Source organism: Myotis lucifugus, unplaced genomic scaffold (genome assembly GCF_000147115.1).
Source record: "Myotis lucifugus unplaced genomic scaffold, Myoluc2.0 scaffold_295, whole genome shotgun sequence".
Lineage (NCBI taxonomy): Eukaryota > Metazoa > Chordata > Mammalia > Chiroptera > Vespertilionidae > Myotis > Myotis lucifugus.
Genome location: NW_005871343.1, coordinates 34,267 through 178,445, shown reverse-complemented (window position 1 = coordinate 178,445; position 144,179 = coordinate 34,267). Strand labels below are relative to the sequence as shown.

General features: G+C 38.2%; 2 protein-coding genes across 3 annotated transcripts; one reads left to right on the top strand and one right to left on the bottom strand.

The window, feature by feature from the left end:
- Positions 1–45,772: 45,772 nt before the first annotated feature.
- Positions 45,773–129,307, bottom strand: AGTPBP1 (ATP/GTP binding protein 1). 2 transcript variants are annotated; one of them, XM_014465443.2, is made up of 26 exons: positions 129,147–129,307; positions 127,246–127,310; positions 118,971–119,095; positions 117,699–117,766; positions 114,441–114,504; positions 113,847–113,993; positions 112,491–112,622; positions 109,132–109,225; positions 104,057–104,094; positions 100,586–100,794; positions 98,950–99,127; positions 96,398–96,495; positions 94,040–94,156; positions 90,094–90,809; positions 88,597–88,680; positions 86,966–87,052; positions 86,733–86,881; positions 75,246–75,333; positions 73,163–73,307; positions 70,694–70,847; positions 69,473–69,653; positions 68,071–68,200; positions 65,695–65,826; positions 64,568–64,744; positions 61,379–61,539; positions 45,773–46,518 (listed from the first exon to the last, which is right to left on the bottom strand). In XM_014465443.2, the coding sequence occupies exons 2-26, from the start codon at positions 127,275–127,277 to the stop codon at positions 46,344–46,346; spliced, it is 3,681 nt and encodes a 1,226-aa protein (XP_014320929.1). In that variant the 5' UTR covers positions 127,278–127,310; positions 129,147–129,307; the 3' UTR covers positions 45,773–46,343. The 2 variants fall into 2 exon arrangements, with proteins under 2 accessions (XP_014320929.1, XP_014320931.1); XM_014465445.2 differs by lacking the exons at positions 112,491–112,622; positions 113,847–113,993; positions 114,441–114,504; ... (2 more) ...; positions 127,246–127,310; positions 129,147–129,307 and adding an exon at positions 107,664–107,737 and having other exon boundaries at positions 45,779–46,518; positions 109,132–109,222.
- An 8,881-nt stretch (positions 129,308–138,188) lies between these two features.
- On the top strand, positions 138,189–138,695 carry LOC102426207 (histone H3.3-like). Its single transcript, XM_006099995.3, has one exon. The coding sequence runs from the start codon at positions 138,285–138,287 to the stop codon at positions 138,693–138,695; it is 411 nt and encodes a 136-aa protein (XP_006100057.1). The 5' UTR covers positions 138,189–138,284.
- The last annotated feature ends 5,484 nt before the right edge of the window (positions 138,696–144,179 follow it).

Here is a 144,179-nt window from a genome sequence, read left to right as displayed (position 1 = left end):
CCAACCTGGCCGCCCGGCCTCCACCTACGTGGCCCATCTTGCTCCAGCACCCCGCAGATCACAGAGCTCAGAGGGCCTTTCCTTTCCGGTTGGAGGGTCCCCGCCATACATGGGTTTGTGCTGCACCCAGTTCCTGCGGGAGGAAGGTCTGTTCTGACATCAAACAGTCCGTCAGCGTCACTGTTCCAGAAACTGCTGGCATGATGAGTGGGCCGCACCAAGGTGGCGGCTGACGATTAGCTCATCTCTAATTATGTGGAATTTACGATTAGGCAGCAAGTTTATTTTGAAACCCGGCAATAACAAGACGCACAGCGCTGGCGCTGGCGCTGGCGAGGACCAGGGGGCGGAGTTCTAGAGTGCCCTTTAGAATATAATAGCTTGTCATTGCCATGGAAACCAGCTCCCTGGGAGTTTGCAGGCACCTTATTCTATAATTATAAAAGGGATCTGATAAGGGTTGGGAGGGGTGTGTGTGTGTGTGTGTGTGTGTGTGTGTGTGTGTGTGTGTGTGTGTTTCTTTATAAATTGCATTTGGTGGCTGAAAATAGAAGAACCTGGAGAACAAAGCCTGTTATTAACCACCATCTGCTAAGAGGCGGCTACACTTCAGCTGCCTGGAGAGGCTCTTCCTGTAAGCTCTGCACATGTGCCCAGAATGCCAGGGGTCCATCAGGACTCAATGTGTCCGGAAGGGGCGGGTGCGTCCAGGCAAGCCAGGTGAGAACGTGGCTGCAGGCTGACATGGCCCGATCCGGTGTTTAGCACCCACTGTCTGAGTGCCAACTGCTCGTGTGCCCCACCCGAGGGGAATCTGCAGGGTCTCCTCCTTCCCTCCGTCCTCCTGCCCCTCATTGTCAAATTTCAAGTCCAAGTGGAATCACAGCTCCCCCATCCCACCCACCCCCAATCGTGGGACTTGAGCTTGAGCAAATTTCATAAGCTCTCTGAACCTAACGTTCTTTTGAGATTAAAGATTGTTAGGAGGATTGATCAAAATAATGAAGATGAAGGGAGCATGCTTGGCAAGCCGCAGCTTGTCATACACAGCTGGACTCTCCGAAGCACTGAGCCAAACTTGCTTTGGGAGAAGATTGTTTGAAAAGCAAGCCCCCTGTTTTCCGGTTGAATGATTTCATCAATAATTCCACAGTAGATATTAAAGAAAACAGGAATATCCTGCTATAATAATAATAATAATACAAAAATACCTTCCATTTGTATAGCATTTTATAGCTTAAAAGGGTGTTCACACATTTTATTGTGATTGTATGTTGCCCTAATGGAGCAGCACACTCTGTGTTGACTCACTGATAAGGAAGCCCCGGCAGCTCGGAAAGCTTCTTTTCTGAAAGGCCTGCCCTGTTAATAACGGGCCATCGTCATTCAAAACTGAAGCCTACCGGTGCTGAGTACAGCGATGTCTGTTAAGCGCTCCGAGTCAATAAAAGCACCAGCAGCCATTTTCTAAAGCTATTCAATCTCTAAAGTTCATCCAATTGCCCTCTGAAAGCAGGAAATGACTGAGAAGAAGAGAGAACACTTCATTCGTGATCATAACCTGTTGTCTGGAATTGATACTCTTTCAAACCCAGAGACATATTTGGGGGGATGTGTTTCCAAGTAATAGACCCCCCCAAATGAACAGTGAGTTAGAAATGTATTTTTCAAGAAAAGCTCCAAAGGTAGACAGCACTGAGCTGATATGGGGGCTCCGCTTATCGACCCAGCTCACCACTCACCATCTCCATGGCCTGGCCTCAGCCTCTATTCTCTCTGGCTCAAAGTCAGGAAACACCAGGAAATCCGGCTACGTCAGATGCTGACCCCAAGATAATCAGATGCTCCCAGGTGGGCAGGGCCAGCTGAACCACATGGATGGGGCAAGAGAAGGGAAGTTCTTGCAAACAGGTAGTTTGTAGGACAGTTTGCACCCATATGTATCCATGGCAACAGTCATTCTCCAAGCTCCAGTGATTGATTTTCACAACAGGTCAAAATCCTCTGGGAAACGGCCACAGAGCAGCTGTCAGTCAATGCTCACTTGTGTGGTCTGCCTACCAGGTGTCCAGGGGCCCCATGGCACCTGTGTACCTGCTTATGTCCCCTGAAGAAATAAGCTCTCTGCCCACAGCTCCAAAGGACAGACCGTGAGTCCTTCCAGGAAATAATGGCCTGTCCAGGGATGAGTGAGTAGCCCTCCAAGTCAGCAAGACACCAAACACCCGGGAAAGTATCACACCAGATTCGTTTGTCCGCCCCCATGAATTTTAAAGCACACACGGCACAGAGGCCTCCTGAAAAGTGAGCCCAAACGCAGTCACATCTACCCAGGAGAACGTGGTCCCCAGGGACTCACACATCTCAGGATGATTAAGCCTGAGGTACTCTGAAAGTCCTCTGCATTCCCATCTTCCCATTCAACAATGAAATCAGGGAAAGCAGTCAAATGATCACTCATAAAAAATTTTAAAATGTGTCCTTTTCCAGGGATGATTGACCCCATAGCTGCCACCTCCATATGCTACATTAAATGGTCACTGAGGTCGTGCAAGACACAGTCACTTTCAGATCAGTTCTCAGGAAGGCTAAGAAAACAGGAGCATGTGTGTCCGTCTCCCATCATTTCTCTTCTGCTCTCTTCAAGAGTAAGAAAAACAAAAAATGAAACATCAATTCAGCCACCCGAGTATTCATTATGAAACCGTATCCATAGCTTTTGCTAGAATATCTCTGCTTTTTCATAAGCAGCCCCCTTTAGAAAAGCTTTGCTGCTGTTCCTCCGATTACAGAACAGCCGGCTCCTACCAGCCATGTCACTTGGTGAGAGAGCAGCAAGTAAAACCAGAGGTTACCAAGGAGGCGCTCGCTTCTTTGCACTCTGAGAACTCAGAGCCTCACACTAGACGCCGCCTCCCCCGGGCTGCGCTGTGTGACCTTCCTGAGCTAAACTAGGAGCCTTCCTTCACGGGAGACCATCATGGCAGTCAGCTTTGTGAGAACAATACTGAATTCAACCTATGAGCTTAGGGTTCAAGCCACAGCTCCATTACTTTCCATGTGACCTACAGCTATGTAACCTTTTGCATCCTTGTTGACCGCTAAAATAGAATACCTACCTCTGGGATTAGATGTTAGCATAAGAAAGTATTCTGAAACTGTCGGTTTTTAGCTGCCGACAAAATGAAATGTGCTGAGTTCTCTGGTATTAAAGGCACAGCTGTTGAAATGAAGCCATGCATCCAAGCAGACCTATGCAGAGAGACAAGGACTTCTATGGCTTTTCCAATTGCTAACGAGAATAAAAATTACAGGTCAGCCATCAAAAACAGGGCCTCATCAGACTCTCAACCCCATCTTCTTTTCTCTTTCTGCAGAAGATGCTTTATTGAGCACCTGCGAGGGCAAGCCATCTCCATCTATGAATTAAACACGCATTTTTAGTTTAAAGAAAAAAATGAAGGTATGGTATTAAAAATCCCCTTTTCACTTTACATCACTACTGTCTACTCCTGATGTATAAATTCTCAAAATAAAATCCATTTCACTTCAATTTTTAAAAATCTCTTTCTGGCCTTTGAAACCAAGGCCACATACCTTTGGGCCAAAGACACACAGCACAGAGAAAGCTGCAGGCACCCACCTTCATCCACAATTAATACTCGGAACTTCTCTGTGTCTCTCACCTACTTTCTCCTCAAAATCTCACCTCTACCTGCCAGCAATCTCCTGGCTCTTCAATTACATCTTCAGTCTTGCCTCTGGACTTGGCGACTTGTTTAGTCAAAAAATACTTATGAGTGCCTGCCCTGTGCCAGGCACTGTTTGTTCATAGGGAACAAAATCCTGGGAAACCAGGGGTCCCTGGATCTCCTAGAATTGTTCACTCCTGCTTCCTAGTGTTAGAATCTTGGTTTCCTCCAGTGGGCTCCAACTTGTTTGCACCTGGCATGGGTTAGTCCCTTGGGCCTCAAATGTCAATTGCATCATCAAGAAAAGGGTAATTTGAACAGAAATGCCACATGGAACTTCTAAGAAACCAGGTTTGATAAAATCCAGTCCTATATAATAAAAGGCTAATATGCAAATAGACCGAATTGTGGAATGACCAGTTTCTATGATGCGCACTGACCACCAGAGGGCAGATGCTCAACGCAGGAGCTGCCCCCTAGTGGTCAGTGCACTCCCACAGGGGGAGTGCTGCTCAGCCAAGAGCTGGGCTCATGGCTGGAGAGCGCAGCTGCAGTGGTGGGAGCCTCTCCCAGCTCCACAGCAGCACTAAGGACCCCTTGGGGGTCCTGAACTGCAAGAGGGTGCAGGCTAGGCTGAGGGACCTCTCCCCTCCCCCCTGCAGTGCATGAATGTCATGCACCGGGCCTCTAGTAGGCTATAACAGGCACACAAATCCAGAAAATGCAGGCACTTCATTTCCTACAGCCTCCTTCTGGGGATTGTCAATAGAAAATGGTGGGTCAAGGTCACCTCATGCCGTCTGGACCCCTCCTCTACATCGATAAGCTGGGCTTGGTTCCTTTCCCTCTACAATTATCTTGGATGTGTCCTTTATGTCGCACAGGCTATTCTCAAAATAACTTCTTTAAAGGAAGAGTTTCAAGTAATTGAAACACAAAATTTACTTGTGTTCAATTTCTAGCAATTTTGATGCTTTTATCTCTGTCTTGGAACAATAGTTTGGGGTTAAAAAATAAGAGCTTCATTTCTGGTACCAGTTCAAAAATTAGTCACTAGGTGGTAGGTTTTGTCAGTTTGCTTTTCCTATACTTTAAAATGATTTTTAGTTTGGTACAACGTAAAATTGAAAAAGAGTAGCAGAGCCCTGGCCAGTTAACTCAGTTGGCTGAGTATAGTCCTGTGCACCAAAAGGTCACTGGTTCAATTCTTGGTCAGGGCACATACCCGGTTGCAGGTTCAATCCCCAGTCAGGGTGCATATGGGAGGCAACCAATTGATGTTTCTCTCTCACATCAATGTTGCTCTCCCTTCCTCTCTCTCTAAAAAGATCAATAAAAAAAAAATTTAAGTAAAAGAGTAGCAGAACTTTCAGCTTAAGTTGGAGTCCAGCTAGTGACTCTGGATATAAAGGTCCCAAGCAGCACATCAACTACATATGAAAGCAAGAGATGCAAAGTTTCTATGAGACTGGAAACAAAGGAAAATAATTCTCCAAGAAGAACTACACTTCTCCAAGAATTCCACTAACCAAAGTACAGATGAAGCCCTGAGAAAGAAGAGCAGAGAAAGAAAGTCAAGCAGGATTTATGGACCCCCATTTCCTGCAAACCCCTACCTGAGGGACATGAGGCCTTCGCTGTCCATAAAGCTGATAGGTTCTTCCTACTGTAATAAAACCGCTTTCTGAAATGACCGTTGTTTGTTTCACAGTGGTTATTAGGCTTTAGGGCTGCATACCCATATTTCTCTCCTCCTTAGTATGCGATTGGATTGCACTTCCCAACCCCCTGAAGATTAAACATGGACATGTGACTCCCTTCGGCCAGAGAAGAGTGATGTGTATCGTGTCTGCATGGAAGCTTTAATACCCAGGGCACAATTAGCCACACTCCTTTTGCCTCTGCTAAGATGACCAGAACCTCTCCAGATGGTGGCCACTCCAATAGCCTAGGTCTTGGAGTGATCCTGGAATGCTATGATGGACATTCAGCAGGAAATCAAAACAAACTTACTGTGTTAAGGTGCTGAGCGTTGGGGTTTGTTTGTTACTACTGCATGGCCTTGCCTATGCTGACTTCTACTCATATATCCTGAACTAAGGTTGCCAGATACGCATCACAAAATATCTGACCCCCCAGTGGATTCAAGGATGAAAAATATGCATTTTATTTTTTAAGATACCAAAAGTATTTACATTTTATAATATTTGCATTTTTGAAACTGTTCTTTTGATGTATATTTACTACATAGAGCAGGAGTTGAAAATTTTTTCTATAAAGGACCAGAAAGTACAGCAATCAAAGTTTGAGAATAAATTAATTTCAATAATTTTAGAGCTGCTATTAATTAAATAAGTGTGCTGGCCCCTCAGGGAGAGAAATGTATAGTCAAAGTAAAAACTTTCATCATACAGGGAATTAGAAAGGAGGTTGTTTTTCCTAAGTGAGAGCCATTACATTTTTCTGATTTCATCATGGTTGGATATTTACTCCAATAAATGTAGCATATAAAATCAGTATATAAAATCATCCAAAGGACACATTTCCCTAGGTACCTGGCATAAATATTTAATGTTTCTTTTTGTAAAATTTTCAACTAAATATAATGGAAAACAAGTTCTTATACAATGCAAATGTAACCTTTTTCTTAAAAGGTAATAATTTTTCTCAAGTACATAAAATTTTTTATGAAAAAAAGGGCCAATTTATTTCTTATATTGAGTTGTGAATATTATGACTGCAGAAATCAGTGAATAAGATAGAGATGGGATTCTGGAACTACTAGCTCTTACAGAAGAGTGTATTACTAGCCAAGAATTATTTCTTCCTCCCTCATCCTTGCCAAAGTCCTCACAGTTTACCTCCCACACTTCATTTATGTTGTGTTCAGTCATGTGACTTGTGTTAGCCAATGGAACGTAGACAGGAGAAACTGTGCCATTTTAGAGCAGAAGCCTCTAACCACCTCTTATGGGTTTGCATTCCCCCTTGCCCTTCTGTCATGAGAAAAGCAAGCCCTTTGCAGCTGCTGTTGGTGATGTTGAACACCTGGAACGGACTTGAACCCAACTCTTATCCTAAGGCAGAACCATTCCAACTAACTTGCAGATGAGTGGATGAGGAAATTGCTGTATGCCATTGAGATTCCGGAGTTGTTAATCAGTGCTATCTCATCAATAGTAACTAATATAGCTACTATTTACTATTTTTTCTTACTTAATCAGGAAGTATTTTTCACACTGCCATATGAAAAAATCATGATTTTTAAATAGTCATCAGTTCAGTAAAAATGTCTCAATTATCTTAATAAACCTAGCCACAAAGTGTGATTAAGCCTAGTAATTCCACGGAATTCATTTTTTTAAAACTTCTTAACTTTTTTTATTTTAGATGATGCAGCAGGATAGTATTTTGAAGTACTAACAGATGTCCTCAATTATTCCCTATGTGTCATTGAATTATAAACCCAGTCCTAGGCCTAGAAATAAAGACACTTAATAACTTAAAAAGAAATGCTTCCAACTATGGATTGCAAACCATTAACGGATCACAAAATCAGTGAAGTAGGTCTCAACCAATGTGTTTTAAATGAAAAATAGAAGAGAAAACATCAGACTATGTCACACATAAAAAGGTAAATATTGGTTTGCAAATATATGTGAGACAAAGAGAGAATAAAATGTGATAAAGAAAAGTCAAAACAATAATTGAAAACAGTCATAAAGGAAGTTTATTTGAGTAGAATTAGAGGCATCAAATAATTGGCTCTCATTTGATACTAGACCCTTCAAATTACAATTAGCACTTTACTTTCTCCATCACTCTGGAGCTATAATTATAGATAATGTAAAATAGAAGGACATTATTTGAACATGAAAAAGACCACAGCAAATAGTAATTAAACAATGAATTACTGAAGTAATTTCCATTCAAGTCAGGACCAAGACAGGAATGTCTACTATGAACACTACTTTTCAATCATGTTTAGAACATTTTAACTAATGCACTAAGGAAAAATAAATAGAACATAAAGAAAGATAAATCTTTCTGTCATTATCGATATTATTGAATTTCTGGAAAACTAAGATTTAGTAAAACACAGAATTAATTTGATAATGGGACTAACTACACATAAATACATAAAACATCTTATATCCATATTAAGAATAACCAATTAGAAATATAAGTGAAAACATCTAAATTGTGATCAAGACTAGATAATATATAGGGACAAGTATGATTTTTTTTAAGTTATAGGACCTAAGTGAAAAGGCAGCTTGCCGGATGGCTCAGTTGGTTGCACATCCTCCCATACCCCAAAAGGTTGTGGGTTCAATTCCCGGTCATGGCACACACCTAGATTGCGGGAGGCAACTGATTGATGGATGTTTCTATCTCACATCAATGTTTCTATCTCTCTCTTTCTCTCTCTTTATCTCTCTTTTCTCTCTAAAATCAATGAACATGTCTTCAGATGAGGATAAAAAAAATAAAGAAAGAGAAGACAAGCCTCAGAGTGGGAAAAGATCTTTTTAAACCATACATCTAACAAAATAGCTTATATCCAGAATATATAAAAATTCTTTCAAATCAATATAAAAGAATGACTATCCAATTTCCTTTTTTTTAAAAAAAGAAAAAAAGACTTGCCATAACTGGTTTGGCTCAGTGGATAGAGCATCGGCCTGCGGACTGAAAGGTCCTAGGTTCAATTCTGGTCAAGGGCATGTACCTTGGTTGCAGGCACATCCCCAGTAGGAGGTATGCAGGAGGCAGCTGATCGATGTTTCTCTCTTATGGATGTTTCTAGCTCTCTATCTCTCTCCCTTCCTCTCTGTAAAAAATTAATAAAATATATTTTTTTAAAAAGAAAGAAAAAAGACTTAAACCAGACATTTCATAAAAAGCCTATCCACATGATCAATAAGCATATGGAAAACACTCAGAATCATTAGTCACAACAACATACACTAAATAGCCACCAGAATGGCTACAATTTTTAACAACTGTCAATGCTAAGTTGGTAAGAATGGGAACAACTGGCACTCTCATAATACTGACAGAACTGTCACTTGGTACTGGTTCTTTGGAAAATTCTGGCATGCTCTGTTAGAGGTGAATATATGCATACACTCTGGCCCAGCAATTTCATTCCTGGCATATACTTGATGGAAATGTGTACATATAAGTGAACCGACAGACATGTATAAGAATTGGTTTGGTATTACTGCTAACAGCCCAAACTGGAAACAACCCAGATGTGCATCAAGAGGAGAATGGCGGCCCTAACCAGTTTGGCTCAGTGGATAGAGCGTCGGCCTGCAGACTGAAGGGTCCCGGGTTCGATTCCAGTCAAGGGCATGTACCTTGGTTGCAGGCACATCCCCAGTAGGGAGTGTGCGGGAGGCAGCTGGTAGATGTTTCTCTCTCATCGATGTTTCTAACTCTCTATCCCTCTCCCTTCCTCTCTGTAAAAAATCAATAAAATATATATTTTTTAAAAAAGAGTAGAATGGTGGGTAGAAATGCAAAATGATGCATCCACTGTGAAAAGTGGCATGGTGAGTCCTCAAAAAAATTAAACATAGAGTTATTATATAGTCCAGCAATTCCACTTCTGAGTGTCTACTCAAAAGAATGGAAAGCAGAGACTTGAGTGAATATTTGTGCACCCATGTTCCCACCAGCATTATTCGCAATAGCCAAAATGTGGAACCAAGTCAAGTGTCCATGGACAGATGTATGGGTAAATAAAATGTGGTATAACCATACAAAGGAATATTATGCAGCCTTACAAATGAAGGAAATTCTGACACATGCTACACATGGATGACTAATGAAGACGTTATGCTAAACCACACACAACAGAGCAAATATTATATAATTCATTTAAATAAGGTAACTAGAGTAGACAAACTCATAGAGGCAGAAAATAGAATGGTGGTTGCAAGGGCCTGGGGTAAGGAGGAAATTGAGAGTTATTTCTAATGGATACAGAGTTTCAGATTAGGATGACAAAAAAACTTCTGGAGATGAATGGTGGCAATGGCTGCAAAACAATGTATATGTACTAATGCAACTGAACTGTACACTTAAAAATGGTTAAAATGATAAATTTTATGTATATTTTATCACAAGAAATTTTAAGAGTAGAATGGATAAATTGTGATATATTCATGAAACTACTACTACACAACAACATAGATTTAATATTTTTAATTCAACAGCTTTAAAAAGTATGTGTGTTTTTTGAATATAAAAAAAGGCAAAAGACTTAAACCAGACAAATAAAGACAAAAATGCAAAAGGATACTTCTTCATCCTTATAACTACAGAAAATACATTTTTAGCAGTTTTAGAATTATTATTTTGCTCTAAATTTAAGCATGAAGCCTACTAGAAACGGAGGCTGAGAAATTTTCAAATAATCAAAGCAAATATTTATATAACTTTTAAAAATTTAACTTAATAAACAAAATTTAAAAAAAGATAAGACTATCTAATTTCCTATCAGGCAGCCCTTCCCCAACTGCACTGTCAGTTCACTTCCTGCACCACTCAGATTATAACTGCCTGGACATGGTTACAAGCTGAAGTAGACAAGGCAGTAAATGATCACTTCCACGTTTTGAGGTTCATAAGAGAGAGGACCAGCGGCAGGAAAGGATGTTGGAGACGTGTCCTGCAAAGACTGCCATTTTTACTTACACTCTCTGGCACAGAAAGAAGATAGATTGTTTCACAGAGCCAGGCACCACATTGTGCCCAGTTATTCAACGGTTCTTACAGTGAGAGCAGCTTCCCACACTGTCCAATTGGGGCCACCCCATCCGTGAGCCCAGCATGGTGCACAGTGCTCATCCTTCTCCCTGAGACCTGGCGGATAGTGAGAGGGACCAGAGCCGCTCACACCCGAGCCAGGGGAGCTACCCCTGACTAGCTCTCTTCTGCTTTGCTGGGCAGGTGAACAGAAAAAGCAACACGGCGCCTACGAAACAATGTGGGACAGAGAAAAAGGAGGCAGTACACTCCGGCGGCAGAGGGAAAACACGCTGTTTTAAGAGCTCAAATCCATTATGTTTATTTTCTAAAAGAATGAGAGACACTCAAATCCAGAGGAAAGGTTATTCCCTAAACTTGTAGCCCTAAACAACCCTCTTTTTAAAAAATGTTTTATTTGCTTTAGAAAGTGAAATACATAGTGTGTAGTGGGGTTGAATGAGGTCTCTTCAAAACTCACAAGACCCAGAACCACAGAATGTGACCTTTTTGTGGATACAGAGTCTTTGCAAATGTTGTTGGTTAACCTAAGATGAGGTGGTGCTGGCTGAGAGTGGGCCCTAAAGCCAGTGACTGGGTCCTTACGAGACCAGGCACACAGAGAAGGCTCTGAGAAGACGGAGGCAGAGACTGGAGTGATGCAGCTACACGCCAAGGATCGTCAGGAGCCACTAGGAGCAAGGAAGAGGCCAGGAAGGGTTCTTCCCTAGAGCCTTGGAGGAGCATGGCCCTGCCGACACCTTGATTTAGCTGCCAGAACTACGAGAATAAATGTCTGTTGTTTTAAGACACCTACTCTGTGACCAACTGTTATAGCACTCCTAGGAAATTAGCATAGTAAGCTATACCAAAGAGTAACATCCACAACGATAAAATAAATACCCACTTATCCATAACCTAATTTATGGAAGTTACTGATAACTTTGAAGTCCTCAAGAGTATCTGTCCCTTGTCACAGCCTCCATCCCTCATCTCTACTATCTGGAATTTTGTATTAATCATTTCGTTTCTTTTCTTTGTAATTCCCTTAAACATACATATGAATATATCCCCAAACAATACAGTGTTTAGTTTTGCCAGTTTTGAGCTTTTACATGAAGTTATACTTTATATATTTTTTAATGTTTCTATACAATATTTTGTTTTCAAGACTAATTCATGATGATGTGTAATATTGTATATACAACATATTTATTTATTTATTTATTTTTCTGCTAACTCCTAAGTGGTTTTCAATATTTTGTTATAAATAATATCACCATGAAGATCTTTGTGTCTCTTAATACATCTCTATTATTATGGGACTGTACCAACCTGATTTGCAATAGGCTTAGAATTAAAATAGAGTTTCTACCTCATAGATTTGCTGAACTATGGATATGTCCATGTTCAACTTTATGAAAAGTATACTTTAAAAATATATATGTGACAGAATTTAGAGGAATTTTTTAGATGTCAAAATCACAGACTCAAAACAAGAAAGAAAAGATGAGATAAAAAATAATTAGTTAATAATCTAAAATCTGATGAGGCTAGGAAAAAAACACAGACTGATCTCACTTAAAAATATAGATTTAAACTCATAAATAAAATATAAGCAATTTAAATCTAAAAGTACATAATAATAATGCACCATTACCAAGTTGACTTTACTCCAGAATGCAAGCATGATTAAATATTAAGAAAAATGCACATAATTTATAAAATGAGTCAAAACATAAAAGTATATGATTATGTTAATCAAAATTAAAAAGATATTTTCTAATATTCAGAATCTATTTCTCTTTTTAAAAAAACTCTTTATGAACCAATACTAGGAAAATGGATTTGTAACATGATGAAAAATATCCACATTAACCAAATTAGAAAAAAGAATAAAATGCTTGCCTTCATTATTCAAACCAGTTTGGAGATTTCTAATGTATGTAGTAAGAAAGAGAAAGTGAGGTATAAATTTTATAAAGGAGACCAAAATTAGAAAGGAGAAAATTTATTTGGAGCTGACATGATTTGAAAGTGATTTTTCACCTAGATAACACAAGACTAAAAAAATCCACTATTGTAAAAATCTCACCATAATGGAGACAGATATACATAGTAGTACTTGTCAGTGTTCAGCAAAGACAATTTGTCCTACAATATTGACACAATGCCTTTAGTGGAGCAACAGATTAAATGGAAGGCTGACGTTAATGATCGAGATATTGTATAAAAAACATTTTAAAAATATGTAAGTAGAGTTTCATGTCATATGAAAAAAATATTAACTGTTAACACTTACAGGCAGCATAGAAAAACTGCTCATATCATTAGAGAAAGCAAGCAGTTCACCTTCCCTTTCTCATGCTCACTCTTGGACATAACTTTATTGGATGAAATAGGGGATGGAATTGTCTAACATTCACATCATTATCTCCTTCCTTTTCTCTTTCTAACTCTATTTTTTTTCCTGTCAGAACAGACATTTGAATTCATGTACTTCACATGCATTTATAATCAGACATCATTATAAAGTAAAACCATATCTAATTATGCCCATATGTAGATTCTGCTTTTGCTTGATGCCAAGCCTGATGCAAAATTCAGTCTTGCTACAAATCCCACCTCCCAACAAATTATTTTCACACACCAAAAATATTATTGAAAAAAATTAGAATTTGCTAGGATGTTGATAGTGGAGGAGGGTATGTGGGTATAGAGACAGGGGGTATATGGGAACCCTCTATACTTTCCACTCAATGTTGTTGTGAACCTAAAACTGCTCTCAAAATAAATTTTATTAATTAAAAAACTGGAATTTGCTAATTATTTAAGAACTTAATCAGTAGCCAGTTTTAAGAACTGACATTACGCAGCACACATTATTTCCATCAGGCAATTCTTTCCTAAGTGCCTCTTGTCAACAGCACCAGCCATATCCAGCCTGGACCCAGGTCCTGGCCCAGGATTAAGAATCCCAACTCTGGCTTCTTCCAGCTAAATCCAGTTCATGATTTGGGGTTGGCAGGGTCAGGGAGCTGTCCTCTCCAGAGCCCACCTCCTAGAACTTCCCTTTTGTCCCTCCCTACTGACTCTCTTTTCTGCCCAGCCAGCCTTCCTCTCCCTCTCTTATTTTATTTTTTATTATTATTAGAAAAGCTTCCTTTTCTTTTAATGAAACCTAAAATTCTGCCACATGATCATTCCTACCATCAGCAGGTTATTACATGCAACAGACTATTATGCAGCCATGAGAAGCGATGGTGCAGGTCCCAGCAGTACAGCAGCGAGGTGCCCGTACCCTCTCGGTGCCCACTGCAAGCACCACCAGGACACTCAAGGGCAAGGGGGATCCAGCCCAAGGAGCACTAAAGAAACCCTGTGGGATCAGCCTAAAGGCCCACCAAACTGTTTCTGCAAACACTGAAACTAAGCCACAGAAATCTAAGTAACAAAATAAACTGGTGAACGGAGTGGATCCAGAGACATGGAAGCGTGGAATAGAGTGCAGAATCTTGGAGGGAAGGGGCGGGTGAGGGTGGGTGGGAGGTAATCAACCAAAGACCTTGAATGCATATATGCATGGTCCATGAACACAGACAATGGGGTGGTTAAGGCCTGGGGCAGGGGGTGGGGGCAGGCTGGAGGGGGCCAATGGGGGAAAAGGGGGGTCAAGTGTAATACTTTCAACAATAAAGAATCATTTTTATTTAAAAAAAGAAACAAACAAAACAGAAATGCAACAAGCAAAAATCAGTCTTCAGAGTGCAAACAAATAAAAGTGGAGTCAAAAGAAGAGGGCGGAGTCAGGCACAAAGAAACTAGTGACTTATCTACAGAAAACAGAACACAGAGGAGAGTCCAGTCAATGATAAACATCATATCCCAAGTCTTCTCCACGATCCCATATTTCCTGGACTGTTCAACCGTTTCGTAAGGGCAAGAATTTTAGAAGCTCTAGAAATAGTTAAGAATTTTTTTTGGTATTTAGATAAGTGTTCATACTTTTTCTTAAAAGCTAAAATCAGGTGTCTTTGTTTATTTTTCTGCACAACCAGGAATTAGAGAAATGATGAATTAAGGACATCTCTGATACCTTGTTCACCAATTACCATCCCATGACCTGGGGTGGGGAAGGTCATATCCTATAATATGAAGCATCATTAAATGCAATTCAAAGCCATAATCATTCACTTGGCATGTCACAAACATTGCAAATTGCTCCTCTTTAGGCTTGAGCCCCTGGTGGGGCATGAAGGAGAAGAGCCAATCAATGATTCTCTCTCATCATTGATATTTCTATCTCTCTCTCTCTCTCTCCTCTCCCTTCCTCTCTAAAATCAATAATAATATATTTTAAAGTAATATGTCAATTATATCTCAATTTTTAAAAAGGAAACTGGTTAGTACACAGGTGCCGTGCTATTGTTTAACTGGCAGAATTTTGTCTGTCTTTTTCAGCAGTACATAAAACAATGGGACACTAACAATCAATGACATCTTATATACAATGAGATATAGTTTCTTTATTATCATGGAAAGAAATCCTTGATACATTTTAAGTGTTCCTTTCAGGAGCACAGACTAAACTTGGAATGACACAGCATGGCGCCTGGGTAAGGGTGCCATTCAGCCGCTTGAAGAGCTCCACCTTTTTTCTATTTCTTGATCTGGATGTTTATTTATGAACATTCATCCAGCCATACACTTAGGTTTTGTGCCCATTTCTCTAAGTGTGCTATCTCTTCATAGCATTTCTTAAAATATCAGCATGTAACCTAGTTTATATAGTGTGGATCCCATTTTTGTAACTGGGTGCAGGTGCGCATGCCCTCTCCCACTTGGGTGCACATATTTTGGTATGTAGGCACAGAATCCAAAATGTCAAGGGAAATGATGGAAAGACAGGTGGCTTTTACTTTCTTCCTTATGCTTTTCTGTGTCTGAATATTTTTTACAGTGAGTGCATTATTTCTTTTGCAATCAAGAGGAAAAGACAAAAAGACCTATTCTCGTTTTAAAAGCACATGTATATAAAACAAAACCAGCATATTCCTCGAACAGCAATTGCCTTCACAGAACTGCTGTACATAATAATTAAGGATGTGCACAACAAGTTAGCTATTAGAATGCTCGTCACATTTCATGTCTTCTACCCAGTATTTTCATTTCTGAGAATCTAGCCTAAAAAATAATTTGAGATGTGGACAGATACTTATATAAGGTTCTTCAGCATAGTGTTTTGTAAAGTACCAAACACTTCTAATAACATGGGGATAGTTAGATAAATCATTGTAGATTCGTGTGATGAATGTAGCCACCAACATGGGTGTGGATTTTGAAGACTTCAGGGGTAGACAAAAGTAGGTTTATAGTTGTGAATACATGGAACAGAGAGGTTGTTCCTATTTTATTATAATCATAACCTGCATGTCTTTTCTATAGGAGCAACTGTAAATTTACTTCTGCCCACCACTGCATCATAACAAATGATTCAAATAATATCAACATCTTTGTACTTCTTGTTAACAAAATAAAGAGAAAAAAACAACTTTAAATACTAACAAAACTCTTAACTGAATTCCTGTGATATGCCAAGTTCTTTATATACATTATCTCATTTAATTCTCAGCATAACCCTGCAAAGTACATAATCATGTCCCCATTTGAAAGATAGGAAAATAGAGGCTCCCAGGGTTAGTACAGAAGTTAGGCGCTGGGAGCTCCGGAATTAAATCCTGCCTCTCCCTTCTGTCTGATCTCAGCAAGTCAGTGAATTTCTCTGTGCCTCAGTTTCTTCACCTATAAAATGGGGACAATAATTCTCAAAGAGAAGTTGTCAGGATTAAATAAGCCTCAACAAATGTAGGACTGCAAGGCCATCGTACATGCTATTTCATGCCAATTCCTCTCCCTTTTAAGGCTCACTCCAATCAAATTTTCCACCCGACAGTCTTAGCATCTTAGTGTGGCTACCAATGACATCCACATTGCTAACTCCAACTGTCAGTTCCCTCCCTTCCTTACTTGGCACAGTTCCTCACCCCCTCTGACGTGCTAACTCCCTTCCCTTTGCTTCTCCAACCACACTCTCCTGACCTTCCCACCTCACTGGCCACATGCCCCACATTTAATCGTCTGTTCTGTCTCCCTATTCAGGGGCAATATGGAGGCCACATGTTGAAGATGGTGGCATCAAACGTTGGAAGGAGCCCAAGCTCCTGGATGTGTGGAGAACAACCTTTTACTTCCCCTGATGAACTACACTGGGAAAGAAGGAAACTTTTATTGTGTTAAGCTAGTATGCTGGAGAGGTTATTTATTTTAGCAGCTAGCATAATTTAGCCTGACTAATATACTCAACCACTGGAATAGGAAGGCAATGAAAAAACCTAACAAATCAAAAAGTAGGCATTGAAGCAAATTATTTAGATATATGACCGTATATAGCAAAAGAAACACATAAAAGAGGTGAAAGTGGTATAACCGAGGTATAAAGTAGGGTGGGAAACTAAAGTGGGGTGACTGCTGGCTTTCATTATAAGCCAAATAGTAACTTTTAACTACATGGATGCATAATTTAAATAACAATACAAAATATTGATCTAAAAATTATTTATATTAAGTAAAAATATAAATTCTAAACGCTTCTAGGAGAAACAGACATGAGCATAAATAATTACAGAATACACACTATAAAAACCCAGAGTGAAGCATGATGGGTCATGAGTGAAACAGAAAGCGCTCTTAAAATGAATCAAATACATTTGAGTACAATTAAAGTTGTGTTCAATTCGGTTCGGTTGTTTTGTTGTAGATTTTGTTTTTGTGTGTGTGTGTTTTGTTTTGTTTTGGTTTTTTAAATATATTTTTATTGATTTCAGAGAGGAAAGGAGAGAGAGATAGAGATAGAAACATCAATGATGAGAGAGAATCAAGCCCCCCTCCTGCAAGCCCCCCACTGGGGGTTGAGCCCACTACCCAGGCATGTGCCCCTGACCAGAATCAAACCCAGGGCCCATCAGTCCGCAGGCCGACGCTCTATCCATTGAACCAAACCGGCTAGGGCTTGTAAATTTTGGATATGATGGCTTCCCAGAGGGTAGAAAATTTGGGAGCATTTTCTTCCCTTTCTCTTTTTGGAGGAGTGTAAGAGGAAGATATTTTACATAGTAAGTGGAAGAAGGCCAAAAATCAGGCCTCTGCCAGCACGTACTATTTTTGTGTGTGAATTCTTTTAAAGCACCCCTTCCTCGAGATACTTTCATCAGTTGGAAAATTGCCTTCAGAGTACTTATCTTGTTAAAATGAGACACTTTACTGACATCTGGTGGATACGCATAAGTATTCAAGTTCAAATATTCCTACCTGCACAGTGAACTGCTCTCCTTAAAGGTATGATTTGTTCCATGCACAACCAGCTGGTACAACTTATGCTTTACTAGTAGGTGGTGGCATTCCTAAAATACCTCTTGAATGCCCCACCCTTGCAGACCCTGGCCCCTCAATTGATCCCATCTTGCTAATTCCTCTTCCTTCCTTCTTTCTCTCCTTTTTCTCTCTGGCCCTCCTGTTTAAGAGTGCCTCTCCCCTCCAAAGAAATCACCCCCTTCTTTTGCAGAGTAAAGGCCTTGGTTTCAGCAGACACTTTAGAGCTTCACCTTCTACCCAGAGCTTTATCCGGAACTAAGATGTAACCCCAGAGCCTGCTGTTAATAAAATAAACTATTTCCACCTCAGAATAGATGCAGACCACAATTAAGGATGTCTTTTAACTTAAGGCTCGTGTAGTGGGTGAGTGGGGTCCTGAGGGGTCCGCTCCGGACAGAATCTGACCCTGAGGCCCTCCGCTCCACCACTAGGACCATAAATGCTACCTGCTTGGAAGGGAGCATTTGCCACACCCACTCAGGTGATGTTCAAGCTCTTGACTCCACCAGGAGTCAGAAAACCAGTGGGTATGCTTTCTACACCATTTCCCTTAGGAATCCAGGTTGGTTTGGCTGCTGGTTGCTCAGAGTCCCTGAATCAGCTCAGTTACTTATTTTTTTTCTTTGCTTTTTTTCTGTTCCAAATTACTCAAGGGATTAGCTAGTACACATCTGCAAAAACACATACTTCATTCTTTCAGACCTAACTCCTCTCCTTTTTGGGGAAAACAAATAAACCAGCCTATGCTTGGGGACTGCAGAGTGATCCAGTCCCCCTGACCTACATGCATGGTTTGATGCCACCCATGCTCTGTATTGCTTGCTAAAACCCACAACCCTAGTTGGATTGAAAGATTTCTCTTCCATGAATCCCTGTTTTGCTGCCTATCTCCCCTAACACTACTTAAGGAAAGTGAGTGGCCTTCAAGAAGGCCCCTCAACATCCATGAGCAGCTTCTGAGTAATTTTTATTCTTAAACATGCTGTTCTGTAAAAACAGAATGAGTCCAGGAAACACTGTCTCTAAACCAGGTACAGTATAAATTCAAACGTCTCTCTCCAGTTTCCACACCCTATTGAGTTTAAGACCTGGAAATTTTTAAGAAACTGGAACAATTCAGTCCAGAAAGAGAAAGAAGCCAGGGAAGGTCTGAATGTCTTTCGATATAAAAAGAGTTATTATATAGGTCTTACTTATTTTTATTTATGTCCAATAGAATGAGATCCACCTGCCATTACATGGCCATCGAGCAGAGAGAGACTGTGAGTGTGTGGCTGAGCTCTTCACTCACACTGGGGAGCCTGTGGCTTTGCTGGAAGCCCGCTGGAGGCAGGAGAATGAAGAGAGGTCCTTCTGAGCTCCCGAAAGTCATCAGAGTTGAGCGTCTACACTGCTCATTCAACAAGCACTTCACTGGTGTTTCCATTTGCCAGACACTAGTGAGGTTAGAACTAATTATTATTCAGTTAAAACTTGGCCCTAAGGGAGCTCACGATCCGCCGGAGGAATCCAGCCTGTGCAGTCTCCTGAGAGCCAGCTCAGTGTGTCCAGCAGGTGAGGGAGAGTCACTCCCTTACACTAAATTCCTACTAATCCGGTCCTCTCTCAGATTCGTCTGCCAATATAAGTGTGGCTGTAATTTAGCCCAAATCCCCGAACACCAGGATTCTATGCCTTCTCTGAGAAAATCCCTTGGCTTTTTGTTAGCCCGCCTGCATGGGAGGAAAGAGGGATTTTAAGTGTCCTGGAAGTACCTTTAATTGCATTATGCACCAGGGATGATTTAGGAGTGATGCAGGGAAGGAATTCTGAGCCCTAATTAGGACATTCAACGCTGATCTGTCTCTTCTGCAGCTGTATTCAAAGTTCTGCCTGCCTGTGCAGGATCACAAGGTTTGTAAGAAACCAGAGCAAGTGTAATATCAAGACTACACACAATGAAATGTGAAAATGTGCCAAATATAGTCCATCCTCCTTAGTCCTGTTAGAATTAGGTCATTAATACCATGCCTAATTAATGACAACTTTTCATAGGTCCTGTCTCAGCCAGGGTTCCAGCCAAAAAGACTTGACATGCAAAAAATATTAAATGAACAGACAATATAAAGTTAAGCAGGGGAACCATAAGGAATCGTGCAATCCCCCTGCACTAGTGTCACTGAGACTCGACATTCAGGACTCAAAGAGGAGGGCGGGGAGTGCTTGAGGACCAGAAGGTTAAAGTCATGGAGAGGATGACGTCTGGAGAGGAGCTGTGATCTGTCTAAGGGCACAGCCGTCCAAGGCCAGGGATCCAAGAGAACAAATTCCCAGCCTCACTCGCCTCCCTCTTTTTCCATTGGCTGAAGCTAAGCAGGAGCTGGAAGGAAAGGAAGTCCATTGGTTCAGTCCAGAGCATCACCATGAGTATGAGTTCTTTATATATTTTAGATACTAATGTCTTGTCAGATATATAATTTGTAAATATGTTCTCCCATTCCTTAGGTTGCATTTTTATTTTGTTGATGGTTTCCATTGCTGTGCCAATGCTTTTTAGTTTGATGTGCTTCCACTTACTTATTTTTGCCTTTGTTTCCTTTGCTTTTGGTGTCAACTCCAAAATACTATCACCAAGACAGATGTCAAGCGTTCTGGGGTCTGTGATCTTTTGTTCTCTAGTCTAATTAGATTGAAAGGCAGCAGTGACTCTGTTTCCACTGGTGAAGAAGGGACTGGTCTTTAGTGAAGCAACAAAACAAAACAAATCATTGTTTGCAACACATTCCTTTCGTTAGCTCTGCTCTCTGTCAACTAAAACTGTTCTGTTTCTTGAAATGTTTGTTCCAGACCTAAGATTAGAACTCACATTATTCTTCTAATAGTGTGCCTAAGACTAGAGCTCACACTAAAATGTATGATTTTTCATTCGATATTTTAAACCTTAATTTAACTTTTATCTTTATGAATGTAAACATAATTTTGGACGTTTTATTTTCTTTCTCTGGTTCATCCATGCTCTTGATTAACCCCATTATTTCATGTCATTTGGTATCTATCCACCCAGAGCTCTTTCTAAGGAAAATCACTCTACCCACAGCCCCTGCTACCTAAGTTTAGAGCACTAGGCCCCTTTTCTTTGTTTGCATATTACACACACACACACACACACACACACACACACACACACACACAATTTCCCCATCTAGCTGCAAAGCAGAGAACATTTTTTTTCTTTGATTTTCATCCTTCCTCGCTCTTTGAGTGCAGACCAAGCATGGAAAATGTCCAGTCAAAGGGATAATTCCTCCCAAAGCTGTGATGCAAATGAGAAGGAGTGTAATGATGTACACCTGGATGCAATACTGAACACTCACCATTCCCGTCCGGGGGGCAAGTGCTGGCCTCGGAAGCCAGCCACCTGCATTTTTCTCCCACCTCCACAACTTGTCCAGTCTTTCAGCTGCCTTGGGCTTTATAGCCCACCCTTCCAATGAAGAGGATTAAAGCCTTTATTTCCTCCCCTGGGATGCTGTAGAAAGAGTGTGTGAGAACCCACTGTGTGTGGTTGTGTGGTCTGAGTCACTGGAAGATGGAAAATGTAGGAATGGGGGTATGGAAATAGGAAATACGTGCTTTTAGGAAACAGTCTTCTTTGATCTTACTTGGTGATAAAATAAATCAATATCATTCATTCAATACAAGTGTTTCCTACTCACTCAAAAATTATGCACAGCCCGGCCAGTATGGCTCAATGGTTGAGCATCAACCCTATTAAACTAGAAGGTCACAGTTCTGATTCCCTGGTGGGGGCACATGCCTGGGTTGTGGGCTCAATCCCCAGTAGGGGGAGTGCAGGAGGCAGCCAATCAATGATCTCTCTCGTCATTGATGTTCCTATCTCTCTCTCCCTCTCCTTTCCTCTCTGAAATCAATAAAAATATATTTTTAAAAAAATTATGCACAGATAGTTGTGTGTCTATGTACATCTATTTACACAGACATACATACTTCTTATACACAACTAGAGGCCCAATGCACAAAATTCGTGTAAGAGTAGGACTCCCTTCCCCCAGCTGCCAGCACCGGCTTCCCTCTGGCACCTGGGACCAGGTTTCCCTTCGGCCCTGGCTTCACCTGGAAGGATGTCTGGAATGACGTCTGGTCTAATTAGCATATCACCCTTTTATTATTATAGATTGCACACAGGGTACTATGGGTTGCATGTATGTTAAATATCTAGAAATCTTTTCTGTGCCAGGGTCTACGCTAAGTGCTGGAAGCATGAAAATTTGGACCATTAATATAATCAATCTATTGCACAAGGAAATGAGAGTTTTTACTTTAATTCATTTACATGATTGGAAGTCTATAGATTTTTAAATAGGGGTACAATGATAAAAAATATATGTATTTAAGGAAATTATACTTCCAAATTTATTTCTTGCTACACAGAATGTTGATTTACAGAATATTAATGAGTGAATTCTAAATGCCATGGCTCTGATTCAACATACTGATTTTGTTTATCTATTGCAAAACTTAGTGGCTTAAACAACTATTTTATTAAGATGTCATAGTTTTATGGACCAGGAACTGGGCATGGATTAAGCTAGGTCCTCAGAACACCCAGAGAGAGAGTTTCAAGAGAAAGAAAGTGGGAGCTCGCAGTCCTTTAAGCACTGGGTCCAGAACCGGCACAGAGTGCCTTCCACTGCACTTCCATTGCTCAAAGCAGTCGCAAACAAGGTCAGTCCCTTCATTTCTAAAATCCAGTTGCTTCCTCAGGACCACAGGGTCTGAGCAGCTGGGTTTCCATGTTGATCCTTTTGCACATGTTTGAGGTGGGCTTTTGTAAGATGAGCAACATCTGAAACCTAGGAATAGTACTGGATCTGGAAGGTGGGTGTGGGTGTGTAGCCTGTTCTCAATCCTGCTGTGGATTCTCAATCTGGAGACGTAAACTACACACCTATGCATTGCATCCAGACCCAGGGTCTCCCAGTGCAGGCTTCTGCGTTCTTAAGTGCTACCAGCAGCAGTGACCGCAGACCTTCTCAAGGATGGGAAGAAGGAAAGGGGCCAACCTCTGGTCCTTCCCTCTCAGTGTGGTCATTCTACTACCCCCTACCCCAACGAAGGAGTGAGGGTCCAGGGGAACATTGTGCCAGCCCTCTGCCTGAGGGGTGCACCTAGCTCCTGGAAGGTTTCTTCTCTCTATTCTCTCCTCTCAAAAGTGCTCACCTCCTCGGAACTTCCTCACCTACTTCCCCTGCTCAAGGGAGAAAGGCAGCTCATCTTCCCTGGACACACACTAAAACTTACTAGTATGTCTTGGGTTTGGTTCCCCCAAAGCAGACTCTGAGACAAGGATTCAAGGGCAAGAAGTTAACTTGGGAGGAAGCACTAGTAGTGGAGTGGGGAAGGAGGGAAGCCAGGAGAGGGTGTTAATGAGCGGAACACCACTGTGGGCAACCGGGGCTCACTCAAGCTGGGGACCTCTGGGGATGCTGTAGAGCGTTGCCCCATCCATTACGACTGAGGCACTGTTGGTGCTCACAGGGCACCAGCTCCCTAGCACTGGGGTCTCCCGTGCATGGGCTCAGCAGCCAGAGACAGCTTCAGGCTGAGCCACAGGTGCCTGCGTAGGAAGCTGTGGGCATGTTCAGGGCAGGGACGGTAAGTGTTGAGGGGATGAGGATGGGATGCCAACTGTGTCTGCCACAAACTCATATCCAGGGACCCACATTAGACCTCATATCATGCCCATTTTTACCAATACATCACTGAGATATTTTTATCAAATAAGAAAAAAATCAAATTTTGAAAATTGTATGTGTCCTTAGCAAAATACAATACAATAAAATAAGTTTGAACAATACAGAAATGTATACAATCAGAAATAAAACTCTGTCTCTACCTCATTCCACCAAGATATCCACTCTCTCAACAGTTTCTGTTTTAAATGATTGGGTACAATCATCCCTTTAAATCATGTGCTTAGACAGGAGTTCCTCACAATCCAAGGACAATTAGCACCGGAAAAAAGCCACTTACAGGGAATCCATTTAAAACTGAGATCAAAATTTCACACTAAATGGCGATTAGGAGATTATCTTGAAAACTGAAACTAAAATTATAAAAATAAATGTATTTTTATTTAATAAAACATAATGGCCACTGTGCACTAATTCTTGGAAAGAATAAAAAAATAAATCAATCATTTAAAGGGTTTGGGGAGTAATTTTCAGACAAAATTGAACAGCAGCAGGAAGTGACATCCTTCGCTTCATATTTGCCTTTCACAGTTCATGGGATGCTCACTCTCACCAAGAGCATTTAAGACTTCACAGATGTTCCCAGGACTTCTCTGTATTTTGTGTAATTCGAATCCACTTCCTCCCAGTGACTGCACTGTGCAGCGGTCACCTTCCCTGCTGTCAACCGGCCTCACTCCCTACATCTTATTTCAGATTTGCAGTTGACTGAGTTAGAGTGATAGGGGGACATGACTGCAAGTGTCAGGAAGTGAGGTTGTTTTAGTGCAGTGGTTCTCAACCTGTGGGTCGCGACCCCTTTGGCGGTCGAACGACCCTTTCACAGGGGTCACCTGAGACCATCCTGCATATCAGATATTTACATTATGATTCATAACAGTAGCAAAATTACAGTTATGAAGTAGCAACGAAAATAAATGAAACAACATGAGGAACTGTATTTAAAGGACCAGAAGGTTGAGAACCACTGTTTTAGTAGAAACTAATTTGATCAATATTCATATAATTTTGAATTATACAACCTCATAACTACAGAGACCAGCATAATGAACATTCAGATAACAGGGGCCCCGGTACCTTCATTTCTGAATTTATCAATTTTGGACATCTATGGACATTGCCCATTCAGCAGTTCTGAGTGATTGAACCTGGCTTTGATCATAGAAGCACCTGGGCCAAGCAGCTTTTCCACACTCTTCTCCCTCCCACTTTCTCAGAATCCATGGAACAAACCACCCTGACCTCAGTGTATAAAACAACAAACATTTAACCGGCCCACGAATTCTGTGGGTCAGGAACCAGGAGGGCACAGAGGGATAGCTTACCTTTTATCCACAGTGTCTGGGGTGTCACCCGGGAAGACTTGGAGCTGGGGTGACCTCATATCAGGAGGCTGGAGTCATCTGAATGGGTGGGAGGAGGACAGGACTGCGCGCCAGAGCACCTATGTGTGGCTGTTCCCTGTGGGCAGCTTCCTCGCACCATGGCAGGCTCCGCAGGCTCGGCAGGCTCAGGCTTCTTATGTGGGGCTTGGGCTCTACGCACAAGTGTTTCTACTCGCATGGGGCAAGAACTGCAACTCCTTTTATGGCCTCGCCTCAGTGACCTGGCGCTGTCTTTTACACTGCATTCCAGCGGCTACATAGAGGGTACCAGCCACGGCTTCAGAGGGGAGAAGAGCATGGGCCGTGGTAGATGTTGTTGGGATCACTTTTAGAAATACTATCTGAAAAAAAAAAAGAAATACTATCTGTCCGAAACCTCAAAGCCAAATGACACCACTAGCTGTTAGGCAAACATGCCCACACTCTCTCATCCCTTGTCTATTATCTGCACCTGTCTTAAATCTGGCCCAGCCTTCAAGGCTCATCACCAATGCTGCCTCCTCCATGAAGCCAAGAGAAGCTCTTCTTCAGCCACTCCCCACGCTGTAGCTGTTTTTCTCAGCTGCTCCTCTATCTTGTGTCCTAGGTGTCTGGACTCTCCCTGGATCCTTCTGGTCATCAAGCCCAAGCCCCACGGCTCCTTAAATGTGATGCTCTGAAACAAGGTTCCCCAACCTTCTAAGCTAAACAGACATCCGCTCTGAGTTGCAAAGGCAGGCTGGCACACAAAGCTCTTGGCTGTACAAATTCTGGGGTCCCATGGCTCTTGGATGTCCTTCCACCTGGGCAATGGCTGTCAGGTGCAGATTGTAACTACTCCATTTCCTCCCCGCCCCCCCCCCAAGCTTTATTGAGGTATAATTGGCAAATAAAATGTAAAATACTGTAACGTGTGATGATTTGATATACCAGTACATACACATTATGAAAGAAATCCTCACATCTATTAATTTGCTCCACCTTCTGACGTATGTCAGCAGACTGTACCAGCGGCTGGGCGGGGGTTGCAAATCCAGCCCACAGCCTGTGTTGGTAAATGAAGTTTTATTGGAAGCCAGGCATGCCCATTTATTGCATTTTGTCTATGGCTGCTCTCCCGCTACAGTGGCAGAGTTGAGGAGTGTGACAGTGATCATATGGCCCACAAAGCCAAATTCATTTATGCTCAATAACATGATCTGCATAAGGAAGTGACTAAATAAAAATTTAAAAATGCTGGGACTAAGTATACAAAGACTGGGTTTTTACGTCCTTCCTTTGCCACAAACACTTTGAATAACCCTTGTAGAGTCACTTGACCTCAATGGGCTTCAGTTTCCCCATCTGCAACGTAAGAGATTTGGACTAGGTTCTATTATGTTACAGAATACACAATTTGAGAAAATGGTGCGGACAAAAGGAGCTTGAGAAGGATGTGTATTCTTCTGTTGTTGAACGAAGTCGTCTATAGAAGTCAATTACATCCAGCTGATTGATGGTGTTGCTGAGATGAACTAAGTCCTCACTGACGTCCTGCCTGCAGGATCTGTCCATTTCTGACAGAAGGGTGTTGAAGTCTCCAACTGTCACAGTGTGGTCATCTATTTCTCCTTGCAGTTCAGCTTTTGCCTCATATAGTTTAATGCTCTGTTGTTAGGTGCATACACATTAAAGATTCTTATCTCTTCTTGAGTTGTTTATCATTATGTAATATCCTTCTATTTTTACTTCTTTATTGTTTAAAGTATTACATGAGTCTCCTTTTTCCCCCATTGACCTCTCCTCAGCCACCCCTACCCCCAGCACATGCCCTCACTCCCCTACTGTCTATGTCCATTGGTTATGCTCATATGCATGCACACAAGTCCTTTGGTTGATCTCTTACCCCATCACCACCTTCCCCCTTCACCTCCCCCCACCGCCCCTGCCTACTCTCATAGGTTGGACAGCTTGTTCGATGCCGCTATATCTCTGGTTCTATTTTTGTTCATCAGTTTATGTTGTTCATTATATTCCATTAATGAGTGATATCATGTGATATGTAATATCCTTCTTTATCCTGATATCTTTGCTTGCCCTGAAGCCTGCAATGTCTGAAATTACTACAGCTACTTCTTTCTCTTGACTGGTGTTAACATGGTATATCTTTCTCCTTCCCTCTACTTCTGATCTATATGTGTGGGTTTCTTGTAAACAACATATTGTTGGGTCTTGTGTTTTTTTTTTTGTTTTTTTTTAAATATATTTTATTGATTTTTTAACAGAGAGGAAGGGAGAGAGAAAGTCAGAAACATCGATGAGAGAGAAACATCGATCAGCTGCCTCCTGCACATCCCCCACTGGGGATGTGCCCGCAACCCAAGTACATGCCCTTGACCGGAATCAAACCTGGGACCCTTCAGTCCGCAGGCCGACGCTCTATCCACCGAGCCAAACCGGTTTCGGAGGGTCTTGTGTTTTGATCCACTCTCATAACCTCTGTCCTTTAATTGATACATTTAGACCACAGATGTTCAAAGTGATTACTGACATAATTAGGCTAATATCTACCATAGTTGTTACTGTTTTCTACTTCTGACCTTGTTCTTTATTCCTGTTGTCTCCCAATCTTTTTCTGCCTTTTGTGGTTGTAATTGAGCATTTTATATTTTATTTTTCCTCCCTTCTCAGTATATAAGTTGTACTTCTCTTTTCGCTTCTTTTAAAGCGATTGATTCAAATACTTGGGAATCAAGTACCTGAAATTCAGAAGTGCCTGTCAATTTACCTCATCTTAACCGCCATCCTCAGCCTCCGGGACTCAGCTGGATTTCTCTACCAACTCAGGTTCAGTCTTTGTTCTTTTGTACTCACCTGTTGGAATAATAAAACCCTGGCCTGCACATAAAACCTTCTTCTTGAACTAATGTTATTCTGGATAGCTGAGAATCAGAGCAACCCTTTGTGTTCCAAGTTTTAAGCCTTTCTCCCACACAAAGACTTGCACAGGAAGTCTTTGCAGCATTATTCATAATAGATGAAAATTAAAAACAATTCAAATGTGCAATGGATAAAAAAATGTATTGGTCCATACAATGGAATATTATTTGGCAATGAAAGGAAACAGAGTAACAGCACACAATGAGACGTGATGGGCCTCAAAACATTTTTCTAAGTGAAAGAAGCCAGACACAAGAAATTGCATATTGTATTATTCCATTTATATGAAATGTCAAAAAATGGCAACTCTACAGAGACACAGAAGTTTAATGGTGCCCTGAGGTGTAGGGAGGGAATAATGGAGATTAATAGTAAATGTGCATGAGAAATATTATTAAGGTGATGGAAATGTTCTACAAGTGATTTGTGGTGGTGGCTGCACAAGTTAGTAAATTTACTGGGAAAAAAACACATTGAATTGTACACTTGAAACGGGTGAATTATATGATATATAATATATGCCTCAATAAACTGGGGTTTTTTATTCTAAAATTCACGAGCTGGTGTTTTTAAATCCTTTTTGCATGACTGAGTCCCAGCCTCCATCAGTTGGGTGAACCATACTGCTCATTGCTGAGGGATTTACCCTCAAGGTGAGGGAAGTTCAAATACAGAGCTGACACCTTGAATCCCATACGACCTACCCAGAAATCCTTTTGTTTATTAGCAAGTCTCCAGCCTTGACCCACCTGAAAGTGTTCCTATTTCTGTAGGTTGGGTTCCAATTGATCGGGATTCTTATCTTATTTTTTTCTGTCTTCCTCCAGAATCTCCTCCTGGGGAGAGACACACCAATAGACAGAAGCATTTGAGGCAACCTGAGATGGAGACCTAGGCACTCCTGATGCCTCATCACCCCGCACAGCAGGATCTCCATGTGTGTGAAGCCAAGAGAAAGTCAGGGCATTCGTATTCCATGTGGGAAACGTTCATGGCCCATCGCCCCAGCACCTCCAAGCAGAGCAGCTGGCTAAACACAGCACCAGTGAGTCAAATGTGTGTTTGCGGAGGGAAACAAATAATTAAAACAGATCAAAAGCTCAACATGATTGGAAACATGCTCATCACTGTCCAGTCCCTGCCGAGGCTCTGCACTCTCAAAGATGGCGAAAAAGCCGCAGGTGCTGTTTAAACACTGGCCTCAGCCCCTACTCCCACCCCTTGGGCTTCCTTCTATTTTTCTACTGAGAGGGTTTCTGCTTCCGTATTTGCGAAAAGGATCAGGCCCCTTCTTTCTCAGCCTGGTGGCCTCTTACGCAGCCTTTAACCCTCAAATGCCATGTCCTCTAGGAAGCTGGTCCCTATCCCTTGGGGTTCAAGCTAACAGCTGTTGGAGAACATTCCCCATTCTGCTGGTTCTGCAGCCAGGGGTAAGGCTGCTGACTCCACCACCGGACCATACAATCCAGGAGGGCAAAGCCTGTGTCACTCTCCTCTGGGGACTTCCGCATCACCCATCATGCCCCCGGCCCTGCATGTGCGCAGTGAGGCTCACTCAGACACAACCACTGATGCTACACTTCCACTGTTTATAGCACCATCAACACGCTCCTGTTGCCTTACATGTTCAGCCTCCACTCACCCCTGGATTCAGAGAGAAAGAGAAACATTCACACCTAATATTCGCTCCACTTGCCAGTTCACACCTACTCCCTTCTGGTCTAGAAGAGGAGGCACCTTCCCACCAGCTTCTAAGCCTTCACTGGCTCCTCATCACTCAGAGATTCATGTCCCCCACCCCCAGCATGGCCTTCAAACCCTGGAGCCACCGCCCTGAGGCTTCCTGCCACCCCTACCCTGCATTGCAGCCCCCAGCAAATACGGGCCCCCTCTTACCTCCGCCCTGGCTGCTCCAGCTCTCTGCCTCTCCAGGTGCTTTCCCAGCTTCTTGTGTTTCAAAGATCCAGCCCCAAACAGTGCTCTCCAGCTCCCTTCCCCTGGTGCTCCCAGCAAAACCATGAATCCCGCATTTCCCACCCTGCCTACGCTGTCGCTCTGTGTTGGCTCTTCTGTGTCTCCATCCAAACGGTAAGGATTCTTAAAGCAGGGACTCCGCTTTGCTTGTCTTCACATTGCAGTGCCTAGCACAGTGCCTGGCACATGCTAGGGGTCTTAATATTATTCAGGTTTGGTAAAGCCAACAAATCAGGAGAGGACTGTCATTAACATGATATAGTTTGCTACTCAAATTTCCCAAGAGAAGAGGGCACACCACGCCCACGGGGGCGGCGAGAGGGGAGAAGGTGGGGTGTCCCATGGAGAAGCAGCACCAGAGTTGGTCAGGAGGCAGAGGGAGTGAGGGGGAAACATGGACACGAGCTTTTATTGTGGTTTTCACAGGAAGTAACGGGCAAGGCAGGATCAGCAGGCCGGGGATTTGCTTGTTGGAATAACTTAAAGGGCTCTGGGTATAGAGGCTCTTCCTAGGCACCTGGCATCTGGCCTTGGGGTAACAGGGCAGGTGGACAGTGGCCCCACACGTGAGAAACCAATAAAGGAGGTGGTTGGGGATGTAGGCTCTGGACTGGCTGCTTTGTATTTGAAAAGCACACCTCTGGGAGGAGGAGTCCCACCCCCCACCCCCCCCGCCCCGGACATGGGAGACAATGAGGAAGATGGGACGCCAAGGCAAGGGGACTCAGCACAGCATCAGCTTGGCCAGAACAACTGTGTTCAAATATGCATGCGGGCAGATGTTAAAGCGTCACATTTACAGAAGCTACAAACATGGTTATACAGTAGGTGCTTTGAAAAGGTACAAAAAATGACCAAATGACTAGATGGATGGGTGGGTGGATGAATAAGTAGATAAATAGATGGGTGGATGAATGGGAGGGAGGTCGGAGGGGAGTAGATGGAGGGAAAGATGAGTAGATAGATAAATGGGTGGGTGGGTGTGTGGATGATGGGTGGGTGGATGGATAGATGCTCACATGCTAACAGTTTCAGGTCGTCAAGAGAGATCACTGGAGCATTTCGATTTTGTATCCTTTAGATTTTTGCATATTTCAAATATGGGAAAATTAGCATTTGTCCATAAAATAATTCTCAAAAAGTCTTGAGCTATAACAAATTTTCTTTCATAGCCTAGTTATGGCACCTATATTTTACAGATACCATTTATTCAGTTTTATTTTTCCCTTCTAATTATGATTAAAGATAAAACTCATGGTTCTATGTTCACCATCCTAGTAAATGTCATAAAAAATGCAATATCGCAGTTTTAAAGAGCTCATTTGTGCTGACAGAGTCCCAGAACTGAGTGGTACGTTCAAGGTCAGAGATGAAGAGGATTGGAGGAAACAGCCTGGGAGTGGTTCAGTGGCTTCAGAAAGGGCTAAACCGAGACCGACCCCCAAGTCCCTGATGCCTGATGCCCCAACCATATCTCTCTCTCTCTCTCTCTCTCTCTCTCTCTCTCTCTCTCCCTCTCCCTCTCCCTCTCCCTCTCCCTCCCCTCTCTCTATTGCAAATACCAAATTTGTGCCACCAAATAACAAATCACTGCTGATTTCAAACCTAATGCAAAGATGTTTCAAAAGGAAGCCACACTCGAAACAGAGCAGAAATCCAACTCTGAGACGCATCCCAGAAACACCCCTGTGGTGCGCCCTCCACTTTAATCTGCTTTATGTGAATAGCAGGGGTTTTAACGTTTCTAGGTTGGCATCGCCGGTCTCATTAAAAAACACCCTGCCAGCTTACATAACGCACTTCATATAAATCCAAACCAGCACGAGGGGGAACGACCGCTCTGGTAAGCTGGGAGACGCACACCGCTGCCACGGCTGAGATCTCAGGGCGAGGGGTCGGGTCTAGTTCCGGGAAAGCGGCGGAGGGCATGGGCGATGCTCAGAGGCGAGCAAGCGAGAAGCCCGGATCCCACTGTTCCCAACGAGAAAGCCACGCAGCTTGGCCTTCAGCTGGGAGCGAACAAAAAGTGGGGCCATAAAACACATATTGTCGTCAGAACTAAAGACAGGGTATTCGGTTAAGCAGGCCAGCACGTTTATGGCCGGCTTCTCAGGCCCAGTTCATTACGCGTCGCTGCTGAAAACCACTGGGGTTCCCGATGAAGTGGACTCTCCAGGCAGCGAGAGACTCGGGAACTTCAGACCAAACCTTTGCTTAGATTTTTCCCCGCGGGGCGTCAGACACAGGTGACAGCACAGGGAGCAGGCACCAGGTGGCAGCCCAGGCCCTCACCCAGGGAGACCACAACAGCCCCGCACACATGCCCGCGCGTTGTCCGGGGCGGAGCGGTCCTGTGCGGCCACCACTGTCCCTCTCTCCAGTCCCAACACCAAGATCCCATCTCCCGCCGCTGGGGCAGCTCACCGAGTGCCCTCGGTGCCGGGCTAGCTGTGGCCGCAGCACCGCAGGGCAGTCACCACCTCCCCAGATGTCCAGTTTCTTGCCTCTTTGGGCCCTGACACCGCCACTGCAGAAAAATTTGCTAACTTGCAGGAAAACTTCCAATAGAAAAAGAAAATTCTACCCTGGCCTCTCCCACCCCTCAAATTCCTTGAAGAATTTTGCATTCAAGCCTCAGCACCTCTTAATAACACAGTCCCCGTGATTGCAACCCCTAAACCAGGATGGAGAGACCTGAGTATTGTGTCCACATAGTATATAGCAGCTGTTACCTATATATATAAAAGCCCTAGCAACCATTACGACTGGATGACGGGCCAGTAGCTATGACACACACTGATGACCAGGGGGCAGACGCTCAATACAGGAGCTGCCCCCTGGTGGTCAGTGCACTCCCACAGCCAACCTCCCATGGTCCCTCCCACCAGCCAGCCTGCACCCCATCACCCTGATCAGCCCCAGTGCCGGCCAGGCCAAGGGACCCCACCCATGCACGAATTCGTGCACAGGTCCTCTAGTACTGAACTAATACTCTGCATATACTTACTGGGTTAGTTTGACTGTGACTAGACATAGATGATATAAAATTATTAATAATTTTCTTAGGTGTGATAAAAGTACCGTGGTTGCTAGGAAAATTTAAATTCACATTCATAGAGCCCTAGCTGGTTTGGCTCAGTGGATAAAGCATCGGCCTGCAGACTGAAGGGTCCCGGGTTTGATTCCGGTCAAGGGCACGTACCTTGGTTGCAGGCTCCTCCCCTGCCCGGGCCCTGGTTGGAGGCAACCAATCCATGTGTTTCTCTCACATCGATATTTCTCTCATCTTTCTCTCTTTTTTCCACTCTCTCTAAAAAAAAAGAAAAGAAAAGAAAGAAAGAAAATTAAATTCACATTCATAGAGATAGAGATAGATAAATCATACAAAGCTAAGGAAATAATTAAATCTAGATGGAAGCTATGTGGAAGTTCATTAAATTACTATTTCAATTTTTCTCACCATTTAAACATTTTCATAGCAAAAAACTGAAATAAGGAAACAGCCAAATAATGCTACTGTAATAATAAACTACAGTGGGGCCTTGACTTACGAGTTTAATTTGTTCTGAGACCGAGCTCGTTAAGGAGCTCGTTAACTCAAATTACTCTATCAACTCAATGCAAAAAATCGGCCAAGAGACAGCTGGTATCTCAAAAAACTCGTTAGTCGGGACACTCGTAAGTCAAGGCCCCACTGTACTTATCATAACTACAATTTATAATAAGGAAATTAAAAAAATCTTTATTACATAAAGATTTCCCATGTCAAGGTATACTGACCATTCAGAAATCTAAAAGAAAATAACCCCAGAAAGTGACAAAGAATTGGGGTGTGAGGGTGTTACTCTGGAGTTGGGTGGCATTGGCACAGGCTTTTAGAAGGGCAGTTTAGGAATGTTCTTTAAAAACTTTCCCCCAGCAATTCCACTGCTGAGTTTAGCCTAAGAAAACAAAGTGGCTAAACCATATGTATGTATACAGGTGTTCAATTCAGCCCAGTTTATAAAAGAAAAAACGACTGGCAACCAACCAACTGTCCCTCACTCTGGGGCTGAGCTAGTCACATGATGGAATAATATTCAGCCATCACAATGGAGGACATAGGTCCACATGTGCTAACCCAGGGAGATGCCACAATTGATAGGCAGGTTAGAGATAGATAGACAGATAGATGCAGACAGCAAGAATGATGATGATAAGAAGGAAGAGGAGGAGGAGGAAGAGGAGGAGGAGGAGGAGGAGGTTAATGTTGGTATTTAATCTTTGCTTCCAGGAAAAAAAAATAATGATCATTTATTATTTTTGTAATTATGGAGAAAAGGGCCATTTCCATTTGGGAACCAAAATGACACAGGCCTGTTACCCAGAGTAAATCAATGGGGCCCAGCCTGTGCCACAAGCCCTGCCTGTCCCCAGGAAGGGGAAGGACCAGAGTTCCTGGAACCATCATGGGAAGAATATACCCTCCAGGACCCCAGCCAGGGACTAATGAGTTAACTGAGCGCACAGTGCAGGCTTCTCAGGAAGAAGAGCACGCGGTGTTATTATTCCCTCCCCCGCACCCCCCACTCCCCAGGGGCATGCCAGGCTGCATCTCAGTGTCTGATTGAAATTGTGCCATCCAGTCTGTCTCTCCACAAACAAATGGAATATTCTGAGCTTCCAGCATTTGCAGGCACACAGCTTGCATTTTTCTATGAAGAAAAATAAACACTGTGTATGGTAACAACTAAGTCATGATGGATAAAACATGCCTCGATCCAGGATCGCTTGTGCAGCCCAGGCCGCAGACTGGTGGCAGGGCAGGCCCGGCTGGACGGTGATGGGGAACAGGCCGCGGCGTGGGAGACGTGAGGGAGCTGTGTGTGGACGTGCCTCTGGGGAGGACACCCTTATCTGGTCACGTCCCCACCGTTCCTGAAGAACAAAAGGCACACGTTGTTTATTCCAATGGTGACAGTCATTAGTGGCATCCAATTCTCTCTAGGATTCCAGCCACAACTCCAATCGCCCCTTCCCCCGGACATCCTCAGCGGCTCTGGGGACTGGAAGGAATGAAAAACCACTCACACATGACTTCCCAACTCATTCCTTAGGATGTCTGAGCAGTGGTTCTCCAAGTGTTGTCCCTCTACCGGCAGCACCCACCCTGGTGGGCGCCCGTGAGAAACCCATCCTAGCCTGCTTGGCCATCCTTCATCGGTGCTCGTCCCCACGTCCCTTAGACCAACGACCAAGCCTAAAGCTTGACCAGCAGGTGAAGCAAGCTGGTCTGAATATAATGCCACCAGTAGGCAGGAGCGTCATCCTTATAAGAAAAGGGCACCCTTCTCTTTAAGGATAACGCTGACATAACTGTCCCAGCACCATAGTCACCAAATGGACCGTTTTTGAGACTCTTGCTTTTATAAAATGAAGTCACTGGGCTATAATTATTGAATGAGCAGTGAGCAGAAGAGGGGAGGAAGCTGGATCAGTTTCCAGATTTACCTGATAGTCGAGAAATTGTCACCCACCCTCACCCAAAGCTGACCCAAGATGCACCTCCAAGAGAAAGGGCAGGTGCGACTTCCTGCGCCAGGCTCTGAAAGCAGGGCCTTCTGTCTCCCACTGGGTGACTGCTTCCCCTCCTCCTCCCGGGGAGTGTCCTAGGAAAGCATCACGTTTCCTCTAAAGAGATCATCAACTGTCTCCAGTCTCTCTGTTATAAGCAAACAAAGGAGAAACCCAGGCGAAGGGGCGAAGGGGAAATGAGATGTTAAAGAATACAATTCTCACCAAGAAGAGTGCCAGAGACCCCCCCAAGAGGGTCATCGACTTGCACCTAAATGCCAAAGCAGGCCAGGCTGGGCTGTTCCGGGAATCCTGGCTGCCCGACCTCTGACTGACAGTTTGCCACCCCAGATGAAACCCCCCACAGAGTGTCTCATGGACTATGGGAGGTTCTCACTCATCTGCAAATGAAACCACCACTCCCCAAAGGGAGCAGAACAAGCCACTATTCTGTCCTTCCCCCTCCTTCTCCACACCTTCCTTGACTTTATTTCTTGGGTGCTCTTCCTCACTTAAAGGCGGCAGGCCTGAGCAGTTTGGGGAGACCTTCGTAACGGGCTCCCTGGTGGACAACGTGGGAAATAAAGCATGGTGGAATAAGCCAGGTCAGAGGGAAGGAGAGATAAGAACTAATATTTGTTTAACCTCGTATGTGATGTGCACTGCAATAGCTGTTGCCACTCGTTATCATAGCAAAGCCTCCCAATGATCTTCTGAGGTAGGCATTGCCCGATACCACAATGAGATGATTGGAAATCAGCGCGGTTCAGTAACTGTCCGGGACCACAGAGCAGAGGAAGGAAACCTTAACATAATCACCCTTTTTTCCTCGTCACTTTTAATGTGGCTGGCCTTCTGCTTCTCTGGAATTTGAGGTCACCATCGGAAGAACACTCCCCAGCCACCAGCTGTTCACTCCCACCCAGGCGTCTGGCTTGCAGGAGTGTTCCTGTCTGTTTGACAAACCACAGGAGAGAAGGCCGCTGCAGGCACAGTTCAAGCTGCAAGGCTTTTTGGAATGGGGGGCTTGAAACTCACCTTTTTTGAGGGATCCCAACTCTGAGAGAAACAAAAACCAGAATTCTTCGGCTGTGGGCTGTGGGAATATTTGGACACTTTTCCCAGCATGTGACATCATTTTCCTTCCAGACTTCAATGTTAAAAATAGCCCGGAAAATCCTTTGAACTATTGTCTCAGTCCTTAAAACACAATATGGATTGTGTGTGTGTTTACCACTTGGAAGAAACGCTTTGTGGCATGCGATGTGCAGTCAGGCTGCTCCTGGCCTGACAGACACTTGGGGAGCCACAGACTCGCTGAACTTGCACTAACCAGACACATGCACCGCGCGCACACACAGGCTGCTCTTATATGACACAACCGTTCCAAACTAGCAGCTAATGCTCTTTTCTTTATTTATTGTCTAAAGTTTTACATATGTCTCCTTTTTCCCAATTGACCCCGGGCAAGCCCCCATTGCCCCAGTGTCTGTGTCCATTGGTTATGCTAATATGCATGCATACAAGTCCTTTGGTTGTTCTCTAACCCCCCTCCCCCCCAACCTCCCCTGCCATTTGTCTCTGGATCTATTTTTGTTCATCAACTTATGTTGAGCATTATATCCCACATATGAGTGAGATCATGTGATATTTATCTTTCCCTGACTGGCTTATTTCGCTTAGCATAATGCTCTCCGGTTCCATCCATGCTAGCTAGCGCTCTTTTAAACAACCCTGGGAGGTGATCAGCTTGACCGAGGCTCAGCAGGTAGATGACCAGGCAGAATTTGAAGAAGCTGCCCTTATGAGACCTCTGACTGCCCTTCTGTCTAGATGGGCCCAACACAGTTTCCTCAAGAAAGGGTTGCTCAGGTGAGCTTTCGGGCTCTGTGGAGGTGAGGCAGCGGCCTCCTCTGCCTGGGGCCTTAGCAAGGGCCTTCCCCCTAGAACCGCTTCTACCCAGAGCAGGCTGCAGGGGGGAGATACAGGGAGCACAGGGGTGGGGACCTACCCAAGTCTCCAAGGTTCACGCTATTAGAGCCTCTTGGTGAGGCTGGAACATTCTGACCACGGTCAGCTGGCAGAACAGGCGCAAACACCCCAGAGAAACATGGGCATCTGACTGGTAAGCCCAGCTCCACAGGTACCAGCTGTCTGGGTGGCCCTTATAAGGAGGTGCCTGACCCAAAGCCAGCGAATCTGCAGCCAAGGCTGTAAGTGGCTTTCCCAGGAGGACCGCAGAGGCTTGCCAGAGCTTAGGGAAGTGATAGCGAACCTATGACACGCGTATCAGAGGTGACACGCAAACTCATTTTTTTGGTTGGTTTTTCTTTGTTAAATGGCATTTAAATATATAAAATAAATATCAAAAATTTAAGTCTTTGTTTTACTATGGTTGCAAATATCAAAAAATTTCTATATGTGACACGGCACCAGAGTTAAGTTAGGGTTTTTCAAAATGCTGACACGCCGAGCTCAAAAGGTTCGCCATCACTGGCTTAGGGCGAAGGGCTCTTCAAACCCAGAAGGGTGGTTTCTAATAGTAACGAGATGAAACACAGTAACAACAGGCGAAAGAACAAGATTCCCCGGGTTTTCTGGGGGGCAAGAGAAGAGGCTGGGAAGGAAGGCCTGATGCTTGGAAACACGACAGCTCTCCTTAAGCTGAGCAAACGCCAGGTGGCAGGGATCGTCTGAGGAAAGGTGTGCACATTCTCGTCTGTTTTGTTTTATCTCTTGGCATAAACAGCCAGAAAAATCCACTTAACTGACATTAAAAAGTTAAAATGGCCAAGATCACTCCAACAAAATGCAGCATTGTAGTAATTCAAAACTCAAGGAAAATAAGAATATGTGAATGAGAGCACTTGGAGTTGTGGAATTCCCTGCCAAGAACAGCTACGTGTTGTCAACAGCTCCCTGCAAATAAGGACATGGAAACTGGCTGAGCTATTTGCACCCCGCCCCCTCCCCGCCCCAGATCAGGCAACTTCCCCCATCCGCAGTCCTAAAGGACAGCGCTGGCTGCTTCCCGATCCCATCTGGCATGTGCTTATCAATTTCCCCCAAAACCTAAACCAAACTATCCTTCCACAAAGAGTATGAATCACATAGAAAGCCTGAAAATTCAACAACCCACTCTGCACAATTTGACTTTTTTAACCAAGGAGAGTATATTTTCCCCATTCTCGTATTCTCTTGACTCCAAAGGAGATTAAAATAAACTTTCCAGACACTCCCAAACAAATAAAATGCATCACCTTGAAGCTGAGGCCAAACACGAACACGTTTGGCTCAGGCAAGCGGGAAGTGGTCACTGCCGTTTATTGAAGCAGGCCTGCTTCCGTCTCAGGGGACATGAAGAACAGGTCGCATGGCAACAAGGTGGCTGGCTTTGGCTCTTTTCCCTCCTCTTTTTTCTCCAGGTCCCTCCTTTGGATTCATTTTCTATTGATATGAATTAGCAGATTTAAATGACTCCAAACACCCAGTTAGAACAGCACCGTGTATTATCTCACAGTATCTTTGGGGCAGAAGTCTGGCCATAGCACAGCTTAGCTGGTTCTCCGTGTAGGGCAGTGGTTCTCAACCTTGGCTGCACATTAGAATCACTGTTTCTTTGTTATGGGGTGGGACCACAACAGTAGTAACAAAGAAATAGAATTTCCGGAGGATGAGGCCCAGAAATCAGGATTTTAAAAAGATTCCCAGGTGATTCTAACGTGCAGCCAAGGTTGAGAACCACTGGTGTAGGGTGACACCATGCAAGGCTGAAATCCAGGCGTCGGCAGGGCTGCAAGGCTCTGGGCAGGCACCCGCTTCCAAGTTCAGTCAAGTTATTGGCAGAATGCCCTTCCTGATAGGACTGAAGTCCCCACTTCCTAGCTTTGGGTCAATGCTGTTCCCAGCTCCCTGAACTCCCCACTCTGTGTGTCTCCAGCCTCCAGCCTTCACCTCCAAGGCCAGGACCAGCCATCCGAGTCTCCCTGACCTCTTTCTGCCTCCTTTCTCTGTTTGGAACTTCTGCCCCCTCTTCTGCTTGAGAGGGTTCGTGTGTTTACATTGTGCCTACCTGGCATTCCTGAAGTACTTGGCTGCAAATCTGAAAACTAATCCAAATCTTAACCGGTATTTGGGCAATAACCTGACATGTTGTGCCTTTCAAAATACAAAATGTACCAACATAACTGCGGACCAGACAACCAATGTCACTAAAAATCCATTATCAAATCCCATTTGCCCAGATTTCTCATTTCACATGAGCTATCATCATGCTGCTCTCCTATGCCACCACTTAAAAGCCTCATTATTAGGCATGGGGAGTGCACATTTGGATGGGTAGAGTGTTTGCAATTATATTTTAAGGTGCTTCCCCAAAGCTATAAAGTCAAAGCTATAAATGGCAAGATGGGTGATGTAATTGCCAACAGAATATGAAACATGTCTGAAATTAGAGTCAGTTCTGCTCATCCTTAAAGGAGGTTCCCGCAGAGCATACATATCAGAAAGGATATGATGAGGGGGTGCAAGAGCAGAGTCAGAAAGCTGGGTAGCCCTGGCAAGTTTGGCTCAGTGGTTGGAGCATCGGCCGCTGACTGAAGGGTCCCGGGTTCAATTCCAGTCAAGGGCATGTAACTCAGTTGCAGGCTCGATCCCCAGCCCTGGTCAGGACGAGTGCGGGAGGCAACCAATCCATGTGTCTCTCTCACACTGATGTTTCTCTCTCTGTGTCTCTCCCCCTCCCTTCCACTCTCTCTAAAAACCAATGGGAAAAATATCCTCTGGTGAGGATTAACAAAACAAAGCAAAAAAGAAAGAAAGTTGGATGGCTTCAGGCAAGACACCTAACCTCTCTTGGACTGAATTTGTTAATCTAAAAAATAGTGGGACTCCATAACCTCTAAGAGCCTTTTCAGCACTCAAGATTCCATGGAAGGACAGAAAAATTCTGAAATATTAAGTAGAATAAATGAAATGGAGTCAAATGGGCCACTACCCACAGCATTACTGAGCTGTTGTGTGCTGGGCTTTGTGCCTGACACTCTACAAATTTGTGTCTCTGGAACCTCATAAGCAGTGACAGTAATGTTTGGTAAATAATTAAATGGATATTAATCCTCCACCCAATGCAAACTAATTCCGAATTTAAAAAGTAGACCTTGGCCCCAACAGGTTATCTAAATCAGACTCCACTTACCTAGTGGTTTTCAACCTTCTGGCCCTTTAAATACAGTTCCTCATGTTGTGACCCAACCATAAAATTATTTTCGTTGCTACTTCATAACTGTAATGTTGCTACTGTTATGAATCATAATGTAAATATCTGATATGCAGGATGGTCTTAGGGCAACCCCTGTGAAAGGGTCGTTCAACCGCCAAAGGGGTCTCGACCCACAGGTTGAGAACCGCTGCACTTACCCAATATGAGTGACCTCCCAAATCAACACCAGAATTTTCCCAAGAATATTATGGCCCAGGTTCATCAATAAAGACAACAAAATAGGGATATGAGTCCAACAAAGATGCAAGAGCTGAATTAGTCTCCTGAATTTGTGCTTCTTAGTCATTCATTAACTAAAGTGTCTCCAATTTCCAAGGAGTCTAAGGATATTTTGACCCAAAATGAAGAGGCAATTTCTAGACAGTTTTGAACTAGATATAAAGGATTATAGAATGTCTCTTGCTTTTCTTCCCTCTCTTTGTTACAAACGTGCATTATTTTCTTGAGGGACTAGAGCAGACTGAACTGAATTACACCATTTTCCTTCAGTCAATAGGTTGCTTCTATTACTTTAGGTCTTTATAACCTCACAAGCTGCAATAGTAATACTTGGTGAAATAATTAAGTGGACATTAAATCCCCCGGCCAATGCAGACTAATTCCAAATTTAAAAAATAGACCTGTGAAAGGGCATCCTCTGTCCCTTTGAAAAAATTCAGATAATTTGAAAAAATCCACATTTAATAAGATGCAGGTCTCTCAGCTGGGACAGCAAAACAAGCCTGTGGGGCCAGAGACCACATGGGTGATGCTGGCAACAGGGGAAGTTCAAGAATAAAACTCATTCGAAAGACCTCTGGTGAACTTACACCCTTCTGAGGAGTACATCTGTCCCTTGTACATTCCTAGGCAGGTAGCTTTCACTTGAGAGAGAGGCTATTTAAATATCATAGTGAAAAACTCAAGGTAAAGTCTTGCTCTGCTCTAAGTATTAAACAGATTGGCATGCTCTGGAGTGGCCTGACTGAAAAATTTTGTAAGTTTGATGGACTTACCTATAAAGATACAGTGAAACCTCCCACCCATATCACATTAACTAGAAGCAAAACCATGTAGGAGCCTAGAGTTCTCTTCCTCACTTAGCTGGGTATCCAAACCCTAAGTTATCCATAATACATGTCTGCTACAAGGCAGGCAAGAGGGCACCTTGCCAAAGGGTTTCAGAGGCGGTGACCCAGCTTACAGTTCTTAACTACTGCACTCACACCCTTAGGATTACAGGACTTAGAGATGATACAGGTTAAGCATAATCAACCAATGAATAAAAAAGTCCATGAAAAGTTGTGCCAATAATTTGGTCATAAACTAATACAAAGTTGGGGGGTTAAGTCATCTGATTCTTATATTGTAAAACGATTATATTCCTCTAAAATTAAATCTAGAAAAACAGGTAATCATGGGCTTATTTCTAAGATTTACTTCTTAGCCCTGCCAGTTAAAGTGATAATGAGCTACAGAATAAACTACCTTCTCAGTGAAAATGTAAGTTCTATAAAGAAAATGAAGTAAAAAATGACTTGATGTGAAGTCTGTGAGACAAATGTAGAGTAGACAAAATTCTTTTGCCTCACCATCAGAGATAGAAAACCAGCCTTGCCAAGCCTTAGGAGAAACCAGAAAGGACAGAGAAAGGCGTGTGCTAAACCATTACCTATTCAGTTAAACATAAAATCAAAAGACTCAAGGGTCTCTTTCCTTTGAAAAAAAATATAAAATGGTTCAAAACAATGGGTCACCACCTCTGTATATACCGCCTTCCTCCTAACCAACCATAAAAATACTGATTTGGAAAATATGAGTATCATTTCACAGGCTACGAGAAAAAAATGTTTCCATCGAGATCATTTTCAGAAGGCACTCAGCAGATGTCAGGGTTAGCTCTCCCCACCTTCCTCAGGTTTCAGACATACAGACCTGAGAAATATTTACTTAACATAAATAATAACATTCTATTGTGTAAGGTAGAATAGCTTTTCAATTAAAATATTGCTTCAACAGGTTTTTCCTAATGGAGAGAACTAAGGTTTACATATGGCTACTGAACCCTCACCAAAATAAGAAAAAAAAATCATTGATTTTCAATTAAAGTTTTATGATTAAAGTACATATAAAACAAAAGGATTTATAAAGATGCATTTATAGTTTCATGACTGCCATTTATTTCTGGATCGTGCACAAAACAATTCCATTAATACATTTACTACATTATCCATCTCAGTGCTCACAATATGGTCATCATAATTTGGACATTTGAAAGTTAAAAGTATTGTATTCATTGCTGTTAGTACGCTATATGAAGTCAAACTCCAGGTTACTTATTTTAATTAGGATTCAGACAAATGTCCATGTTTCCAAGCACCACACAGAAACTGGAAAAAGTGGCAGAAACGAATGAATGGAAGACAAAATCTTGGGTTCAAACAGCACTATGACTGCAATGAAGGAAGAGCCAGTGTGCAGCACAGGTTTTTGCATTCTGCCTTGCCTAACTACATTTCACAAACTCGAGACCCTAGAGAAGCGGTTCTCAACCTGTGGGTCGAGACCCCTTTGGTGGTCAAACGACCCGTTCACAGGGGTCGCCTAAGACCATCCTGCAAATCAGATATTTACATTACGATTCATAACAGTAGCAACATTACAGTTATGAAGTAGCAACAAAAATAATTTTATGGTTGGGTCACAACATGAGGAACTGTATTTAAAGGGCCAGAAGGTTGAGAACCACTGCTCTAGAGCTTTTAACATTCCTCACTCTTTAGAGAAAGGCAAAGGGCAGCATCTTCTTTTGTGGTAGGAACATGAGGCTAATTGTCAGGAGACCTGGGCTAAAAACCCTGGCCATGCCCAAATGACCCTGTGACTTTGTGTAAATGTTCTTGATTTTACAGGTTAGTTTGATCTAAACCAGCGATCGCCAACCGGTGGTCCGCGGACCACTGGTGGTCAGTGAGGTTCAAAAGGTTGGCAACCACTGATATAAACCATCTCTGGTGCTAATTTCCAAGTCAGAGGTCCTTTGATTCTTAGGAAACTGTGATCATGAAAGAGCACATGAGACCACACCAGTGGTTCTCAGTGTGGTTCCCACAGCATTGGAGAATTTTTAAGAAATGCAAATTTAGGGGCCCTACCCCAGATCTCTATGATCAGTAATCTCTGTTTTGAGAAGCAAGGTCTCAGGTAATTCTGATGTACACTGTACAGTTTGAGAACCACTGGATTAGACCAAAACTACATTTAAGAAATTCACTGATAAAAAAAAGGAAAGAAAAGAAATTCACTGTAGTTCCAAACACAAGATAAAGCAAATAAATCTAAACTCCATCATTAGTCTCAGTTGATCGGCTACACATTAATTTCCAGGCTTATGAAAAAGTCCTGAAATCATTCTTTGAAAGTCCTGAAATGACACAGTCACAGAGGTAAGAGGTAGGGCAATTTTAGCTACAACTAGCCAATGAAACTTAGTTTTACATCTAATTAGGAAAGATTTTAAATTATTTCTCATATTTCCAAAGCTATTTATCGTTTAAGAAAAAAGATCATTTCCTAACCATAAAGACTTCCTCTTTAATTCTATGAATAATTACTTAATAAAAGGCATATTCAGGTTTATCACATATGCTAAAAGATGAACTTCATCAAAATAAAATATTGTAACAGTACATGGCCCAGGGTTTTTATACCACTTAACATAATAAAGTGAAGTTTTGAGTTATTCTGCACATTTTAGTAGCTGTAGCTGCTTTTCATGACTGCTTTGGTTTTTAATTTCTGATGTTATAAGAACCAAGAAAAATTCATAATATGGACATAGTGGCTCCATAATCTACTCTGAAAAATATATAATTAAATATGTAATGTGTTATGTATAAAATATATAAATAATATGATAAATTATTAGACAAATTATTAAATACATACTACTTTACCTTGCTAAAGTATCCTGATCTCTCCTAAAGTATTAGGTCACCACACACCAAGAGGTTTTCTTCAACTTCACAATCCATTTAGTCTTTATTTTCTGAGATTAATAAGAATTAGGCTATTTAGAGAAAAAGACCTCTTCATCAACGGCTCCATGCCGTTTTTAGACATGGTTCCCATGACACCAAAAGGAAGCTACATCGTGGGTAAAATGCCTCAAACAATACAATGAAAATCACTGATCTGGAAAATGCAAAAATCCAAAATATACTTTTCTTTCTAATTACTACAGGTTTTTAAAAAAGACTGAAAAAAATGACTCAGGAATAAGCAAAACTAATGTGCCAAAACCTAAGCCCCTGAGTCCAGAGAAGAGATTAACCAAAGAATTTATATGCCTATATGCATTGCCCATGGACACAGACATTAAATAGAGTGGTGAAGGACTGGGGTGGGGTGGGAACTGGGTGCAAGGGGGGTAGTGGGGGTACAATACTGCAGTACTCTCAACAATAAAGATTTTAAAAAGGAAAAAAAATCTGTTAATGAGGTATCTTTTTGGATTTCTTTTGCTACAACAGAAACTTAGCTCTTAAAGCACTTACCCAATGTCACTGGACTTGTTATATTTTATTTGAAAACAAAGTCATTCCTGCAGGAAGGCAGCTTAAACTTGGGAAGATGTCACTACAAGAAAAGGCTTACACTCACTGCAGTCACCTAGGACTCAGGTGCCAGTGCCGGCTTGCCCTGAATGGGTTTACTTCAGTAAGTCTAACAGCACAGCACGGCTCAGGAAATGCTAAACGCACTTGCATACAACTGTACATTTAACACTGGACTGTATCCTCGCTGCATTTTTAAAGCTTAACAAACTGACTGCAGTGATAAACTCCAGGTGCACCCAGGAGACACCATTTTAGACAAAAGAGCTGTTCAGTTACATCTTTTACAACAGGTAGAGGTGTGCCATATCAGGAAACACAACACTGGTAAATTAAGCATTTTTTTACAAATTTTTCTCAATGTGTGTTCAGATGTTGGATTTCTATAATGTTTCCGCAAATATTCTATAAACCAATAATCTGAACTGGTTAGAAAGGATGACGAAATGAATGCAGTATTTAATATCGTTTTTATTTGCTTAATTTGGTAAATGTAGAATGTAATGGTTTCAAGGCAAACTCTGGATTATTCAGTCACAGCTCAACAGTTAACATGATTCAGAAGAACAGTCTTATCTTCAATATCTACCCACCCTCCCTACACAGACACATCTATAGACATCCATGTACATATATATTAGTTCTCAAAAGCTCAGGATTCTCAACAACTCTAGAATTTAGATTTTATATTCTCACACACTTCAGAATTATCCATCTGATGCAGGATATCACCATGAGGAGATAAAAATTCATGCAATGATACTCAGGGTTTCCTTTAAAAACATAAATCCAATACTTGATGATTCAATGCTGTATAAAGTGCATTGAATAGCTAAAATAAAACAAGTGCCAATTTTATCATGAATTAATAATATATTTATTGTCTTGAAACCAAACAGGCCCAAGTTTCTTTTTATCTTTATGAGTCAGCTCTCTATAAACTCATTTCTTCCAAACTTCTCATGTAATAAAAATCAAGATAGTTCATTTCTTCTTTGCATTTACAAGAGACAGCAGAGGGCTCACGGTAGGTATGTTCTGGATGAATCAGAGTCAGAAAGTACTTCTTCTTGAGTAGAAGTTTCATAATCTGCACTTTCAGCTAATTCAATATCTAACTCATCATTACTCTCGGCACTGTAATCAACTTCTTCGAGGAATCGAGGTTCATCTTCATCCAAAACATAAGTGGTGGGGCTGCAGCCAAAGCACACAGAACATACAAGGCTTCATTAGGTTTTAAGGTTCTAATATAAGATTGTTTGAACACACTGGAGTAACTTGGATTTCAGTGTAATAAATCTGGTTGGGCAAACTTTAAAAATGTTATCCAAATGAACAAATTAAGAGATTTATAACAGTTAAAACCTCCTTACATTGATAATAAAGGGTGAAATGCTAATTTTTAATTATATTACAAGAGTGTCGATATACATCCTACAATTAGAGAGCAACAAAAAACAATAGACTCTCATTAGATTACTTCTTTGAAGAGTTTTATCTATAAAACAAGCCACAGATAATTTCAGTAGGCTTTATAAGAAACTGTGGGTAGCCCTGCCCAGTGTGGCTCAGTTGGTTGGGGTGTCGTCCTGCGCACCGGGAGATTGCCAGTTCGATTCCCAGTCAAGGGTACGTGCCCGGGTTGCACGCTCAGTCCCCAGTGAGAGTCAGCTGGTCGATGTTGCACTCTCACATCGATGTTTCTTTCTCTCCCTCTCCCTTCCTCTCTCTCTAAAAATCAAGAAAATAAAAAATAAAAAAAGAGAAGAAACTGGGTATTTAATAGGTTCCTCCAGTAATGCACTGACATCACTTCTAAGTCTGTAAAGTGATTATTTGCCATAAAAACATATATCCATCCTCAGTTTCTATTGGTCAAGAATAAAAATTAAAAACAAGTGAACATTCCATATTCATATTACTTACTTTCCCTGGGGACACAGAATAATATATTTGCTTAAAAGCACTAAGTGCTTCTACATATTTCATCAGGTACATTGTTTGGGATTAAGACAATCTTTCCACTAGGGTATATATTATTTTCTCTTCAATAAAATAGCAGTATTCTTATTTTCCTCATTTGAGAGATTACACACACACATACACAGACACGCTATCAACAAAACACTACAGCAGGATTTCAATGTCCCCATTTTGTGACCCAAACTATCTTAATTTCATATAGATGTATGTTCGTTTATATCCCACCTGCTTCCAAATGGATTTCCCATCCCTGGTGCAATTAAAAGCTACAAAATCAGACAATAAAAAGGGAACAATAATCTGTTAAAATGAGCAGAGAAGCAGATGTTATTAGACCCCTAAAATGAAAGAATTTGTGCAACTGAATATCAAATTCGGTTCAGATAGCTTGCAAGTTTGGGCAAGAAAAACAAGTGAATGGATTATAAGGTTCCAATTTTCTGAGAGGAGAAAGCAAACTCATCTGGTAAGAATATCCTTTTTCCTAGAATTTTTTTTTAAAATAATTAAATCTTTATTGTTCAGATTATTACAGTTGTTTCTCTTTTTTCTCCCCATAGCTCCCCTCCACCCAGTTCCCACCCCGCCCTCTGCCCTCACCCCCCCCCCCACTGTCCTCATCCATAGGTGCACGATTTTTGTCCAGTCTCTTCCCGCATCTCCCACCACCACTTTCCCCCCCAAGAATAGTTAGGCCACTCCCTTTCTATGCCCCTGATTCTATTATAATCACCAGTTTATTCTGTTCATCAGATTATTTATTCACTTGATTTTTAGATTCACTTGTTGATAGATGTGTATTTGTTGTTCATAATTTGTATCTTTACCTTTTTCTTCTTCTTCCTATTCTTAAAGGATACCTTTCAGCATTTCATATAATACTGGTTTGGAGGTGATGAACTCCTTTAGCTTTTCCTTATCTGTGAAGCTCTTTATCTGACCTTCAATTTTGAATGATAGCTTTGCTGGATAAAGTAATCTTGGTTGTAGGTTCTTGGCATTCATCACTTTGAATATTTCTTGCCACTCCCTTCTGGCCTGCAAAGTTTCTCTTGAGAAATCAGCGACAGTCGTATGGGTACTCCCTTGTAGGTAACTGACTGTCTTTCTCTTGCTGCTTTTAAGATTTTCTCTTTGTCTTTTGCTCTTGGCATTTTAATGATGATGTGTCTTGGTGTGGTCCTCTTTGGATTCCTTTTGTTTGGGGTTCTCTGCGCTTCCTGGACTTGGAAGTCTATTCCTTTCACCAGGTAGGGGAAGTTTTCTGTCATTTCTTCAAATAGGTTTTCAATATCTTGCTCTCTCTCTTCTTCTGGCACCTCTATAATTCGGATGTTGGTGCGCTTGAAGCTGTCCCAGAGGCTCCTTACACTATCTTCGTATTTTTGGATTCTTTTTTTGTTTTGCTTTTCCGGTTGGGTGTTTTTTGCTTCTTCGTATTTCAAATCTTTGGCTTGATTCTTGCGATCCTCCAGTCTGCTGTTGGAACTCTGCATAATATCCTTTATTTCAGTCAGTGTATGCTTAATTTCTAGTTGGTCCTTTTTCATAACTTCAAGGGTCTCACTAGATTTCTTGAGGGTCTCACTACATTTATCGGCGGTCTCACCAGACTTTTTGAGGGTCTTACTAAATTTGTCAGCGGTTTCTAGAAAGTTCTTGAAAAACCTTAAAAGTGTGGTGTTGAACTCTATATCCAATAGTTTGCTTTCCTCCATTTCTGTCATTTGTGTCCTGTTTCTTTGTCTCCGCATTTTGGCTGCTTCCCTGTGTTGATAGAGTGGCTTTCTGTGCTAGATGTCCTATAGGGCCCAGTGGCTCAGCCTCCCCAATTACCTGAGGTGGACACTCTTGGTGCACCCCCTTGTGGGCTTTGTGCACAGTCTTGTTGTAGTTAAGCCTTGATTGTTGTAGGTATCCCTGGGAGGAATTGACCTCCAGGCCAATTGGCTGTGAGAATCAGCTGTGTCTGCAGTGGAAGAACTTCTGTGCTGAAGATACCCTTATGGGGCAAGACTTGCTTCAGTGGGGCTTTGGTGCTCACTGAGTCTGCCCCCTGAGTGTGTGTCCCTTATGGATCTGAGGAGTTGTAATCTGGATGGTCCCACTCTGACCACTGGGTACACTGGCTCTTGGATCCAAGGAGGTGCTAATTTAGCCTCTGCCTGAGGCTACCCAGCAGGAGCTACGAAGAGATCTGCAGATTCCCTTTCCTTTTTTGGGTTTGGAGGTGCCCAGATGAGGCCCAGCTATGAAGCAATGCAAGCTGCTGTGGGGCCTTGGGCCTTCTCTTGGAAGTTCTGGGTCTGTCTGGCCCAGCTGCAATTTGTTAGGTAATTTTCAGATTGCAAAGGGCCAGGGCATTCATATGCAAAAGCCTCTGCCGCAGCCTGGGTGGGGCGGGGTCTCAAGGAATCAACAGGGCGGAGCAAGCAGCTATGGCTGATCCTCAGCCCTGCCCTAAGGGGCCCCGCGTCCCAGTGTCCCGGTAATTGCTGCAAGCACCTCTAAGGGAAAGCCGCTCTCAAGTTCCAAGTTCTGCCCGCTGCCCAACAGTCCAGTTTCTCCCCGTAGGAGTCCTGGGTCCCCAGAGACTTCCCGGAACTGGAGTTCAGACCAGTCGGGAGCTTGTGACTCCCTCCCGATTCAAAAAGACAGCCACGTCCTCAGGTGCCAGCCCCTTTCTGCGCGCGCTCGAGCCTCTGTACCTCTGCACTTTACTTCCGCACCTCCTCTGAGTCTCGGTGTGCTTTTCTGTTTCCTTTTAGCTGTAGAATTTCCACTCAGCCACCCTTCCTGTAGTTCTGGATGATGTCCGTTTTGTCTTTTCATTGTATTTTTGAAGTTGTTGTGGGAGGCAGCAATTTCCGGTGTTTACCTATGCCGCCATCTTGGTTTCTCCGAATTTTTTTAATTTTGTTCATTACATAAGAGAAAATAATATATTACAAAACCATCTTGACCTTATATATAGCAAACTACCTCTTACTATGATGGAGTAGTCCTGATAAACCAAGCTGATGGCCAGGAGGATTATGGGAGAATTTACAACAGACCTCACACTCATAAAAACAAGTGTGCAGCTTTCAATTATGCATCTAAAATATTTATCATGACTCTATTATATCTTTAGGGGGGAAAGTTAGATTAAAAGAAAAAATTATTTGCCTTTCAAAATGATTATTCTCTTTCTTTGAAAAACTAATTCATTCCTCTGCTTAACGTTATTTCAAATTTACAGGATGTCTCAGGTGATTCTTAGCATAAATAGAAGACTAGCTGAAGCAAAGGAGGGGGGAAGAGAGAGTGAGGAGAGAAAGCAAGAAAAGACCAATCTCTTGCTACATACTTGTTTGTTTTCTTCCTGGACACTGTCATAATAAGAAATGATCATCCTTATGCCCAGAGCAGACCAGTTTCATACTCCTATTCCACTCTGGTAACCCATACTGGTCCTGATGGTTAATCTGCAGATCTAACAAAATCATGTTCCTAGCCTGACGCTGAAGTATACAGAGTACCTCCAGCAATGGTGATGGGGCTGGGCCCTCATTGCTAACTTATGTACTGGGAGGTGGAGGGTGAGCAGTAGAGGGGAGAGGGGGAGGAGCGATCAGATCTAGGTTTAAGGAACTGGAGGAATACTGAGAGAGAAGAAAGGGAAGGAAGATTAAACCCCTCACTCCACGGAAAGCAGCCTTCTTACTGCTATTCCAGCTGCCACTTTCCAGTCCGTTTTTTCTAGGTCTCTCTGCTGTGCTGACTGTGGGGGAAATTCTGACTCTCCTCTGTCTCTTCTCAATGCTGATCAAGTGCTCTTCACCCCTTGTGTATGCCTCAAAAGTAGGTGCTCATGACAATGCTCTAACTCAGTGTTTCTCAACCTTCCTAATGCCGCGACCCTTTAATACAGTTCCTCATGTTGTGGTGACCCCCAACCATAAAATTATTTTTGTTGCTACTTCATAACTGTAATTTTGCTACTGTTATGAATCATAATGTAAATATCTGATATGCAGGATGTATTTTCATTGTTACAAATTGAACATAATTAAGCATAGTGATTAATCACAAAAACAATATGTAATTATATATGTGTTTTCCGATGGTCTTAGGCGACCCCTGTGAAAGGGTCATTCGACCCCCAAAGGGGTCGCGACCCACAGGTTGAGAACCACTGCTGTAACTGCTCTTTCTTGTATGCATGCCCTCTCTGAGTGACTTCATGTATTTTAATTTACATTCTGATCATTTCCAAATCCAAATGTCTAGCCCCAGCTTCTGCCTTGAATTTTCCCTGTGTATGCCTGGACTTGCTAGTATAGTCACATGTCTATCTCACAGGCACCTTGTGAATGTGGCACGTTCAACTGATGTGGCATGTTCATTGTTCTCCCCACCAAGCCAGCTCCTCTTGCGTTTTCTCAGTATCATTCACTGAGTCATAAAACCAGAATTCTCAGCAAGCAAGTCCTGCCAATGACTGTCCAGACCACACCTTACCGAACACTTTACAGGTCTTCACTTACAGGACACTGTTTCCTCTGCTTAGGACATACTTCCCATCTTCCTTCTCACCACTCACATTTCTTTCAAACCACAGCTTGTGCTCATCTTTACATGTCTTCCTTTCTTAAAGCCCAGCTTGGGATAAGAGCCCTTTCTCTTTATTCCCTTTGCACCCTGCACAAACATTCCACCTGATCGATACTCAGATGCAGTTGAAACCATCTACCTGTGGGGGCCTGTGTTCTCAGTACTAAGTCGTAAGCATTTTAAAGTCAGAAACTGTGACTTACCCATCTTAGTACCACCTGGCAGCTCCCAGAAGTGCCTGACACATTGCAGGTCCTAAACAAATGTCCACTGCATTGTCTATGAGGAGCCACAAGGTCTGCAAGATCAGTGACTTTCACATCACCCTCTCCCACTGATTTCACTTTAGTAAAAAAAATTAAGGCACAAGACCAATCACAGCAATTCAGTTTCACTTTTATTAATAATTACAACATACGTTTTAAACACTTTACAATTTAGGAAGTACCTTCACACACATTATCACACAATAACCATCACTTAGAGAAAGATTTTAAGGTAATTTGCCCTAGGGTTATAAAATAATTAATCCCTTTCCATTAGTAGATAGGAATTCAAATATTATTTCAATCATAAAAAATGTCTAATCAACATTTAATTCTTTCCCATTGCTGTAATTTTGGTTTTTCCACCACTATTTCTTCATTTCCCTCATTTTCTTCATGTAAGTTTACTCCTTTTTCCCTGTTTTTGCTTCATCCTCCAACAGCTGTCCTAGACACACCTGCCTTAACAGCCTTTTACTCCGGATTTTAATTCTTAGTGTAAAGATGACAAAGTCAAAAATTCAATATGGAACATTTCATTCTAAAAGAGAATAGCATTTTAGTCTAAATACAAATCCTCCTTGTGCTGCTTCAAGAAAAGTACAAAACCTTCACCCATAGGGCCTTCTCACAGATGAAGGCAGTAAAATTCTCCGCTGCATGGTGTCATCATGATGCAGAAAAGGTTTATAATTGCAACTATTTCTAAAACAGGAAAAAACTGTGCTTCATTCAGATTCAAAGTTTTATAGCTATCTTCATATTAAGCTATTAATAAGCACTGCACAAAATTAAACCTAAAGAATTCACCATCTTCCTCAAACGTATACCCGTCTACTTCCATTAGAGCTGATTGGCCATCCGAGACATCAGGATGTAGATCTTCAGCTCTGTTACCTATACAAGCATGAAAGAAACAAAACACTGTATATGGAGTCAGAAATTCTCTTGTGCCTCTTCTCTTCTACTAACCAGCCGCGTCTTAAGCAAGTCTCTCTCTCCAAGCACCCGTTTTTCTCACACGTGAAGCCGAGATAACAATATCAGCCCTATGACCTCACAAAGTTGTTTGCCTCAAATTAGGTAGTAAATATGAAAGCATTTGTGAACTCTTAAGCTGTACAAATATAAAATGTTATTATGACATTAATAAAACCTACCTTGTTAAAGAAAAGAGTAAATCAATCCTTTTTCAATTCCTAAAGAGCCCACACAAAGAGCTGCCCCAGGCCAATAGGACTAAAAATACTACCTTACCTTTGTAACTCTGGAGTCCCTCCTTAATCTCACGTTGGGCTACAATTTTGAGACTAACCTACCTATTTTAAAACAGCACAATAAAGATATCCTGGAGTAGAATTTCATGCACAAACAATTCCATGGCCCAAAGTCTCAGCAATTTGTGACTTGCTGATTGTATCTTTGGGATGAAATGTCAGGTCTAATGTGGCAGAAAATATCTATGCGCATAAATATTAGAGAATATTTTACTTATATAATTTGATTCCTAGCTTATAAGAGAGATAGCATCTCCTAAATATCACAAAGTGAATAAAATCATCCATAGAAAATACAAGGAACAACTCTGTCCATCTTAAGTGATAGACATATAAGGATACATGTAAGTACTTGCACACGCACATACAAACACTCAGACTTAGTGTACAGAATATCTAACAAGAGAATGTTACCTATTTGGAGGGGGAAGCTAATTTACACATACTTTGTTGGAAAGTATAACTAAACTGTCCTTGGGAAACAGTAATTAACTAATAAACTCCAACTTACTTTACTATTGTTCTAAAAACATTCCTTAGACACAATGGAGGACTAAATGATTAAATTCTCACGTAACACAGGAGAGCTTCAAAAACTGAAGCCACTCCTTTTCAGTTACTTGGAAGACACAAGATATAATGAAAGTACAGGGGAATTCTGGAGTTAGACCTGGATGCATTCCTGGTTCTGTGGGGAATTATTAGATGGATGACCATGGGGAAATTCATCTCTGAGCCTCAGTTTCCACACACATACAAAGGGATTACAATACCAGCTGTCTCTGACCATTCTCAATAAAACACTAAAATATCTGAGATAATAATCAAACTTAACAAATTCAGAATGGCACACGTGTGTTGGGAGTCCCACTCTGGGCTGAGTGATTTGCTACGAAGACTTACAGGATTCAGCACACACTTAAGACTTATACAGTGAAAGGATACAAAGCAAAATCAATCAAGGGGAAGGGTGCTTGGGGCAAAGTCCATAGGCAACCAAGGTCAGGCAAGGGCAGCTGCTAAGAGGCAGGGAAGTCCTCAGAGCTTTCAGCAATTTCAAAGAATTGCATGCAAAAAACGGGAGTTCAGGGCTGCCAAGCTTCCTGAAAGAAGGGAGTTGCACAGATGTGACCCCAACAGTTTTTCCCTAATGGCACTTGACAAATTTTTAAAATACATAATATACAAAGCTGAGAAACAGAGCAGAAAGCAGCAAAACAAACGAAACAGAAAATAAACACAAAATTTTTGGCAGAACCGCGGTACTGAGGAAAGAAGTCTTAGGCCTTCAATTTCGACCTCTGGAGGGGAAGGGCTGAACCAAGGATCAAACAGGTTTCACAGGTTTTGCAAACCCACCTCAAGTCAGCTAAGTCCCACACTGGAGTGGAGCCATCTGCCCTACTCTATAGCCTACTAAAGGATAGAATGAATCCTCTTTGAAGGTATATGTATTCTTCCTTATTCTGATATACGGTCTTTTTATATTAAAGTCTCAAATAGATACTTATGTGAGAGGAATAACTTTTCTTCCAAGAGGCTACTAAAAATAAAACACACAAATATCTATAAAATATACAGTCAGCAAACTCCTTGTATAGCTAAATCTTAGAGATTAGAAATTACTAGTTTGATACCTATCTGGATCTCAATGATAAGGAGCATTTCCTTCTCTTATTATAAGCCTCAAAGCTTTCACTATAATCTAATCTGGCCTGGGGTCCTGAAGTGCTCATATAAATCCCAAACTTATTTTTCTAGATGACTCTGACCTCCTCTGTATCTGTAAGTACAACAGCATTTCATTGACTCAGCACAAAAACACTATCGGTTCACTTGTACTTATAAGCCACTATGATTTCAAGTGGACTGGAAGTGTGATATGATCTTCAACTATGTGGCATGATTTATCTGCCTAGAAAATATCCCAACAGCAAGTATAGCTGTAAGAATTTCCCACATGGTAGCAATAAATGACGAAGAAATGCAAACCAGACTCAACTATGTGCATCACAGCTATTAACTAGAAAGATCTTTTAAGATTGGCTTGATTAAACGGTAAACTTCACATTAAAGATAAAGCACATTAATACCAGTAAGCTTTACTACAGAGCTATGTATTAGATATTACTGTTAACATGTGGCCCCAGGTCATCTATATTGACAGAGACCCTCTCCTTGACCAAACTTAAGTCAGGCTCCTCTGAGTCCTCTTGAGAAGTAGGCCCTGACGGTGGGCTGTGTCCTTAGTCCAGTGGCTCTGCCTTCTTAGTCCAGTTTCAGCAAGAATCCTGCTGAGTCAGTTTATCGAAAATCCCTCTCCCTCAACATCAAATCACCCTGGCCTGATTTCAGCAAAAATTCTGTCAAGTCCGATTAGCCAACATCTCCCACAGCCCCGATGTTTCAATCCAACAACCCCCACTCTACTCCTTGGCTATAAACCTCCACTTTTCCTTACTGTATTCGGAGTTGAGCCCAATCTCTCTCCTCTCCTGCAAAACCTCATGTAGCAGTCCTCCTGAACAAAGCCTGGTTCCCATTCTTCAAAAAGTGTCATGAATAATTTTTTCTTTAACAATATTAATTTAACTTTCTCAGGAAAAAAGTTCCTACATATGTATAAACACTAGCTTCACATAAAGAAAATGTGGATAATATAGAGTTTAATATTTCACCCTAGTGTTAATAGTCTGTAGCAATCAATATCTTTAATACTACTTTGTAATAACTTCAAGGCAGTCTCTTATGATGACAGGGTCAGTACAGCCTTTAAACAAGGGACATAATGATGTTAACTGGCCCACCGACCTGTACTTACTCCCTATACCTTATCAGCAAGGTACTCTACCTTTATCACAACACATCAAATTAGGTTTTTAAAAATTTTAATACAAAATAGGAGTAAAACTAAGCATATTTTAAAGGCATTCTCTAGCTTAAGTTCTATTTATTTTACTAGTTGTATTAGGAACAATTTCTCATCAAATTTTCTAATGTTCATGCTGTATGCATAAAAAGGGATTAAGTACTAATACATGCTTCAACAAGGATGAACCTCGAAACAAGCAAGGTGAAAGAAGCCAGACACAACAGGTCACCCATTGTATTATTCCATTTATTTGAAATATCCAGAATAGGTAAATCCACAGAGACAGAAAGCAGGCTAGTGGTTGCCAGGGGCCAGATATGACTGCTTAATGGGTATGAGGGTCTCCTTTGGGGGGTGGGGGGGAATAAAAAGTTTTGGAATTATATAGAGGTGACAGGTGGTTGCACAAAATTGTGAACGTACTAAAACGCCATTTTATTGTTCACTTTAAAATGGTTAATTTTATGCTATGTGAATTTTATCTCAATTTTTAAAAAAAGTTCAAATACTGTTTGATTGTAAGGCAGTAATTAGGCTTCATTTCAACATGGGCACATTTTGTATTATGATAAAACACTATACAAAATTTGGTATTTTTCAACTTCACTTTTCTATAATGTTTTAAACATACTCAAATTTCAAATACTTCTTCCATATGCCCAATATACTAAAATTTAGTCATCAATGCAAAATCCTAATGAGAAATATTGTTAAACTAGAGGCCCGATGCACAAAAATTTGTGCACTTGGGGGGGTCCCTCAGCCCGGCCTGTGCCCTCTCGCAGTCTGAGACCCCTCAGGGGATGTCCACCTGCTGGCTTAGGCCTGCTCCCCAGGGGATTGGGCCTAAGCTGGCAGTCAGACATCCCTCTGGCAGCCCGGGAGCCCTCGGGGGATGTCCACTTGCCAGCAGGGAGCAGGCCTAAGCTGCAGTCAGACATCCTTAGCGCTGCTGAGGAGGCGGGAGAGGCTCCCGCCACCACCGCTGTGCTGGCAGCCATCAGCCTGGCTTGTTTTGTGGCTGAGCAGAGCTCCCCTTGTGGGAGCACACTGACCACCAGGGGGCAGCTCCTGCATTGAGCGTCTGCCCCCTGGTGGTCATTGTTTGTCATAACACCAGTCATTCCCAGTGGTTCTGCTGTTAGGATCAATTTGCATATTACCCTTTTATTATATAGGATTATATAGGATAGAGGCCTGGTGTACAGGTGGGTGCCGGCTGGTTTGCCCTGAAGGGTGTCCCGGATCAGGGTGGGGGTCCTGCTTGGGTGCCTGGCCAGCCTGGGTGAGGGGCTGCTGGCTGTTTGCAGGCTGGCCACAGCCTCCGGAAACCCAAGCTCCCAGTTCCTCCTTTTTTTCTTTTATTTTTTTCAGCGCCTCCTTGAGGGGAGGGAAGCAGGTATCTGGGATTTATTTATTTTCTATAACTGAAACTTTGTAGCCTTGAGTGGAGCCCAGGGCCGGCCAGAGCAGGCGGGAAGCTTGGCTTCCTCCATCGCGGGGGGCAACCCAAGCCCCCTGCTCGCTCCAGCTCTGTGGCCGCCTCCATCTTAGTTGGGTTAATTTGCATACTCACTCTTGATTGGCCCTTGGCATGGCTTGTGGGTGTAGCAGAGTGGTGGAGTGATGGTTAATTTTCATGTTTCTCTTTTATTAGTGTAGATGTTTTATTGGTTCTCAAATTCTTTAAATGAGTGGTACTGAGAAAACTACTTAATAGTTCAGGTGACATGTAAAATAACACTTTTGCTAAGTACAAAAGGATTAAGGAAAAAATGTCTAAATCCTTCCTAATTAACTACAATTAATAACTGAAAAGATAAATTTCACATCAGATAAGACCCAGCCTAAGAGAGCATGGGTGAATTAAAAGTTAAAAAAAAGCCCAAACACAGCACAGAGAGACAAAGAGCAGAAACTTATTCATGAGAGTAAGACACAGAAGATCTATGAAAAGGTCAAACTTAAATGTAAATGGAGTCCCAGAAAGGACACAATGGGGCAGAATCAATGTTTAAAGAGAAAATGGCTAAGAATTCCCCTAAATTGATGGAAGATATCCAGCCACAGATTTAAGAAACCTTGTAAAACCCAGGCAAAATAAATAAAATACTAAGTAAAACTCCTACATACCAAAGACTAAGAGAAATTCATAAAAGCAACTTAGCCTTAAAAGATAGATTACATTCAAAGGGCAACAATCAGACTGGTATCTCACTTGACAACTCAGTAGTGGAAGACCAATGACAACAGACTGGCTCTTCAATGAAGACAGTGTAACCTATCCAGCAAAAACATCCCTCAAAACTGAAGATGAAGACTTAATAGTATTCTTTGAACAAAAGAAAAATTACTTCAGATAAAATCTGAAATGTAGAAATAAATGAAGAGGAAAGAGGGGAAGAGGGCAGTAAATGTATGGGGAAATCCGAAGACTACATAAAATAGTAATAATGTCTGTAAAGTTTAAAATATTAATAGTATACTCATAAAATATCTGACAACAGCAACACATATATTGAGAGGGAGTTAAATGGAGTTAACATGTTCCAAGGATCCTATATTGTCCAAGAAAAGATAAAAGTATAAATCTGTATTGACTCTGATAAATTGAGAATGTGTGAATACCAAGTATCCATTAAAAAAATTAAGAGGATAAAATCAATATAAACCTGAAATCAATCTAAAATCTATCAATCAAAAAAAGGCAAAACAAACAAAAACCACAGGGCAAGTGAAACCAATAGCAAACAATAAGATGGGAGAGTTAAGTCTAAATATGTCAATAATTATAATAAATGTAAATGAACTAAATATTTCAATTAAAATATGACTGTCAGATTAAAATTTATAAAAACAACTATGTCCTAATTATGAGACATTTTTAAATATAAAGAGACACAGGTTAAAAACAAACATTAAATAAAAAGAAAGTTAGTTATAGCTTATATACATAGTAATACCAACATGGTTTAAGAATCTGTGAGCTTTTTAATATAAAGTCTTACATTCAGAGGTTTCAAGGTTTCTAAGTAAAATAATTTGACAGATCAGTTTTTGAGCTTTATTAAACTTGTAATTAGTTTTTAGATTTCCATTGTTATTTATAAAAGTAAATTATATTTACTGAATGAAGCATTGTAGATATGCTTAAGAGAATAACTGAAAACTTAGCTATACATATAAAAGTCAAGCGACTGGAACACTAGAACAACCGCTTGCTTTGAGCACACTGTGGCCCTGATCTCCCCATCCCCGCACCCGGATCAGGGGTAGGGCTGGCCAGCTGACCACCCGTGGCCCCTCCCCCCCGCCACCAGCCCGGCCCGATCAGGGCGGACCGGCCAGACCCCAGCCGTGCATGAATTTGTGCACCGGGCCTCTAGTTTTTCATAATTATCATAGATTAAAATGCAGTATTTTTCAGCCTTAAAAAAGAAGGAAACCTGGCCAGTGTGACTTAGTTGGTTGGGCGTCATCCCATACATGGAAAGGTTGCTGGTTCAATTTCCTGTCAGGGCACATGCCTGGGTTGCAGGCTTGATCCCTGGTAGGGGGCGTGCAGGAGGCAGCCAATTGATACTATGCTCTCACATTGATATTTCTCTCTTCTCCCTTCCTTTCTCTCTAAAAATCAATAAATTATTCTTTTTTTAAAAAGGAAATATTTTAATTTGCTACAACATGGATGAACCTAGATGACATTATGCTAAGTGAAATGAGCCAAAAAATATATATATATTGCATGGTGTAACTTCAATGTGAAACCTAAAAGAAAGGAAAAAAATGGAACTCAGAGAAACAGAGTAGAAAAGTGGTTGCCAGGGGATGGGGGTGAGGAAATAGGGAGAGGTTGGTGAAAGGTTATAAACTTTCAGTTGTAAGATGAATAAGGTCTGAGGAAGTGATGGTGACTATAGTTGATAACACTAGATTGTATAATTGAAATTTGCTAAGAGAGTAGAACTTAAATATTCACACACACACACACACACACACACACACACAGATAAATGTGTACAGTAATGGATGGATATGTTAATAACTCAATATGGGAAATCTTTTCACAATGAATACATATATCAAATCATCACATTGTATACTTCAAATATCTTATAATTTTATTTGTGAATTATACCTCAACATAGCTGGGGTAGGGGGAGAATAAATGAAATAATTTCAAAGGAGGCTTCTACACATCAGTGAGAACAACTAACAATCTTTATATTAGCTTCCGTTATTGTTTAGCAGACACTTTCAAGGGTAGAAAATTCAGGTGATCACTCTGTCAACTATCACAGTGAATGAAGTTCTAATTGATGTTTTACTATACTTAAATCTGCTAAGTTGATAATATATAATAGAGCATGGTAATAATTAAATCTGATGACAAGTCAATATCTAACAACAAAAATTAAGATTCTGTATAATGACAGTATTTTCACTCATATACATCAAACTATAAAATGCTAAGGTCTAATATTATGATTAAGAACTATGATACTGAATTGTTTCTGATCCTATAGCTGATCAAATTTTATATACAATGAATTTTAGGAACCAAAATTTACCTATTTAGAAGAATATTTGGCAGACACGGTTCAAGTTTCAAAGGCATACTAAATTATCTATTTCTGGTATATGTAACCAGAAGATTATATGATTGGAAAGTTATATGAGGTGTGTAGATAACAACAAAATAGACTTCCTTTTAAAGTATGAATCCTAATTCTAAAGCCCTCTTAATTTAAATATTACCTGATATACACACTGTTTTCCACACTGCTTTTTTGGGAGGTTAAAGGTAAACCATTAAGATCACTAAAAACAGCATTCAAAATATAAGAATATTTCATTAAAATTTCATCTAAAAATCAGTATTAAAGAATCAAGAATATTATTACAACTTGGAATAAATATTAAATGTGTAAACTTAATTATAGTAATCTTAAAAATGTTCTTAACTGTCAAAATCTCTGTGCCTTTTCTATGCTTCACTGATTTAATGAAGTCTAATAGAATACTACAAGGTAACAACAGAATAAACAAGTGTGCCTTACCTAGTTACTTTGCAGCTTGATTCAATCAAGTCATTTTCAAAGTCAAGCAGGCTGGAAGGCAGACTATATTCCAATGGGGATGTCAGTCTTTTCAAACGCAATAGACCAACACAAAATTTTGCTCCCATCTCTTCCAATTCTCGAGTACCAATCTGTAAGCCCTGAATATAAAGCAATATTATATGTGTAACTATGATGTTTGCTATCCTCTGGATGTATCTCATTAAAATTACATAAAAGGAATTTACAATTACATTAATAAGATTAGAAGATTAATATTTTGTATGGACCTAGGACTCAACAAACAGAATGTCTTAGCAATACCAGATATTCTAAGTCATAAAGAAAACTGTCTTTAAAAATCATTTCTAAACTATTCTTATTCATCAAATGCAAACTATTTTCACTAATACACTGGGAAGAAAAAAATACATAAACATTTTGTGCTTATGTTACTCTGAGTTCATGTGTGAAAATAGATTTTTACAAAATCTCGCTAATATTTCTTGTGATCCACTACTCTGGATGCCAATGTTGAAATATTATAGTGTTAAAATCAAGGCTCCAATTTGTATACTTGAACATTATAGGTACTTTTATTGTATGATAAACAAATAAAAGAAGGGTAACTATGTCAAAAAAGAAACAAACAAATCTAAGCCAATGAGGTATTAGTAAAATAAGTTCCTATATTCCATGTCAATTAAAAATGCCCATTTCAAATTTTGTCTATTAAAGCAAAGAGAAAATTTCAGCACAACCTCCATACCCTTTATACACAAGAGTTTTCAACTAACAATGTAAGATTTACTGGAAGTTAAATGTAACCATGTAAAAATATAAAAATGGAGTGTAAATCAAGATTTTGCTTATCATGTAATTTTCAGATAAAAATAAATCTCTAAAATAAGTGAAATTCTTATACCAATAAAAGCTGGATGTATAGATGAGAGCTGACATAATTTAGAGAGAAGGTACTGTAAAACAACTTTTCAATGACAGGACTAAAAGCACAGGCTAAGTGAAGAAAATAAATTGTAAAAACTATTACTTAACCTACATGCCTTTATAATAATGACTGATTAATTGATTGATATTTAACGAGTTTAGACATCTTAATTTAAGAGCTTTAGAAAGGTTATGCCTATTTCTGAATTAATTCATAGGAAAATAACATTTACAGCCTAAAATACAGTAATATAAGAACATTCTCAGAGTGAAGAAATCTTTTTTAAAAAATATAATTAGACTCACACAACTTATCCTACCCAATAAAGAGGTAATATGCAAATTGACCATCACTCCAACACACAAGATGGCCGCTCCCATGTGGTCAAAGATGGCCAGCAGGGGAGGGCAGTTGTGGGCAATCAGGCCAGCAGGGGAGGGCAGTTGGGAGGGACAAGGCCAGCAGGGGAGGGCAGTTGGGAGGGACCAGGGCTGCAGGGGAGGGCAGTTAGGGGCAACTAGGACGGCAGGGGAGGGCAGTTGGGGGGGACAAGGCCATCAGGGGAGGGCAGTTAGGCATCGATCAGGCTGGCAGGCAGAAGCAGTTAGGGGGTAATCAGGCAGGCAGGCAGGTGAGCAGTTGGGTGCCAGCAGTCCTGGATTTTGAGAGGGATGTCCGTCTGGGTCCCAGACTGGAGAGGGTGCAGGCTGGGCTGAGGGACACAGACACACACACACACACACACACACACACACACACCGTGCACGAATTTCATGCACCGGGCCTCTAGTTAGCTAATATTAATAAGTGTGAAAAGTATAATTATATGCATGTGTGGGGATGGAGGTAAATGGGAATTTTGTACTTTCCACTCAATTTTTCAGTGAATCTGAAACTATTCTAAAAAACAAAGTTTATTAATCAAAACAAGGAAAAAACTAAAAAGAAGTGTATGTTATGATCAAAGAATTGAATTTCAGACATAAAAAAAAATTGGCTTAGTGAAACACACTTCTCTCCAAGGAGTTTGAATGTCCTTGGCAGAGCTGTCCACTAAAGCAATGATTGGGGGACAGAGTTTGGGGGCCGGAATGGTGCTCAAGCTCCATTTTCTCTCTCATCACCATCATGCCTTTGGCAAACTACAAGTCACTGTTTTACAATATTTGGAGAGAATTCAAAAGTTATGATTACACTTTGGAAGAATACGGTGGTCAACCTAAAACAGAAGCACTGAGATGTCATTAAGTTCTATTCTACCAGGCCCCAAAAGCTTGAAGTTGGTTGCAAAACCTACCTAATCTTCTTCCAGCTTGTCACAGACTGAAAGTCATTACTTAGGCTCTCTCGCCTCTTAAACATTCTGACATCAACTGTAATATGCTTATATTTTTAATACTAACCAATTGGAAGATTTTTAGCTCTTTCAAAACATAAAGTTATAACCATTGTTATGTGAGGTAACTATTAGTTTCAGTTCCCTCTTGCCCTACGTCAAAAACAAAACAAAACAGGACACTTAAGAAATCTTTCTGTGCCAAGGCAAGAAAGATGTTCAGGTTTGCTGTTGCATGTATAAAGTCCAATTCATTGTCCATTAAGTTCGATATTTAAAATTTTTAAGTTCAAAGTCACCTAATATTTTAATAGTCTTAAGTTTCAAAAGCAGAGTTTAAACTCAGGTTGTTTCCAAAAAAAGTGTATTGCACTACAGAAAAGTAGTATTAGTAAAGAAAAATATTTAGTGAAGGGATATGCATTTAAAAATCAGACACAAGAGGGGGTCAGTGGAGGGGGAAGAGGGAAATCTGAAATACTTTCAACAATAAAATATATATTTTAAAAACTTTATAAATAAGTGTAATGTGTTTATTTCTAAGTGCATAAAAATATATTTATATCCAACAAATTAAACTGATATAAAAATTTAATTGATAATGTATTACTTGCACAAATCATTATAAATTACTAATCAGTATTTATGTGTACCACAACGTTTTCTTAAAAAGTATGAATATAAATATACTCAAGATTTTGTGAGAACCCAAAGCAAACTATTTAGTTCAAAGAAATTTTTTAAATGTTTAAGACTGCATACAATTCAATTTCATCATTACAAATTACATATAACTCAGTATATCATATATATCATGGAATATATACTTGAAAACCTTTGGATTATACATATGAAAAAAGTCTTCAAATATTATTTTAAGGCTAGAAGTACTGAAATGTTTTACCTTATATTTTCCCTGATCACAGCCACACAAAGTACTCTCCATGGTATAGCTTCTTTGTACTCCTATCTCCCTCCAAACTACAACACGTGCTGTGGATTCTTTAGATTTTTCCACTACAAAGCTACAGCTACTCATGCAAAATGCTGGGGCAATATGGCTCAGTATCTTAGGCAAAGTCTGCAAAGATAAGAATGATAAAATAGAATATTTCAAGAAATTTTTTAACTTAAAATTTTTCTTAAGTTTTTAATCTTTAAAAATGTTCAGGAAAGCATAGTGACTAAAGCAGGGTCATGCAGATCTTCTTGCTATACAAAACATCAAAATAATTCTCTTACTAATTTAGAATTTTCTGCTTTCCCAGAAAAATAATCAGAAAATAGAATGGAAGAAAGCATCACATTTACTAGTATATAGCAACCAGTAAGTGCAATAAAACTATGTAAGAAAAACCATGAAGAAAACATGTTTTAAAAAATGAAAAAACTTTAGTCATGAAAGATGGCTTGACTAATTAAGACATTTGCCACTGTAGCCCTAGCTGGTTTTCTCAGTCATTAGAGCATCAGCCTGCGCACTGAAGGGTTTTGGGTTCAATTCCCAGTCAAGGGCATGTACCTTGGTTGAGGGGCGTGTGGGAAAACATCCCATTGATGTTCTTCTCTCTCTCTCTCTCTCTCTCTCTCTCTCTCTCTCTCTCTCTCAAGGGCATGTACCTTGGTTGAGGGGCGTGTGGGAAAACATCCCATTGATGTTCTTCTCTCTCTCTCTCTCTCTCTCTCTCTCTCTCTCTCTCTCTCTCTGCCTCAAAACACACCCAGGCATGTGGAAAAATGGTATGCCACAGATGGCTTTATAAAATCGGCCAAGGAAGGATGTACTGTTTAATCAATGGTTATACGTGAAACTAAATAGGTCCCCACATCTCAGATCAAATAAATTCCAGATAAACATCTACATGTAAAAAGCAAAAACATTTAGAAGAAACATTTAAAATGAAAAATTTGAAACCATAATAGCAAAATGGCAACATGAACAGAATCTGAGTAGTTTATATGTTAAATTATTTTCTGTAGTTGTATGCATGGTTGCATCTCAAAAACTCCTGATTTATCTGTCATAATTACCCTGTATCCCACATCTTCCACAACATCACAGGAACTTGCATTATTATTGGTATGCCACACTGTCTCCTTGATGCTGCAGCCATACATAAATACATTCTTCTTTCGGGAGTGGCCATGATAATCACAATAAACCTTGAAAAGATTATATGTTTTAAAAATTAAAAACCTTCAAATTCATATATTGCCAAGTAAATCTAGTTACTATGAAGCCAATAAACAGGTCTGTGTTCCTTGATCCTTTTACTGTAACTGAACCACCATTTAACAAGTAGAGTCAATAAAAGTAGAAATATCTAGTTTTGGAAAGAAATCTATATTACTAGGAATGGTTAAAAAGTCCTTTGCAAGATCTGCATCAAACCACAAATTCCACTCTTATTTATCTTCTATGTGCCATTATAAAAAAATAATAAATTCAATTATAGGTCAAATCTATACCTGTAGTCATCACTGCCCCAAGGGCTGTTAAAATATTTATCTAATTTAAAAACACATGAAAATGTTCTCATGAAAAACACTATAAAAAGAGTGTGGTTTAGCCCTGACCCATGTGAGCCCTGGCTAGTATGACTCAGTTGGTTGGAGCACGGTCCCATACACCAAAGGGTGGTGGGTTTGATTCCTGGTCAGGGCACATTCCCAGGTCATAAGTTCCACCCCTAGTCAGGGCACAGGTGGGAGGCAACCAATCAATGTTTCTCTTTCTTTTCTTTCTCTCGCTCTCTCGCTGTCTCTCTCACTCTCTCCCCCCCCCCCCCCTTCTTCTCTCTGGAATAAATAATTTAAAAAATAAATGTGTGTTTTTAAAGGGTATAGTTTCAATTTAATTTTTGAGAACATAATTTTAAAAATGAAGGACAGACTCACATGCCAATTTTTCCCCTCTGCAAAATGTTTCTCTTTAATTTTTTATTTTTTTATTGATTAAGGTATTACATATGTGTCCTTATCCTCCCATCTTCCCCCACCCCACTCCTGTTCATGCCCTCACCCCCCTGGTGTCTCTGTCCATTGGTGAGGCTTATGTGCAGGCATGCAAGTCCTTTGGTTGATTTCTCCCCCTTACCCCCACCCTCTCCTACCTTCCCTCTGAGGTTTGAGCTTCTCTGTCTCTGGATCTGTTTTTGTTCATCAGTTTATGTTGTTCATTATAATCCACTAATGAGTGAGATCATGTGATATTTATCTTTCTCTGACTGACTTATTTCACTTAGCATAATGCTCTCCAGCTCCATCCATGCTGTTGCAAATGGTAGGAATTCCTTCCTTTTTACAGCAGCATAGTATCCATTGTGTAGATGTACCACAGTTTTCTAATCCACTCATCTGCTAATGGGCACTTAGGCTGTTTCCAAATCTTAGCTATGGTAAACTGTGCTGCTATGAACATAGGGGTGCATATATCCTTTCTGATTGGTGTTTCTAGTTTCTTGGGATATATTCCTTGCAAAATGTTTCTTTCCTAAAGGAAGATTAACTTATTTAAACACTAACTGAATGAAAACATTCTAAACAAAAGCTGCTGAAAGCAGAAGCGCATTCACACAGCTTTTGGAGCCTCCCACCCCACCTCTACGACCTTTCCCACATTAGTAGCCGAGACTGACCAGCTTCAGAGTTGACTAAAGAGCTCAGATATAAGCTACGAGTTTGAGAATTTGAAAAATACTGTTACCTCAGTGTTGTTCAAATAGTGAAGTTAAATACCTAAAATTACAACCAGGAGTTACCAATATTCATAAATAAAAAAAAGAAAAGTATAGGGCTCATGAGCATTACAAAAATTAAATCTGATGAAATAAGAATATGAATACATTATATTGATACCATAATTAGTACACAAGTGACTGATAACAGAAAAAGATATTTTGAAGAAATTGCTTCTGAAATTAATACTTAGCTTTTATAACCAGAAAATCCTATATAGTAAAAGCCTAATATGCAAATCGACTGAAGGGCGGAACGACCAGTAGCTATGTCGTGCACTGACCAGACGCTCAACGCAGGAGCTGCCCCCTGGTGATCAGAGCATTCCCACAGGGAGAGTGCAGCTCAGCCAGAAGCTGGGCTCATGGCTGGCGAGTGCAGCGGCGGTGGCAAGAGCCTCTCCTGCCTCTGTGGCAGCGCTAAGGAGCAGGGAGCCGAGTGGTAAGGAACAGAGAGCAGGCAGGCAGTAAGGAACAAGGGGTCCCGGACATCCCCTGAGGGATCCCGGACAGCAAGAGGGTGCAGGCTGGGCTGCAGGACTCCCCACCACCCCCACTCCCCAAGTGCACGAATTTTGTGCACCGGACCTTTAGTAATGTATAAAATACTAAATCTTTAATCAACAAAGTCATGTCTTTGTACAAAGCACAAACAAGTCCTGGCACTTACCAGTGGTAGGCGCTTCACTGCAGCCAGGTACTGTAGCAGCCCCTTCGCATGGTAAATTGTAGGATGCAAATCAGGATTTGGACTCTGCCACTGTCTGTTCAAATCCTCTCCACTTAAAGAACAGCGGTGACTACACAAATGCAAACACAGTGATAGACAAACACTGATACCAATAAATTCTTAAATATATTTGATTTAATTTTATGATTCTATTTCACTAAATATTTCAAATTGGTATAGATGATGGGCTCAACAGAATGCATAGGTTAGTCATTAAATAATCGTTTATTAAGCATTTGCTGTGTCCAAGATCCTGTGTTACATGCAATTAAGTGTGGTAACCTTTCAGATTCATAGGTCAAAACTTTCAAGCTATAGAAAATACTAATTCTCAATTCTGGGATTTTATTCCATACTCTATAAAAATTAATGGCCATATTTCCCATTCTGACTACATAATAATCGTTTTTTATACTAACATTTTATATTCTGATTGTATTAGTTATTATTAAAAGTGCTATCTGGGCCCTCCTAAGAAAGGTTAGTTTATGAAAAGCATATATACTTAAATACATTTTCATTTAATCATAGGTATTAAGTATTACAGCCACTGAGCAAAAATTTAAGCAAACAATCAGAAGGTGATAACAGAAATATAAACAGGATTTTAGCTGATCAATTAAAATAAGACATAAAATTTTGTTTTAGTTCCATTACCATAACATACCTAAAAATAAATTATCCTTTTTAAAATTTTCCTAAAATATGAGGAAGATTCATGCTACACTTATGAATAAAGTGCCCTCAACTTTGGAGATGCCATGTCAAATTCCATCTTTCCAATGCACTAAAGAGACCTTGTCTAATTGCCACAGTAAATGAACTGTACAACAATGAGCTACCTTCACTTAAAAAGTAGTATCTTCTCGCATCTCCAGTCTAAAGAATTCCTTCTGTCAGAGACTGTACTTCCTCATACCAGGAAGAAGTTAGCAGATGGACCCAACATGCCATATCAGTGGAAAGAGATCCCAGAGATTTTAAATCTTACAACTAAGATCACACCATTGACAAAATTAAAAAAGAAATATAAGAGGATATGTTAAAAAATCTTTCTCATATCCTAACACTGTGATTTTTCTAAACTAATTCAAGCAAGATAGACATTTTATGAAATCATACTGTCATGAATACAGAATTTGTCAAAATCCCATACTACTAATAAACAAAATATATTTTCATTTTAAAATGTACCTTAAATGAATTCCCCACTAAAAATTTGTTCTAGAAAAAAATCACTAGATTTGCTCTCCAAATTTACCCTGGATAATATTATTTCAACAATTTTATATAGGCTCACCACAATTATCTATAATATTTCTATAACTATTGCTTAACTTACTTTCCATTGATGACACCATCTGGATTTAGCATAGGGACAATTTTAAAAATATAGCATTCTCGTAAGCTCTGAGCAGTAGGGCTATTACTCATGAGATACTCCAATGTTCCTTTCATTACCCAACTTGCATTCGTTTCTCCAGGATGTACCCGAGCAGATAAGAAAACGTAAGGGCGATTTCCTAAAGGACACATAAAATCTCAAATTAAAATGAACGACGACTAAATGTTTGTATGATGTTTGACGTTGGAGCTTTAGAAATATATCTACTCAATCATGAATTCTGATATATATTCATAGTAGAATTCAGCGTGCACCTACTATAAACAAGCACTGTACTAGGCCCTATAGAGGAAAACAGATATAAAACCCATGCAAGCCACATCCTAAAGGAGTTCATAATGTGAACATAATGCAATAAATACTACATGAGTCACTTATTTACCAATGATTAATCTAACATAAAAAAGTATTTAATATAATATTGGTTTTATAAAGAACAAGTAGTTGGGGAAGTTTTAAATATAAATTTATTTTTCATAAAGCCATTGGGAAAAGAAGGAAAATATAATCTTACCCCTGTTTTACAGTCACCATGACAAGTACAGAAAAAAAAGGTATATATATCTTCTCAGAAATTTACAAAGAGAAATATTTTCACTATGCATTTAGATATACCCATCTAAAAAATAACACTCAGCTCACCTGGTCATATTTTCATGCATAGCAAGCTCTTTCTCTTTCCTGAAAATATTTTACTTTCTTATCAAAATTAGAACAGTTTTCTTATTTTTTCTACCCCAGCTATACACCTGAGGCAACTTTAAAAAATAAATGGCAGAGAAACACAAGTAGCTATTTGGTGCTGGAATTAAAACACGTAATAACTTTCTGGTGGTTTTATTTATAAATAAAATTAGCTATAAATTTAATTGATGACATTATTACATAAACTCTTAAAATGACTTGTTACATTATGGTTATGACTTACAAGGATAAGAACTACAGAGTATCAGTATCAGAAGGGACCTCAGATCATCTCACAAAGCTCTCATTTTCGAGATGAGGACACTGAGGCCCAGATGCAGACCGAGGGCTGGGCAGTAACAAGACCAAGACTTCTGATGCCTATTCCTAGTGTTATTGCCCTTACAGACATATATAAAGCAAAGGAAAATAAGGAAGGATGACTGGCATTTTGAGTGAAGAAGACAGACTTACTGAATTGACAGATATGTTCATAATAATTAGACTCTGGCATTGCTGTTATAGTCACCAGGGGACAGCTGTTTCCAGACAGGGTTTCACATAACACATCTCTTCGAAAATAGATTTGCTGGGGGTTGTGCGCTGATTCCAATTTTTGAAGATGCATCTTGATAAAAATTTAAAAGTAAAGTACACAATTATTTTAAAACCCTCTATGAAAAATAGAAATAAATGCATCTAGATCTCCACATAACTAAATGTCAGTCAGATTCCTAATCCCCTCTCTGGAACCCTCAGAGGCCAGATGTTATTCAAACATCAGTATTTGGGGAACTCAAGACAGATACAGTGTATATACCATTAAATGTGCAATACCACAAACAGGGTCAGAGGCAGCCTGTATAAGCAGGTTATTAAATCTGCAGCAAAACATATAAAGAGTCCCTCTAAGTGGAATCAATATTCTAAATAGGCTCACATCAATTTAGGCCAGGCTTTGCTGCCAAATGGGCTATGAAAAAGCTTTTGGTTCTCAAAGCCTTCTGAATTTTGAAATGATAAATTACTGTAGACCTACAACAGCAATGAAAAACATGCAGAATAAAAATTATGTCAGACAAAGTTTGTAGCAACTTTTCCTGATTTCAAGATTAATATAGGTTCATTGTGAAAAGGGGGGAAGATACAGAAAGAACAAAGAAAAAAATTTAAACATCCATAATTGCATCATTTAGATTACTACTAACAAACGCCAATGTACATAAACAAAACTATAATTACACATGACTTTTTAAAACCTGCTTTTATTCCTTAGTAATTTATACAAACACACACATATTCATAATTACGAATACCATATAACATCATTAGTATATGGTCATACCAAATATAAACTATTCAATCCCTTATTTAAGATACTTAGTTGGTTTCCACACTTTTGCCTATGTTCATTCACGTAATCACTATTCACTGTGTGGTCACTACTTCTGTGCCAAAAACTGTGCCTGGCACCAAGGACATAACAGTGAAGGAATGGACCCTACCTGGGGACAATGCAGAGCACTGTAGTAAGGAGAGCCGAGCTGAGTCTGCGCAGTGAGGAAAGGTCTCCCAGAAAAATATTACATTTAAACTGGGAGCCAAAGGATGAGTGAAGAGGACAGAGAAGAGAGGTGCAGGCAGAGGAAAAGTGTGCAGGAAGAACAGGATCTACTGGTAATTGTGATAACTAAGTGATGCGTGGATTACCTTTTAAAAATGTAATAGGTATGTATTTCATCGTGAATTACAAAACCGTCTACACATTAAACCTGCAATTCCCTGGATATTAACTTAGGATGTAGATAAACTTTAAAGAGTGAATTATTTTAAAAAACTATTTAATAATAAATATTAAGTAAATAATAGCTCACACAGTCTGTGGAGGTGGCAAAAAATGTGAAAGACAGCAAAGAAATGACTTGGTGAGAATTTTAGACTTTGTGCAAATGGAAAAAAGACAGACGAAGAGGAAATGGGATAAAAGTAAGTTTTAGGACACCAGTAAGAAAAAGGTTGGCAGAAGTCCAGGTGAGAAAACATGCAAATGCCTGGAAAAGGTCATGGGATAGAAAGCAAGTAGGGGAATTCAATATACACTAAAAAGGTAAACATCAGTAAGGAACACTAACATGTAACCCTATAAAGAACAACACTATATATTCTGATGCTGTGTTATTCAGAGGGATACCTGAATTGCAATCTTTATTCAAGTAAAGGGAGCCTCATTTAGTGTCCTCAGCCTTGGTACCTCTGCTGCTCCATGGACTGTGTTTTCCCCTCATTTTCCCCTCTCTAATCATGTGGAAGCTTGTTTCTAACCCTAGTGCTCCAATTCCTTTCTGGGTAAATTGATCATATCTTCATGATCCTTGGTCAGTAGGACAGCCATTCTGTTCTGAGAGTAAATCTACCACAGTAATTACTTGAATTCACTTGTTTTATTTTGTTTTACAATGCAAATAATCAAAAATCTCAAAAGAACCCACAAAGCAACTCTTGTACCCCAAATTCTAAGCAACCTAGATCTAGGACTCCATATAAAATTATTAGAAGAAATAAATTCTCTATAGAAAACTTTAATTGCATCCACATTATTCTACTGTTAGATTTTTCTATCAGATCCAATGCTTCTCATTAAATAGGTGGAAATCTCATCCAGTTAAAATCTGAAAATCATGAATCTTAGAGAACTGTATATTTCTACCCAAAATAGAAAGTAAAAATCATGTCAAATTTCCTTTCTAGTACATAAAAATAAAGACTACATCCCCATTTATAGCCTTTAATGTTTTCAACAAATATTGTATTATTATCTAAAATCTTCAACACTGGATCTTTTTTATTTCATTAAGAAATTAATTAAAGCAATTTTTCTTCTATTATCTGGCACATATACATATAACACAATAATAGTCATAATACAACTTAATGAGTTCTCACCTGTAAAGTTGAGTACGTATATGGATAGTGATAAGCAAAGTAGCAAACATCATCTTTATGTGGGAAATTGACAGTGAATGTAATTGTATAGTAGGATTTTCCCTTTTGCCCACCTGCAGCAACTGAACTTCTTGAGAAGTGATTTCTGCAATAGAAAAGCATAAAATGTTTATTTCCTCCAAACAAAATCCTGATATTTTTCCTTGCTATTATATTAAACAGAACTTCAAGGTGGGGGGGGGGGGAGAAAAACCATCATTTGTGAAAAGTGCAACTTAAGTATTCTATAAAAATAGACTTGATACTAATAAAACAATTTCTATTAGGCAACATCATTACTGTTCACTTCTGGATTTACTAATTAAATAGAGTTAATACCCTACACATCAATAAAAGTTTTAGAAGCCATTCTTTGATAGCCAAACACATTACTGGTAGACAATGATCATCAATGGCTGCTACAGCCATTAGATGAAAGGCTGATGAACACCTTTGCAGTGGGTGGGACGAAAGTAGGTTTACAGTTGTTTGTATATCATAGGAAAATAATACAATAGTTAATAAATAAGAATACAAGAATAAACTGTGTTTTGCATACTCACAACTATAAACTTACTTTTGCTTCACCCCATACATGAATTCACTAGTCAATCTTAAGATTAAAAAAAAGAAATAACCAGAGATAATGTTTTCCAATTCACTGCACCATCTATAAAGTTTTCTTGCCAAAAATCAAACCTGAAATTGATCAAGCTTCTAGAACTATTACTTTATAGGAAATCGGTGAGACTAGAAGAATTCATTTACAGAACAAGGGAGCAACCAGCAGAATCCAAAATGTGGGAAATCCTACATGACAAATTATCTAGTTTCAATAAACAAAGGAGAAATAAAAAGAGATAAAAGGGAAGCCTATAAATTAAGAGACTTAAGAGACATAGCAACACAAATCAAATGCAATGTGCAGTCCTTGGCAGGTCTGATTGAAACCAACTATAAAATAACATTTATGAGACAAGTGGGGAAGTTTGAACACTGGATATTTTATCATAGTAAGGAATTTTCTTTGGTGTGATAATGGCATTGTGGTTATTAACTCTCTTAAATATATACATCTAAAAGACAAAGACCTTTGAAGTATACGTGGATAAAATATGGTATCGGGAAATGTTTTTAAAAATTCAGTGTAGAGGTGGCGGTAAAAGTATAACTAAAAACCAACCTGTGTTGATACTTGTTGAAACTAGGTGATGAATACATGAGGTCTCATTATCCTATTATTTGTTTTTATAAATGTAAATTTACTTTCCAGACTTAAAATATCAGTGACATATGATGAGTTAAAAATGCTTTTTCTATTAACTTAATTTCTAAATTTCCAAATCACCTTGTGCTATTTAAGCCACAAACTGAAGAAAAGCTATGGCCTATAGACACATATACAGACTTTCAAGGAATTTTCAAATTGGTATAGTCTTCATTAACTTAGCCATTACACCTTCAATAGACTCATATTCTCTCTCTCCCTCACCCTCCCTCTCTCTCTCTCTCTCTCGCTCTCGCTCTCGCTCTCGCTCTCTCTCTGTCTCAATCCCCCCCCCCCTCAGGTGAGGATTAACAAAACATAAAAAAACAGTATACATTTTGACTCCCCAATATAACAGTCGTCCCTTAGTATCCATGGGGAGCTGGTTCCAGGACCCCCACCGATACCAAAATCAGCAGATGCTCAAGTCCCCTATGTAACATGGCATAGATGAATGAATATAGTTGGCCCTCCAAGTCTGCGGACTCCCAACCACAGATCAAAAACAGTACAGGTATTTATTGGGGGGAAAATCCACATATAAGTGGATCCGTGCAGCTCAAACACGTATTACTCAAGGATCAGCTATACTTCCACTAAATGTACCCCTAAACTGATCTCAAATTTTAAAGGATTCTGTTAGAAGTAACACTAAAGCATATCACTGCAATTCAAAGAATGCAATAATAACTCTACTTTTTAATATTTAAATTGAAATAGAGTAAGGTTAATATCTTCTTCTGTAAACTGATGACCTAGTAGTCTTAGAATACTTACTTATAGTAACAAATGTCCGTCCCCACACGAGTCCACCATGGTCTGGCATTTAATGCTTCCTGAACTGAATACATGAGTGGTTGCATACCTTTGACAGAGAGACAGAAAAAGAAAATTCTTTCAAAATTTTTGAGATAAAAATTAATCTTGCCATTGTAGAAAGCAACAAATATTCAGAAAGTTAAAAGGCAACACATTTCCATTATTTTAGTATATATTTTTTAAAAATCTGAGAAATTTCTTTAAAATCTCATGTCAATCAATATGCTTTAATTTCCAGTTTAACTAAAATAGATTACAACTTTAATGAGTGAAAAGTCATTAAACTTTTTTCTATTACCTTTTCTATGTTAGATCAGTTAAAATAAAAAGAAATATATACACACACACACACACACACATCTTATAATAAGTGAAAGAGTAAAAAAAAAAAGGGGGGGGGGGAATAGCTCTATAGCTCTCAGAAGATTATCTACACTGAAGAAAAAGAAAAAATACCACCAAAATAGCATGGTTATTTTCTTCCTCAACCTTCTTCCCATACAAATGTGATTATAGCAGGGAGGAGGAGAAGGAAGGACTGTTAACAAAAATAGGATTAAATATATAGTATATTTTCTTGGGTAGTTTTAGAAATATACTTTCCACATGAACTTTAAAATCACCTTATCCTATTTCATAAAAGAATGTACTGGGTTTCTAACTGGAGTTAATGAAATTCATGTTAATTTTACAAATGATGATCGTTTTTGAGATGCGATTTGACTTTCCTTAAATCCTAACTTAAAGATATAATCATTTTCTTAATTTTCTTGCTACAGACCATTTTGCTAAACTTATCTGGGTATCTTTTTAGTCTTTAGTTGTCTCTTGGATTTTCTAAGTATGTAAACCATACCATTTGTAATTTAAAATATTTTATCTCTTTTAGTACTTATATCATTTACTCTTTCTACTTTTATTTTTTATTTAGAGAAATGAAACCTCCAAAATGACTCTGAATATAGTGGTAAGCAGAACTGTCTTGTTCATAATTTTAATCCAGTTGTTTTGCCATTCAATAGAATATTTGTCAATTTTTTTTATAAATCAACTCTATCACATTTAAATAACAAAAGTGCTAACACTGAATAATTCTGATGTGCCAGACCTTGCTCTAAGCATATTTACATAACTTAAGTCACTAAATCCTCACAACAACGTTCTGTGGTAGGTGCTATGATCATTTCCATAGCTGAAGTCGTTTCTTCCATAATTCTTATTACACTTAAGTGTTTTAATTATTTTATCAAATGCCTTTTTAGCACCCACTAACAGAATCACATGGCTTTTCTCCTTTAATTTGTTGATTATGCTGAAAGGTTTCCTAATGTGAACTCTTTGTATTCCAAGGAGATACTATTCTTTTACAGCATATGATTAGATTAGCTGAAATCTCATTTAGGACTTTTGCATCTAAAAATGGTCTTTTGATTTTAATTAGCTTTACCAAGTATTGGTACAAGATTACACTAGCTTTGGAAAAATATATTAATGATAATTTATTGGAATAAAAGTAAAATCTATTTTTTAAAAGGTAAGTATCTCAGCTGCAATAGCATCTCAATATAGCACCTAATACATTTCTTAGTTCCTCAAGAACAGTTATAGACTATTCATAATAATTACTTTTTATTAATCAATTCCAGTGCTTCTATATTTTGTTTTATTTCTAGTTTTAAAAATAGTATTTCTAAAATAGTATTTTAAATAGTATTTTAAAAATTTTCTTCTTCTTTTGGTTTATCTTCTTGTTTTTCTAATATCTTAAGTTGGATGCTTAGTTTACTTATTTTTAGCCTTTTTTTATTGTAAACTAGAGGCCCAGTACATGAATTCGTGCACAGGTGGGGTCCCTCAGCCTGGTCGGCAATCAGGGCTGATGGGGGCCATCTCACCCAGTCCTGATCGGGGCCGATTGGGACCAGCTGGCAGGGGCAGGGACTGTGGGAGCTTGGCTGGCCACAGAAGGTTGGCTGTGGGAGTGCACTGACCACCAGGGGGCAGCTCCTGTGCTGAGTGTCTGCCCCCTGGTAGTCAGTATGCATCATAGCTACTGGCCTGTCATCGGTCATAATGGTCGCTTAGGCTTTTATATAGACTAGAGGCCCTATGCACGAAATTCGTGCAAGGGACTCACCCTTGCAGCCCCGGCTGCCCTGGCCGACCCTCGCAGCCCCTCGCAGCCCCTTGCAGCCCCGGCCGGCCCTCGCAACCCTGGCTTCGTCCATAAGGTCGTCCAGACGGTCGTTCTGCTGTTCAGTCTAATTAGCATATTAGCTCTTTATTATATAGGATAATGCCAGTTATTAAAGGCTTTCAATTTTCCTCTGAATACCAGTTAGCTATGCCCATAAGTCTATAATGTGTAGCACTTTCTAGATCCAATTGAACCTTCTGCCACAGTGGAAATGTCCTCTATCTACACTGTCCAATCTGGCAGCCAATCACCAGGCCTGGCTATTATGCATAGAAAGTGAACTTAGAGACACTAAAGAACTGAATTTTAAATTTCTAATTAATTTAAATATTTAGTCACATATGGCAAGTCACTACCATAATGACCAGTACAATTCTAGATAATTTCTAATATCGGTTTTAAATTTTCTCTCTGGGTTTTTGTTTTTAGAAGACTATTACATATTTCCAAGTACTCATTTTTGTTCAACTTTTTGTTGATTTCTACTATTTTTCATCACAGCAAGGAAATCTAAAATCTCTGGTAACTAGAATTAATGTTGCTATATGGCTCACTTGAAAGTTGCCAGGAGAACAGATCTGAAAAGTTCTCATCACAAGAAAAAAATTGTAACTGTGTCATAATGGGTATTAGCTAGATTTATTGTGATCATTTTGCAAGTACACAAATATCTAATTGTCATGTTGCATATCTAACACTAATATGTCAATACGTTACAAGTTATATGTCAATTATATCTCAATTTATAAAAGAATTGTGGTTATTAAAGCATCTTCAAGGACTTTAACTGGTTAATACACATCTATTCAGTGCTTTTGACCCTGAATTTTTCTTTGTCTAATATTAACATTACCACTTTTGTTTCATTTTATTTGCATTTTCCTACTTTATCTCTGCCCAATCATTTTCAACTTTTCCGTCATTTAAATAACACACACACACACACACACAGATTCTCTTGCTCTCTTCCCACCACCCCTCCCCCAATTGTGTAATTCTCAATACATGATTTTTGAGGACATCTTAGCTCATTCATCATTAGTAATGACAGATATACATTTCATTTCATTCCTTCCATCTTATTTTCTTTCTACTATTGATTAAATATTTCTTCTTCTTTACCTTTTTATTTTACAGGTTTGGTTGCATTTCTCCACATTTCCTTTTCATTTGAAGTTTTCTATTGTGCTTTCCATCATAATACTTATGACTACTATTTCTCTGATACTTTATAAAAATAACTAAGCAATCCCACCAAGAAAAATGAACTTTCACTTCTTCCATGTCAATCTCTTAGAATGATTTTACTTAACACATTTTATAAATTCCAAGTCCTCTATCTTGAGACCATTTTCCTTGTTTATTCTTCCCAGAGATAGTTCAGGGGCAGCATATTTTCTGATTTCTACATACACAAAGATGTAGTTCGTTTGAAGTGACAAAAAATTACAGATTTTGCAAAAGACATCTATTTGGCTGTCTTCTCACTTCCAGCGCCACAGATGAGAAGTCCAATACTAATCTAATTTTTTCACATGCAGAACAACAAGGTCATTACGAGAACGTGATCTGCAACCAGACTATCTGGGTCTGAACTCCAACTTCATCACATCAGGTGTGTGATCCTGGGCAGATTACTGAACCACTTAACACCCGTGTCCCCTCTGTAAAATGAGTGTAAGGACAGCGCTAGAATATTTGTTGTGTGGATTAAGAGCATCACATCTGTTAGCACTTAAAGAAGGTCTGGTACATGATGAATATTCAATAAATATTAGCTGCTGTTATTATCGTTAATTAACCAGTTGTTTTAAAGTGGATGTATGATAAGATTTTTTTTTTACTTGAAACTCATGTATTTCACTGGTACATAGAAGATTCCTATCTTTCTTATTTCTACCTAGGATTCAGTGAGCCATTTCAAATGGAAACAGTAACCTCCTCCAGACACACAAAATTCATAATGGTTATTTATAGCAAAGTGGAACAAGATTCAGGCTGAGGTCAAAGGGCACATTCGATTTATCTGAAGTATTCTAGTTTTATAAAAGACAATGTATTCTTACATTACTTTTAAAATGATAAGTTCATTCTGGGCAGTGAAGGGAGCTACATTTGGAAATTCTGACTATAATAAAAACCATATGAACCAAACAGGGTGCCCCAATAATAATCAATCAAATGAGGTAACTCAGGCTGAATAAACCATAATCTACTCAATGTGATATAGAAAAGCTATCTTTGAATAATTAATGTAGTCATTAGCCAAAGAATAAAACCTTAATGTGCATAAAACAAATACACTAAGAACTTCCCATCTCGTCATACGAATATAGACCAGCGGTTCTCAACCTGTGGGTTGCGACCCCTTTAGCGGTCGAACAACCCTTTCACAGGGGTCGCCTAAGATCATCCTGTATATCAGATATTTACATTACGATTCATAACAGTAGCAACATTACAGTTATGAAGTAGCAACGAAAATAATTTTATGGTTGGGTCACAACATGTGGAACTGTATTTAAAGAGCCAGAAGGTTGAGAACCACTGATATAGATGATCAAAATATTAAATTGCCACAGTGAAGCCAACACCCAATGACATTAACCTCTAATACTACCCAAGTAAAGGTCAAAGTTGTATTGAGTACATTCTCAATAACACGTGCAGATACAAAGAAAGACAAGGTGTTGTAGGCCCTAATCATCAAATGTACTATGAATCACTGACTCACAACATTTTCAAACTGAAGCTAATATCCTCAATTAACAGATGAGAGGAACAAGAAAACTTTAAAATGGAGCATGAATAAACTTAGGGGCACCTATCACAAGTGGCATATGTTTTCTGGGCTCGGTGGCTCTATGCGAAAAAAACACATGGCTAGTACAGCAGAGGTTTATACTAAAAAGAGGAAGGTTAGATTCTTGGTCTGGAGGCTAACAGCAGTCACTTGAATCTGATGGAAACATGTCAAAAGGATACATATGCCAGCATAAAAGATATCCCATTGGCCAAATCTTGGGCAATTTGGGTGTCGAATAAAAAATGATAGAAAGAAATTATAAGCCACTGAGCAAAAGAGGAAACCAGTTCATCTATCCCAGCGGTTCTCAACCTGTAGGTCGCGACCCCTTTGGCGGTCGATCGACCCTTTCACAGGGGTCACCTAAGACCATCCTGCATATCAGATATTTACATTACAATTCATAACAGTATCAACATTACAGCTATGAAGTAGCAACGAAAATAATTTTATGGTTGGGTCACATGAGGAACTGTATTTAAAGGGCCAGAAGGTTGACAACCACTGATCTATATCCATTGTCTCATTCGTTTAACAAATATTTTCTGAACATGAATTAAAGGCCATAGTATAAATACAGTGGTCAGCAACAGAGACACTTTCCCTGACCTTATGAAATTTACAAGCAAGTGGTAAGGGTAGGCAGAGAAGGTATTAATCATTCACACACAATAACAACATAAAGATGTAAAGAGCACCCTGAAAGGAAAAGATTACAAGGAACATTTATCAAGGGGACTAATCCAGTCTGGAGAGTCAGGGAAGACTTCCTTAGTCGAGTGATGGTGTAGCTCAACTTCACAGTATGAAATTAATTAATGTGGGCAATTTAGAATCCTACATACTAGACTCCAAAATTCTATTTTGTTGCCTGGTTCTACAATGTTCAATTTATATATGAAGGTTGTTAAAAATCCTATTTATATGGGAGACAGTAGAGGGTGAAGGGAATGGGAGAGGAAGACAGAGTGCAAGAGTGCCAGAGAGGAAGCTGTGATGAAAGCTCCAAGTTTTACTAAAATGCAAGACTGCCATCTAGTGGTAACTTGAGCAAACCCCTTTCAATTATTGAGGGTGAGGGTAAGGGGTCATGGATTACAACAGATACAGACAGCACTATTATACAGTGTCATAAATTTTCAAGTGTAAGTTCACAAATAAGATCATTCATTTGTAAAAAGAAAAGAAAAAAAAAGAAAGAAAGAAACCTAAGTATTTAGTAGAATTTCCTTAAATATCCCCATAAAAGGACAACTTGGGGAAATAAAAGCAGCAGTAATTCAGCCTCTTTTGGGGGGAACTGGCAAAGAACAAGATCTCTTTAGGGAACCTTTGCTAAAATCCAACATTAAGTACTCCAACAACCAGTATGTCCCAATCAAGAAAAGAAAAAATATTCAAACAATAAGCTACTTTTCTAATTACTATTATTTCCTGATTTCAATCACATAGGGCAATTAAATAAATCCTTCCAGCTGAAGAAGTTCTACTACAAATATTTTTAGTCACCAGTATCCTCTCTTAAAGTGGCTTCAAAATTAATCTGATGATAATAACATTAACTACAGAGCTAGTTATAAATTCTTAAAATGTTTAATTCTTAATTTACTAAAATATTGGTCCCTTCCTTCTTCTAACTCAATTCATGTTATAACAAACCAAAATCTGCTCTATGTTGTATTAACTTAAATCTTATGATAGAGTTCCATAAAAAAAATACATTACATCTACCTAACAGCTGCTTCCATAGCTTATACCAACTTCATAGTTAAATATTTACAAATATGTGGAAAGAAAAAGAAAAATCAACAGACAACTTCTTGTTAGAATCTGGGAGGAATCTATACTAAATTTAAGGCAGATGGAGCAAGACTGAGAAAAATCCAAATATGCCTCATGATCTATTTTTTATATACATATTTTAGATTTCCACAACTCAAAGAAGTGTTGCACTACACCTTGAAGTCTCTTCAAAAATAACAGATAAAGATATAATAAAGAAGTGCAAGAAATAAAAAGCATAAAAACCTCAAACATATCAATTATAAAGAAAAATTTTAACAGGCTAAAAATCACAAATTAAAAGGGTAAAACAACAAAATGCAAACTCTATTTACAAGAAATAAGATGCAAAGATATCAACCAAATTCAAAGGAATATTAAAATAGAATTTGGGGCAAAAGATACTGAATGGGATAAATATGACTACTCTATACTGTTAAAAGGAAATATGAAAATGTGAAAAATTTCTATGTACCAAATAATTCTGCCAGGGTTGGGCCTCGATCCCCAACAGGGGGCATACAGGAGGCAACTGATAGACATTTCCCTCTCATATCAATGTTTCTCTCTCTTTGTTTTCCTCTCTAAAAAAAAAATTCAATAAAATAAACTATATTTATATATTTTTACAAATAAGCTTTAATACTGTAATCCTAACTCTATAAAAGAGTAAAATTGAAATTTAAAATTATGTGAATGTGAATAAATTTAGGGATAGATACAACATGCTAAACAGTACATTTTCTCTTCTCTTTCCTTCCTAAGAGAGTCTTTTAAACTGTTTTTAATCTACCAAGTTCCTATATGAAAGACCCACTGTTTAATAATCAGGAAAAAAAAACACATTTACAGCAGGCAGATAGATTTTAAAAATTCCACTCCTGTGAATTAGTAACTAAAAATTATATACACAAAGATTTAGTATAATGTTTATCTCAGCATTATTTAAAATAGAAGATACTATAATTAGAAACAACATAAATGTCCAATAAAGAAAGGTTTAAGGAGACAAATGTACTACTCTGTAATATTTTAAGCAATAAAATAAATAAAAATAAAATAAAAAATAAAGAAAAAGAAAGGTTTCGATAAATAAGTTACAGTACCTCCATAGGATGCCCATTAAATTCTGTTTCAGACACATTCAATGACCAAAAAAATGCTGACAATATGTTTGGTTAAAATACAGATTATGAAACTTGCATAGGTTATCAGCCCCATTTTTTTAAATAAATATATAACTATGTATACATATACATCACATATTGCATTATTAAAATGCCTAGTAGGAAACAACAAATGTAAAAATGATTATCTCTGGATGATGCACTGTTGATGGTTTTTATTTTCTTAACACCAATTTGTTTTCTAAATTCTCCACAAAATGAGTTTGAAAAGTGTGATATACACATAAGAATATCCAGCCCTGGACAGGTGGGAGGCTCAGTTAGTTGAGCGTCATTCTGTACACCAAAAAGTTGCAAGTTCAAATTCCCAGTTAGGTCACATACCTAGGTTGCAGTTTGATCCCTGATCAGGGCATGTATGGGAGGCAACGGATGGATATTTCTCTAATATCGATGTGATGTTTCTGTTTCTCTCTCTCTCTCTCTCTCTCTCTTTCTGTCTCTCGGTCTCTCTCTCTCTCTCTCTCTCTCTCTCTCTCTCTTCCTCTCTCTAAAATCAATGAAAACATATCCTTAGGTGAGGATTAAAAAAATAATAATATATAATAGGCAAGGGGTAAGGAAGAAGGAAAATTTAAAAATAAAGAAGTCATCTATCTCACTGCTTTGTTTTAGTTGCAGAATTATATTCATTTTTAATTTAAAATGGCACTAGAGGAAGAGATTATTTTATTAATCATATAGATGTATGGAGTTTTTAAAAACAGAAAAACATTCCAAATGTATGTTTCTAATTTAAAAAATTAAAATATTGAATAAAGTTTAAAGTAGTAAGAGTATTATTTTATAAAAGTGTATAAATATAGTTAGTAGAAATACCATCTACCTTACTTAGCACTACAGTTTGAAAATTATACTGATTATCATTTCAGCAATAAATATGCCTTTGTTTTATTCTTAAAGAGCACTCAAAATGCAATTACATTTATTTATCTTTTTCTCCTCTAAAATATTATGTTAGCATTATACTTACAAGTTAAATAGGAAAAATACAAGATTCTTTACTTGTTTTGGGTATTTTTAATAAGTCCATTAAGGTCATTTTTAAAGTTATACAAACACTTAAGGTCAACAAACAAACGTTTCTGCGAATTAGGGCATTCAATAATTAGTATTTATACCTAAAAATCAAAAATTAAGAATGTGAAATAAATTACCAAGAATATCCATACTACTATTCATGCAAATCAATATAATCACTGAGATAATCCTTAAAAGTAGATTACTTAAAGTTTTTAAATACTATAACGAAACCAGATATTATGCTACCTAATCTTCTTATACTTAGTACATTAAATTAGTGAATCTGACTAAAGCTTTCATGCCATACATGTAAAGTGATTAGAGTATACAATTTCCTGTTTTCCACATAAATAATGACAATTGGGAACAACCTCTTCAACTCTTGAAAGGTTCAATTTTCAGCAATGCCCCCTTAAAGAGCATCTTCATATTCATGCTTTTAACAAGTTAAAACATTTATTTGAAACAGATAACATGGCCTCTCATTCCTTAGTTGTTAAAAGCTTTTCATCCTTACAACAAATGACTTGAGACCTCAGATTTTGAAACTTGTCAGACAAAATATATCTGTAAAGAATTATTTTCTTTTACCCCCAAATTATCAGACTAATACTTGAAAATTGATGGTTTCCATTTTAAATGACTGATCTTAAGTTTTACAATTATATTATCTTCCACTGATATATTTGACTATAAAGACTGATGCCTGACAAAGAACTCTTAATTTTTTTTAAATATTTTTATTGATTTCAGAGTGGGAATGAGAGGGAGAGAGAAATAGAAACATCAATGATGAGAGAGAATCACTGATCGGCTGCCTTCTGCACTCCCCCTGCTGGGGATCGAGCCTGCAACCAGGCATATGCCCTTGACCGGAATCAAACCCCGGAACCTTCAGTTCGCAGGCCGACACTCTATACACTGAGCCAAACCGGCTAGGGCTACATTTTTTAAAGTACTAAATACATAGCCTTAACTGAGGCTATGAATTTAATATTTTTGCTGGTACAACACCAGTTTGTTTTTAATTGCTTCATGAGGAAACAGTAGAGAAAGCCAATGAAACAAAAAGCTGGTTCTTTGAAAATGTCAATAAAATTGACAAGCCTCGAGCAGGACTGACAAAGAAAAACAGAGAAGACACAAATTACTATTATCAGGAATGAAACAGGGGATATCATTGGAGACCCTGCAAACATCAAAAGGACAGCAAGGGAGCACTCTGAACAACTTACACACATTTGACAATTTAGAAGAAATGGGTCAATTCCTAAAAATACAAACTACCACAACTCACTCAAAATAAAACAGATAATTTATATGAAAGAAACTGAATTTCTAAGTTAAGAGACTACCAAAAGAGAAATCTTCCGGCCCAAATAATTTCATTGGAGAATTCCACCAAATGTTTACGAAATCAACACTAAATCTACACAAGCTCTTCCAGAAAATAAGAGGAGGGAACATTTCCCAACTCCTTTTATAAGCTCAGTGCCGCCAGGACATACCAAAGCCAGATACAGTACAAAACAAGAAGAAAATTATTGCTCAATATCCCTCCTAAAGAGAAATGTAAAAATTCTTAACAAAATATTAGCAATTATACACAGTGACCAAGGGGGGTTTATTACATGGATAAAAAAGGCTGGCTCAATATTCTAAAACCAATGTGACAAGTCATATTAATAGGCTAAAGACGAAAAATCACATGATCAAATCAACTAATGCAGAAAAGCACATGACAAAATTCAACACCTATTTACAATAAAAAGTCTCAGAAAACTACTAATAGAAACTTCCTCAAGTAGATTTAAAAAATGTACAGAAAACTACAACTAACATCATACTGAATGGTGAACTCTGAAGGACTAGCGCAGGCTTTGTGGTGAAGGAAGTACCCTGTGTCTTGACTGTGGGGACAGTTACAGTAATCTACAAATGTGATAAAACAGCACAGAATGATGCACCCATGTTTTACCAATGTCAGATCCTGGCTTTGATATTGGACTACAGTTATGTATGATGTAATCGCCGGAGGAATCTTAGTGAAGAGAACTTGGAACCTTTCCACAACTTCTACAATTTTTAACTTTCTATGAATCTATTCAAAATAAAAAGTTTAAAAAGATTGCTTTCTGCAATTCTCTTCTAGATGAACTGACATGAGTAACCTGAGCAGCATACATGATACAGTTATAGTGGCATTTAATTTGGATGAAATCAACCATACTCATTACATTTTAATGAGTATCCACACAATGATAACTCTCGTTACTAACAATGCAAAGCTTAGTCTATGTCAAATTTTGCATAATAAACATCTGAATTTTGAGAACCAGAGAAAACAAAAGAACACAAACTTTTTTTTTAAGTTAGCAATTTTTTAATTATCTATCCCTCGGATATGATGCCTGTGTGCCCTCTAAGTTGGAGGAAAAAAACAGTCTTACCATAATTAAACTGACTGTTGGACTTTTCACAGTTAATGATGTTAAACCTGTAAGCAACACCTGGCCGCATTCCACTGACTTCAAAGTAAAACCACTGATGATAATGATTACTATTTATATCCGAGTTCAGAATAAGATCATATTCATTTCTGAAAATAGAAAATGAAGAAATCTGATGAAAATGAGAAAAGTATCTATGCACATACAAAATGAGAAAATTTTAAATGACTTACTTTCTAATTTGAATTACTTTGCGCAGATTCCCAGATTCAAATTTGGAGTTAAACTTCAAAATATCTCCTTCTTCTGGAATGATGTAACTAAATAAAAATTTTAAAGTAAGTATAATAAAATACATTGCCTTTAAGCAGGTAAGCAATAATAAACATAAAAACACACTACAGATTAAAAATACACCATTACCACCTCACCTTCCTCATTATTTTGAAACCAAAAAACATAACCAACACAAGCAAAATACAAACTCTGGCTAATACTTATAGACAAAAACATTATAATTACAAGTAGAGATTTGTTCCTACATTAATAGCAAATGTTAATAAAAATGAGAATTTGTGCCTCAGTGAATAAGTGCCATTTCTAAATATGTACTAATAATCATATTAAAAAGGCCAGACGTACTTTTTAAAATGCATATGACTTGTTCTCGGTACTAATAATTCTAACTAAGCAGTTCTGAAGTAAAATATTGTTTTAAATTGAGATAACTACATTACCTACTATCTTCTAATACCCAGAAAGATGAAGGTATTATCCTCATTTTACGTACTCATTACTTTAGTAAATACTTACTGAGCACCTACTAGGTGCCAGATACTCTTTTTGTTACTTGTCTGTTTCCCTAAATGAATACAAATTCTTGCTCTTCTGGAGCCTACATTTAATAGGGGAAAACTCCAAAAAGCTCAAAGATTTTATTCAAAATCATTTCAGTTAAAAATAAGCCACACTCAGGATTCTTGTTCTTACCACATCTGCCTGATCTGTCCGACACAGAATTACAAATGTTGAAATAACTAAGAGACAAATAAGGAGATCTGTTTTTCATTTTTAAGAATATTATTTCAACTTCAGTCATTATCCTTTAATAAAAGTCTTTGAAAAGTGCTTTATTTCCTCCAAATAAGACCAGGAAAATGTGAAATTTTCCAAAAATAACAGAATGTTAAAGGGGAGGGAAAAATCCACTGAGGGCTAATTAAAGTTTTCATTTGAGGATGCAAATGACTAACTAACAGTCACATTCGTAATTTGTAATTTTCATTTATTTACTTTTATATAAACCCTAAAATGTTTGATATTAGTGATAATCCTGAACTGCAAATGACACTACCACATCAAGCATCACAAACAGTTAGGCAAGTAATTTCAAGACCTGAAGCAGATTATAAACAATGAGAGACAAAAGAGCATAGCAGGGACTGTGGAGAATTAGCAAACTTGTATTCCTTCTGAAGGGGATGGTAACGTATTGTCCTGAGGATATGAAAGCTAAATATTACAGGACAAAATTAAAGAATTTCACATGATATCTCCACTCTCTTAGGTGGAAGTAATTTTAATTTTTTTAAAACAGCATCAATTTGTGCCCTTTACCTTATTAAACCCATTAAAAGTCCACCTAAGAACAAACAAAAGCTTGCGATATATTCAATTTAAGTAGATAAACATGATTTTATTACTACATTATCATTATATCCCTGCTAAAAGCTGAAAGTGTAGTGACAGTAAACTAGGTGGAAGTTAAAAGATAACCTTTTAACTGAAGGTTAACACTGAAGTTTTACAGTAAAAATGAAACTACTAAAAGTAAAACAAAGCCAAACAAAGAAATGAGACTTACTTTGGGTTATCTAAGTCATATACCACTCGATCTATGATATCACTCTGATGTATTAGCCTCTCAATATCTTGGGCAATTTTTGTCCTGAAATCATAAAAGAGACGTTTGACCAAAACTCGCTGATATATGCCAAGGCACAACTTTCTCCAAATTAAGTTTTGGATAAAAATAAAGTATAAAACGATAAAAATTTCTTAAAGATGACCATTCCTCTATATATATTTTGTGTACGAAAAAATTATCACTATATAACAAGACAAAAGTCAGTATTTTTAAAGTCTGAGTTCAAGAAAATAACCAGGTAGAATACAGTTACAAGCCCAATAGTTTTTTAAAATCTTGAATGTCTATTATGCCTTGATTCATAGAAATTGTGTGGACCCACTCTCTAGCCCTTAGGCAAATAATTTTGTATACATAATAGTAGCATTATTAGAAGCAGTAAAGATCTGAAAAGCCAGAGAGTATATAAGAAAGAGATTTTTAAAACCCACCCTCACTGGTATGTAGCTAAAATGCAGTTGGGAACTGGCCTGCACATTCTGCAGAGTCCATTCTCTCTTCTACAGCTGGAGAGGAAATGTGCAGGGGAGGCAAACACTTGTGTCCGGAAGCGGAAGGCGGTCCCTGCAGCTCCAGGATTCTCTAGGCCTGACCTTCCCCTGACTCAGTCCAACAAAATAGACACCAACTTACTGGAAAATTCCTAAAATCCCTGCCACTGTCCTAGAAGATTCAGCCACACAGAGACACCACAATCTTCCCATCAATATTCAAGCCAAGGAACACAACAGTCACCAAAAGTGGTGCCAAACTGTAACTGAAACAGAATATATCTGGATCAGAAAGCCAGGTGCCTGGAACTGCAGGTAGATTGGTCACAAAAGCCATAGTGGGAAGGTGCCTGCTGGTGTTAGTTAATACATAGCTACTTCTCAGAGTAGAGTAGTTGGTCTGAGAGGGATGTTTCAAGATCCCCAGGGATGCTTGAAACCGCAGATAGTACCTAACCCTACATGAGTTTTCTCCTGTACATACACACCTAGGATAAAGTTTAGTGTATAAATTAGGCACAGTAAGAGACTGACAACAACTCATAATAGCTGTAGCTGTGCTTTTTGAAGGCCATTCCAGCACTCCAAGAAGCCAGCTGTCTCTGGATGGTGCAGTCTGTGATACAAGCAGGAGGTGGCAAGGAACGGGCCCACTCCCACACACCCTTCCCAGCAAAGTCAGTCCCTTCCCGATGCTCTGTGATTCCATGGTGTGGTCAGGTGCATTATGCTGGTTTCATTTGAATAAGTAATGAGCTTAGAAAAGAAACAAACTAAGCTCCAAAGGACAATTTCAAAACAATGTAAAATTCCCAACAGAGGATAAAAATTACAGTAACTTTAATCCAGAGTAGTTTTCTTTCTAAATACCCAGTTTTTGTTAAGTGTGCCTCATATTTTGACAATGGTCTTGTTTAGAAGGAAGAAGGCATCTGCAGCTCACCTTTGTACACCATACGCCCTTTCTAAAATAGGCTCTTTGAATGGAGGCGGAATGTGACCAAAATAATCAGGATAAGCCACCTCTGAATATTCTGGGACAGACTTAGTGTTTTTCACAATCTCAATGTAGAGGTCTGAGTCGTGGAGTGTTGGTCCATCAGCGACTTCAACTGACACTTGTTCCACTGATGAAGCAGACTCAGTATCTTCGTCATCCTCGATTTCGACTCCAGTGCAGCAAAGCTTCCCCAGCTGAACTGTTCTTCCCTCAAACAGAACATTTCCACAAGCAGCCACGTGTGGGCACGCTTTAGAGCACGTAACCACGGTAAGAGGGAGGCTGTAGTCCTTCTTCATTCCTGCAGTAAAACCTGGAGCTGTTTGAGAAGGAATATTCTGCAATGTAATTCGGTCCAAGGCCTTCACAATATCATTGTTTAAGCCATGGACTGATGAAATAGTTCTATTTTGATCACCTAGCGGTTGCTGTAATGTTCTGTCATTATCTTTAATATCTTCTTTTGCCAGATCCATAAAGCTAGGTTTCTTATCACCTTCATCTCCTAGGGGAGACACATTCTCCTTCATTACGACTCCTTTTCTGAAATTGCCTGAGTTCCCAGCTGCTTCCTCTCCTGCTGTCGGCACAACAATTGGACCACGTACTTTTCCCTCAAATACTAAAGGCTTTGGTTCTTTGGAGATTAAGTCATAGTCCTTTGAAAATAAAAAATATGTTTAATCTTTTATCTCTAAATATTAAAATGTATTAACAAAACTTAGGCCATATTCATTTTATATGCTGCTTCAGAAACCTAAAATTTTAAAGATGGATAAAACAGTATATTTTAATTTTGCTAACAAAAGACACAGTACAGGGGAGGGGCAAAAGTAGGTTTATAATTGTTCGTATGGAAAATAATATAATAATTAATAAATAATAATACAATAAACTCTGTGTTTCACATACTCACAACTGTAAATCTATTTTTGCCCCATCTTGTATTTAACTACAACAAAATTCATTACACTTATTTTACTTTTTCTATTACAAAAATAATGCCTATATATAACAAAAACATGAGAAACTTAGAAAAGTAAAAACACATCAAAATCCTCTTAAAGAAAACACAAATTGTTATTCTCTAATTCAACAAATATTTACACGTGTCTGTTTTGTGCCAAGCCCTGTTTCAGGAACTTAAGACCCATCACTTGAAAAACAGAAAACAACTCTTCCCTTTTGCAGCTTACATTCTTCTAAGGACAAAGGAGAAAGGACTGTCCATACAAGTAATAAACATGATATAAATATATCTCATGGAATATTAGAAGGATAAAGTGTTAATAGCAAAAAAGAGGGGGGTGGGGTGGTGGGTGCTGGGTGGAGGGGAGGAAAGTGGGGGAAAATAGGGACATCTGTAATAGTATCAACAATAAAAATAAAGAAAAAAATAAACAGGTACCAGGGAAATAACTAAAATTAATTTAACTACATTAATATTTTTTAAAACCTTTTAAGTCTTAGAGATGAAGACAATATCTTCATAATGATAAAAAGTTCAAAAGGAAATCAATTTACATTCATATATACTAAATAATAAGCCTCAAGACATATTTAAAAAAAATGATAGACCTGCTAAAAGAGAGACACATTCACAATCACAGAAATTTCCAAAATATTTTGCACAGTAATTGACAGCATAGGAATAAAACTCCATAAAAACAGAAAAGAAGTTTGCAACACAATTAACAATCTTTTCCTAATAGGCATATAACCACAGGAGACAAGGACACAAGAAATCGTAACAAAACTTGACCATATTTAAAACTATAAAATAAGCCTCAAAAATGTGAAAGAGTTATAAGAATAAAGAACTGTCCTCTTATCCTACAACAATATGCTAGAAATCAATAAAAAATGGAAACTAAAAAGCCAGCTTTAACATTACCAATGAATCAAAGAAAAAATAATGAAAATAAAGTTTCAAAACAAAAATTATAAAAATGCTGAAAATCAATACTTATGTGATATAGCTAAAACAGTAATTAGAATAAAATTTATCACCTAAAAACGTAAATGTTAGAAAAGAAAGGCTGAAAAGAACTAGATGCCTATCTTAACATGATAATATACACAAAAATAAAATTTATAAAAGAACAAAAATTGAAAAAATCAAGACATGGCAGCTTAGAAAAATATATTTTTTAAAAAAAACATGCTAAAAGTGACTGTAGGAAATATCAGGTGGGAAGGAGACAATAGCTTTCCTCATTAAACTACACAAAATTATCTGGATCTTAAAACTCTGCCCACGTATAACTTTAATAAAAATTTAAAACCACCCTAACCAGTTTGGCTCAGTGAATAGAGCATCAGCCAGTGGACAGAAGGGTCTTGGGTTCAATTCTCTTCAAGGGCACGTACCTCTGCTACAGGCTCTATCTCCACTTGGGGCACATGCAGGAGGCAAGCAATCTATGTTTCTCTCTGTGTGTCTCTCCCCCTCCCTTCCACTCTCTCTAAAAATCAATGAAAAAATATCCTCAGGAGAGGATTAACAAAAAAAATTTTTTTAATAAAAATTTAAAATCAAGTTAAAAAGAAGGGAAAAAAGAAATAAAAATAAAACAGAACAAAAGTTCATATGGTAGATATCATCATGCTACCACAGATATATGAAAAATGAGCTGTGAAAATGCAGAATTTTGACACCTCCCATATTCTGCCATCAAGAAACAAAAGCAAATAAAACTATAACTGTCATTATGAATAAATAATCATGGCCTTTAAAGCATGGTAAGTTCTCCTCAAAAGTCTGTTGATAATTACTTTAATAATTCCATATGTTGCCTTCAAATGCATTCATTTTGCCTCCCTCTGGCTATGAATAAAAGACTTAGCACATCTGGACACAAAGTGGGTGGTGTTCAGGACTCAAACAAACACATCAAGTAATTTTCACCTTCACTAGTTGATGTTGAAAATCACATGCAAATCAAAGAGGAAAACATCATAATATTAATTTCATTTATGTTTACTATCCCATGATCTGCCAGTATTTGGTATGATGATGGCTGAAAAAACCTTTCAAACACTTCCTATCTAGAACCAACCAATACAGTTCTTTCTAATATATTTGTATTCATTTTAGAGAGAAAGGAAGGGAGATGGAGGGAGAGAGAGAGACAGAAACATTGATTGGCTGCACTGAGTTGGCAACCTGGGAAAGTGCCCTGACCAGGAATCAAACAGGTGACCTTTTGGTGTACAGGATGACACCTAACCAACTGAGCCACACCGGCCAGGGCTCCAACCAATATTTTTAATTCTCAAAAGTATATCATTTAAGTACCACTGCCTATATGTACTTCCAACACAGACTTCAAAAAATAGAGACGCAGCAGTTCTCAACCTGTGGGTCGCGACCCCTTTGGCGGTCGAACGACTCTTTCAGAGGGGTCGCCTAAGACCATCCTGCATATCAGATATTTACATTACGATTCATAACAGTAGCAACATTACAGTTATGAAGTAGCAACGAAAATAATTTTATGGTTGGGTCACAACATGAGGAACTGTATTTAAAGGGCCAGAAGGTTGAGAACCACTGCCTTAGTTGAACAAAACTGATACAAAGACTTTAAAATAAGATTTTTGAAATACCACTTTAAAGAATATTTTTAAAGAGTAAAAAACTATGTCAATTAAAGTGATAAACCAAAGTGATGAAAAAATTAAAAATCTAGTCCAACAGTTAAATGAGCTAGTTCCCTCATTTTATAGATAAGCAATTTATACCCAGAATGTTAAATTGTCCAATGTCACTCAGAAATGCAATGCTACTTTCATTTTTTAGAAATGAAAATAGTGATTATATACCTAAGGAGGGGGAAAAACTATTTTATAAAAATCAGTTAAGATGCTGAGTTTTCTATATTTATACCTGAAAATCATCAACAAGCTCAGGGAAAAGGTGTTCATACATTTTAAGTTCTTCTATCGTTCGTCCTGGTTCTTGCTGGGGTTTTAGTTTGTTAATATCTGTTTCAATATCATCATTCTGAAATAATAAAAATGGCATGTCACCAGTTAAGAAAAACCTAAAATTACAGAATACATTTCAGATTTAAAGTTTTCCAAATTATTAATTACATATAATTAGAGAATAATCGCTGAACAAAGTGTGTGTTAATTTTACCGTAAATTAAAATGTGCTTGTATTTTTGGGTTGTTGCTGTGTTGTTTTGGTTGTTTTGTTTTTGCCTAAAGTTATTCTAAAATAATATGGTATTTGGGTTGAAGATAGAAAAACTAGAGTGAAGATCAAGACTAAAATATGCTCCCCTAATCTCCCTAACTGCCATCATTTTGCTCATATTAAAAGGCACGAAAACTAAATTGAAAAACATTAAATATATGATTGTGTTGGTGATAATCAAACTAATGTTTATTGAGCATTGAAAATATGTGAAACAGCCCTGACCGGTTTGGCTCAGTGGATAGAGCGTCGGCCTGCGGACTGAAAGGTCCCAGGTTCAATTCCGGTCAAGGGCATGTACCTTGGTTGCGGGCACATCCCCAGTAGGGGGTCTGCAGGAGGCAGCTGATCGATGTTTCTCTCTCATCGATGTTTCTAACTCTCTATTCCTCGCCCTTCCTCTCTGTAAAAAAATCAATAAAATATATATTTTTAAAAATAAAGAAAATATGTGAAACACTAGCTAAGGATTTTACATATATCATCTAATGTAATCTCTGAAGAGCACTCTGAAGGAATAGTATTATTACTTCCATTTAACTGAGAAGGAAATGGGTACAGAGAGGTTAAGTGGCTTGCTCAAAATTACCCAGCTTTCCAATAGAGTAGTCAGTGACTCGGAGTCGGCACAATGCACTGCCGCAGGAGAGACTCATGACTATCATGCACTCTATGTTCTATGGTCAGCAAAGTGCCCTTAGAAAAGCTCAGTGTCACTAATCACTCTGTTTTTTCAGGGGGAAAAAAAGGAGTGGAAAACAGCCAGAAGTGATTTCTGTAACCCTTTGGGAAAGAAGAGGATATGGTTAAAGGAGACGTATGACCTCAAAGAAAGAGGGTATGTATCCAGGAGCAATGTGATCTGTATCTGTTCAAAGAGCTAATTAATGTACAGCATGATGGGAAGACAGTGCCAGTTTACCTACTATCTAGGCTAGTCTCTAGGCCCTCGACAACTCTGGTCTCACACAAACGCAAGCTCATTATTATCTTCATTGGTGACTAAAAAGAGGTAACTGAATATTAATTTTCAATTGGTATTTGTTTTTAATTTTGCATTTATCTACCACATAGTTAACTGCTTATTTTTCTGCCTTAGTCTACTATGCTTCGATCCTTAAAATGTTTTATATACACGTACCTGACTATATACATTTCCTATCAATAAGCAATTTAAAAGAAAAAACATACTATGTATTTCTCATTCAGGAATTTAGCTCTAACTTGTATAACCAATAAAAAGATTTTTTCCATTGCCATAAATAATAAAGGCTGGTTTTACTTAAAGAGTATCATGTTAATTATTGTATCAATATTACCTGAATATGTAATTTCATACATCTTAAATTATGCATTGATGAATCAAAAATATATAATTTTCTTTATTAGTATCTACTAAAGTAGACAATGCTTTCAAAATAACAAAAAAATTATAGAGGCATTACTTTTTTCTGTTTACTAGATCAATATTCAATATTATCTTGTGAAAATATAGCCTTACAAATAGTGGCTCTGTACTTAAAAAAAAAATTGTCTGTAAATAGTATTAAATTTTCCAAGCCATAAACATGTTATATCTACCCATTTCTTCAGATCATCTAGGAGTTCTTCAACCAGTGTTTTGTGATTGTCAAGATATAAACTTTTGTATGTATTGTATAAGATATTTACCCAATTAATGATTTGATGCTATTGTAAATGGTACTTTAAAGTGTTTTATCATTTCCTACATCTTCATTGATAATGCATATAAATATAATTTTAATATTTTATATTTACATACAGAAAACTTTTTAATATTGAAATGAATTTATCTGTAAAACAGGCATAGTGAAGAAAGAATGCATTAACCCTTTTCAGACCAATGCATTCAAAGCAACATTATTTTCTCTTTCAATAATTTATTGTCCATAATCAACCATGATAAAAAGATGTGCCTAAAACAAATTAATCTACCATTAACTATGTCCATTTAGCCAATCTTTGTTTTACAACAATGTATACAATTTATTAAGTAGACTGAATATAGACATTTATACTAACCTTAAAATTTTGATCTATGTCATCTTCATTTTCAGTTTCATTTTCAGCCTCTAAATCAATATCATCGTTGTCATCACTTTCATCTACTACGTCATCCACTGTGATACAAAATGTGCTATAAGTAAGTAGGTCAGAGGTAAGCATTCTACAACATGCACATCCAAAGGTAGAATGTTATATTTATACATATACATAAAGTATTTCATTATCAAAGGAAAGTTAAATTAAATTTCTTATTAAAAATGTCTCTAAGGCTGTACCAGGTGTTGAAAAACCTATGAGATAAAGTGAAAGTGTTTTAAAATTTGAAAAACACTACAAAAGTGAATGAGTTTTTTGACTAATGTTTGTTTTTAAAAATTAATGTCTTTAAAAAGTACCACCTGCATCTAGTGATTCTTTACCAAAAAAATAAAAATTAAAAAGTCTTAAGTTGCAACAGCCTGAATAAAGCAACTTGTTTCCTATTTTTGATAAATTTCAATAACCCATTTCATCCCTTTTACAATTCACTTCCCATTTATTTATTTCAGTGACTACCATGTACCATGTACTGTGCTGTGTGCTAGGAATTTTTTTAAAGATGTGGAGCTCAGGAGGTTAAAGAGCAGAAAAGAGTAAACAAGTAGAAGCTGTGTATCTTTAGGCATTTAATATCCAAGAAAATAAGTACTGAGGCTAACTCAATTCATTCATCAACCAATGTTAAATGCACACTTATTATGCCTCATGCAATCTAATGGATGCTGAGGATAAAATGAAGATGACAGTCTATCTTCACAAAACTAGCTGAAGAAGTTAAAAAAAAATAATGAAGTTTGATGTTATGAAGCCTGATATGTGAGAAAATAACAGAAAACAGGAAAATGATATTTTTCCTTCTACCTATGCAGTTGCTAATAGGACCTTCCCCTTACATGTCATCTCTGTCATTTTTTGCACTAGAAGTCAGCTTTCCCTGTACATGTGATTATTCTAGACACTGCATAAAGGACATTAAGAGGTATATCCTATCTCCCTCCCAGAGTTACTACCTATCATATCAAAGACAAGTCTCACCAGTCTCCTGCCAGTTAAAATTAGCACTTAAACCCCATAATCCTACACTGAGATACAGAAGAGAAAGGGATTCCAATTGCTTTTTTAAAAACATATTTTTATTGATTTCAGAGAGGAAGGGAGAGGGAGAGAGAGATAGAAACATCAATGATGAGAGAGAATCATTGATTGGCTGCCTCCTCCATACCCCCTACTGGGGGGATGGAGCCCACAACCCCGGCATGTGCCCTTGACCAGAATAAAGCCGGGACCCTTCAGTCCATAGGCCGACGCTCTATCCCCTCAGCCAAACCAGCGAGGGCCCAACTGCTTTTTTATTGTCCCTCCAAATTGGGCACTAACTCAACTTTGGAGTCAGAGATACTGCATTTCATATTAGGGTGAGTGAAAAGATGACACTCTTCTTAATCTATTTATATTTCTGCCATGTTTTTTGCATGTCCTACATTTATTTCATGAGAATTAGTTTTTAGACTCAGCACATATTTTCCTATATTTTTAAAGTCTGTTGGTAATTTTAAATGGAATGGGAAGAAAAAATAAAATAATTGCTTTTATTTAGCTGCCTTACTCAAGTTCCCAGACTTGATTTTAGACTTTTAAAACTTTTAAAGGAAGTTTCTGAATAACCCATTTTAATATTTTGTGTAACTTTGTACTTTGTATGGACTAAACTTGTACTTCAATAATTAAATGTTCTAAAATAAAATCATAAAAGTGTACTTTGTGATAAATACCACTAATGAATCTGTGTCAAGAATAAAACTAATTATAATTACTCAATTCTCTTAAACCACTGATTTCAAATAATGCTTTTAAATATAAAAGAGGTATCCTCAAAAAAAAATTTTTCCCTAAAGAAGTGATCAAGTGACAAGAAAATACCTCAGAAATTCTATTAGTAGTCCAGACAACTTTCTCTTTTCCATTTTTTTCTAGATCTTAGCAAAAAATTCTATTTTTTCCCCAGATTAAAAATTTTAAACTCTTACTTTCTTTACTATGTACCCACAGTATTGTATGGAAAATGGCAAATAGTCAACTTCTGATAATTCCATATGTTTATAAAACATTTTTGATGACTGGGTTTTTTGGGGAGGGGGAGTTTTCTGATTAAGTATTTTTAACTTTAAAAAATGAAGTTCATGAAAAAGCTACAAATGAAAGTCAAATATAATTACTTATACATTTAATGTTTACGTTCTTATACCTTGAAATGTTATATGAACTACCAAGTGATGGTCCTATATGATGCTTACGTTTTTTCAGTTCACATTTACATTTTTGTAACAAATCCCACCCACTTCCTTTCATTACTAGACCACAATTTCTTATATTTAAAGAAATATTTATTAACTAAAATACAATGTGAACATTTACTGTGTTCATTAAGACCTTCTTTTGCTGGAGAGTTGGATACAAAAAAAAAAAAGTCGACAGAGTCACACAATCCCAAGAACCACTGAAGGCCAGCCGTGAGCATGTGGTCCTACCTTCAGGGGGTAAACTGTAGAGCTGAGCCACAGGTCCAGTCATAGGAATAACTGGCAATTGGAAATGGAAAGAACTTTTAATCGTTGGCAGTGGCAGACGATTTTTAGGAAAACACTTCCTCATGATCAGACTGGAGATGTTGACAAGAGGATCAAGGGTCCTGACTGCCAAACATTCCTGTTTTTTAAGAAAAAAAAGAATGTGCCTTTGGTGAGTAACTGGACCAATTTCACATTACTTCAGAAAGTAATATATTAATAATTTTTAAGAGAAAATATCACAAGAAAACAATATTTTAACATAATGTAATTATAAAATAGCTTTGACTCTTCAGAAGTAAGAACCTCATGTGGCAAATTTAGTAGTACTTTACCTTAAACATTTTAACTATGCAGAAATCAGTGCCATCTTTGGTACTAAAAGTCACCAAAGTACTAAGTAATATCTATGATGGACGTAGGCACATTTAGCTAGCTTAGCACTCAATTTTTTTAAAAAAAAATTAAGAAATATAGTAAGAAATAAAAAAGAACATGAACTTGGCTGAACCGTTCTCAGAATTTTATCAGTTATCATGCAATAGCACCTCGAATACGTTAGCTGTTCAACTATAAAAAATAGTCTGAATATCAGTTTTAAGTTTTAAGAGTTTAATCTGCTGTCCTAGTATCTAATCTTGAGAAGGTCTAATATATAGGGGATTTAAAACTGTATCATATATCATCATCATCATTATTGACATTTAGATGGCACTTTGATGCCCTGTAAAATTTTCAATACAAGTCTTCACATCAGACCTGTCAAAACAGATGAGAAATTAAGGTTCAGCAATGTTAAGTGGCATAACCAAAGTCATCCATTGCCTATATTAGAAATAATAAAAACAAGTGTATATGACTGGTAAGAAAAAAAAAAGCTAAGAGTAAACATAAAATGTGTGTTCTTATATCTTAACGACTCTCAGGTAGAAAGAGATTGTCAGTTGTATAAAAGACCAAGAGGCACAGGCAGGATAATCGGCTGGAATTGTCAAAAGGACAGTTTTCTTTCTGATCATCACAGACGACTACAAACAAAGGATTGTGTTGCAACATCCCTGTCTCCCATAGCTGACAGTCTTCTATAGATGCTAGAACAAGTCTTATTAAAGGTATTGTCAAGCAGGTTTAGTACAACAGCTGGCAGAACTAGGAACACTAACTCCAGGTTTCACTTTTGTACCTTCTCCATTTAAAAATGCACTCTCCAGAGGAAGACATTGAGAACACTTACAAACAACAGAACTGCATTACCAGTTGTAAAGAATCCATAAATACCTTATGAGGGAAACGTGCAAAACTGAGTATAGCCAACTGCACATCTTAGACAGCATGGCTAAATGGTAGAAAATATGGCTACATGGATAGATTTATGTATCTTGCTTTTACCTGTGGGGATAAAATCTCACACTGCAGATATATGCATTAAGCACTTTCTCCAACTCAGTCTGTGGTCACATGTGAGAAATGCCTTTGTTTTCTAATTTTTTTTAATATATATATATCTTACTTTTAGGGTATTTTTAGAAATACTAAGTTTTCTTAAGAACCAACTCATATTATTGACACATAATCACAATAATAGGAAAAAGCTTACTTGTGAAGTGTTATAGAGAATTTTCATCCCATTGGCATCAATAAATGCTTTTCTTCCCAACTTGATATTTGTAACACTTTTTAAACTCTGTAAAATTCCTTTCCGAATGAGCATGTTTCTATGCCGATTGTCATGGCGGTGCCAATCTACATAAATTGTTAAAAGGACTTGAACATATCCTCTGTCTACAGCTCTCCTGGCATTTGTTTCTTTAACAAAAGAAAATTGAGAAAGAATATTTTTTAAATGACCAGAGAAAATAGTAGAAACCAAATTAAAAAATATAACCACACTATTGTAATGAATTGTTAAAATTCTTTTTATCAAAAAAAGGCAACCACATATTTAAACATTTTTATCTAACAAAATAAATATATCTTCCAGATAGTAAATTATGACATTTTCCATAAACCTGCCCATATACTGTTTTGTGGTTAATAAATAATAGATATGTGTTTAATACAACTAGGGCTACAGCTTTTTAAATGTTAATACTAACAAAGGTTTCACGTATTTTAAAACAGGATTATACTGACTTTGTTTACAATAAATGGACTCTACAGGACTTTAACTTACTAGCTGTGAAAATGGTTTTGTTAAAAGCCATTATCATGGTTGTAACTTCTATTACAAACTTTGTGTGCTTCCACTAAAATTAACTACATTGGATTGTAGCTGTTATTACAAACTTTGTGTTTCCATTGAAATTAATTGCTTTAATTATCCCAATTATATAAATACTAATGCTAAGTTAAAAATACTTGTAAAACTTTTTAGTAAATAAATATAAGAAGCATTATGTAATTAGGAGATAGTACTTTCTAATCATTAATTTTTAATGTAATGGAAAAAACATTAAAGGGTGTTTTTTATAAATGGTCAAATTTATTGGAATAGATTTTTAAAAATCCACAAATCTGACCTATTCTATTATTTTTAAAGTGTTAATATTTAAGATTATTAACCAAATGGGTGCATTTAACTAAGATGGCAGCAAAGGAATCCTATCACAGCAACATCTTGAACCACCCAGCATCACTGGGTGGGCTATTATAAGAGCACAAAATAAAGTGGAATACAACCCATCTTAGGTTGTACAAAGAAATACCAATCCCTCCTGGCCAGTCTTGCTCAGTGGTTAAACTCTGACCTATGAACCTGGAGATCAGGATTCAATTCCACTCAGGGCACATGCCCGTGTTGCGGGCTTGATCCCCAGTGGGAGACATGGAGGAGGCAGCTTTTCAATGATTCTCTCTCATCATTGATGTTTCTATCTCTCTCTCCCTCTCCCTTTTTCTCTGAAATCAATAAAAATAATTTTTTAAAAAAGGAAATACTAATCCCTTCCTAATCTGAATTTACCTATAAAATGACCCCCTGCCTCATGACATGGACACTAAGATAATGCAACAGTAAAGCTCCATTGTTTTTAGTTGCCTCAAAGAATTACTAGTGCTAATATACAGCTGAAACACAAGGTTTAAGACAGTGAAATCAACCTTACTTATGCCTTCTCAGAAATTATGCTCTTACATGAGGAAACTGGAAGAAACTCCCAAGGTGGGGAAGGGGTGGGGGTTCTTATTTAAAAGCTTTAAAACCTCTATCGCAGTGGTTCTCATCCTTCCTAATGCCGCGAATCTTCAATACAGTTCCTCATTTTATGGTGACCCGAAATTTCATTGTTACAAATTGAACATAATTAAAGCATATGATTAATCACAAAAACAATATGTAATTATATATGTGTTTTCCGATGGTCTTAGGCGACCCCTGTGAAAGGGTCGTTCAACCCCCATAGGGGTTGCGACCCACAGGTTGAAAACCACTGCTCTATCATGATTAGAAGAGCTAGTTTTGCTAAAATTGTGGCTATGTGCAGTATCAGCTAAAGAGTTTTGACTAGCAATAAATAGTTTCATGTATTTTATTTTATTTTTATTTTTTTAAATTTCTTTATTGATTAAGTTATTACATATGTGTCCTTATTCCCACATTACCCCCAAGTTTCATGTATTTTAAATTCATATACACACTTCGTTTATTCCAGTTGGCATATATAATAGTAAGCCTTTAACTTACTAGCTATGAATATGAGTTTCTTAAAAAGACATTATGGTCATTGTAACTCCTGTTCCAAACTATGTCTCCATTGCAATTCTCAATAGCCTAAATGGTATTTATGAGGAATATTGAAACTCTTTATTAACATTCAAATAAAACTAACTTGCCCATAACTCAAACACAGGTACTGAGTGACCCTAAAGAGAAGGGTACAGAGTAACCTGCAACTGAGCACAATTAAAACAGTTTAGTAAAGGGAGTTTTAGTCATGTGTTCAGGACACTTAACTTATGATCAGCCTACATTTCTTCTCTCGCAACTTAAAATGCACTTAGGTTTCCCTGTACATGCAGCATCTGATCTATACCCCAGCGATGATAACTAAGCTTCCTGTCTTTCTGCACTGTGTATATACATGCTTTGCTTTATACTCTCTCAGGTTTATTACAATAGTTTAATTATCCTTTTAAAGTAAATTACTGTCCCCACACAAAAGAAGTCAATGACTGAGAATGCTCCAAAACGCCATAGTACATTTAAAAATATGCCTCTAGCATATAATACTAATACCTAAGGTGATTTTTTTTAATTTAATAAATCATTACTTTGCCAAATATCAGATTTACCAATTACTTATTTGTTACTATTCAAATAAAAATGGTCTACCCTTGATAGTTTGAGGGGAAAATAACATTAAAAGCCATCAATATAGCTTTTTGGGACTAAAATGTTATTATGGTTAAGTAAATGTAATTATGGTTAAGTAAATGTTAATAACACTAGCACCAATGGAAATATGGGTGCTAATGAAAATTATTATTTAAAATGGAGATACTGAGTATCTTGGTGAGAAGAAACATAACGTAGATAATCACTCTTCCCAGGCATCATAAGACACATTTACTCCAACGCCTCAGTTTTGAAGATAGAGCCATAGTTTGTCAATTAATTTAGTAAACTGTAAATTTACACCAGTAGCCATCTGGATTCACAGTAGACATAAAATTTCTAATAAAAGGGCTCTAAATTAAAATTATGTGTGCTATACATAGAGTAATTATTCAAGACAGTCTTCACAGTAAACATACTCAATACCATGTTAACTTTACTTTAAAAAAATGATACTTACATAATATTTACATATTAATTTCTTCTACTAACAGGGCTTTATGTTTATAGTAATCACTTAGAAAAAGGAAGTCAATGTATTTTAATAAATTATAGCTCAATAAACATAAATGACATTAGTTATGGCACATCCAACAACAGTACTAAAAGGTAAAATCAACTTTGACATTAAGTAATTATAAACCAGTTTTATAACTATAGACTAACTCTACATTTCCAGTTTAACACTGTAGATAAAATACTCAGAAAAATATTATCTAGTATTTAAAAACTTACTTGATTTTAGCAATGCAGCAAGAGTGTCTAAAGCAACCCTGTCGACATGAGAAAACACAAACAACAACAAAACTAGTAAAATTAATACAATAGTAAATTCATACAATTTTTTCAGATAAGTAATTATTATCTATTCCAAAAGCCATTCCTGTTATAGTCAATTACATATGGTGTTTCTCTGTATATATTTCTCCCTTAAGGTTAAAACTGAATACAGGAAGATTGAAATATCAACAGAAAAGCACTCAAAAAATTTTTTTAAAAAATAAAAAAAGGAGAACATTAACAATACCTAAGTTGTTATATCAGAGGTTAGATGAATTAAACCAGTTGTACCTGTATCTGATCCTAGCAGAATTCACACAAAAGCATTATTAAGACTCACAAAGAAATTAAAAACAAGTTTCACACAAATAGAGTTCATAACTATTAAATTCTATAGATATTTGTAGCTGTCTGACTATAAAATATTTTAGCCCTATCAAGCAATAATCCTAATATTTAAGGTAATAATAAATACAAAATACTGGAACTAGAAGGTTGGGTAAGAGGAAGGAGGAGCCCCTTAACATTTTTCAGTCCTAAGGCACCAAGGAGAATAATGAACCTAATTAATATCTCAAAAACTCTTACTGCCCATCAGAGAATGAAAAAATAGCCCCCAAAACTGAAGGTACTTACGTTTTCTTTGCACATAAACACTCAGTTACCCACAGTAAAATCAACTGCCATAAATCAGCTTTAAACATACACATAAATATTACTATGAAAACCTATAATTCAAACAGTTTTTTAAGGAAGAGTTACTGAAGAAATGGCACTTAATTTCAGTAGCTTTAAGAATATAAGGCTACATGTTACAGTTCCTCTTAGTAAGATTTCAACAATTATATTTGCATAAAAATATGTACACTGTTAAACTTACATATTTCACTCATCATTAAGCATTTGTTGAATGCCTACTAGATACCCACAAAAGCAGGTTCTTCATGGGTATAAAATTAGAAAACAAATTTGTCTTCCACAGATAATTTTACAATCTAGCTAATGTAGTAAAATGTACACATCTGTGCAAAAGTTACTCAAGAAGTTAAAACCAAAAATAAAGCTGCATACATTAGTGGTAAAGGAGACACAGCATGACCAGATGTGAGTAACGGTAAAGAACATAATTAATTAGAAGACTGAAGATGGATGCTGGTTCATAGAAAAACCTGAAACAATAATCCCAAGGCCACAAACGAGAGAACCCATGTGATGATGGAGGCAGAGTTTGAAATATTGCAGCTATAAGCTAAGGAGCACCCAGGATTGCCAGCAATCCACCACAAGCTGGGGAGAAACAAGGAAGGATTATCCCCTAAAGGACTTAGAGGGACCACTGGCTCTGCTGACAGGTTGATGTTGGGCTTCTACCTCCAGAACTGCGAGACAATACATTTCTGTTATTTTAAGCCACCAAATTTGTACCAGGTACTTGGTCACAAGAGCCCTAGGAAACTAATACAATCACTTAGATGCAATCACTTGCAATGAATTCATAGGACTTTCCCATCTACAGCTAAGTCTTTATTCAAACTATAAAAATCATAGAGTACTTTAAAAAATAACTTTTTCTCCCTGCTGGCAGCTGTTTGCAACACATTTGAACCAAATCAAAGTGCTTCTGACAGTTTGCAATCCTTGACATTTATTCTTCAAGACTGACACAACTGGAACATGAGCCCCATTCTTTCTGACTCCATGCTTGTTCCACAGTTCCACTAGATTAAAAAAAAAATTATGAAGTTTGGTGCAAAGTTGTCTCAATACTTTTACCAACATGTTATTTAAATGGTATTTTTTTAAAACTTCAGTATAAAGGATTTTCTGAAATTTTACAGCAACACTTATAAGCCAGTAGGAATTTGTAATATAAAAATTACAAAAGAATTTTAGAATAAATTTTTTGAAATGCATAATTTGTATTATGTTAATTGATTAGAACTCCTCAGTACCAATATTTTATTCTTCCTCACACACGTGTTTTTCCAATCTTCATATGTCACACACAATAATACAACCAGCAATGGCTTAGACAGCGGCCTGTGGCTTATCTATTTAGGAGCAGTAAATTAGGAAGAAAAACTTAACCCCTGGTATTCTTGAAGTTACGTTAAGGTGGGGACCAATCCTTGCAGTAATCTCCAAACCTGTTGTAACTTGAAAAGACAGAGTTACAGTAACTTCTGGAGTTGCTTCCTTCTGGATTAACAGTACTTAAATCCAAAACCTAAAGTTGGAAGAAACGGAAATCCTAAAGGGAAGCAAGACCTTTCAAACATAAATAATATCCCTCAATCTTCTTCCATGAAATTCAGGGCATTGTTTAAGGAGAAGAAAAACTATGATACAAATGCTAGATGCTGAGATATCTTCATTAAGGGGGAGGGCCCTACGGTGATAAAGAGATCAAGATATACATGTTTGGTCAATGAGTGATTTTTCTTTTTAAAGTAAAAATAAAGCTTAAGATTTTGTTTTTCTTTTTAAAATACAAATAGAAAAGAATTAGGGGTAATTTATGTAACAATACCCCTTTCTCAGAAGTTTAGACTCACTGATTTCTACATGGTTTTGGATATATTCCATGTTGTAGATCACAAAGATATTGTGAAATGTTTCTCCTAGGGACATTTTACATTAGAGTTGGTAACTTGGTTACAATAGAATAATGTAGACTGTAAGTAGATCAGAACCATTAGACAAAAGATAAATAATAAAATACTTTAAATATCAAGGGAGAAAATGGTATATAAATTTAAAAATAAAGAATGTACTTTTAGTATTCACATGCACATTACCACATTTCCTACCTAAATTAATTACATTGCTTTAATAAAAGCATTGTGCTAATTGTAGGAATCATCTCATTAAATCCTCACACTAACCCTATGATGTACGTTCTAATATTACCACCTTACAGACAGGAAACTGGGGCATAATAAGTTAGGTAACTTACTTTGTATCATGGAGCCAGTACACAAACCCATTCTGCCTACCTCCAGAGCCCACTCACTACACTACACTAAGTTGGTTTTACTAATTGTGACACAATCATTGTCTTTGTCTTGTTACATTTCATCAGATGCTCTAAGACTGTATATGATCTTTGCACAAGTTTGTTAAGTTATCCTATCCCACCAAGTAATATTTATAATAAATGATTATATGTGCAAGTAAGTTCCCATTTTCAAAAGAATACAAGCTAAAATATTTTACCTTTACTAAGAACGGGTAAGAAGACTGAAAATGTTCTGAATCTTGTTAGTAGAATTTAACCAAATAGTTAACGTGGACAAGTTCTACCTTATAAAAGAATCATAGCTAATAAAAGCAGAAAGAATGAGAAAATTAGCCAAGTCAATGATCTGGACAATGTCATGAAATATTGCTAAATTACCAGGTGAAAAGTAGATGGATTACATCAACTCAATGATCTTAAGTGATGTGAAATAGAGTGACTAGCACCACCTATGAAACATTTTTTTATTGGAATAAAAAGAACCCAAATCTAATCAAGCCTCTAGCTCTATCAGTCTACATAAAATTCGAGGGATATACCTACATGTTTAAATGACCCCAGGATACAGTCATCTTAATCCACAATGCTGGGACATTCTATAAGACAGCACCCAGGTCCTTCAACAAATAACAAAACAGAACCAAAAAAAATAGGGGGACTGTTATTGATTTCAAAGGATTATAAGACATAGTAATCAAATAGAATGTATAGACTTTATTTGAATCCTGATTTGAACAAGCCAACTGCAAAAAAAAAAAAAGATTTCTTAGATAATCAGAAAATATCAGTGGATATTAAGAAATTATTAATATTGTTGGGCAAAGAAATGATACTGTGGTAACACTAAAAGTAAAAAGCTCCGTGTCTGATAGCAATCACACAAAAGAGTTTACAGAACAAATGTAAAGGCTGATTTCTATTTTAAAATACTCTGAGGGTGGAGGCGGGGGGACAACTAGGAAGGAAAAGATGAAATAAAAATGACAGAATGTTGATTTTTGTTGAAACTGAATGATGGGTAGGCATATCAGGATTCATTATTCAATTCCTTCTATTTTTGAGTAGGTTTGAAAATTTCCTAAGTATAATGAGGAATAATGTGTGTACCTTGGTTGGATCCCAATTCAAACAAACCAACTGTAAAAGGGCATACTGAGATACCTGGAAAACCTTGAACACAGACTGAATTTTAGATTATATTAAGGAATTAATAATTTTGCTGAGTATGATTATAGTATAGTGGTCATTTTCTAAGTCCCTATTTAGTAGAGATATACTGAAGTTCTTAAGGGAAAAATTAGAAAATATCTGATATTTGCTTACAGAAATTCATATGACATTTAGGATTTGCTTTAAAATAACCCAACAAAAATAAAGCGTGTAAGGAAATAAACAAAAAAAAATGGCAGAGTGCTGACAACTGCATATAATAAGTAATTAATATAACTATTCAAGACAATTAATTAGTTTACTATAATGTAAACTCTATGTATATTTAAAAAATTCCACGTAAAAAATTTTTTGAAGTATGACCTCTAATATGGCCTAAGAAAATACGGCTTTTTTTTATTTTCTGAGGTTGAAAGACCTATAATGTGTGTGTGTGTGTTTTTTAAAGAATGACATTATTTTGAAAAAAAAGTATAAATTAAAAATATGTTCAGATAATTGTAAGAATGAATGACATGATCATTAGAAGATTGAAAAATTGGTAGGGAATATAGTAGGCACTCAATAAATGTTTCTGAGTGAATGATACTCTATAAACCTTTTTTTCCTCTTATAGTATCTAGAAATTTTCAAAGTCTAAATTTCCATAACACTATATTCAATGAATTTAAAGTTTTCTAATTTTGATATACTTTTAAAATTAAACTTTATAGTAAAGAAAATCCTTATCATAATAAAATCACTATCTACAATTTAACTCTACTGTTCATTGTACAGATCAAGATGATGAGACCCAGAATAACAAAGGATATCTCTATTTACACTCAAAACATTTACCTACTTCATAAGACCCGAATTCTTCTTACTAAATGGTCCGATGGTTTTAAACAGCAATTCCACAACTCCATTTTTCCCTAAGGATACTGAATTCACAGCTGGGAGGGGAAGAAAAAATTTTAAATGATTTTAAAGATTCGGTAAGTAGGAATGTACATATACTTGGTGAAACATAGTCAAAATATATATTAATTGTTCAGTAAATATAACTCATGTTCCCTCATATAGTCCACCTTAGCCAATCACTTAAAGGTATAATTTTTTTTACTTTATTTTTAGGGGAAGTTGCAGGAAAATCTAAAAGAAGTTATAGAAAACAGTAAAATATTACTTCTAAAAAAATACTTTTAAGTTGCTTCATTTGTTTCTTCAAAAACTCTACTAAATACCAGGTCATGGGGATTGAGAGACAAAAATAAGGAACAGTTTAGAGGAGAATGACAGTAACAGTAAACAAATCAATACTAAAGTACTTTTTAAATAGATGAAGAGTTACAGGCTACTTAGATCCCAACAGTGAGGAGTACCTAATTCTTAGTGAAACAGAAGGCATTTCTGGAGAAATGGATGTCTGGGCTTGGTCTCTTTTTTTTTTTTTTTTCAATCCTCACCTGTGGATATTTTTCCATTGATTTTTAGAGAGAGTGGAAGAGAAAGGGAAAGACAGAGAGAAACATGGATGTGAGAGAAACACATCAATTGATTGCCTCCTGCACGCACGCTGACCAGGGCCCAGGCCTGGGAGGAGCCTGCAACCAAAGTACGTGCCCTTGACCAGAATCAAACCCGGGACCCTTTGGTCCACAGGCCGACACTCTATCCACTGAGCCAAACCAGCCAGGGCTCTGGACTCAGTCTTTACAAATGAGGAGGAGTTAGCTAGGATCAGAGTTGCAGTAAGGGGCGGAAGTGGCTGTGGAATATCTCTGGAGACAGAAACATAGATAGTCAATGAACACAATGGGTATGAGCAGTTAAACATATAGTATCAGACAAAAACATTCTACTGAGAAGATGATCTGGGTAAAGCAAATTATGAAGGACCTTAAAAGTTATTCATTCTTTCAACCATATGGAATACCCCCCCCACACACACACACACAAAAAACACCCCACAATTATTGGAAAATAATAGATTAAAAAACAGTGTGTGTGAAATAGCACCAACAGATAGTAAATAGATAAAACATACATTTTAATAATCCTATATAATAAAAGCCTATATGCTAAGTGTCCGGTCATTCAGTCATCCATTCAACCAATCAAAGCGTAATATGCTAATGATATGCTAAGGCTGCTCAAGCGCTCGCTATGACGTACACTGACCACCAGCAGGCATAAGCTCCGACCAGCAGGTTAGCTTGCTGCTGGGGTCCAGCCGATCAGGACCAAGTAAGATGGGCTGGACACACCCTGGAACCCTCCTGCGGTCCCTCCCCAGCTGGCCAACCTCCCACATCTTTGCCTGGCCCCAATCATGCACCAGTGGGGTCCCTCAGCCTGGCCTGTGCCCTCTCGCAATCCGGGACCCCTCAGGGGATGTCAGAGAGCTGGTTTCGGCCCTATCCCACTCAATTCTGGAGCTGCCCCCTGGTGGACAGTGCACTCCCACAGGGGAAGCACCGCTCAGTCAGAAGCTGGGCTCACTGCTGGTGAGCACAGGGGCGGTGGCAGGAGCCTCTTCCACCTCCACGGCAGTGCTAAGTATGTCCTACTGTCGGCTTAGGACATCCCCCGAGGGCTCCCAGACTGTGAGAGGGCACCGGCCAAGCTGAGGGCATCCCCCCCCCAAGTGCACAAATTTCGTGCACTGGGCCTCTAGTGTATGGATAAAAGCTAGAAGAATGTACACTAAAATTTTTATAGTGCAAATATGGTTGTTTTAAAATAAGATCTGCATTTTTAAATACAGGTCAGACCTCACAGCACACTGGGGAAGGTACATTTGAGAGACATCAGAAGGCTGCGTGCTAGGTGACAGGTGATGAGGACCTGAATTAAACAGGTGTAGCAGGGGAAAGGTTCCACACAGAAGATGCAAACAATTTACCTAATCAGAAAAGTGTGCCTAACATTTTCAGCTCTCAACAAATATTATTTTAAAGTTATAGATAAGCCATTCACTAGCCTTCTAGTGGTTAATTCAATAAAATGCCACCAAAAATATAACTCCTAACGTTTTGTATGCTGATTTTAATTTCCTCTGCATCTGTTTAATATTCCATTATCCCTTCTAATTTTGTCTGTGCTGTCTTGCTTCTTCCTTAATTGCAATATTCAGTGGTTTATTTTATTTATTTTTAATCCAACTGTTTTATTTTTTTGGATCAGCTGGGGTTTTTTTATTTTCAACATGTGTGGTTTTTTTCCCTTTACTATTTCATTCCTCTTCTTTTCTTGTGTTTTTGCTCTGTTCCTAACTTCTTTGGTTAGATATCCAATTCATTCATTTCTTTATGTTCTTTTTAGTTATGTAAGTGTAAATTACTTAAGTGTTCAGAACTAGATTCCTCTGAGCCCACCTTTAGCCGTATTGTCAAAGCAGAGATTTACACACATTATACCTAAATATGTACATATGTATAAATACACACACATACATATGCAGACACATATCTACCACTTTATTTTGCAGTAATACTCTACAAGAACATGTGCTCTATAATTTCAATTTCAGATGTTTTATTAACCACCCCAATTCCTAATCAAAAAATAGAAAAAACCTTATGGGTTTGGGATCTAATATGAGTGAGAAGGAGAAAGAGAGACAGAGACAGAGACAGAGAGGGAGGAAGGAAGACAGGAGAGATACTTCATCTGAGGTTATCTCTTGGTAATCCCTCTTCTTTCCAGTTTCCTCAGGGGCTCCTATACTACTAATTTGCTGTTCTGCTACTTCCCTACTGATTGCTCAGGGGCTCCTGTACTACTAATTTGCTGTTCTGCTACTTCCCTACTGATTGCCGAAGGTAATTAGCTCCAGGTGACTGACTATGCTACCACTTGCCTTCCTTCTCAGCTTTCCTCTCATCTGTGAAAACCCAAGTAGACAGGCAGTTTTTCCAGCTGCCAATACCCTCACATTCTTCCACATATTTCCCACGAGCTGCCTACTCCTCCCCCTCACTACAAGCTTTTACAAATTGGAGGAATTCATGACAATTCTCAAGATTTTGCCAATTCTCCTTCTTACCCTATATCACTTCTGTGGCGGTGCAGGTAGGCATTATAAAAAGCTGTATTAAATATTCTCTTACCTTGTCCACAAATTTTAGAGAGTTATGGAGTTAAGGTACTTTTACATTTTCATTTTCTGTAACTTCAAAACACTGAGTTTACTAAAAACTACTCTGAAATACTCACAGTTTGCAGAATATACTCGTAAAAGCTGAAGACAAGGCAAAACCAAGCGATGATTCTGCAAATTCTGTTTGACCAAGTTCAGAGTTATATTCAGAGTTCCATTAATTCTAGCTTTCACTCCAAATTTTTTGTCTGTTTATAAAAAATTAACACAATGTATTTATATGTAACTTCAAGTGAAATAAAAATGGCATAAAGCAATGAAATTTTAAAAACTTATATGACGAATTTATATTACAAATGTAAAGTTGACCTGAAATATCTAAAATTATAATCATTTTCTTGTATGATTTTAAAAGTACTCCTTATATGCCCTAGCCCAGTGGTCGGCAAACTGCGGCTCGCAAGCCACAGGCGGCTCTTTGGCCCCTTGAGTGTGGCCACGAAGTTTCAATCGCACTGTACGTTCACGCCCGCACATGGTATTTTGTGGAAGAGCCACACTCAAGGGGCCGTAGTTTGCCGACCACTGCCCTAGCCAGTTTTGCTCAGTGGATAGAGTGTCGGCCTGTGGACCAAAAGGTCCCAGGTTCAATTCCGGTCAAGGGCATGCATCTTGGTTGCAGGTTCCCTGACCCTGGTCGGGGCTCATGCAGGAGGTAAACAATTGATGTGTTTTTCTCACATTGATGTTTCTCTCTGTCTTTCCTTCTCTCTTTCACTCTCTCTCAAAATCAGTGGAAAAATACCCTCGGGTGAGGATTAAAAAAAAAAAGTACTCCTTATAACCTTGGCCGGTTTTGTCGGTGATTAGAGTGTCGCCCTGTGCACCAAAGGGTCACAGGTTCAATTCCCAGTCAAGGTGTATACGCATACATACATACTCTTTAGGACAAGCATTTAATCAAATATTTCAAAGTGTAAAACCTATATGCATGTCATAAGACAATGGGAGAACTCAGAAATCATTATTTGAAAAGTTTAGGGGATCATTTTCATCTCTGTGCAGATAGACAACTATAAACTGAAATTAGGTTCTATTCAAAGGATTGCTTTTTTTATTAACCTAAGTCAGCTTCTCTGTTTCACATTGTGTTTTCTCAATTTTTGTAATACTTTGCATGCCTTGTTCCAATAATCAATCTTACAACTTTTTATCATACACACACACCAAGAGACACTTGTGATTTTGACATATTTTTCTTCTTTTTCCCACCACATGCAATGCAATTCCTCATGAATTTATCAGGACCCTCAGTTCTTTCAGGTCACTAATTGGGTTTGGAAAGCATTCATGGCTTAAGACCAAGAAAAAGGGTAGCATTCCAGATTTAAAATTTTACCAGCATCAAGGCACAGAGAAGCCATGTCACAAAGATGCTTCTAGGTTTGATAATCATACAAGTGAAATCTTACCTTTTGGTCCAATCTTTGCAAGAATAGAATGAATCTGCACCATTAACTCCTCATTTGGGGGAGATTCTTTGCTGGCATTCATAAGTAACTGTAACAATATTTGTGAACCACCTTTGGCAACTAAGAAACTAGCTCTTCGACCTCCACCTAAAAGAAAAAAAATGTTTATTTGTTTAAACAGCAAATCTTCCCATAACATATCAAATATCACAACTTTTAGCATTCAAAAAATAAAGTGAAGACTTCTGAAATAAAAAAAGCATCAAAATCAAATTTTGTTTTATTTCATTTGTTTTATTTAGAAAACAGTGCAGAGAGTAAATACAAGTGATGACAAAATTCTATGTTCAGGGCTCTAGTTTAAGGAATACTGGAAAATAACAAAAACAAAGCAACAACAAGAATATGACATATCAGTTTCCAATACCAAAAACAAAGCAACAACAAAAGAGTATAACATACCAGTTTCCAAATTCCAATACTCAGAATAGCCTCTATATGAGTATCAGAAAATTCCTCATAAAGTACACATGCCACATTATTGATCACTATTTACAAACAGAAATTAGACCCCAAAAAAACAAACTAACTTACCAGCTGACACCAGCTCAACAAGAATGCTTAAGATATTAAGTGTAGTTTGAAGATCTTTCGTGTTCTGAAATAAATAGTTTATTTGCTTTATTAAACCATTGTAAATCTGTAATTCCCAAATTTTTTCTATTCCTGTTGGGAACTATCTATATTTTACAGATGACCTTTCCAATTTCTCTAAGAACAAATGTAATGAGGTTTCCACTATTCTCACTTATCACTTCAGTCTCTTCTTGCCCTTAAGAATTTTTACAAATAATCTGTGCTATTACTTTCTTAGTATCAATATTATTACAAGAGGAATTAATTTGGTATTTGAATTCATCATGATCTACCTAATAGGCAATAAAAATAAATGAATCAAAATATAAAGGCACTACAATGTATATATGGCAACTACCCAGTCACCTAGCTCTCTCAGAAGGCAACTGTATTAGCAGTTCCATGTATCCAGCCAAAGATAATATGCAGATATTTTTTTTAAAATCCATGTAAATATACGTGTATACAGATTTATTCCTCCAAATAGCACTGCCCTATGTAGATATTGTTTTGTACACTGATATTTTTACATATCAATAAATAGTTTCTTCATCTTTTTAAGGGCTACAGAAAGTATTCCACTATATGGCTAAACCATTGTTTATGTAACCAATCACCTATCAATGAGATATTTTTTTCCAATGAGATTTTTAACAATCTTTTGTTATTAAAAAATTGCAAAAGACATATGTAATACTTTCAAAAACAAAGATGTAAAAGCAAAAAATAAATAAATAAATAAATAAAGTTATTTGGCATTAAAAAATTGCAACAAAAACTATATATATTTACATGGAATCAATTACAGCTATATGTAGGATAAATTCCTGGAATTTCTGGGTCAAAGAATATGAGTATTTTGATGGATATAACTACATAGTAAACTGCTCTTCACCAGCAATGGACAAGATTAACTATTTCCCAAAGTCTGGACAACCAATCTAATTTTTTTTTTAAAGTTTAAATATTACACATGGTTACATTTCTCTTATTAAAAGCAATGGCTGGCCCGGCCTGCATGGCTCAGTGGTTGAACATCAACCTATGAACCAGGAGGTCATGGTTCGATTCCCAGTGGGGGCATATGCCTGTGGTTACAGGCTCAATCCCCAGTAGGGGGCATGCAGTAGGCAACCGATCAATGATTCTCTCTCATCATTGATGTTTCTATCTCTATCTCCCTCTCCCTTCCTCTCTGAAATGAATAAATATTTATATATATAGCAATGACTGAATGGACAAAAAACAAAACAGACGCACAGAGCAGAAGCATGGCCTCTTCAAGGAACCACCACACCCCCAACGTGGAGAATTTTACAGTGTTATACAGAGGAATCTCAGAATTATTGTGCACCAGTAACTGGCATGGGACTCTTATTCTTCCTCTTTCCAAAAGGAAATGAGTGTCTCCCCTTCATATTTTAGCTCACAGACTAATAGAACCAAAAAGCTCCATCCAGACTAGATGGAGGACTGTACATAACCAGAGACCCTTGTTTCAGCATTGGAGGTATTAACTGGACCACTGTCTCATTAGGGGGGAATCTGGAATGAGAGGGACAGATGTTTGTTAAAGAGAAGAATGGATTGTGTTCAGCGAACTGATTTCATCGTCTTCTTAGGTATAGAGCTACACCATATTTCCCAGCCCTTTTGTAATAGAGTTTGAGCCATGTGACTGAGCTCGGGCTATTGGAACCTGAATGGAAGTTGCACTGCTATCTTTAGGCCTTATCTAGACAAGCTCCCAAATGTAATTCATCACCTCCCACTTCTGCTGACCTCAATAATTTGTGACATGAGCAAATAGGGAGAAAAAACAATGATGCTCTATCTCAAGTGCAATTTGTGTTTCTTTTTCTGGGAACAGTCTGTTCATAACCTTTACACATTTTTCTATTGGATAGACTTCTTCCCTTACGAATCTGTGGAAGTTCTTTATATGTTAAAGAAATTATATGAGTTGAAATATTTTTTCTTCAGTTTGCCAAGTGTCTATAATGTTTTTTCCCAATGGATTTTTGTTAATATAGTTGAATTTATCAATCTTTTCTTTTATGGCTCCTGTTTGTTTTTTTCATACTTAGAAAAGCCTTCCCTGCGCTAAGATTATTAAAAATTCTTCTCATTACTTCCTCGAGTATTCTGGTTTTCTTTTCCATGCTTAAATATTTGCTTGCTATGGAATTTATTTTGGTGTAGGAAGTAAGGATCTAACATTATACTCTTCTGCATGGCTACCAATTTGTCCCAGTTCCACTTATTAAGCAATCCCCCACCCCTCACTGATCTGAAATGCTACCATTGATTAAGTAGTACTAAATTCCCATAAGCATTTTTAACTTAGTGTGGATTTTTCTATTCTATTCCACTGATGTCTATTTAGTTCCCACCCACACTTTCTAAACTACCTGAATTACTGAAGTTTCTAATGTTCTCTGATATTTGGTGGGGCTAGTCCTTTCTCATTTATTTTTCAGAAATATCCTTTCTATTCTTGCTTATTTTCCCACTGAACTATAGAAAAAAAAGTTAGTATTTTTATCGAGATTGCTTTAAACTGACAAATCAATTTAGAATAAAATAACAACTTTATGTCATTTTTGACAGGAAGTAATTCCTATCAAAAACATAAAATCACACCCTCTTCTTTTTTTTCCAGCTATTTTGAAATATAATTTGATATATAACATTATGTAAGTTCAAGGTATACAATGGTACTTACCCTTTGTTCTTAATAAAATATAAAATAATGATTCTGAATATATCCAGCTAATCCACCCAAAACTTTCACCCTGGCATGGAAATTTAATTATTATCAAGATAATATAGTTATCCAACCAATATATGTAGTAAACTAAATCACAAATATATATCAGCTGACATAACACAATAAATTAGGATTTCCAATGCCAATCATTTATATTAAACTAGACTTATTTCCAGCTAATGCTTTAATTTCTATTACCAATTAGAATGGCATGTAAAGATTTAACATGTGGTTATCATTATTATCATAGGGTAATATACTTAGAGGTTTACCTAATATATATTAGAATATTTATATCACCATCCCAAATGTTAATCTAAAACATAAAACAAATTTCTATTCACTGGTTTTACCTCTAGGATAAAAATTTTATACTTCCTATACTATTTTTCTTCAGTACTGATTGATACTAATAGTTACATAATTAAAGCCTGCAAATACTTTACCTCTAATGTTGAGAGCAGAACTTCCATTCCTGTAGAACCTTTGGCTGTCATTTCTCTCCTTATTTTTTCTGAAAAGTGAAAATATATATATCTTCTAAAACATTTTAAAAAGTATATATCGTTTTATTATATAGCTAACATAGAATAAACAAGTACCCATTGGTTTGGTAAACATTCTAAATTGGTTTTACATGATCTTCCCTCTGATGCTTCTAATTCTACTCTCTGTAGACTTTCCTTGCCCTTCAGCACAGCTCCTAGTAGGGACTAGGTGAATCCCTGTCTGTCCGTCTGTAATCTTAAAATCCTTATCATAGTACAGGCACCAGAACTGGAGGTGAGGAGGGAGTGGTAATGGAAGACCTCTTTATCATCTTTATGACCAGAACTAGAAAATATTTAATTAAATTTGTGAAAATAGAAACCTAGTACCATTTTAAAAATGGGTTTTTTTATATATTTTTATTGATTTCAGAGAGAAAGGGAGAGGGAGAGAGAGATAGAAACATCAATGAGAGAGAATCATAGATCAGCTGCCTGCTACAAGCCTCCGACTGGGGATCGAGCCCACAACCCAGGCAAATGCCCTTGACTGGAATCGAACCTGCGACCCTTCAGTCTGCAGGCCAACACTCTATCCATTGAGCCAAACAGCTAGGGCCATTTTAAATGTTAAATATTAAGGTGGCTGCAGGTTCACCTTTATTTGAAAAAAGAAAAATCAGGTTTGCTGTGTGTGTGTATGTTTTAAATCAAGTACAGGTTTTAGAATCTTTTTTAGCATCTATTGAGATAATCACATGGGTTTTATTTGACCTGTTCAAAAAATGTTATAGGATATATTTCCTAATATTAAAACATTTTACATTCCTGAAATAAGTGCACTCTAGCAATGATATTCATCTTTCAATGTATAATCAGACTTATTTCACTAATATTTTATTTGGGACCATGCTAATAACCAATGTTCTCTACTATCTGACATCTTTTGTCAATATTCTAGTACAAGTAGCATTGGAATTAGGTATTACTTGAAAATTGATGGGGGGGAGGGAAGGGCGGGATTCATCCATACGGAATATCATAATCATTTCTTAGAAACAATGCTTTGAAAATTAATTTATTTCACAGCTATTCCACTTTCTACTTCTTGGGTCTATTTGAGAAAGTTCAATTTTTATGGGAAATCATTTATCAAAATTTTAAACATTCTTAGCCTCCACTTGTTAAAGAATTTAAAAAGCATTCCCAAAACAAGAGGTTAAAGCTCACCTTGACTTTGAGCCAGATGAAGAATTTTTGATGTAACATATCTGGCAGTATCTGATTCCGCAGGTTCAGTACTGATCTTCTCCAGCTGAGCGAGGAGTCCGACAACCCGAGAGTTATTGGTAAGGCTAAAAAGAATGTTACTTTATATTAGGGCACAGCAAGATCACTGTTTTTACACTAAGTGAAATGGGAAGTTTCGCGCAGAAGAGTAATGCCCTCTGGCATGCCTTTATTAAACAATTGCACACAACACATCTGTAAGTTTTATCTCTTGGGTGATTGGTACAAGGTGTTCATTATATTATGCTCTATACTTTCTGGTTTTCAGAAATATTTCATTTTTTAAATAAAATTCTGTAGTGAGAAAAATAAATTACATGTTTAAGTTTTTATATATTTTCTTTTTCCTTCCAATATTGCAGAAGAGATAAGTGATTCCTTAAAACTTACCATTAATCTGAATGAGCAAAAACATTAACATCATGAAAAATTCCAAACATGAGCAAAAGAAGACAAAATAGGACAATGAACCATCATGTACCTATCACCCAGCTTCAACAATTATCAATTCATGGACCATCTTATTTCACACATGCTTACTTGCAGGCACACACACCCATTGGCTAATTTTGAAGCAAATCTCAGATCATTTCCTATGGCATTAGTTATCTGTTTTCTAAAGTAAGAACTCTTTAGAATATATATAACTATAATAGCACTACTATACCAAAAACAATAACAATAATCCTTTAACATCAACATCTAATTTCCAAGTTCAAATTTCCCAAATTCATATTCTCTCTCATTTTCTTTAACAGTAAGTTAATTTGTACAAACCACCAGAGACTGAATTCAGAAGAAGAAAAGAAAATCCACCTGTCTTCCATTAAGTCAAACGTTAAGTTTTCAAAAATGTAATAAATCACCCTGACTGGTTTGACTCAGTGGATAGAGCATCGGCCTGCGGACTCAAGGGTCCCAGGTTCGATCTGGTCAAGGGCATGTACCTTGGTTTCGGGCACATCCCCAGTAGGGGGTGTACAGGAGGCAGCTGATCGATGCTTCTCTCTCATCGATGTTTCTAACTCTATATCCCTCTCCCTTCCTCTCTATAAAAAATCAATAAAATATATTTTTTAAATGTAATAAATCGATAGCACTCTTCTTACTACATTTTGAAAACATAGTTATTTTAACATAAAATGTTATTGTGTCATTATGCATTGAGTTTATTATTTTTAAATGGATAATTTTTAATTCCTCAGTTTTAATTTATAATATGGTAAATATCAATAGATTAAGAAATCCACCTCAACAAAAACTTTTTGGAGTCTTCATTCACTTAAGAGTACAAAGAGATTCATTGAGCCAAACCTGTTCTTTTTGAGAGCTCTAGTTCTTTGTGGTGAGAAATTACACTAAGATACCACAGTTTTTCATACTAGAGAAAATACATCTTTAAGAGAAATTTGCATTATGGAGACCAAAATTCAGAAACTTACTAATTGAGTGTGTTTTCCTAATTTTATTCAATTATTTTCATGTGTAGATATTTTTAGTAGCTACTAAGACATCTATTTAAAAAATTCAAAAACATACAAAAACACACTAAGCATAACACACAGTCTATTCCATTCCAAATTAAGAGTTTGTTTTGTCAGTAACTCTTAAAATTTTAAATTAAATTGTACCACATTAAAAAAAAAAACTTTTGCCCTAGCCAGTTTGGCTCAGTGAATAAAGCGTCGGCCTGCAGACTGAAAGGTCCCAAGTTCAATTTCAGTCAAGGTCACATACCTCGGTTGCAGGTTCCTCCCCAGGCCAGGACCTGGTCTGGGCTTGTGCAGGAGGCAACCAATCTATGTGTTTCTCTCACATCAATGTTTCTCTCTGTCTTTCCCTCTCTCTAAAAATCAATGGGAAAATATCAAGTGAGGATTTTTAAAAAATAATAATAAAATAAAACTTTCATTTCAAATGATGGATGGTGGATGAATTTATTTTTTGAAGGAAGGAAAGAAAAAAAATTAAAATTCAGAACATGGGCATCCCCCTCTCTGTACTTTTTTCATCTACAGAATGAAAACTGAACAAAATATTCTAAGCCACTACTGACTCAGCTCCAAAATTTAAGACTGTTGACACTAATGTTGGGAGAATCATAGGGTGAACACCAGAGGGCAGCTATACCATTTGAATAATTTTTAGACTTTACTAAAACACACACACACACACAATTATATAGCTTTTCAATGAACAAAGCAGAGAATTTTTAAATAAAGAGATGTATCTTCGCTGTCTTCCTCTACTTTTTTAGATAAATCAAAATGAGGCTAAGACCAACCTTCAGAGTTACCATTTATAATTCTAACTAGAGGTCCCTCAGCCTGGCCTGCGGGGATCAGCAGAAACTGGCTCTCTGACATCCCCAAAGGGTACTGGATTGCAAAAGGGCAGTTCTCAAGTGACACACCCTGGAATCGGGCTCCCTCCTCTCTGGTTTCAAGTGCGTCACACCCAAGAACCATAGCTGCCAAGTCATCGCAGCTCGGCAGCTCCTGTGTTGAGCATCTGCCCCCTGGTGGTCAGGGCACGTCATACCTACTGGTCAGAGCGTCTGTCCCCTGGTGGTCATTGCGCATCATAGCTACCAGCCGGACAGTCGCTTAGGCTTTTATATAGAGAGACTAGATTATTTTATAGTGAGAAAAATCAAAATCCCAGCAAGCTACTGTGTAGAAATGTCAAACTGATGCAAAATTCCTATGGAAATGCAAAGGAACCTAGAATACGACAAACTTTGGGGGGAAAAAGAACTAAGTTGGCGGACCAACACTAATTTCGAGATTCATTATAAAGTTATAGTTATCAAGGCAGTGAGGTATCCTCACTATGATAAACATCTAGATCAAGGGGAAAAAACAGAGTCCAAACCAGACCCACACATAAATGGACAACTAATTTTTGACAAAGGTACCAAGACAATTCAATGGAGAAAGCAAAGTGATTCTAAAAATGGTGCTGATCCATATGCCAAAAAGAACTTCTACATACCTCACACCATAAATAAAGTTTAACTCAGAATGGAGCACAGGCTTAAATGTTAAAATTATAAAACTTCTATAAGAAAACATAGATAATCTAACATAGGTTATGCATATATTTCTTATCTACAGCTCTAAAAGCATCCTATATAATGAAAGCATAGTATGCAAATTGTCCCCTCAACCGAGAGTTATCCAGGAGTTTGACCAGGGGGCGGGGCCAGCCGGGGGGGAGGGAGGGAGGCCCCGGCCGGCAGCTGGCAGCCACTAGGGACCCTACCAGTGCACGAATTTGGTGCACTGGGCCTCTAGTTATCTATAAAGAACAAATAAACAATATGGACATCACCTAAATTTAAAACTTCTGATCTTTTAAAAGACACTCTTTAGAATATGAAAAGACTGGAAGAAAATGTCTGCAAATCTATTAAAGGAATTGTATGTATAATAAATAGAAAATTTCACCCAGCTGGTGTGGCTCAGTGGTTGAGCATTGACCAGGGAACCAAGAGATCAAGGTTCAATTCTAGTCAGGGCTCCTGCCTGGGTTGCAGGCTCCAGAAGGGGGAGTGCAGGAGGCAGCTGATCGATGATATTTCTCTCTCATCGATGTTTCTATCTCTCTATCCCTCTCCCTTCCTCTCTCTCTAAAAATCAATAAAAACATATTTTAATTAAAAAATAAATTCTAAAACTCAGTAATAAAAACAATAAACATTCCAATTTTTTAAATGGGAGGAAAATTTGGAAAAATACTTCACCAAATAAGATATGCTGAAAGCATGTAAGTGCATGAAAAGATACTCAACATCATTAGTAATTAGAGAAATGCAAATTAAAATCAGAATGAGATACCAACACACCCTCTATTGGGATGACTACAATTTTAAAAGAATGACCATAAGAATTTAAATATTTTAAATGAATGACAATACCAAGTATTGATGAGAATGTAGAAAACTAGAATTTTCATATACTGCTGGAAGAAGTATAAAATATAATGTCTTTGGAAAACAGGTTGCTGGCAGTTTCCTAAAAAGAAACATAGGCCTACTATATTATTGATTCCAATCTTAAGTATTTGGCCAAGGGAAAAAAAAAGCTAAGGCCATACAAATACTAGTACACAAATGTTTCTAACAGCCTTATTTGTAACTAGAGGCCCGATGCACAAAATTTGTGCAAGAGTAGGCCTTCCTTCCCTCTGGCAACCAGGACCCTGGCTTCCCTCGAGCCACCAGCAGGTACCCAGGACCCGTGTTTCCCTCACAGCCCTGGCTTCGTCTGGAAGGTCGTCCGTCCAGAAGGATGTCTGGCCTAATTAGCATATTACTCTTTTATTATTATAGAGAGCCAAAAACTGGAAACAACCCAAATGTCCAATATATGAGTAAACAAATTGCAGCATATCTATCCAACAGAATACTTCTTAGTAATAAAAGAAGGTATAATTGATACACACTCCAAGAGATGAATATCAAAATAACTATGCTGAGTAAAAGAAGCCAGTCACAGACCCCTACCTCCCACCCCGACCTCAAAAAAAGACATACTGTATAATTCCTTTTACATAAAGTTCTAGAAACACAAATAAATCTGTAGTGATCAAAAGTAGATGAGTGATTGCCTGAAGCAGCAGTCACCAACCGGTGGTCAAAAGACCACTGGTGGTCCATGAGGTCCGAAAGGTTGGCGACCCCTGGCCTGGAGTGAGGGATGGGGCAGGAAGAAAGGATTACAAAAGGGTGCCAGGAAACAAATGATAAATATGTTCAGTATTTTGATTGAGAGAATGGTTTCACAGGTATACATAGGCCAAACTTACCAAACTGTACTCTCTATGTATTATTGGTGTATGATAATTATGCCTCAATAAAGTTGTTTAGAAAAATTATAGGTGGTTTTAATAAGTACTCTTGGTATAGTGGATAAGACAGAAACTAAACAAGAGTGGTTGGAGAGTGTGAAATGAAATGTAGATTGCATTTATAGACTATTTTATAATTTGGGCTTTTAAAAGAATCATATAAATTAGACAGTAACAGAAGAACAGAGTTTATAAATACTGGAAAGCCCAGATCATTTTTAAATGGTAAGAGATGGAGGAGTTAAAGATTCAAGACAGAAGAATAAATAATAATTAAAAGACCCTGAGAAGGAAGGAGGTATAAAATTTAGAACAGAGGTGACAGTATTAGTCTTCGACAAGAAGAGAAAAGCTCTGTTGGAGTAAATAATAGGATGATAAGAAGAGGATGGAATTAAAAAAAGGGGAGCATGTAAATTTGGTGTAAGAAATATGAGGATATGGTGAACACACGATACAATATACAGATGATATATTATATAATTGTACACCTGAAACCTGTAGAATTGTATTAACCAATGTCATCCCAATAAATTCAATAAAAATTTTTTTAAAAGTAATGAGGCCCTAACCGGTTTGGCTCAGTGGATAGAGCATCGGCCTGCGGACTGAAGGGTCCCAGGTTCGATTCTGGTCAAGGGCATGTGCCTTAGTTGCGGGCACATCCCCAGCAGGGGGCGTGCAGGAGGCAGCTGATCAATGTTTCTCTCTCATTGATGTTTCTATCTTTCTATCCCTCTCCCTTCCTCTCTGTAAAAAATCAATAAAATATATTTTTTAAAAATAAAATAAAAAAATAAAAAGTAATGAGGATAATAGATTTATTTTCTCTATGATATGATAAGAAATGATCATTTGCTGAGGTTATGTATTGATATAGCTGAGGATTTCAAAGATTTGAGGAATATAAAAGAAAGTATAAAACAGTCATTATAAAATTTGGGAAAATGAACTTTCCAGATAAGCACAATAATAAGATTGCTGGGCTCTGTTCAGGTAGCTAATCAATAATTTTTAATGATCTCTGCCAAGTTAGTTCATCTCCCAACATCATTCAGCTGCTCAATAAAGATTTACAGGGAAAGGACTTTGTCCAGTGGGTGTGATTAAAAACACACACACAAAGTGCCCTGGCCAGTGTGGCTCAGTTGGTTGGAATGTCATCCTCTGTACATTGAAAGGTCGTGGGTTCGATTCCTGGTCAAGGGCACATACCTGAGTTGCAGGTTCCATCCCTGGCCCCCGTCGGGCTGCATGCAGGAGGCAACCAATATGTGTCTCTCTCACATAGATTTCTCTCTCTCTCTCTCTCTCTCTCTCTCTCTCTCTCTCTCTCTCTCTCTCTTCCTCTCTCCCTCCCTCCCTCTCTCCTTTCCACTCTCTAAAATCAATGGAAAAATATCCTTGGGTGAGGATTAACCAAAAACACACACATACATACACATACACACACACACACACACACACACACACAGTGAGATAAAGACATTCCAGGTATTTGCAAGAGTATAATAATAGACAATCGATTCTACACTGGGTAAAAAAGAAGATTAGCCCTAACTGGTTTGGCTCAGTGGATAGAGTGTTGGCCTGCAGACTGAAGGGTCCCAGGTTCGATTCTGGTCAAGGGCATGTACCTTGGCTGCGGGCATATCCCCAGTAGGGGGTGTTCAGGAGGCAGCTGACCGATGTTTCTCTCTCATCAATGTTTCTAACTCTCTATCCCTCTCCCTTCCTCTCTGTAAAAAAATCAATAAAATATATTTTTTTAAAAAAAAGAGATTAAATGAGAAAACAATAAAAGTCAATAAATTAGAGTTCTGGGTAAGGCAGAACCTTACAATACAGATATTTGCACAAGTGAGATAGACAGATGAAAGATTGTTGTTGGAGAATAAAAAGTCTGAATTAGTGCTTAGAAACAAGAATTTTGCTGATGGTAACATTTAGGGCATGATCATGATGACGGTGAATGGGATGTAGAGAAAATATCTGCCTGCTGTAGCCTTTTTTTTTTCTTAGTCCCCACCTAAGGATATGTTTTTATTGATTTGAGAGAGAGAGAAAGAGAAAGAGAGAGAAGAAAACATTGATGGGAGAGAAAAACATCAATGGGTTGTCTATGTGCCCTGACCATGGATTGAACCTGCAAACTTTTGGCATATGGGACGACAGTTCCAACAAACGGAGCCACCCAGCCAGGGCTCTGCTTGCTGTATCTTACAAAACATGTTAATTTGATGTAAATTACCCCCGTGGTCTTTAAATCTGCCAATCTAATCCATTCGATTACAACCCTGTCTAAACTCAGCAAGTATCAATATCCAACCACCCCTCCAGATTTGCTAAAAAGTAAGGAAGTCCACAGGAGAGATGATGCTTTATCTCAGGAGTCAATGAAAATTTCTCTATAAAGGGCCAGATAGTGTATATATTTTAGACACTGCAGGCCATGTAGTCTCTGTCACAACTACTCAACGTTGCCATAGTAGTAAAGAAGTGACCAATCTATAAATGAAAGAGCATGCTCAATAAAAGCTTATTTACACACACTGAAATCTGAATTTCATGTAATATTTATATGTCATAAAATATTATTCTTTTTACTCTTTTTTCCAACAATTTAGAATGCAGAAACCATTCTTAGCTCACAGGCCATACAAAAACAAGAGGTGGGCCAGATTTGGCCTCCCAGTTATAGTTTGCTGACTCCAGCTTTAACTGAAAAGGTAAATCTTAATAAAACAATATAAATACAGTTGATCCATGAACAATGCAGGAGTGGGGGTAGGTAATCCCACTCCTGTGCAGTTGAAAATTTGTAAATTTTGACTCCCCAAAAACTAACTTGTCCCTAGGTAAATACGGAAGGAACCCACGCAGATACCAGAATCTGCAGATGCTCAAATCCCCGATATAAAATGGCATAGATACATGCATACATGCATACATGAAAACCCACCTGTGGACTGAAAACATTACAGGTATTTATTGAAAAAAATCTGTGGCTCAGATGGTTGAGCGTTGACCTATGAACCAGGAGTTCACAGTTCAATTCCGGGTCAGGGCATATGCCCGGGTTGCAGGAGGCAGCCAATCAATGATTCTCTCTCATCATTGATGTTTCTTTCTATCTCTCCCTCTCTCTTCTTCTCTGAAATCAGTAAAATAATATATTTTTTTAAAAATAGAAAAATTGGTATATAAGTGGACCTGTGCAGTTCAAACCCATGCTGTTCAAAGGTCAACTGTATAACATACTATTACTTTAACATAAATAATATTTTTACAGTAATGAGTTTCAAATAACTGCTTCATCTTTATTTCTATAATTTATACATATTGGTATTTAGAATTACAGTACCTTTTCTCTGATACCACTTTTAACTTGCTCATCTTGAGTTACTTCATTTCACCATTGCAGATAATCTAAAATTTAAAAAAAGTTAATTAAATATAATTCTGTTTTCTATACATTAGCTTTCACAACAGCCATACAGCTGAAGGTTTTTATTATGGGAAACACAAGATAACACTGGAAATCAAAGGAGAGTACTTGAGTTCTATGTGCTTCCGGCAAGTCACTTCAATGCACAATATGTGATTATTACCCAAAATCAACCAGTAACACAGTACCAAAATCCTGGAGCTATAAGAATGCAAAAACCTAACCTAACACAATTTACAATCTAGTGTTCACATTTCTTTTGAGATAAAATTATCCTTCCTGCTCTAATACTCTTCCTTAAAATACTCAAACCAACAATAGCATCCTGAGATTAGTGTACTTATTGTCCACCATTCACATAAGTACTCAAATACTGCAGAAATGTATGATTATTTCTACATGAGAATACTTTTACATTAATAACAAATTGTTCAGAGTAAAAACCTGTAACATCTTATTTAATGCATTTCATGCATATTTTCCTTCAAGCAGTACAGGTTTTATCTTTACGAAGTTCATACTATACATTTTAAAACATTAAGTCTTGATTCACAAAATTTTGATAATTTTTGGATTATGTATGAAAATCACACGGTCTGTTTTTAAGTTATAAGAAATTTAAAAATTGCTGTTCTTTTTTTCAACTGACTTACTATTTATTTATTTATTTATGTTAATCCTCACCCGAGTACTATATTTTTCCATTGATTTTTAGGGAGGGTTGAAGAGAGAGGGAAAGACAGAGAGAGAAATGTCAGTGTGAGAGAAACACATCAATTGATTGCCTCCTGCACGAGCCCTGACCAGGGCCTAGCTAGGCGGAGGAGGAGCTTGCAACCAAGGTACGTGCCCTTGACCAGAATCAAACCTGGGACCCTTTGATCTGCAGGCCAACACTCTAGCCCCTGAGCCAAACTGGCTAGGGCTCAACTGACTATTTTGTAATGACTACAAAATCAAAGTAACTTTCCCAGTATCCAAGTTAATTAAGACTTCACTGTATATACAAGGGGGGAGGAATCCGATGTATTTTCAAAAGTGCTGTTGTTGCCATAAAAAGTTACTTCTTGTTGAGTGGTATGTTTCTCTCTAAAACTGCGTTAGTAGCATATCTTATGGAGAGTTCACTGTAAATTCTGATTTGCAAAAATTTACATCATTCCTATTCCAACAGTTAAGAAATTATTCAAACTTCCAATTCACAGTAAGGTAGTAATTTAACCACAGGCATTTCTCTCCTCTCCCTCGCAGGACTAGAGTAGACAGTAAAGTCCACAGTGACAGAAAGGAAAACTATGAGGAAGGAGGGTACTCTGTCCAGAAGAACTCAGGAAACTCGTAACTAGGGGAACTGGGAAATACCAAGAACAGCAGAGGAATAGGCTGCTAAACAGCTAACTAAAACTTTACAATTGCACATAACTTTTTACCTCCTCAATACCATGTTCAACATGTCTGGCAAATAATCTTCACCAAAGAAATGGACAACCTCAAAGAAATCTGCCTTCTGAGACTTTAGATTTCCTCAGGAAAAAGGCCGATTCTCGTCCTCATTATCTCAGGGCTAACCCAGTGTGTCCCTGACGGCGCTTTTTATTCTTGAGGCCTGAGACCAGAGCGCCTCCGAGTAAACGAAGGCCCTTCTTGCTGCTGTGAAAGTGTGTGTTCATTGCAAGTTTGGGGTAATAGAAGGAGAGGCACCTAGAAACAGAAGTGCTGCATTTCACCAAGCTTGTGGTTTTGCCAACCAAAGGTGACAAAGCAAGAAATAGGCAAAGAAGTTGAGAAGGTATGCGAGGGAGTATATAATAACTGACCGTGGAATTTAGGTACATTCTACTCATTCCTCTTCGTTGGATCATTTTCATCACCATAAAATCATGCTGTTGTTGTTTTTGTGCCTTTGGTGGGGGAGGGTGGGGGACTCTCTTGCTCTCAGTTCCCCAGTTCAGCTACTGTCCCATTTTTTCCCTTCTGAAAGCAGTTGTTTATATATATTGTCAACAAGTCCTCTCTTCCCATTCCCTCTTAAACACATTCCAGTCCAGTTTTCCACACACCACCCCATCAACACTGCTCTTGTCAGCAACCAATGATCTCATTTACTGTTACCAAATCCAACTGTCAATTCTCAGGCTTCATCTTACTGGTTCTATCAGCAGCACTTAATATAGCTGATCACTCCCTCTTCTTGGAAATACTTTCTTCAATTGGACATACTCTGTTTTCTGTCTACCCTCCCGCCACTCCTTCTAAGCCTCTTTTCCTGAAATGCCCCAACGCTCAGTTCTCTCTTGTCCTTTTCTACCTCAGGTCTCTTGGTGATCTCATTCAGTCTACTCAACCACTTCCACTTAGATCTCTCATATCACAAACTCAAGATATCCACAACTGATCTCCTGACCTTCCCTTCCCTTTCAAGGGTGTTCTAACCTCAGCTTTTCCCAAGGATAGTTAAAGACAATTCTCTGCCTCCAAGTATGTGACCCAAAACCTTAACTTCCTCCTTAGCTCCTGTCTTACACCCCACATCCAATACACCAAGAAGCCCTGATAAGCCCTGGCCAGGTAGCTCAATTGGTTAGAGCATCGTCCTGTTATGCCAAGGTTGCAGGTTCTAGCCCCAGTCAGGGCACATAAAAGAAACAATGAATGAATGCATAAATAAGTGGAACAACAAGTTTCTCTCTCTCCCCCACCCCTCAAAAAAATATCCATTAAAAAACAAAAGTCCTGATAATTCTACTTTTAAAATATAGAATCTGATCACTTTTACCACGTCTACTTCTATGACCAAGCCACTGTCCTAGTCTCTCTTCTGCCTCTGGCCCCCTAGAGTCTGTTTATTCTCAACACAACATCCTGCCTGACCCTTTTAAAACCTTGGGGAAAAGAAAGAGAAGAAAACAAAAAACAAAACCAAGAAATATACCCAGTTGCCCCATTTCTAATGCTTTGCTATTGGTGCAAACTTTCTAAAATGTGGACTGACTATATTACAAGGAAACTATACTGTGAAATTTTGTGATTGTCTCATTTGGTTATTTATTATGCCCTTATGTTTTACATTGTAACATTTTATTTACAAATATGCTTGATAATCAAATGTGTCCATTTTTAAGGATGAGGTACAAGAGAAGGGCCAGTGGACAATTTTGCGAGTCGTTTCACTAAATTAGTGCAACAAAAGACACACACAAAACCCCAGCTTGAGAACGAAAACCACTTATCAATGGGTTTACACACAGGCTGGTAATTCAAGTTGGCCCATTCCATTCTGTGTTGTCTCTGAAAACAACTTTACAAGTATTGCAACAAAGGTTCCAGCAATATTCAAAGGACATTTAACTACAAATTATAGTCATTTCACAAGTTAAAGGTATTACTGGAATCTCAAACATAATAAAGCTTTTATTTTTAAAAAATTATATACAATGAAAAGGCTGATGTACCAATATGAAGAGTAGCAGAACTTACTAGAAAAGGGAAAGCCATCCCATTGCTGAGAAACTAATGAGATCAGAATGTAAAATTATGCCAAGTAAAATGCTTATATGAGATGCAGTAGGAGAAATGTTTAAAGTTCTACAGCATATTAACTGTAAGGTAAGTCAACATATTGACATGTCACATGATGTAAAATACTTATGTAATAAACAGAAAAATATGGGGGTTTTTTTCTATGCAGATTGATGAATCCAGAGTTTGTAAACTATAATATATATATAAGATTATACTCTATATATATTATGCATTCATAATTATAAAATTTGAGAATAGTAAAATCAAGAAAACTTTTTTGCTACAGAGTGCTTGCTGCCCAAAGTTAACAAAAAACAGGGTATTTAATGTTTTGATCTATCTGCAAACTAAAGATGTGTTTTAGAAGCACTATGTTGGCATCTGAATTGATAATATCCCATCATAGCTGGCTCTATGTGAAGATTTGCTACTCTTATTAAAAAATTAAAATTAAAAATACCTGACTTCACAACACAGTATTTTCACAGAGAGCTAAGTGTCAAAAGCTCTGGGAGATGACATTTTTTAAAGTTCTACCTAAGGCTATAAAAATGATTAACTTTATTAAACAGAAATCTGTACACTGAATAATGTTTAAAGAACTACAAGGAAACCTGGACAAAGAGCACAGAAAACTCCTGCCACACGCAGAAATCCAGTGGCTTAGCAAATGAAGAGTTCCCAACAGGTGTCAGCTGAAAGGTGAATTGCGGGAGTACTTTCACAAGTAGGTCAGAGGATCAAGAGCAGCTACTGAAGCTAGTCACCTTAGCAAACACTTATCACATGAAACAACTGGACAACTCTCTGCGAGACCTTAGAGAAAATATTTTTACTTCAAGTGACAAGATTCTTGGCAGGGGGAAATCATGTGACAAAAGGAAACCATAAAATGATTGCTACTTGGGCTTGAGTGTGAAAAAGGATCTCTGGACCTTGAGGAGGAAGAATCTTATGTGCCACTTTCTGACTAGACCCTCAAGATGAGATTTACTGATCTGCCCCTTAAAAAATTCTGGATTTCTATGAAAGAGTAGTGGCCTGCAAATCACAATAAAGAAATGAACATTTTGGCTACAAGTTTTCAACTTTTTATGTAAGAAACTTTTTAGTTGTTTATCGAGATCAAGGAGAAAATCACCTCATGTCAGTTGAAAATGAAATCTGTGAATGGTTATTTCAAGTTCAACAAAAGAAAGCAAACAATTTTCATATGAAAGACACAAACTTCATTATTTAGTTTTAGTTTTAAAAAATAATTGTCTTGTATAAAGTCTTTTCATAAAAGGTCAAGTAATCAACACACATATATATATAATAATTTGAAACTTCTGGAACTATATTTGAGCCTCATCATGACAATCAGTTAAAAAAAAGTTTTTTTTTCAAATTCTTATATAAATTCTGTCTTAGGCTATATTTTTATTCATTTTTTTTAGTAGCTTTGTTATTTAGCATTCTCAATAATTTACATATTGTAAATACATTAATACAAATCAGCTTACAAGTGGTACTGGCCAATAGACAACAGATGAATGCAACAGAACTGAAAGTCTAGAAATAAACACATATATCTATGGCAAGTGACTTTGGCAAGGGTGCCGAGTCCAATAACAAAAGAACAGACTTTTCTTTGCTGAGGTAAAGGGGAATAGGTACTCATTATTTAATGGAAATTATAGAGTGTCTGGGGTAATGAACATTTTTGGAAATAGTGATTATGGTTGCACAACATTGTGAATATAATTAATGCCACTGAATTATAACCTTACAATGGTTTAAATGGTGTTATTGTGGCCAAATATATTTTACCACAATAAAAAATTACCAAAAAAATTAACTTGAAATATTTATTTAAATTAAGTCTATCAGGCCTATTTTTAAAAAAACTGAAGCCATTTATTTAACAGTAACTTAATATCTCTACCATATGAGTCTTTAAAACTCATGAAAATGTTCCAACTGGCATGGCTCAGTGGTTTAGCATCAATCTATCAAACAGGAGGTCACAGTTCAATTCCAGGTCAGGGCACATGCCCAGGTAGAGAGTTCAATCCCCAGTAGGGGGAATGCAGGAGGCAGCCAATCAATGATTCTCTCTCATCATTGATGTTTCTATCTCTGAAATATATGTGTGTGTGTGTGTGTGTGTGTGTGTGTGTATTTGTCCAATGCTTAAAAAAAAAAAACATGAAAATGAGCTTAGTTTCCAGAATGGTAAACTAAATTAATTACTTGTTTTTCAAATAAGGTTAAAGTCTTTTTTGTTTGCTTTAAATAAATATAAATAAAACTACTCTTGCACATACCATATACACAGGCCATATTTTATTAGTACCTTGTATAGTAAAAATTTGTGGTAAGACTCCTAGGCCTACTTGAATAAAATAAAAAATAAAGTGGGAAATTTAAGAAAAGGAAAATCTATTTTTTCTATCTGCATTACTAATTCACATCAGAGTTTACATTCTTTGTGGGCTGGATATCCACACAAAAGAATAGACTAATAAGATGGCCAAAATAATTAGATGCACAGAAAATATATCATCCTCTGTCAATAAAGCATTAGCAGTCATTACTGAAGCACTGTATTATAAGACCTAATTATTTTCAAGTGCTGCCCTGACAATCCTGAGCTTCACAGGGCCCCCAAAGCCTAATGAGAGTTCTCCCACTCTTTCCACATGTGCCCCTTCCAGTGGGAATGGCTCCTCGCCCAGCCCGTTCCACCATCAGCCAAACCAGTTGTACTTGATTCAATCCAAAACCTAACTAGTTTCAGTCCCCTGCCAGCTCTCAGAATTATTCAAACAAACTAATCACAAACTCCCACAGTGAAGGGATGGGAAGGTTACTTCGTCCTTTTGTTACTACAAAGCCTGTCTCCCACAGACCCTGTGGCTGGTTCACTCTATTCCCATGGGATGTGCAGCATCTTCCTCTCCCAGAAAATTGCTGTCAATCTCATCTTACCAGTGTCAGGTAGTACCGATTTCAAACTATTTAGGACAGAAGACCCATACTTCACCAATGGATTACAGGTGATAATAACAATTATTATACCTAAACTTTCTGTTTAAACTATTATCACAAAGTTTATAGATGTTATAACTTTTATGGAGGAGTTCCCTGAGACCTAAGAATTATTTCATGGATCCTCCAGTGTAGAAAGATTGACAAAGGCTAGTCTAGTCTCTTGTAGGCAGGGTTGGTGCAGACCAGATAGGTTGGTCCTGGTCCAGTATAGTTCTATAGCTGATAGGCACAGCAAAAGATTCCTGATCCCCACAGCCTCCTGACCACAGCAGTTTCCTAATTTTAAAACAGGAGTGTGGTTCTCGCAATGAAGATCTAGGAGCAGTTTCACAATTACACAGGAAGCCTTTTAATCATAAAAGAAACAATTACACACATACCCCTTGGTTTCTCAGTTCTCTGCAAAGGTTTGGGGAGTTGTTCCTTCAAGCTCAACCTACAGTCTCTTCCTTTAGATCTCCAAACAATTCTGTAAACCACGTGATACCTGTGCCAGACATTAATTTATTGCCCCTCATCTCCAAATTCACCGTGTGCCTGTTCTGTGAGAATGGATGTATGCCCTCAAAATATTCATTTCTTTGCCAGCTGGCACGATATTAAGCTTTGTCGAAAGAGGACATTGGAAAGACACTGCAGAGGAGAGAATTTTGCTTCTGGTTCCAATTTGCTCACTAGGCTACAGCGGACAGGCTTCTTCAGGACCCACTCCTGCAACAAGGATGGCTTTTCCAGCAGCAAGCTCCTGCAGCACACCCAGCGTCCCCAACAGGAGGTAGCACAGAGACCGGACAGACATCTCCCCATGAACAGCTTTCCCTGGCACCCTAGAAGGTTGATAGCCAGCAAATTCACCACCCACAGCTACTTGCCTTGACCTTGCCCTTTTCCAACAAGGTCTAGACCTCAGATGGAGAGAGAAATCTACTATCTCAGCCCCACTCTATCTCAGTAACTACTCTTTATATCAGCTTTTCCTATATTCCTTAGAGCTATCTTTACTTCTTACTTGTAAAACCCTCATTGCTCCAATCCCAGTATAGTCAATAATTCTTCTTTTTAATGTATATTTTTCTTGATTTCAGAGAGGGAGAAAGAGAGAAACATCAATGATGAGAGGGAATCATTGATTGGCTGCCTCCTGCACGCCCCCCACTGGGAGATCGAGCTTGCAACCCAGGCATGTGCCCTGACCAGGAATCGGATCGTGATCTCATAGTTTGACGCTCAACCACTGATCCACGCTGGCCAGGCTAGTCAATAATCCTATATAATAAAAGGCTAGCCCTAACCAGTTTGGCTCTGTGGATAAAGCGTCGGCCTGCAGACTGAAGGGTCCCAGGTTCGATTCCGGTCAAGGACATGTACCTTGGTTGTGGGCATATCCCCAGTAGAGGGTGTGCAGGAGGCAGCTGATCAATGTTTCTCTCTCATCAATGTTTCTAACCCTCTATCCCTCTCCCTTCCTCTCTGTAAAAAAAATCAATAAAATATATATATTTTTTAAAAAGGCTAATATGCAAATTTCCCCTCAGGAGTTCGACTGACTGGGAGTTCGTCCGCTCGCTATGACGTGTGCTGACCACCAGAGGATGACATGTTATGAAGGAAGGCCCCAGCCAGCAGCCGGGGGAAGGCAGGCCCCAGCCAGCCTGATCACCGGCCAGGCCTAGGAACCCTACCCATGCATGAATTTCATGCACTGGGCCTCTAGTCTATAATATAAAAGCCTAAGCAACAGTTCAACCGGTAGCTATGACACACACTGACCATCAGGGGACAGACACTCCGACCAGTAGGTTAGTTTGCTGCTGGGGTCCGGCAGATCAGGACTGGGCAAGACGAGCCGGACACGCCCTGGAGCCCTCCCGCGTTCCCTCCCCGGCCCCCATCGTGCACTAGAGGGGTCCCTCAGCCTGACCTGTGTCCTCTCGCAATCCAGGATCCCTCAGGGGATGTCGGAGAGCCTCAGGCCAGGCAGAGGGACCCTACCAGTGCACCGGGCCTCTAGTTCTTTATACAAATCTTTTCCTGTTAAATTACAGTGTGGTTTCTATCTTCTGAAAGACCAGACTGATACATCCCAACAATTCCCTAAGCCCTTTGGTATCCTATGGTAAATAAGCCCTTTCTGCTTAAGGTATCTAGAGTAGATTCTGTTCTTTACAACTGAATCTTCACTATTTTCTTTTTCAATAAAGAAATGTTTGAGGGTTGAGGAATCACACAATATCCTCAGAGATTAGATAAATCTCTGACTCTTTTTTTTAAATTAGGAAATGAACCCTACCTGGTCTGGCTTGGTGGTTAGAGCAGCAACCCGTTGGACTGAAGGGTCACAAGTTCAATTCCAGTTGAGAGCACATAACTCAGTAGCAGGCTTGATCCTGGGTCCTGGTCAGGGAGCATGAGGGAGGCAACCAATTAAATGTGTCTCTCTCACATCAATGTTTCTCTCTCCCTGTCTCTTCCCCTCCCTTCCACTCTCTCTAAAAATGAATGAAAAAAATATCCTCGGGTGAAGATTAACAAAAAACAAGTAAATAAAATAAAATAAAATTAGGAAGTGATACTAATCACGCATAGCCAGGATTAAGATGGCTACTGAGGATTATAGTCCTAGGTTAGTCTATTAAATACTTTAATTGTAATATGAATTCCATCTTAGACTATTATCATCCCTGCTATGCCTAGCTACTATTTAAAATTTAGTCTACAATAAGGTAACACTTCACACCCACTAAAGTGGCTATAATAAATAGTAAACAATTAAGATAACAAATATTAGCAAGAATGTGAAGAAATGGGAAACCCCATACATTGCTGAAGGGGATGTAAAATGGCAGATAAAATGGAAGTAGTCTAGCAGTGCCTTAAAAGGCTAAACATAAAGTATCCAAATGACTCAGATAGTCCATTTCTAGGTACAACCCCAAAAAATGAAAACCTATATCCACACAAAAACTTATACACAAATGTTCACAGCAGCATTATTCACAGTAACCAAAAAGTGGAACCCAAATGCCCATCAATGGATAAATGGATAAGTAAAATGTGATATAGCCACATAATGGAATATTATTCAGTAATCAAAAGAAACAAAGTACTAATATTTGCTACCTAGATTAAACTTGAAAATATTATGTTAAATGGGAAAAGCCAGCCACAAAAGACCACAACATTATATAATTCCATGTATATAAAATACCCAGAATAAGTAAACCTATAGAGACAGATTACTAGTTACCTGGGACTAAGGGAGATAGGGATTAGGGTGGGAGGAGAAGGTAAAGGGGTGTAGAGTTTCTTTTTGAGGTAATAAAAATGTTATAAAACTGACTGTGATAATGTTGCACAACTCTGTAAATATACTAAAAGCCACGGAATTGCATACTTTAAATGGGAAAATTGTATGGTGAGTTATATCTCAACAAAGCTCTTTAAAAAAGAAAACAAGCTTAGTCTCTGCAGGAACTTTCATAATTCAATCATTTCTAAATTAGGATTAGGGACTTACGTCCTCTGTACCTCAATGCCTACTTCCCATGACAAAATACTATGTACTTTTGCACAAAAGCAAAACTACCGACCCACCTGTGTCTTTGGGAAATGTATTCTGAGTTAATTATCCGACAGAAGTTTTTTTGTTTGTTTGTTTGTTTTTAAATATATATTTTATTGATTTCAGAGAGGAAGGGAGAGAGAGATAGAAACATCAATGATGAGAGAGAATCATTGATTGGCTGCCTCCTGCATGCCCCCTACTGGGGACCGAGCCCACAACCCACACATATGCCCTTGATTGGAATCGAACTTGGGACCATTTAGTCCCCAGGCCGATGTTCTATCCACTGAGCTGCCGGAAGCCGGTCCATCCTTGCTGCTTGACACAGTCCCTGCAGGGAAGAAACATCTGCAGAACATATGTTTCAAGGGACCTGGCGTATATGGCATACTGTTCTTACTATGTTTGCTCCCCTTCCTGGCACTATGTGTTTTAACCAAGGTCACCTCTCTGAGAAAGGTAGTTTCCCCAGGTAGGGAATTCCCCCTGAAGTTAGGGAGGGAATAAAACCCCTTAACTAAGTGCCAGGCGGGTAGTTAATCACTTTAACTATGAACAATCAGGCTTAAGCTACATAATCTTTACTCCCTGGAATGGAGGTAAGAAACGCCCTAACGTTTGGAATAGAAATTGATAGGATTAAAATCTACTGGTATGAATACAGATGTAACGAGACAGTAAAACACAGAACCTGGAAAAAAGCGGTTTGGTTATTCGTTGGGGTGGTCTGTGCTCTTAGCTCCTGGGTTGCGGCTCTTGTTTAGGCAGCGGGAGCGGCATCACGGACTAAGAAGCGGCCTAAGACTTCGACTTCGGAGTTGAGTGAAAGAAAATGGCCCGAACCAAGCAGACTGCTCGCAAATCCGCAGGTGGGAAAGCGCCCCGCAAACAGCTGGCCACTAAAGCTGCCAGGAAAAGCGGCCCCTCTACCGGCGGGGTGAAGAAGCCCCATCGCTACAGGCCCGGGACCGTCTCGCTTAGAGAAATCCGCCGTTACCAGAAATCCACCGAGCTTCTGATCCGCAAGCTGCCTTTCCAGAGGTTGGTGAGGGAGATCGCCCAGGATTTCAGAACCGACCTGAGGTTCCAGAGCGCAGCCATCGGTGCGCTGCAGGAGGCTAGCGAGGCGTACCTGGTGGGTCTATTTGAAGATACCAATCTGTGTGCCATCCACGCTAAGAGAGTCACCATCATGCCCAAAGACATCCAGCTGGCTCGCCGGATTCGGGGAGAGCGAGCCTAAGGGAAGGCATTTTTCACCGTGTTATGCAGTAAATTCTGTAAAATACTTGGGCTTAATTTGACTTTTTTGGTAATAAAGTGTTTACAATATGTTGCATTTGTACTGAAGTCATTCCATCTTTCAGTTGGGATGAATGCGAAAAGTGACTGTTCACAGACCTCAGTGATGTGAGCCCTTGCTCAGGAGTGACAAGTTGCTAATATGCAGAAGGGATGGGTGATATTTCTTGCTTCTCATGATGCATGTTTCTCTTTTTTTAAAAAAATTAAATCTTTATTGTTCAGATTATTACAGTTGTTCCTCATTTTACCCCCATAGCTCCCCTCCACCTGTTTCCCCCCCCACCCTCTGCCCTTACCCACCCCCATTGTCCTCATCCATAGGTGTACAATTTTTGTTCAGTCTCTTCCTGCATCCCTCACACCCCTTTCCCCCCCAAGAATAGTTAGTCCACTCCCTTTCTATGCCCCTGATTCTATTATAATCACCAGTTTATTCTGTTCATCAGATTATTTATTCACTTGGTTTTTAGATTTACTGGTTGATAGATGTGTATTTGTTGTTCATAGTTTGTATCTTTACCTTTTTCTTCTTCTTCCTCTTCTTAAAGGATACCTTCCAGCATTTCATATAATACTGGTTTGGTGGTGATGAACTCCTTTAGCTTTTTCTGATCTATGAAGCTCTTTATCTGACCTTCAATTCTGAATGCTAGCTTTGCTGGATAAAGTAATCTTGGTTGTAGGTTCTTGGCATTCATCACTTTGAATATTTCTTGCCACTCCCTTCTGGCCTGCAAAGTTTCTGTTGAGAAATCAGCTGACAGTCGTATGGGTATTCCCTTGTAGGTAATTGAGTCTCTTTCTCTTGCTGCTTTTAAGATTCTCTCTTTGTCTTTTGCTCTTGGCATTTTAATGATGATGTGTCTTGGTGTGGTCCTCTTTGGATTCCTTTTGTTTGGGGTCCTCTGCGCTTCCTGGACTTGGAAGTCTATTTCTTTCACCAAGTGGGGGAAGTTTTCTGTCATTATTTCTTCAAATAGGTTTTCAATATCTTGCTCTCTCTCATCTTCTGGCACCCCTATAATTCTGATGTTGGTACGTTTGAAGCTGTCCCAGAGGCTCCTTACACTATCTTCGTATTCTTGGGTTCTTTTTTCATTTTGCTTTTCCGGTTGGGTGTTTCTCGCTTCTTCGCATTTCAAATCTTTGACTTGATTCTTGCCCTCCTCTCGTCTGCTGTTGGGAGTCTGTATAATATTCTTTATTTCAGTCAGTGTATGCTTACTTTCTAGATGGTCCTTTATCACACCATCGAGGGTCTCATTAGATTTCCTGTACATCTCATCAAGTTTATCGACAGACTCTAGAAGCCTCTTGAGAGACCTCAAAAGTGTGGTTCTGAACTCAATATCCTCCCTTGATAGTTTTGTCCTGTTTCTTTGTCTCCGCATTTTTTACGCTTTCTTGGTACACCCCCTAGTAGTTTTTGTGCGCAGTCTTGTTGTAGTTAAGCCCTGATTGTTGTAGTTAATACTAGAGGGATTTGACCACCAGGCTGACCGGCTGTGAGAATCAGCTATGTGGAAAACTTCTGTCCTCTGGGGAGGTGCTAATCTAGCCTTTGCCTGAGGCGATCCAGCAAATGGCTCTGCGCAGGGCTTAGGCGGGGCGGGATCAACAGGGCAGGTGGAGGGAGCAGTTATGGCTGCTCTCTAGTCCCGGTCCTAGAGGCTCTGCTTCTCAGAACCCCGGCCGCCACTGCAAACCTCGGAGAGAAGGCTGCCCTCAGATTCCAACTGATGCCGGACAATCCCGCTTCTCCCGTCTGAGTCTGAGTCCCTAGAGACTCGCCCGGATCTGGAGCCCAGAGTCTGAGACTCCCTCCTGATTGAAAACGACAACCGCGCCCTCAGCCACCAGCCCGCTTTGCGCGCGCACCTCGGTACCTTTATATTTTCCACACTGCGCCTCTTCTGAGCTTCGGTATGCTGTTCTCTTTCCTTCTAGTTGAAGAGTCTCTCCTCAGCCAGCTTTCCTGTGGTTCTGGGTGATGTCTGTTCCGTCTTTTAGTTGTATTTTTGAAGTGGTTGTTTGCGGCAGCAGTCTCCGGTGTTTACCTATGCCGCCATCTTGGTTATTCTTTCCATTGCTTTCCAGAAGTTTTTTAAAAATAATAATAATAAGCTGTCTTTCCCTGCTGATAGTGCTCTTGCAAACATGATGAACGTTCCTAAAACCCGCTGAACTTTCTGTAAGAAGTGTGGCAAGCATCAATCCCACAAAGTAACACCGTAGGAGAAGGGCAAGGATTCTCTGTATGCGCAGGGAAAGAGGCATTGTGACAGGAAGCAGAGTGGCTATCGTGGGCAGACTAAGCCGATTTTCTGAAAAAAGGCTAAAACTACAAAAAAGATTTTGCTGAGGCTTGAATGCATTGATCCCAACTGCAGATCTAAGGGAATGCTTGATACAAATAAATTCTCAACAATTCTGCTTAAGGTATCTAGAGTAGATCCTGTTCTTTACAACTGAATCTTCACTATTTTCTTTTTCATTAAAGAAATGTTTCAGTAAAGAGCTGCAAGCATTTTTAACTGGGAGGAGATAAGAAGATAAGGGTCAAGTGATCCAGCTCTAAGCTTAATATTTTGTTTTATTATATGACAACAGAATCTTGATATGTTCACTTAAAAAAAAAAAAGCTACATTAAAAATCTATGCTGTCACCTAAAAGTCCACAGCATACATTACCCTAAATTGGGGGAGGGTCTGTATGAGGCTTTTATATATTTAACAATGACCTATACTAAAATTATATGGGAATTTGATTTTAGCAGAAAATCATACAGCAAAATCAACTTCCTCAAGCTAGCCCATGCATAAGGAAAAGCAAGCAATTGTGTCTACTCTAGCTCAAGAAAAGCACAAAATTTTAGATCTGAATTTTTGAGATTTTCCTCAACTAGAATTAGTTCCAGAGTCCAGGGAATCTAAAAACTGAAAATTTCAATTCTCACTAGCTTAAGACTGAAATGAAGCCCATGAGCTAAGTCAATAAGCGTGTACACACACCAGGCATCAGAATTTCATACACATAAGCTGTCCTAATTTTCATTCCACAAATAATCCATAGAAGAAATTCTGACACACACCCCAAACCTAAAGTTGTATATTCTAGATATATAAATACTTCAAATATACATGGTTTTTAATGTATTTCAAGTTTAAACTGATTTTTTTTTTAAAGTGCAAAGAAACATACACTGTTCACACTCCAAAGTCCCATCTAAATCTTGTAAATTCAATCTGAGGAAATATGATTCCCTTCTGACTTGCCCTGACTTAACAACTTGGTCCAGTTCCCATTCAACCAGAACAACATCACTATTTTACTCTCATCTATTTACAAATAGGTCTTCCTACAAGATACCATTAGACAAAGAGCTTCCACTGTTTAAAAACATTTAAGAAACATTTCTCTACTTAACCATGAGAACCTTTGCTATTAAACTCTATATTGTTCCTGCTGGAGTGGGAGCGGGCAACCAGGAAAAGACCACAGTTAAAGAATATCTGGGTAGCTGGTTCAGCCACAGGAAATGGGGAAATAGCTACAATGAATACAAATCATCTTTTGTTGACTTTCTCTAATTGTTTCACCATCTGAAATGAATAAATCACTCTTCGAGAAGAACATACGGGAGCTAACTATTATTCCCCCACACCAGCTATATCAATGTGAGAAAAACTGCAACCCTGAGTATTTAATAAGAAACAACCCAAAGAATATGCCCATCATACCCTTGGCAGCATCATTAAAGAAAAAAGTGACGAACTCTGAGGGAAGGAGGTCAAAATATCTGTTTTGTTATTAAAGAAAGGAAGAATAATCGTCCCAGCAATAGGCAGATAGATTATTACCATTTACATTAAGAGAGAAATACTTACCGTGAACATGGTCTGTGTATATTAACCTAGTCTAAATTACTATATTAAAGTAGACATTTTTTTTCATCTAGTTACCTGACTCATATAACATCCAATTATTAGTTTATGAATGTGTTAGCCCAACTGTAAACAGGCAAATTTATTTCACATATATTACTGTCATTAACTTGATCAAAAAATGTGGGTAAGAGTAAACCTGTAAAAAGATTATACTTTTTACCTTTCCTCATCATGCATCCTCATTAGGAACACAAGTTTGGATGTTTCACACATTTCTCCACAAAAGACACTCTGGCACTTATAAAGGTCTCATTTGTTCTGCTATGTGATTCCTTAATTATACTAAAAGTTATAGGGTATTATGGTTGGGGCAGTTGAATCCCGCTACACTTCAATTTACTTTATTTAAAATTACTCTTCCAGCAATTCAGATTGCAAATGACTACTTTTAGGCTTAAACAAATTCCAAAATTCCTAAATCTATATAGGTGATAGATGAGATTAAAAATTTTTACCTTGAAACAAACATATCTATTGCCTATAACCTAACTCTGATCCATTAAAATGATTTAAGTTTTGTTTGTTTTAAGGAAAGTACCATAGCTAAAGTCAGGCCCCACTAATATCCCCAATAAGAATCAAAATACACAAGATATGAGGGACTCAGAAACCTATAAGGCATATTAAAAAATAGCAAAATGACAGAATTTCCTCCTTATCAGTAATTATCTGAAATGTAAATAAATTAAACTCTCCAATCTAAAGGCAGAGATTAGCAAAATGGATAAAAAAATAAAATATTTTAAAAGCCATGATGCAATAATATGCTCTCCACAACACTCACTTTAGAAACAAATACATTGAAACTGAAGGGATGGAAAAATATATTTCTTGCAAAGAGTAATCAAAAGAAAGCAGAGGTGGCTATACTAATATCAGACAAAATAGACTTTAGATCCAAAAAAATGTTTTAAGAGACAAAGGATATGTTAATAAAAGGTTCAAGAGAGCAAGAAAATGTAATAAGTATAAATGGCATGCACCTAATAACAGACCATCAAAATACATGCAGCAAAAATTGACAGAATTAAAGGGAGAAATAGACAATTCTACAATACTATTTGGATGCTTCAGTACCCCATTCTCAATAACAGATGGAACAACCAGAAAGAAGATAAGAAACAGAGGACTTAAACAACACAATAAACCAAATAGACATACAGAGTACACGCTACCTAACAACAGAACACACATTCTTCTCAAGTGCACATGGACAGTCTAGGACACATTATAGGTCAGGCCACAGATTAAGTCTCAATAGATTTTTTAAAAAATAAATACACAAAGTAAGATATACAAAATACCTTCTCCAAACATAACAGGATAAATTAAGAAAGCAGTAAGAGAAGGAAAAGTGGACAATTCACAAATTTGTGGAAATTAAATAACACACTCTTAAACAACCAATGGGGCAAAGTAGAAATCTCAAGGGAAATTAGAAATACTTAAGAGACAGATGAAAATAAAAAACACA

Coding starts and splice junctions, on each gene's coding strand:
- AGTPBP1 (XM_014465443.2), bottom strand. CDS start 127,277: ATGAGCAAGTTAAAAGTGGTATCAGAGAAAAG. Junction 109,226..112,490: donor ACGAGTATATTCTGCAAACT/GTGAGTATTTCA, acceptor TTCCCCTCCCAG/CTGTGAATTCAGTATCCTTA. Junction 96,496..98,949: donor CTACAGTTTACCCCCTGAAG/GTAGGACCACAT, acceptor TTTGTATCACAG/TGGATGACGTAGTAGATGAA.
- LOC102426207 (XM_006099995.3), top strand. CDS start 138,285: ATGGCCCGAACCAAGCAGACTGCTCGCAAATCCGCAGGTGGGAAAGCG.